This window comes from Micromys minutus, assembly GCF_963924665.1.
Source record: "Micromys minutus genome assembly, chromosome: 19".
NCBI classification, from domain to species: Eukaryota; Metazoa; Chordata; class Mammalia; order Rodentia; family Muridae; genus Micromys; species Micromys minutus.
This window is the reverse complement of record NC_137954.1, coordinates 40,838,218-40,979,058: the sequence shown is the minus strand read 5'-3', so window position 1 is coordinate 40,979,058 and position 140,841 is coordinate 40,838,218. Positions and strand designations below refer to the sequence as shown.

Below are 140,841 nucleotides of genomic sequence, written 5' to 3'. Positions count from 1 at the left end.
TTTTAGAAAAGGGGGTTCAGTCTGAAAAACCACAACAATCTAGGCTGTGGGACTGGACTATTAACTATTGAGGAAGCACAACTGTTTGTCATTGGTAGTGGTGGGACAGCAGGCCCTGACCGGAGTGAATATCCTGTGTATGTTGTTGAATAGGCATGCATCGGAGGGAGATCAGATGGTGGATTCAGCACTGTAGCTAGAGACTAAAAAGGGGTCCGGGATGACCAGGATGGATGGATGCCTCTGGAGCAGCTACAGACCAGTTTGGTGGCTGATGTCCAGGCTGAATGAAGACCCCGGTGGTTATTTTTAACCCAAACCTGCTCTAACCCCAGTTAAGGTAGAAACAGGTGGAAACTACCACCACAGCGCTTGGTAAATACCAAGGGTTGTAGGATCCAATTCCAAAAGACCAGCCAGGTGACAGCCCTTGCCAATAATAGTGGTACCAAAAATAGCTGTCCTAGGTCATTAGAGTTTATCAATAGGGGTGAAGTAGAGGGCATTCAGCCAGACATCTGACCAAGCCAGTCACGGATAAAGGTACAGTCCAAAGTCCTGCCCACAGAGGACAGACATACTTGCTGTCCACATCAACATGACCAGAAGTCCCCCCAGAAACTGTGGGCCTCTCCTCTATGGCTGTGTCCTGGGTGAGGGGGGCATTCAGACATCTGACAAGCCTATGGGTCCATCCTATGCTCACAAGCCAGTCACAGTAGGACACAAGACTGGCAGTTAACTGTGGATTGATGTTAAGGTGATAAGTGATTGGACAGTGAAGAGGTAGGCAGAGAAAAGGTAAAAAACTGGAAGAGGTGCAGGGATTGAGGGAGAGAATCAAGATGGAGCTGGAGAAGGAGGATCTGGATTCAGATGGACTTAATTGGCATTAGGTAGATATGAATATTCTAAGAGTTTCTATAGATCTTTTTATCTCATTTAGGACACCTTGTATCTTTGTCTATCAGATGTAACCATATTGTGTAGAGGGTTTGTAGATTGAGATTTTAATATATAAAGCTGCATAAAAGCTTCCGGATTTTGGAGTCGATGGGCGGTGGAGGAAAAAAAAACATGCCGGAGAGGTCATATCCACCCAGCACAGAAGCAACAGGGCGGGCGGAGTGAATTGCCTGAGAAGGGAACCACGTGGAATGGGCGGCTTGCCGACTGAGTGACAGTACATATGCTCTGCTCCACACTAGAGCAGTGTCCATGGAGTGAGACCAACCTTGGAGGGCCAATAAAGGGATAAGCCATCAATTAACTATTTACAGCAACAGGTAACAGTTCAGCAAAGGCCAGCCTGTGCAAGTTGAGGAAGTCTACTCACTGTGGCCATTCCCTGACTCCAATCACCTAACTGGGACTGATTTACAGAAATGATTAATACCCTTAGCATATCGCTGGGACTGAATATCACAGTCCAGGAGGTGAGACTGGAGTTCAGGAAGGCCAAAGGAGGATGCGAAAACTGCCAAAACCGTGTTTCCCATTCCCTGCCTCTTCCAGAGCCCAAGCTGCCCTTACCCGTCTCGGCACCCTTCCAGTCATACAGCTGGCTACTAGAATGGTAATTTGACCTCAGGCTTCCCGGAACAAGACCAATTCATAAATTATTTAGGTTTATTTATAAAGTTACATTCCAAAAATATTTCAAGTAATAAACAGTTTTTAGCATTTGCCACAGTCTGCCTGCCTGGTGTAAGGCTTCCAAAGTCAAGAAAGGTATGTAGATTCTGCAAAGCCTTCCACAACACACCTAGGCCCTCCTGACCTTCACTGAAGAATGAAGACACCAATGGGAGTCCTAGCCCCACCCTGCAGCACCCACTGGACCCCAAGATGTCTTTAATCCAGGACAAAGCACCCTATTTTAGCCCCGAGATCCACAGCCAGCCCTCAGTGATGAGAAAGCCTGGCTCAGGTGCTGGAGATGTGCCTGGATGCTGGGCGCAGGAGTAGCAGCCACTCTGGCATGGCCAGCACGCAGGTTCTTACGTCAGGCTTCCATCACTGCCATGAAGGAGACCTGCAGGAGAAGGTAAGGTTGGACCCAGCCCTCTACTCCCCACCGCCCTTCCAAACACCACCCGAGAATGACACTCAGCCCGGTCCCAGGGTTCTATCCTGTGGCTCTTTATGAGGGTGTCACAGTTTATCTCAGAGGGCACTTAGAGCAAGGCAAGGGTGGAGGGTGAGGGAACTAAGACCCAGATGATCAAGCAGATGTGGGCAGGAGAGCCAAGTGAGTGAAGGGTACTACATACAAACCTCTTGGAGTAGCTGACCCAGCATCTCCTGGCTGTGAATAGACTGCCTGTGGAGACAATGTCTGGTCATCTCCCAAAACTGCCTTTCATACCTCCCACGTGACCCAAGCCCTACTCCCAGGCTTAGACCAGCAGAAGTCTCAAAGCCCACAGGCCCACCTCTTGGCTCTGCTAGAAAGGCAGGAGCCTGGACATGCAGGCCAAGCACAAGACTCATATGGAAGAAAGAATTAAAGTGCTGCGGACCCTGACCCCTGCTAGCTTCCAAGGCCTGGAGACCTACCTGTCTATTCTGGTTGCTATGGTCACTGTGAAGGTACCCTCTGTATCTGGCAGGTAGGTGGAGGGCACAATCCTGTAGTTCCCCGAAGAAAGGAGGCAGAGGCGGCTCACTTCCTGGGCATAGCAATGTGGTACACAGCTTAGCACTGGCTCCTGGGGCAGCAGGGAACGTGCATCCTGGTTCTCACTGTCAGCTGGAACCTGGGCAACAACAGAATTGGTATGTATATATGCCACTATACAGAGTGGCAGGTTTGCCCTCACTCTGCCTAAACCCAGTTGAGGGAATACTGCCCTGGCTCAGCTGGTATACCTGATGAGCTACGGAACCACTAAGCTAAGGAGCAGAGCCATGGAGTCAGAGGCCCTGCCTGTGGTACCCAACCCTGAAGAACATCCGATTTTCAGTGGTCAGTTTTATACACACTAACCTACACAGGAACACTGGGCAGGGGCACTCTATTTGGAGTTCAGGTGGCCTGACTTAAGATTCCAGAAGTCCAACTTACTGGGATGTGCTGACACCCCTCAACAGAACTTTCTTAAGGAGAAACTCCTGTTCTCTCTCCACCGTGTCACCTGCTTCTGCCCAGAACAGTAATCCTGGGAATATGCTCTCTGCCAATGCACACTGTGAAGCGAGGACCCAATGGACACGGCCTTATGGGATGGGAAGCCTCATTGTTGTCACCAGGAAATCTGTAGCCCCTGACCCTTGACCTCTAGCACAGCTGTGCTCCATGTGTTCCCTAGGTAGAAGTGATAAGGAAGCACCCTGGTGAGATCTGAGACTCACTGAGCCTTCTCCATCCAGAGCAGCCTGGCAGATTAACTGGTGTAAGCCGAGCTCCTGGGCCATCACTCCATGCTGAGACCCTCTGGTGTGGCCTCTCCTCCATTATCTATGGTTGCCCGGGGCTCGTGGCCTGAAAGTACAGTGCCCAGAGCCTGTGTCTTGAAGTCCTGAGCCAGACTCACAAGAGCTTTGCCTCAACCATGCAAGTATCTATCTGGAATCTTCTGGGCTTGTTGACTGTGGCTGTAGCACCTGACCACCAAGCTGTCCTGCTACTGTCAGTGACCAATTACAGGTCTCTCCTCTCTTGCTTGTTGCTCTGGAGTGTATGGTCCTTCCCAACAGAAGTCCAGACTTCTGTCCTGCTCTACTTGATCCCATTATAGAACAGCTCTTGCCAGTCCCACCTGGAGCACAGTGACATGGGAAAGTATGGGCTGAGACTACCCATGGTGTGTGTCTAATGCATAATGGTGTAAGTGAGGCCGCTCTACAGTAACTGCCTGGAGTCACATCCACCTCAATGTGAGGCTGGGCTTCTGCCTTAGAACCCCTAGAGAAGTCCAGAGCCTAGAGTCAGAGGTAGGAGGCATGCAGTGGATGGAATGCCCTCAGAAAGGGTATTTGAAGTGAGGTGAGGCACCCTAAATGACCCCAGTGAATATAGTCTTTGTGAAACATGCGTGTGAGACTTTCATAAGGCCAGCCAGCTGGACCACCAGGCCCAAATGACAGAAGCCAGCCTCTGTGTCACAGTTGTGGGCCTCCCCTCAAACCTAACTCACCTGAAAGACATGGAAACCAATGGGATGAAGCTGGCTATCACCGAGTCGGCAGTGTTGCTGCAGGGTGACGCGGATGTAGCGGGAACCAGCACCGTCAGGAATGGAGAAGGGGAGGCAGGGATTGCAGGGGTAAGAGGCAAAGTTCCTGCTGCCCCCAGCTGTCTGGCCAGCTCTCCAGCAGCCACGCAACTGCACAGTCTCCCACTCGCCTGCAGGCAGAACTGTTCCAGGTGACGCACCCTTGGTGGCCAGCCTTACGGCACTGTCAGGAGACAAACACAGAAGGCACTAGCAGCCTGGTCCAAAGGAACCTGCCTAAGTCCTACCCACACACTGAGCACACCCTTGCTCCTCCCCAGGCCTCAGCACAGTTGGAGGAGCCTCAGCTAGTACGGACTCCTCACCTGAGGGAGATTTTCCCAGTGGAGAAGACTCGGAGCAGGAACTGCCCTGGCACATCCTTCAAAAAGGTGCTAGGGACAGCCAGGTAGTAGCCTGGCGAGAGCTCACAACGCAAGTGGATCTCACGATCATACGCGTGGCATGCAGTGCCAGCCACAGGGGGTGCAGACAGGACTCTGGGCAGGCTGATCTTCCGTTTCTCTACCTGCATGAATAGAGGCAGGAGGCTGAGCAGAGTCACACCCATGCACTGGACCCCTGCCTCCCTACCCCTCACTGCTCAGGCAAAGCTCCCTGGAGACTTCTGAAAAATCTAAGCCTATAGGCAGCCCACAGCATCCATCTGCTTGAATAGATGAAGATGCCGAAGACCTAGGGCTTCCTTCAGAGGGGCAAATAGGCAAATCTAGAACTATGTTCAAAAAGGCTCATGACCAGCGCACCCTGGGGAATGCCGGAGAAGGTGATTTCCAGTAACTTTTTTATAAAAGGAAAAGGACCATGACATAGGCTACACTCACAAAGGGACAATGAACAGTGGCATGAGTGTCACGTGATATCAAGATATACAAGATTAAGAAATAAGCAAAGAGAAGTTCCTGACTTCCCTGTTCTAGGAAATAGATACTAGTTGGTAAAATTGACCAAATGTCTCAGACAGACCATAAAATAACCCTATACATGTATAGGCTGTAATGGAGGAATCAGAGGATGGCAGCCAGGTGGAGTACACAAGGTAAGCAGCCCTAGTATGATGGGAAACACCTCTGGGATGGGGTGGGTAGGCTTTGAACCAGCTTCTTCTGTTGCTGTATCTGACACCAGAGAAAATGGACAAAGGAATCAATGGCCAAGGATGGGAGCCCCTGGACTCAAGCCTCTAATATGTCTGCATACCTTTCCACCATTAGACAAGCAGATGGAGTTACCTTCCAGATGTGCAGGCCCACAGCTTGATAGTCTTTGCCTGGGAGGCTCACTGGTGCAGGGCTGGCCCCCACCAGTGCACGGGTCTGGCCCACTGAGCGCCTCTGGGGTCTCTGAAGGACAGCCACACACACCTCACTGGGTTCCAAGAGCCGTAACCAGAACTTGGGGTTGCAGGGAAAGCAACTGTTGTTCCGGCAGCCTCCGGCTGACTGTCCTGTCACCCAGGCACCAGGCAGGGTTCGTGTATGGCACAGCACCTTCTCTAGTGAGTGGGAGAGCAGGAGAGCACACGTGTCACCTCTGAGGGGACTTTGCTAGGTCTGCTATACCCACAGGCTGAAGTAAGCACAGCAGTGCAGTCAGCTCACCCTCTGAGAATCACACCCATTCCCTTCTCCAGATCCTGTCAGTCCGTCAGCCAGAAATGACTGTACCCAGTCCCTGCTGTGCCAGCCTATGCAGGCTCCTGGCTTCAGAGTCCCCTCCTACTGGCGGTCCTACCTGTGTAGAGACTCTGTAGGTGGCCAGCCTCTGTGACTGGGTAGCCGATGGTGACCTCGTCAAACTCCCTGAGGAACTCCTCTTCCTCTACCCAGAACTCTCCTTCCTGGAGTTGTGCCAGCAGCTCAGACTCCTTGGCTGGCTCTACCTGGTTCCACCCTTCACCTCTGCAGGAAATCTCATTTCAGTGGACGCTCAAGATGGATTATCAACTGGTAAATAAGGCAATGGGACCCTGGGGGGCAGAGGGCCTCGAATTTTTGCCATACACTGCACAGTAAACTCCTTTGCTAGTGTCCTATAGAAGGTACCTTCTATGTACTGGCTGTCCCTCAGACCCTTTCCTTCCCAGGAACCCACACCTGAAAGAAGATGCTTTCTTAAGGCTAACACAGTCAAATTCAACTCTTTGGTGTCTGAAGGATCTATCATGTTGAATGCTGTACAGTTTAGTGGCACCAGACCCAGCCTGGGCTCGGAGAGTAGATGGGGTCCAAGAGCTACAGAGCTCCCAAGCCTCAAGGGGATCCTGGCTTAGTTGGGTCTTAAAACTGAGCTGAGGGCTTTAGCTGCAGGTCACCCTCAAACCCCTACTCAACCAAAAGCCTGGCCAGGTATTCACTATCCTATCGGTACCCAAGGTAAAACCCCATTAAAAAAAATTACAGGTCCTAGTTCTTCCAAGACTAGAAAAGGCAAGTGCTTTGGTACACAAATGGAGAGTGAGCTTTGCTACAGGAAGGCAAGCACCACTCTGACAGCTGAACATGACACGAACGGATGAGCCAAGCAATGTGGCAAGGCTGCTCCAGGGTACCAACCCCTCTTCCCACATGCAGCCCACTCCTGGTACTTACCCTTCTCTCCAGAGGCCCTGCCAAGAACGCCGGCCCCAAGGGTTGTGAATCCTCAGCAGGAGGATACCCTGGCCATTCTGGCTTCTGAGCTCCTGCAGATCTGAGATGATGAAGGCATGGAACTCCCCAAGCTCCCTAGCACCTGTGAGAACAGCCCAGTCATGTGCGAGACCAGCATCACCATGTCCCCAAACTGGACAGGAAACACAGATTCCTGCTCTTGCCCATGGAAGATGCCCTAGGTCTCCATAGCACTAAGGAGCTCTGTTCCTAAACACAGGCCAGCTACCTGAAGTGCTCACTGGCATTCTGTGCCATGAGGGCTGGCACCTGGGCTCTGGCTTCCTGCCACCAGGAACTGATGATGCCCACAGTATTCCTTCTTCTGGGCCTCAGTATAGGGCCAGCTCTCAAGCATGAAACCACCTTACCTTATGTTGAAGACTTGAGACCAAAAGGAATCCCACCTGGCCAGAGATCACAGAACAAAGGGCCCTGACATGGAAGAGAACAGTGCTATTCCAGAGCGGGTGGAAGCCAGAAAGGGCAGGAAGCCCTGTGCAGCCACAGCTCTAGTCCCAGGGACTATCTACCATTCTTGACATCCCAGGAGCTCTTGCCAGAGGAAGGGGTTCTCCAAAATTCCATGTGTCAAAAATCAGATTCCCCATGCTCTGGGACTGACACCACCAACAGGGTCTGATGGCCAATGGCCAGCTCCTACCCTCAGGGGGGAGGCTCAGTGGAGCTGGGATGGCCAGCAGTAAACACATCCTGCTTCTCCCCTTGAATTCCAGGGTCTGTTGGAGGATCGCAGACCAGGACTTTGGTCAGCTCTTAGTTGTTGGGCTGGCCAGTGTGGTTACAAATAAATTTGGATTACTTTGATGTTCGTATTTTATTATTGTGTTCACATATTGGGTATGTGAGGATGGGGGCATGTACACATATGTGTGAAGGCCAGAAGACAGACTTGGTATATAGTTCCTTAGAAGCTGCCCGCCTTATTTTTTGAGTCAGGGTATCTCAAGAAGCCACAGGGACCCTCCTGTCTCCACCTCCTCAGAGCTGAAATTACATGGATACATCATTGCCTCGCTTTTTACCTGGGTGCTGAAAGCCCGGCTCATATCCTCATGTTGTGCAGTACACACCTTACTGACTGAACAGGCTCCCTAGCACCTAAAGCTATTTTTGAAGTGGAGTTATATCATGAAAATATTCGTAAATGTGCACAGAAAATGACATCAGAAAGACATGGCCAGACATGTAATAAGCGCCAATCGTCTCAACACTCCGCTACCAAGTTCTAAGCAAGTCTGAAAATTAAAAAAAAAAAAAAAGAAAGAAAGAAAGAAAGAAAGAAAAAAGATCTAAACTATCTAACATTCCTGGGGATTAAGAAACCACAGCAGGCCCAGCAATGGAGGGAGAGATTCCAATTTATGTAAAAGTGGTATACAACAAAACCAGAAAAGGTTGCATACATTCAGGAAAAAACTCAAGAAGTACACTAATAAGTTCTAAGTGGTTTACAGTAGTTCTATTTAGGCAAGCTTTCCTTTTTTCTTTATTTTGTACACAAACTTTTCCTCATGAACTTTAATATGTCAACAAGATGAAAAATGGTGTTGGACTTTGCTTGGTAAGCAACTGGGGCAGGGATGATGGTGTGGTCGGCTTAGATGCTGTTCTTGCTCCTGCTTCTAAGCTGTCTGTGAGCAGCAAGGGACACGATGTAGGTCCTGCCTTGCCCTACATGAAAGGATTAGGACAAAGAGGGTAATGCTCTCTGGAGGAGGGATAACAGGAGGACACAAAGCCAAGACAGCCTTTCAAGGACTGACTTCCTTCTCTATAACAAGCTAATGGTAGAGGGAGCTATAGCCATAGGCTGTACCTGCTCTGGGGCTAAGCACAGAGCAGCTGATTAGACACTGGTCCTTCAGACGGAGTAGCTGCCGACAAGTTCTGTGCTCCCCACCACTGGGTCTGTCCTGCTGGCCACTGGCTTTCATTATGTCCTTCAGGCTCCATCTTTCTGCCAGGCTTCCAGTGAGATCCACCAGGGCATCCGCCACCTGCCCTGCCCACAGGTGCTCATAGGATCCATGGACCCTGGGGAACCAATAAGCACAGGAAGTATGACCCTGTCACTGGGAGCTTCTTGGCTCTCCTATTCCACAATCCATCACACCCAAAGGAGCCAACCACCCTTTCACGGCACCGGGATTGCCTCTCTGCTTTGTATCGCATCTTCATCTGTCTATAAACATCAGCATCTGCTATATCCCTGCTGTTTTCTGCCCAGGTTCAGACCCATCCTTCCTCTAGTATGGGCAGCAAAGGACAAGGCAAAAAGGGGCCAAGAGGCTCCATCCTCAGCTCAAACCCCAAGGTTCCAAGTATGACAATCTGCTAGCCTCTGAGTCCCTCTGCTCAGACAGCTGCCCAACAGGCTGCCAGCCTCCTGCGGTAAGATGCAAACCCCACACAGAAGGGAGTGTGGTAAGAGCAGGGCTGTAACAAGCAAGTGCTGTTCCACACCAGGCTCCTCACTGCCTGCAACTGGGCAACAAACTACCTGTGCTCAATGTCTGGAAAGGTACACGGGAACATCTCTGCACTGGGACTGAGAAATAAGAGGGACCCTTCTGTGGAGTTCTGGGAATTATGGGAAGAGAAAGCAAACCATAGTCCTAAAAGCAGTGTCCATGTCAGGACCCACAAGACTGGCTGCCAGACCCTGAGGAATGCACAGGGCTCTGCAGCCCAGGGCAGATGAGACGGGCCTCTGGAGACAACTTGGTGCTGAAGCCACCCAGTCTGGTTGACCCCTCACTTCCATATCATACATACTTAGCATAGGCCTTTTCCAGTAAGGGAAGCCAGAACACATCCTCTCTCTGGCATCGGGAAAAGCAGAGTCTCCCGGCAAGACAAGGCAAACGGTCATCTATGGTCACTTCCTCCCAGTGTCCAAACTGCCAAATTCGACAGGTGAAGAAGCCTCGGTACTTCTGGTCAGACCAGCCTGGTTGTCCTGGAGGAAAGACCTAACACACAAGGAGAGGCCAGATAGACAGCATGAGACCTGCATCAGCATGTTCCTCCGCATCCCAGCAGTGGAGCCTCCACAGCCCTGCAGACACTTGAGGGGGCACCCGCCAGTCACCGTCACCTGTGCTCCTCAGTGTCCTAATCGTGTGTACCCTTGACAGAGTACTGTGAGCATCTACTGAGAGCAAAGGGCTCTGCTATGTTGGATGTCATATCTGTATGTCCATGTCACACCAAACTAGGCACAAAATTCAGATATTCATATAAATAACTCATGTCCCCAAAGCTTATAGCCAACAACGCTTTACTGCCCCAAATAAGCATCTGACCTGAATCCAAAGCTTTAGCAGACAGAAATAACCTTTTTTTTTTTGGGGGGGGGGGGCGGTTGGTTTTTGGAGACAGGATTTCTCAGTGTAGCTTAGGCTGTCCTAGAACTCACTCTGTAGATCAGGGTGGCCTTGAATTCAGAGATCTGCCAGAGGCATGAACCACCTCTACACCCAGTTTCCATAACCAATAGGTCTATCAGCTCCTCCTGCTTCTCAAAGCCAAGTGCCCAAAACTGACCGGCTACACCCATTGCTAGCTTCTGTCAGCAGAATAGGGCGGGCTCTGTACGAGGGAGACTCGGTGTGTTGCTGGCTCCAACACCCAGACACATAGGAAAGATGAAGATGATGGCATCAGCGCCTTCCTTTACAGAAAAGTTAGATGCCAACAAGACTATATGGGGAGGTAACAACAGTGACAAGCTCAGCCCAGGGCTCAGGACACAAGAGTCACAAATGCGTTACCCCCCTCAGTGCTGTTGCCCTAGCTGAAAAAACAGCAATGAGCCAACCTAAAACTTGTAGTACTGCACATCAGAAGACAGTTCAATGACCTTTTCTCTATTGGTATTTAAACCTACATATGAAAAAATAAAAATACAAAGAAATCAAGTCAAAAAAACAATTTCCAAACTAGAGACAAAAGATGCCTCTGCTGACCCTGTTCTACCTGCTAGGCTGGCCTGGTTTTGTGTCCCAAATGTGTGGGTGGCTCCGGTCTGGTGGACAGGACGCACCTGGGTCACTGTCTTGGTGTCCTATCCTTTCTCACCACCCATGCTGCACAGACACGAATGTGCTCTGGCAGGCTCTGCTTTTGGAAGAACTTCCTGTGCTGTACATGTAGAGGAACTGAGTGGGAAGAAGCCTGAGATAGCCTGTACCTGGTCCAGGAGGTGTTGACTCTTCTGAAGGGCAGCACAGGCACACAGGAACCAACAATCCCCCAGCAGCCCTTGCTTCACCTGTCCTTCCCATGGGTTATCTGGAAACAGCTGAGGTGTGGCACAAATTTCCTGAAATCAAGCCATCCAGAGTTAGCTCATACCTATGGCCACTCTTCAAATGGTACACACGCACCCAGGCCAGGCTCTGAAGGCACTTTCTCATTATCTGAGCTTCAAGCCCCACATGGAAGGAAAGGTTACTTCTCTGTCACCATATCCTTCAGCACTTCCTTAGTTAACGTTCTCCCAAGGCAAGACCTCAATTCTAAATGACCCTTTTGAATAAGTTTAGAAATCAGCTCTACTCTATAAATGTATGGTGACAAGTATCAAACAATCCTTTATACTATAAAAAGTCTACTGTTTGAGTACCAGTTCCATTTTCTACATGCCTTCTGCCTTGCCGCTCTTCTCATTCCCTGTCTGCACACCTCAGCTACCAACCTGTCCTGCTCCATAAAAGCCAGTGACCACCCACCCACCTTCTGCTACCTCTCTTTTCTACATGTTCAAGCATCCCGTTCCTGAGGCAGACCACAGCAGCATGCTAGTGGGATAGACATCTCCCATCTCTAGTATCTGACAGCACTGTATTCCCTTCAATGTCAGCTTCTCAGAGAAATTACCATTCTTGTTGACCCCTCCTCTTCATTCTCAGAAAGTCAATCATACCCCACACTGTCTCAATTTCACCTGCGTGAAGTCAGATACAACAGGCATGTCTTGTCCTTCAGTAACTTTCATGGCTGTCCCTCGACCTTCAAGGGCATGGAAGCCCCCGCTAGCTCCATGATGCCACATGCTCCTTCGGTACTAGCGCATCAATGCCTGCTGCACTCGCCTGTTGCTGACTGCCTGTTAGGGTACTTGCTCACTTGCACATTTATACATTAAGGCTTCAGGCTACGTCTCAACCCTTCCCTGGGTCCTGAGTGGATCTTCCAGGCTGGACTGTAACCATCTCTCCCACCATCGTACTCTTCCTGAGCTTCTGACCAGTCCACCCGACAACTCTACCCATCTATCACTCTGGCCAGGGAGCAAGAAGTCACTCTTTTTTCATCTATATATAAATCATGTGTGTTTGCCTGTGACACAGTGTGAATATGGAGGTCAGAGGCCAAATTATGGGAATGGGTTCCCCCCCCCCCCCGCCATTGCATTATTCACTTTATTCTTTTTTTTTTTTTACAAAAGTTTATTACAATGTACAACAGGCTCCAGGATAACACTTCATTCTAGCTATTAGGTGGCAAAGATGTGTGACAGGGAATCCAGATGTTTCACAGGTTACAGAATAACACTTCATTCTAGTTGTAATGGCAAAGATGTTATGGCAGGGAATCCAGATGTTTACATAGAAAGGGAAGAGGAGGGTCACCATCACCTCAGATGTGAGGAACAGCTTACTTTTTGCCAGATTTCTTAATTCCACCTGTGGGGGGGGCGCTTGTGTTTCTTTTGTTTCTTCTTTGTGTCTCCTTTTGTTTCTGCTTCAAAGCCTTATCTTCCTCACCTATCTCCTTGGGCTGCTTCAAGCCCCTTCACCAGACCCTCTGATCCTCGAGTTTTCCTTTCCATCATGTGGGTCCCAGAGACCACACTTAGGTCATTAAGCTTGTTAGTAAATAACTCACCTGCCATTTCAATAGCCCAAGAAATCACTCTTGATTCCTGCTCTGGCTTCTACTTCAAACAGCTGTTCCTTTTAAAGTATTCACAAAGCTGTCTACTGCAAAGCCCACCCACCCAGCTGTCAGGCTAACCTGAACACCATCATTGACTTCTAGCACTACTGAAACGGCTGCCCCCATTCTTGCCCTGTCCATCATTTCCCTCCCAGGAGTGAGCTTCTTTCCCACTGCTCCTTTTCTGTCTTGTTTTCTACTGTTGCTACAATTACATGTAGATAGATTCACAAGGTTACAATATAATAGTAAGTGCTGAAAAAAACAAAAGATACTATCCTGTATCCTAGTTACCAAAGAGCAGTTCCAACAAACTCACTCCTTAATTGAAAACCCTCCACAGGTTTCCCCTGACACATAAAACATTTTCTACCCATTTGTATGTTAATGTGAGTGTTTTGCTTGAATCTGTGTCCAATGTAGTGCCTTCAGAGGCCAGAAGAGTGCGCTGGATTCCCTCAGACTGGACATACAAATGACTGTGAGCCACCACACAAAACCCTCTTTTTAAAAATTTATTTTATTCACTTTTAACCTAGTACTAGCTCTTCCTCTCCTCCCAGAAAGGAGGAGAGGAAGTACTAGCTCTTCCTCTCCTCCCCTCATGAAAGCCCTCCCCATCCCCAACATTCCTCTTTGGAGAAGGGGAAGCCTGGCACAGGGTGCCACGCCCCCCCCCACACACACAACCTGCCCTCTCCACCCCCACCCCACCCCTGCACATCAAGTCTGTGGGACTAGGTGCATCCTCCAAAACCCCCTTTTTAAGTTAAAACAAAACCTAAACTCCAAGGGCAGAGCCAACAGGGCTCCTTCTCTCCCTGGCCTCTCAGTGTTGCTTAAGAAGGCCAACATGCTTATCAACGCCACCATGCTACGGGGCTGAAATCCAGCCAGTTGTCTCTGTTAGCACTATATGCATGTAGGACAGGTTGTTCCCTGGGTAGCCTTTTGGCTAATAAGCCACTTCTTAAAAACACCAACAAAAGCACTAGGCCTGAACATCCATCCATTTGAACTGCACTAAGTCCAAAACAACTCCTAACACAGCCCTTTCTGGCTATGAGGGGGTAATGCTGCTGTGAGGAGTATATCCACAAGTACCCTGCAAGTGGCCAAGACTGACGGCGGCTAGACAGAAGCAAGAATGTGGGAGCTGTACTTGTTATAATAGCCAGGTGTTGTACCAGCTCCACCTTGAGCTCCTGGATCAAAAAGACAGATTTGCACTTGCAACCAAAACTGTGCATCTGGATATATCTGCAATAAATTGGCCAATTGACCCCTAAACTCCTGGTTGGTGACTAGAATTTTCCTATTTAACAATACATAGTTCCACCTGCCTGCACCATTGAAGGGAACCCTGAAGAGCAGCCCCTTAGATTTTCCCAATTGTTAAGCACAACGCTCCCTGTGTTCTGTGCTACCTTTTGGTGTTCATACCCCAAAGGCTACTAGAAGAAATGTAAGCAAAGTGCAAAGCCAAGAAAGATTTGTCATAGTACGTTGAATTACACCCAACCAAACGTAGGTGGTGGGATAGAGCTGAAAATACTGCTTCTAACCCCCTTCATATCAAAACAACTCCCTACTACCTGACTGGGTAGTAGTATATTTTAGTAGAAATCCCAAGACAACATCTAAAAGGCAAGCCGTTCGATTGCTTCTGTCTTCCTGAATTAGAGGTAACTACCTCATTTAGATTCTCAGGGTTGGCTATCACCTTTTCTGAGTGGGCTTGAAAACGAGGTCTTGCTAACCACGGAGTCCACCTCCGTGAGAAACGCATTCACTATACCCGCCCAGGCCAGAGACCCCGCCGTACCTGGGGCCGTCTCCAAGTGATGTCCTCCCGAAACTGGGCCAGAGGCGTGGACAAGTTGTAAAAGAGCGAGGAGTCCGAGGCGGGGAATGCGTCGTCCCGGAAGAGCTCCCGCGCCGGCGTCTCGGCCCGGACCGCCCGCATCTTCGGCGCCCTGGGCTCCCATCTGCGGCCCGTGGACTCGGTCGCAGCCCGGGAGCGTGAGCGCGGCCTTCGATGCAAACCTGGTCTGCTTAGCTAACCGCGAGACCTACTGGTGCAGAGCTGCCTAGCGCCTCAAGCTCCGTTGTCTAGGTAACCCGTCTGGAACCAACCAGGCGCTGTGCTTGCGTCACGTGACAGAGCTACCTAATCACGTTCGCGCTTCACCTCAGAGCAGTGCAGGACTCAGGTTCTGCTCTCGCGAGAGGGCGTGGTCTCCTTGTTTTTTAAACGGGGCGGTGCTAGCGTGGTATCAGTATGCTTTAATTCTCGGACAACGCAGCTGTAGCCACTTGAACTCGAATTCTAAGGGACCACAGGAAGCTGAGAAGTCACTTTGGTTCAGGTCGCCTTACAATGCTATCCCAGCATGCAACGCCGTTCCCAGCTTACGTCGCTGATCACAGGCGTTGTCTACTTCCCAGCATGCCCCGCTTCTTCCGGTGGAGGCAGGAACTTGGCATACGGCTGGTTCCTCCCTGTCTTCTGAAAGAGCCAGTGAGGATGTGGCTCAGCCAGTCCCGTAGTTACCCTTCTGTCGCTGTGGTGGTTGTATTGTCCTGGGGAGGCAAAGGTGTCACTTGGGTTGTAACTTTCTGGACTCGGGCATTTGTCTTAAAACAATTGGGCATCGGACGCTCCGGGTAGATACAGGGCCAGAGAATGTGGATGTAGCATTTCTTCCACCCCTAAATAGCTGGGTTATGGTTGTGTTAACTGGATGGAGACCACCTGGACTTGCGGCTCCACAATTATTCAATTCCAGGAGAACAGTGACTGATATACTCTCCTTCTGGGTACCTGCGCTTCCAGTTCCCAGAAAGATCACAAACCAGCCAGGGGCTGTTCTCTGTTTTTTCCAACTGTATGTATTTCGTCAAGACTAGAGGCTTCATACAGGGACAAAAAGGGAAACGAAGAGGCTTCACACTTTGTAGACTGCTGTTTGCCACCCTTTGAGGATGCTCTGATTTTTGCCTCCTCTGGGCCACTTTTTCTCAGTCTTGGATAAAAGGTAGTTCAAGGAAATTCGGTTTGTGCAGTTAAGTAGGTCAAGTATTCATTGCCGAAAGAGGAACAATCAAGTCAAGCTTTTACCCATAATCTGATTCTTCAGAGCCTAGGCAGTTGCTCCTTCTCCCAATAAGTGGCAATGTTGCTCCTGAACTAGCATTAATTACTGCTGTGTTGTGACAAAGCTACTTGGCGCCACTAGGCCTCAGTGCCATGATTTGAGGTGCGTGACACTTACCTCTTTATCGATGTTATAAAAAAGTAGCCACATAGCCCAGCATCTCTTTGGAATGCTTTTTTTAAATTTAGTATTTAATATTGACTCAGGTGACTGAAAGCTGCACTAGAGTCGAAATGAGTCATTTAGACTGGGCTTGGTTTTCCAGGAAGTCTTGAATAATTGTGACAAATTATCCCTAACTCAAGAGTTATGTACAAATTGGTTCACCCCCGCCCCTGGAAGTCTCATAGGAGTAGTTAGCTCAGGAGAACAGCTCCCTAAGGCCAGATCTGTATCCACGGCTGGGCCACAGACAGAGCCTTACCTCCAGAATCTGGAAGGAAAGGCATCTCAGTGTTACTGTTGCTCTGATGAAACATGACCAAAGCAACTTGGAGGAAAAAAATGGCTTATTTTGCTCACAATACCATATGGAGGAGTGCTGTTTCCTGGCTTCCCTTCCATGGCTTGTTCAGCCTGCTTTCTTAGGACCACCAGAACAGAAATGGCACCACCTACAATGGGCTGGCCCTCCCCCATTGATCACCAATTGAGAAAATACCCTACAGCATTAAGAAAATGCCTTACAGCTGGATCTTACGGAGACATTTTTCTCTAGGAAGGCCACTTCCTCTGATAACTATCTGTGTTAAGTTGACGTAAAACTAACCAGCACAGACAGGAAAGCAGATGATGCTGATTAGACAGTAGCCCAGGCCTGCAGGATGGTTGTACTTTAGTCAGAGTTGATGTCAGGGCAGCTTATCAATCGACCTCTTTTAACCCTCATTCTAGAGCCCTATGACCTGTTTTCTTTCCAGTATGTAGCTCTCCTGGCTGCTTTTGTGTGTCAACTTGACACAAGCTGGAGTTATCACAGAGAAAGGAGTCTGCCTTGAGGAAAGACCTCCATAAGTTCTGTAAGGAATTTTCTCAATTAGTGATCAAGGGAGGGAGGGCCCAGCTCATTGTGGGAGGAGCCATCCCTGGTCTGGTGGTCCTGGGTTTTATAAGAAAGCAAGCTGAGCAAGCCAGGGGAAGCAACCTAGTAAACAGCACCCTTCCGTGGATTCTGCATCAGCTCCTGCCTCCAGGTTCCTACCCTGAGTGAGTTCCAGTCCCGACTTCCTTTGGTGATGAACAGCAATGTGGAAGTGTAAGCTGAATAAACCCTTTCCTCCCCAACTTGCTTCGTGGTCATGATGCTTTGTGCAGGAATAAAAACCCTGACTAAGACAGTAGCCTTGTTCTCGAAGCCAATTTGGAAAGGACTTTCTTTTCCCTCCTGCCCCATCTTCATTTCTGTGCTTAGATCCTAAGGTACCAAGAAGAAATAATAGTAGTCTAGATGGACAGATGAAAAGGAGAGTGAAGCCAGCTGGCTCTTGACACACATGCTCACAAGTGAGGCACTTTAAAGTCTGAGCCCAAACTGGCTGTTGTGGAACACCTATAATCCCAACACTCAGGAAGACAAGAGTCCAGATGATTGTAGGGCCACCCTGGGACACACAGCAAGAACCTGTCTCAAAATAACAACAATGAAAACTTATCAGCCAGAGGTTCTTCATGCAAGGAACCCATAAGCGCATAGCTCATGTCACAGTTCATGTAAGAATCCTCCACTACTGATGTCCATCCAGTGTGAAGACTGAATCAAAGCCCTTTGCATGCCCCTGGATGTCTTGGAGCCCTTTGAAACCTGAACTCTCTGTTGCTTTCTTTCTGAACCCTTCTTTCTGGTTTTTCAAGGCAATGTCCCCTGACTTCCTCATGAGAGATTCTGTTCTGAAGCCCTATATGCCCACTGTTGAGTGGTCACAGTTGAGCACTCTCTGACAGTCACACATTCTCTTGGAGATGCAGAGATGAAAACAAGGTCAGCTTTCAGGTTACCAGGTTAGGTAGAAGGTAGTGGTAGAGAATAGAAGGCGAACTCAGCCTTGGAGAGGAGAGAACTGAGGTGTCCTCAGTGAAGGGACATAGAACGGCTGGCAGAGCAGAGTACTGTAGTCTTTGGTAGACTGAAATGTTTGCTGGGGACCCACTTCACACTCTATGTGCTTAGAACAACACTGGTTTCAGTTCTTTGTTTTCTGTTAAAGTCATCTAGGGATTCTGACCTCTTCCTATCTCTGAGGTGAGAAGGTCAGAAAGGAGGGTGTGCCCCAGCTCTAGATAGTGAGACAGTGGTTGGGGTAGATGGCTTCAGTGGTTAAGGTGCTTGTTACCAAAGAGTGAGAACCTTAATTCCATTCCTAGAAATCACATATGAACCTGAACATGATAACATGCTTGTCTTAGGGTTTCCATGCTGTGAAGAGACATTATGACCACAACTCCTAAAGGAAAAGCATTTATTTGAGGCTGACTGACAGTTTAGAGGTTTCATCCATTATGGTCATGGTGGGAATCACAGTGGCATGTAGGCAGATGTGGTGCTGGAGAGGTAACTGAGGGTTCTACATCTGGATCCACAGCAGCACCAAGAGAATGAGCCTAATTTGAGCACCTGAAATCTCAAAGTTAAATCCTAGTTACATACTTCCTCCAATGAGCTCACACCTCCAACAAGCCCTAATAGTGTGCCACTCACTATGGGCCTATGGGCCATTTTTATTCAAATTGCCACAATGTTCTTTTAATGCTGGAGAGCCATGGATTGGGACCTCTATGCTTAAGACTAACTCAGCGTTATCTAATCCAACAAGCCTCAGATCCTAGACAGAGACTAGGTCTCAGACGAGGAGCAATGTACCTCAACCTATTTCCTAACAATGCCACCTCACTGCCCACCCACAGAGCCCCGGGCCAGTCACCTGATTTGTATCACATTTCTCAGTCGCCGAACCTCCTCATAGGTACTAAAATGAAGTTGTAGATGAAAAAGCACCTGGGCATACACACAGTGCAGCCTGGAGTCGGCCAAGATCTTCCTGGTGTGATGTGCAGAAAATACAAAGGCAGGATCTGATCCAAGCCTCCAAGTGCCAACATGCGCAGCTGGAGTGCTTCCAACTGCTGACGTCAACTGGTAATCACATGGTGCCATGCCAGAAAACAAAGACCAAGATACTGAGAACCTGGTGCAGACAATGATACTGCTAAGTGATCTAGCTGGTCAGGCAAAATCACCTCGATTTTTAACTCACTGGGCATGTGCTCACTTTAAATAAAACTGTTCTGTTGGAAACTTTGGGGTCCTTGTGACAAGATGTTCAGGCACTCTGCTTTTTCCACCTGCAAGGCAAACACTGTCCCAGAGCTTCCTCCATTTGTGGTTCTGATTTCAGGTCTCTCAGAACATAAGGTCAAAATGTGAGACTAGGGCTGAACACATCTGCAGACTTCCTGAGGCTCGGGGGTCCACTTCAAATTCAAGTGAAGCCTGACTCCCTCACTATGTGGCCACCATAATTCATCTTTGCACAAGCTGATTATATGAGGACAGGTTTTTGCCAGAGGAAACTTCAGGAGAAGGCAGATGTGAACGCCACCATGTTTTATGACCCATCTCAGATGTCATGGTCTGTTGTCACAATGTTGTCTCACTTAGTGGGTAGTGAGAATCACCACTCTAGGAGTGAGTAAAGGGAGACAGCACCCTTGTCAAGTAAAACTATATATCACACTTGGCACTGGGTCAGAGACAGCCCTTTGCGGTGTCTGAAGCTTTGGTGGAGGAGAACCTTGGGTTCCTAAAAGGAACATGCTGAAGTGCAAGGTTGTAGCTGGGTGCAGTGCAACATGGCTGTAGCTCCAGCACTGGGGAGGAAGAAAGAGGACCACACATTCCAGAATGACCCACAGACAGCACATTTAGGCCAACAGGTGTTAGAGGTTGGGTGTCAAGAGAGACAGAATCTAGCAGGTCCGGCAGGACTAGCAGACAAGCACACCATCAGTTTAGGAAGCTCATGAGACAGAACAGTGTGAAAAGCATCCTGATGTGGACTTGGTTTAGGCACATACAGAGTTACGTGCACAGATCTGAGAAGTAAGGCATTATAGGTATGTGAACAGGAACAGTTCACATCCAGCAACCCATGTAAGCCATCTGCTGAGGCCTGGTGCCTTTCCATCACTTAAAAAGTCCAATGTCTCCTTAAAATAGTCAAAAGTCTTTCTAAAATTTCAAAATTTCTCTAAAATACCCAAGGTCTCATAACTGTGGGCTACCATAAAACAACAAAACAAAAACTTTTCTTTTTCCTTTTTGCTCTCCTCTGGGATAACCAGGGTATAGGCACAAGTCCAACAAAACTGAAGTCCAACAGTGTAAAGCTCAGTGTCAGATTTCCAAGACAATTTTCTGGGTTCTAAAGGATTTGAGGCTCTAAACACCCATCTCTCTACCTCTGCTACCCAAAGCACACAAAGCGTGTCTCATAGACTCAAGCCAGCTCCACACTACAGCTGCTGCTGTCCTTCAAGATCATCCCATTGTACTGGTATCTTCCATATGCTAGGATCTCCACTGTAACTGCGCTGGCTGTACTCTCAGCAATAGCCTCTCCTGGGCTCTCCTGTGATTCGTACCCTATCACACAGTGCCAAACCTCAGCTGCTCTCTATGAGTCCTTCATGACTTTAAAACCAGACCACCTAGATTATTCTCACATATTACCAAATTCAGCTACCATCAGCCTTGGCCTCCTCTTGGGGCATTATTCCTACATAATCATTCTAGGAAATACTTTCATATGATTTCACCTTGACACTGGTTTCTTCTTAATCACCACTAATTTCCCAGCTTTGTCCCAGGGAAAGAAAGGTTTCATTTTAGTCATTCTGTGCTCTTATCAATCAAAGCCAATTCTTCAGCGCAAACTGACCAAAAGCACACATTTTCAATTCAAAATATCACTCAAACTTCCCTGGTAGAACTTTAACTTCCCTCTGAAATGTCATAAACCAGGCCCTGTCACCTGTACTGCTGTTAGTATCATCTTCCAAGATCTCAGAGAGCCATTAAGCTATGATACTCAGTGGCTTCTCCTGCCTAAACGTCATATTCCTTCCAAAACTAGTCAGAGATGTCATAACAGCACCCTACTTCTGGTACCAATTTCTGTCTTAAGGTTTCTATTGCTGTGGCAAAACACCATGACCATAAGCAACTTAGTGAGGAAATGACTTGTTTTGTTTACACATCACAGTTTATCACTAAAGGAAGCCAGGACAGGAACTCAAGACTGGAGCCTAGAAACAGGAACTAAAGCAGAGTCCATGAAGTACTGCTTACTGTTTTGCTCAGCCTGTCTTCTACTACCTAGGACCACCTACCAGGGGTGGCACTGCCACCAATGAGATGGACCCTCCCACATTAATCTTTAATCCAGATAATACCCCATATACTTGTTTCTAGGCCCATCGTGTGGAGAGATCTTTCTTAAGTAAAACTCCTTCTTCCCAGGTATAGCTAATTCCGTGTCAAAGTTGACCAAAAGCAACCAGTATACTGTTTATGACTGAGGGAAGACAGGGCAGGAACTCAAGCACAGGGTAGGAACTGAAGCAACAGCCAGTAAGGAGTGCAGTGTGAGCATTCTGACAAAATTTCAGCTTACAAAATTTTAACGTGGCCCTATTGCCAAAACTGCTGACCGATTTAATACAATTCCCATCAAATTTAAGGGCATTCTTCACAAAATCGAAAATACATCCTAAAATTCATATGCTATAAAACATCCTAAGAAGAAACAGCAAAACTATTGGTATCACTGCTTTTAAATTATATACACTACATAGCCACAGTAGAGAAGCCAGCATGGTAGTGGCACGAACAGACCCAGAGACCAGTAGAATAGAACAGAGGACCTAGAAATAAACCCATTCAGCCATCTGATTAAAAACACAACAGTCTCCCATCTCTCTGCTACCCTTTTTTGCATATGTGTGCAAAATGTGTGTGCACACACATGCTTGTCATGATATGCATGTCAGAAGATAATGTGATAGTTTGTATGTGCTTGGCCCAGGGAGTGGTACTATTAGAAGGTGTGGCCCTGTTGGAGTAGGTGTGTCACTGTGGGTGTGGGCTTTTAAGACCCTCATCCAGGCTGCCTGGAAGCCTTCAGATGAAGATGTAGAACTCTCAGCTCCTCCTGTACCATGCCTGCCTGGATCCTGCAATGTTCCTGCTTTGATGATAATGAACTGAACCTCTGAACCTGTAAGCCAGACCCAATTAAATGTTGTCTAATAAGATTTGCCTTGGTCGTGGTATCTGTTTACAGCAATAAAACCCTAACTAAGGCAAATAACTTTATGAAATTGATTTTCTCCCTTTACCTGTAGAGGAGTTCTGGGATTGATTGAACGTAGGTCACCTGGTTTGTGTAGTAAGCACTTTTACCTGCTGAGCTATCTGGCCTGCCATGACATCTGATTTTTGACAAAGGCGCTCAAAACATGCTGGAAAAGACAACCTTTCATCAAATGGTGCTAGGAAGAGGACATCCATGTATAAGAGAATAAACTTAGATTGCTCTCTCTTGTCTTCTACAAAATGGATCAAAGACTTTAATATAAGTTTTGGGAATTTTATGCGGTTAGAGAAAAACCCCTTCAAAATATATGCACAGACAAAAACTTTCTGAAAAAGATGCCAGTGACTCATGAAGTAACAACAAGAATGAGAGATGGTCTTGAACAGAATTAAAAGGCTTCTGTGTAGCAAAGGAAACAACATGAAGAGATAGCCTAGAGTGGGAAAAGGGTCTCTGCCAACTGTACATGGACAGGAGATTATTATCTATAGCATCTATAAAGAAGCCTGTAGTGATTTGAATAGGCTTGGCCCAGGGAGTGGCAGTATTAGGAGGTGTGGCCTTGTTGAAGTAGGTGTGGCTTTGTTGGAGGAGTTGTGTCACTGTGTAGGTGAGCTTTGAGATCCTATGCTCAGGCTCTGCTCAGTGTAGAAGAGAGCCTCATTCTGGCTGCCTCTGGATCAAGATGTACATCTCTCTGTTTTTTCTCCAGCACTAAGACTGCCTAGAGGCTGCCATGATAATAATGGACTGAACCTCTGAAACTGTAAGCCAGCCCCAATTAAATGTTGTCCTTTATAGAGGTTGCCTTGGTCATGGTGTTGCTTCACAGCAATGAGATCCTAACTAAGACAAACCTCAAAAAATAGATACATAGAACCTCACCCAAATTATCTAATTGTTAAATAAGCAAGTGAACTCAATAGAAAGTTCTCAAAAGAATAGATACAGGGACAAGTGAGATAGCTTGGCAGGTAAAGATGCTTCCCATCAAGTCTGAAGACCTGAGTTTGATCCATGGAACCCACATAGTAAGAGAGAGCCTACTCCTACAAATCAGTCTCTGACCCACCCACACCAATGACACACATTCATCCACACACAGAACAAATACATACATGTAATAAAACCAACAAATGGCCAATCAATAAAAACCAAAAACAAACCAAACAAAAACCAAACTCAACCTCCCTAGCCATCAGGGACATTCAGATCAAAAACTACATTGACACATGTAGTTGTTTAAATCAATCAAAGAAACAACATTCCGCATTGAGTTTCTGTCATGCAGAACAGATAGTATAACCAACAACACAAAAATTGTTGGAGTAATATAGACTATGCAGCGTCATGGAAAGCAATAGAGAAGTTGTCCAAAAAATTAAAAATACAATTACCATATAATCAAGCTAAACTTCTTGTGGGTTTATGTTGGAGTGAGTCTAAGTCGGTCCACAACAGTGATACCTATGTATCTGTTTACTATCACACTGTTCAGTACAGCCAAGCTGTGGGATTAGCTTAGATATTCAGTAGATGAATGGATAAAGGAAACATGATAGATAATTATAGTAGAGTATTATTCAGTCACAGAGAGCCATGTTCTTGGCAGAGAATTTGACAGAACTAGATCGTTATGTTAAGAGAAATAAGACGGGGTGTTTGCTGGAGAGATGGCTCAGTGGTTAGGAAGACTGGTTGCTCTTACAGACGACCTGTATACAAGTAGACAAACACATACACAGAATAAAAAGAAGCCAGACTCAGACAAAACCCCTCTTTCTAATATGCAGACTAAAGAAGAAAGGGGAGAAGGAAGCAAGGGGAGGGGGATGGGAGGAAATTCGTTGGTGGAGAAGGGGGCATGGGAAGGTAACACGTGAGTGTAATATATAGAGTATGAAAACACAACCGTGAATCCCAGTGCTCTGTATATGAAACATTACATTCAGACGTTAATTAAAAATGTCTGACGTCTCTGGCATTTACATACTGCCATTACTGTTTCACAGGGCTTGTTCCCATTGGTCTATTTACACCCTCTCCTGTTTATGTCTGAGCTGTCTACTCTGATGTCCTCTGCCAGTGTTCCCCAGCTGTGTCCTCAGTGCAAGTTTGGATTGTTTCATGTTGCCTTTTGTGTTGTTGGCACTAACCAGTGGATGATCTCAGCTGTGCCTTGTCTTTATGCCTGAAGTTCTACGGAACACTTTCCAAGTGGAGGAGAGGGCTAGTGGCCATTCCAGACTGCACAGAACCTAACCTTTAGAAAGGGTCCCAGAAAACATTAGCTGGGCTCCAAGGATCCAGGTAAAGACTCTAGGTAACAGAGGAACTATGTGCAGACCTCCTGTCTCCTCACACACACCATTCAGGTTTCTGTGAATTCCAGTCTCTTCCATCAGGAGCCTGGCTGCTAAAGGTGTTTTTAAAGTTAGTTTATGTGTGAATGTTTGGTCTGCACAAACATCTGTGCACCGCATGTGCCTGGTACCCACAGAGGTCAGAATAGGGTATCAGATCTCCTGGGACTGCAGTTATAGACACCTGCAAGTAGCTATGTTGACCTGGGAATAGAACCTGGGTCCTCAGAAAGACCAGTGCTCTTAACCACTGAGCCCTCTCTCTAGTCCCCTGTCATTTTTTAAAATCTTTACCCACAGCTTCATAGATACCGCACTCCTACCTGCCCAATTCATCTCTACTTTCTTGAAATGCAGATATCCCCTAACCTTTCAACCTTAGCTCCTCTGATGGTAATTTGTACAGATTATGTGTCAAAAATACCCATGCACAGACCAGGGAGGTCTATGGGAGTAGAAATGGGACACAACCCTCAAGAGTTTGCATTATAGGTAAGACCCCTGGCATGCTGCCTAGAAACACTTAAAATTCCCTCCATTGGTGCAGGTTCCTGGATAGTCCTGGGTTGGGGTAGGATGACAACATACCCCCATCATTCCTTTGTGGGTCTGATCATGGGGTGGGGTGTAAGTCAGCCTCTTTGCAAAAGTTCCCCCTGAGAAGGGGTACTGCCCAACAGGACAACTGGGCATGTGGTATTGACTGGAGTAGGCTGTGGGTAACAGCAAATGCTGGTTTGCCATGGGATGTGAGAACAAAGCACCCGCTGAGCCTGACTGGTGAGGACTCACAGGCAGACAGTGTATGGAAAGGGAGGGTAGGCATAGTGAAGGAACTAGAAACACTGGCTGAACGTGGCTATTACAGGATGCCCTAGCAAGATGTTACAGGGAAGCAACGCTAAGTCAGTCCAGCTTTGCCAGCTGGAGAAAGGGCACAGGTGGAGATCAGGAATGTAAGGACGTGGCTGAAAGAGTACTCCTCTGTACCTCTAATGGCATGCAGAGCCATAGCCGGTGGACATCAACAATGGCATTATGGGAAGGCACCCAACCTAGAATGTCCTTCCCCGCCATTATGGCCTAAACCTAGGTAGTAATTCCGGGGAGTCATTTTGGATGTTATACAGATCTAAGTAGTGGTTGGAGGTCTGGGTACAGCTGGAGCATCTAGAATCAATGCTCTGGGAGATCACAGACGTGTCAACTTGTATTGCCAAAGAATGATTCGGTGGTAACAGACTCAAGGCAGTCTTGGCTGGAAGAGTTGATACACTGCTGTTGGAGAGAGCTCTCTGGATAGCGGCCCTTGGGCCAGAGCAGAGCTGAATGGATACATAGGATTCTTGGCCACGCATCCCCAGCTGCTGTTACATTTTAGGTCTGAAAATACCTCTCAACCCCAGTGCAGGCTCAGATGTACAACACTTGGCCATCAAGCTTATGGTGCTATTTTGAAGGCTATGAAGCCTTTAGAAGATAGGGCCTGGCTGGTAAAAATAGGTCTCTAGGGGCTGGTCTTCCAGTCCTATTTGCCTGTAGTTCTGAACTGTTCTCTGCTGTTCTGTACTGAAAGAGCTTAGCAAGCCTCTGCTGCCACTGACCTAGCCTTACCTGCCACCTTGGCCTAAAATAAATTATTCTCTGTTTCTGTCAGATACGGTTACAACAGAGAACAGTAACCTTTCTCTTCTGCAGTTGTCTCTGACCTGTGCTGGTTTCCAGGGATGGTTTGAGTAGTCTAGAGCCTCAGGCAGTGCTGTGGTGCACGCACTATGCACATACACTGTCAAGGGAGAGGTGACCCCGGGTGCTGGACTCATTTGGGGTGTATGATTAGGGGACTCGACTATCTGTGCTGAGGGATATTCCTGAGAAGGAAGGTGAATGGGGCATTTAGTGACTGGGTGGAGGCTTCAACTTACTCATCTCAGCATTTCTGTAACTAGGAAAGAAGGTGACTGATTCTGGCAGTGGCTTGTGACAAAAGACATGCCACAGCACACTGCCAAAGTTGGAGGCTGCAGAGCACCAAATGGTCCCAATGGTGGCTCTGTCACCAGCTTGGCTTTGAGCAACCTCAAGGAGTGGCTCCACTTGACAAATGGAGCTTCCTTTCTGTTAGCTGAGACATCTAACCTCACAGCTTGCCATGCTGGGCCAGTCTCAGCATTCCCCATGAATCCCTGTAACTTGTGCCTCTATTGAACTCTAGTGTTGGAGGCCTGGGTGCCCTAGTGATAAGAGGCAGAGGTGTGGTCAGAGTCAAGAGAGATCAAAGTCCAGACGAGGATGACAAACATCATTTTTAGGGTCCAGAAGGTCTGATTGAGGATCTGAGAATAACAAGGTGCCACCTTCACCTCCTCCTACCCCATCCCTACCTGAGCCTTTAGGATTAGGTTCCCACCTCTATTGGGGTCTGTCTCCTGGGACAGGCTATGACCTTGATTCCATGACCAGATCTCATCTCTTTCAGCCCTACCCCTGGCAGCTGGGTAGGTGTAAAAGACAGGGTCGTGACAAACAGGACGGGAGGTCAGATCTGCAGAGTGGACATTTAATGGGACAGTCACCAAAGTTCCTGCTGCAGCAGTTCCAGGCTGAAGCTCACAGCCTAGTGTCTCTCCCAGCAGGCAGGCACAGAGAGCACCGGTGGTACCCAGGTAGCCACAAGGACAGGCCATCCTTCCCTGTACCTCTGGGGCCTGGACTCCTAGTGTAGACAGAGGCCTGCTTGAGAGGTTTAGCCTCTCCTTTTGCCTCCTGCCCCCACACTGATGGAATGCCTGTGTCCTTGCCCCTCTGTCTTCTGCCCTTTAAGCAAGGCTTTCTAGCCCAGGGGCCAGACACAGGGCTCTGCAGGAAAGCACATTTCTAGGATCATGCATCCTGGGTCTCTGGCACATGTAAGGCACATTGTGGTTGTTTCTGTGGGACTGCTGGGGTCACTGTCCCCAGGGCAGTGTCAGCAGTTGCTGGCTTCCAGGGTGAGGCATGGCTGTCAGTGTTGAGACAGGAGGCATAGTGCGTAGCGGCCATTCCTGGGGCCTGCAGTGCAAGAGAGCAGGGACAGGGTAGGCCCTGGTCCACGGGCATCAATGGACACAAGATCCTTTCCCCCACGCCCCTGGCCTGGAGCCAATGGGAGGGGTTTATGGTCCCGGGCAGAGCTCGTGGCCAGAGCCAAGGCGCAGTCATGGCGGCCCGGACCACTAAAGGCACAATCGTGGTGTCTGGGAGGTCGAGGGTCAGTAACCATCAAGGCTAGGCAGACACATTGACGTCCCTGAGAGAGATGGTGCTGCTGGGGGCCTCGTCCCCCAGCAGCAGGGCTGGTGAGTCTGGGTTCGTGTCTGCCTCAGCACCGCCCAGCTCCGTGCTGGGCTCTGCACTGGGCTCGGCACTGGGGCCTAACCCCTGGGACAAGATCTGCTGGATGGTTCTGCGCAAGTTGGGATGCAGCCGGCCCTGTGTCTGGTAGAAGACCTCTAGTGCGAAGGACTTGAGGGCACCAGTGCAGAGGTCCTCGTACAGTGGGATGGTGTACATGCGCGACATCTGTGGAAGGCACCTAGTCATGCTATCAGGCTCCCTGTGTAGCCCCCACCACCCAGATCCAGATGTGCCCCAGATGCTCAGGATAGCATTGGCCTGGACTCAGAGACTGCAGTGAGTACTCTCATCAGCCTCACTCTCACCTCTCCCTCTGGGCTTTCTCAGAGTTTGGGCTATCAGGGCTGGGCAAGGAGTAGAGGTGCTGGCCCTTGCCTGACAAGCCTGAATAGTTTTGTACCCAGACGTGGAAGGTGATACCTACAGGCCTACAGCCCAGCTAGATCAAGGCTGATGTCGGTGGAGATCACTGAACTCCAGTACCCGACTTTCCCTCTGTGGTGGAGTTCGGGCCACCCTCTGAGCTAGTCCTGCATTCTTCTCCCATCTCACCTGTATTGTGGCCCCTCTATTCTCACTTTGGACCCAATGGCTTCCATTCCCCTCTCCAGAACATGCCTGGCTGCTTACGTGGAGAGTCTGATGGGTGAGGAGAGGCTGTCCCACCCCCCAGGCATGCCCGGGCATCTAGTTGCACCTGGTTCTCCAGGAAACGGCGGACCCTATGAAGATCAGGATAGTAGTCATTGCGGACGACGATCTGCAGCCAGCGGATGCGGATCTCAGCGTTCATGGAGTCCAGTAGGGATGAGTAGCACTTGGACAGGCTCATCACCACCTCTGTGGGGTGGTGGGCAGGTCAGGGCTGGGACGGAGCCATATCCCTTTCCCAGGCTACCCTGTTGACTGTGGGACCCACCCTGCGGCAACGGGGATCCATCTAGCAGCCGGTCCAGGAAGAGTGCTGTCTGGAAGGTCCTCCACTTGGAGATGTCAATGGCACTGGCTGAAGCTGCTGCCTGCTCCAGGGGCTCTGCTGTCCACAGCTGGAAAAGGGCTTCCACAGGCCGGGTTAGGCTGGACCCCTGAGACAGGTCTGGCTCGGCCAGCGGTGGGCCTGTGGCATTGAGCCAGCGCTCGAACTCCAGCCCTGCAGGAAGACCAGGCTTGGGGCCCCTGCCTAGGCTGGGGAGGGACCACCAGAGCAGCCTGCCAGGGATACCAAAGGGTATCCCTGAGCAGGTAGTCTCTTCTAGGACCCAGGATTATCAAAGACAACGAGCAGTTCCCTAGAAGTTCGTGCCTTCCCCTTGGAGCCACTGGAAAGGGCTCCTAGGAAGGACACATGGAGGCCAGAAAGCTTGGGTTGGTGACCAAGAGATTTCTCCACCTACTACATGCTGTAGTTGTGCCCTCACCTGCCCGGCAGTCCACGCTCTGCTCCTTCAGTTCGGGGAAGAAGCTCAAGAAGGAGTCCAGCAGGTCCTGGGCCACCACACTGGTGAATTTGTATTTCTCCACATAGGCCTGTGAGATGAGGAACATGGCCTTAGCAGGTATGGAGGGCTGGGGATGTTTAGCTCTGGGAGCAGAGCTGGCCCACTGGGACATCTTCTAAAGGTCCCAATCTGGTCCCCAGGTCCCCTTCTCCTCAGAGGACAGCTATGCCAGCTGGAAGAAGTTTTGGCCAGGAGGTGGTGGGTCTATATACTTACTCGGAGAAAGTCGTCAAAGCGCTGGGGATCTCCACAGAGCTGGGACAGGTAGTACACGAAGCAGTAGCCCTTCTCATAGGTGAACAGGTTCATCAAGTGACTGGGATTCACCCCTGCAGGGAAACACCTTGTCTGGGATGCTACTTGACACTTGTGTCCTGCATGGTGGGGCTGGGGCAGTAGTCTAGAACTGAGGATCGGGCAAGGGAGAGGGCCACAGTCCTTCACATGAGCATCTTGGGTACACAGATGGAGTTTGCTCTGCTCCATGGAAACCGGTTCTCAGACCCTGTGAGACTGTGGCAGGTGGAGGCACCTGAGAGGTTTTCCCTGGGGGCTATGGACGCCCAGGCTGGCCTTGCAAGGAATTCAGGCATGGGGAGGTAGAGAAGCCCCAGCAAGGCAAGTGAACAGCAAGAAAGGAGGGCCTGGGCATGCCATACACGGGTAACCCGAGTGAACCTGGAGTAGAGAGTACCTGGTTCTAGCTTGACCTGCAACTTGCTAACCGGGCTATCTTCCCCAAGAAGCCGCATCTGCCTATGCAGGGCATCCAAGCGGAAGGCTGTCTCTAGGCAGGTGAAGGCAGCCCCTGAGTGGAGTCAGAGTAAAGGTGGAGGTCAGGGAGGCTGGAGGCCCTATAGCAGGGTTGTCACTCGCTACCCTCCACCCAACCCCAGAGATGGCTAGATACTGTCAAGCTGGAGGCTAGACAGGGCTCTGTCCCCCTTACAATTGGCACCTAAGAGGGCCCAAGGCCTCTACCCCTGCCAGAGCTGCCCCAGACGATACCATAGGTCTCCGTGGTGATGCGGCGCTGTGCATAGGTGGCCAGGCCCTCACTAAGCCACATCTCCTCCCAAGTGGCGTTGGTGACAGCATTGCCAAACCAGCTGTGGGCTACCTCGTGGATGACATCAATCACCAGGAACTCGTCACTCTCAAGGATGGAGGAGATGATGAAGGTGAGGCAGGGGTTCTCCATGGCCACGATGGGGAAGGAGGGCGGCAGGAAGACGATGTCATATCTGTGCCCATAGGTGCAGGTAAGGAAGGGCTCTGACCAGGACTCACCAAGCCCACAAATGTATGTTTCACCTGGAATGGCAGCCCAACCCTGTATCCCTTCCTCTCCAGAAGAGAGGACAGGGAACTCAGACAAGGAGTTCCCAGTCTATCCCTACGTCTTTCTCCGGGGGAAAGAGTATAGCCAGCCAGGGAAAGGAGCGGACAGACATACCTGCCCCACATGTATGGCCCGTATAATCGCTCTGCTGCACTTAGCCACTGTTCCACAGCACCTGATAGCTTGCTGGTGGCTGTGGGCAGGAGGCATGGCTCAGCCCACACGCGGCTCCTATCACAGGGCAGAGAAGGTGGACTGAGGCTGGAAGGCCCGGACCTTACTTATCCCACTGGGTCCCCCTCTGCCTTGTCAGGCCCTGCTCCCTGGACGGGGTCCTTCCCACAACAGGTAGGGGGACTGCTTGTCGAACCTAAGGTCAATTCTGACCCTCTGGTCAATGAAATGAAGGAACTGGTAAAGACAGGAGGGTACACCTGGTTGTGTGGCAGCCTTGGGAGTGCTGACCACTCAAAGCCAGGGCACTGGATGGGTCAGTTAGCTTTATGTCTGAAGACAGTGGATGAAGAGGCGCAGTAGACATGTGCATAGGCTGTAGCCTTCTGGGTGCCCAGAACAGTACAGCAGGGTACAGAGGGGCCTTACCTGGGCCCAATATCTGCTGGCTTGAGGTCTCCGGCCACAAGGGCTACGAGGTAGGCAGGTACTGGGTGCTCCATGTGGAAGTGGTAGAGGCCTTCCTCCTCCACGTACATGCTCCGAGTCGCACTCATCAGCACCTGTACCCCTACCGGGGCCTACAATGGGGTAGGCTGAGGATTGGCACTCTACCTTACAAACACCTCCCAGGAAAGGGAACCATATCTTTAGTAGGGGACTCCACGACTCGGGTCAGAGGACCCCTTGTCCCATCAGGGAGCCCTCCACCCACCAGAAGTGACCACCACAACCCAGGTCAGGGAACTCCATATCAACGAGGAAGCTCTCAGAGTCTTATCAAATAGCCTCACAGGTTGGGTCAAGGAACCATGCCTCCTTGAGAGGACCACACACCGGAACCCTAAATCTGCTCCAGTTGGAGGCTGCCATGCTTTGGCTATAACTCAAGAATCTCCCCAAGTTCCTGAAGGACTAGAGGTCTTGGAAACCAATTATCAGGCACCACCTCTTCCTCAGTGCTAAACCCTGGTCCCTTCACCTGACTTCTCTGCATGACTATCCCACTATACAGCTGGGACCCTAATTTAGGCAGGCAAGAAGAGTGCAGAAGTTGGGTGGCCAGAGCCCATCTGCAGGCCTGATGTAAACTCCAGCTTGGGAAAATGCCCAAAGGAGGCAGAAACAACCCGAACCCTGGTCCTGACCTTGACGACGGCTGAGTAGGTGCACTTGACCGCGGGGGTGTCGAAGCACGGGAAGAAGGAGCGGTTGCACACAGAATGGCCCTGGGTGAAGACGAAGGGCTTGGCATTGCCATAGGTCAGCTCTGGGTCCAGCCACCAGATCTGCAGACAAGATGACACAGGCAGATACTGTCACCTAGTCCAGGCCTCTAGGTGTAAAGCTTGAGAAGAAGGTGCTGAGAAGGGCCCTTGCTGTTTTGCTACAGGCCCACAGCTATTCCTGCAACTGTCACCTGCCCACCTGGCACACTCACTCCCCTCCCCTGGCAGGAACTGTCAATCTAGTTTGTGTGTGCCAAACACCAGCCTTGTTCCAGACAGGAGGTCACATGTCTGCTTAAGAAGAGAGGAAAATGAGCATCCAAAGGGAAACTGAGGAATGGTCAGAACACCTGGGTTTAAATACAGGGAACCATGGGAAACCAGAGCTTCCTTACATTGGTGGAGAGGGAGTCAGTCCCAGCGCTGGTCAAGCTGTGGGGCTAGAACAGAGACTAGATATGCTCTGACATGACAGGAGTGTCCAGGGGAGGGTGCCTACAGGGAGGGGCTGCAGCAAAGAATAATTCCCAGGAATTTCTCCTCATCACCACTCCCACCCTCCTGCAGCTGGCCGCCTCAGGGCCAAGGTCACTGGCCTAGCCAACCTCTTTCACAGCCATGGCTGTTGAGACATTCTGAATCTTCAGATGACCAGGTCAGGTCCTGCCCCCACAGAGAAGCTCCAGCTACAGAGCAATGTCTGCCCCCACACTGCCCTCTGCTAGGAACACGGGATTGTTGAAACAAAGTGGCTTTTTCCAGTTTGGTTATCAGCCCATAGGTCCTCTTAGGAGCCACAGATAGGAAACACCCTGAATACTTCTCTGAGTGGAAAAGTGTGTGCAGTCAAGGCTGACTGTCATCATGGGGGAGGGGCAGAGCCTATGCTGACACCTCCAGACCCCTCATGAGGGGAGATAGTGTGTGGTGGGGTGGCCTGCCCCACAGACCCCAGACCTTGTGTGTGTGGGAGCTATTCATCCAATAGATCCCAGACCCAGACAAGATGCCTGCTTTCAGACCCCAGAGCTGTGTGGGAATTTCTGTCTCCACAGACCCCCAGACCTGGGGTAGGGTTTGGGGGGACTATGTTATAGAACCCAGGATCTGGGAAGCTGTCTGTACACAGACCCTAGACATGCCTTTCCCAAAGACTCAAGACTAGGGGAGTAATGCCTTTCCTCACAGACCTGGGGGTATGCCTACTCCACAGACTCCAGGTCTGGGGAATATTTCCTCCCCAACAGATCCAGAGACTGATACCTTCCCCACACATTCTATACCAAGGAGGCCACTGTCAACAGGTCACAGACCTGAGTTGTTTGCTTGCCATGAAGACCTGGTCAGGCGTCTGCTAGCATTCACGGACCTCTTCCTATCACTGTCTGCCCCCACAGCAAACCTGCAGATGTGTCTTCCTTTCTTTTGCTGTGGAGCTACTTATATGCAGCTTCCAAAGGTCTGGGATCAAGAGCCATGAATGGAGGAGTGTTCCTGCGGTCAATCCTGTGGCCGATGGATTCTTGCTCTACTCTGGGAGGACAGGCTCCCAAATGCCCTTCAGTCTGTCCCTTAAGCCAGCTACACATCAGTGGCAGAACTTCCAGATCTCCTTCCACTGCACCGTCAGGTTCTGCCTACTTTTTGCCCTGGACCTCCATAACCATGCCTTGGCTCCAGCGGGCAAGGTACCTGCCCCGGGGCATAGCATGAGCTGGTGGATAAAGACTGGGTTAACCAACTTCAGATCCTGTGGAGTAAGACAGAACTGTTCTTTCTGGGGTGGGAATAAAGGCCTGGAGTTCAGAGGGGCCCTAGAATCCACAGCACCTCCAAACTGCCACCCCTAGAGTTGGATCCGCTGTCAAGGCTGCTTCTGGGAAACCTAGATGGCTCCTGTTGCATCCTCACTAGGCACAGGGCAGATGGGGATGTGAGCTCTGAGCTCCTCAATGCTCATGTGCAACAGTAGGTACCTGAGGTTGGGGGCCAGTCTGCTGCTACAAGTTACTCTGGAGCCACCCAGACTATGAGGACCCTGCAGCTTCCCCTGCCTGGAGCAACCACAGTCCCCATACAGCAGGCCACCCTTGTCCCCTGGCCTCATCTATTTATTAATTGCAGCCATATGGGCTCCATTTCCACCACTCTGCTGTTAATGGCAGAACAAACACACACAGCACACATTTACAAGTGGCAGCCAGGAAGTGGCTCACCCGTCAGTTTTTCACCTAGCATGCTAAGAAGCAGACCTAACATCTGCAGAAGCCCCACACTAGCACAGCAGGCAGAGGGCTGGGCCCTGCTGATTAGTTGCGGGTTCATGGCAGGGACTCTGGGAAGAGGTGGCTGGCCCCAATCAAGACTCATGAGAAGAGTACAGGAAGCCCACAGACGTGAATCCCATCTTGTCTTTCTCTGCCCAGATGTCAACTTGTTCCTTTGTGACTCCTGGCCTGTTGTTTTGGGCTCCCCCGAGGGGCAGAAGGACCTTCCAAGGGCCCCTGCCCCCACAGAGCCTGTGTGCTATGTATCCATGGGAGATGTCACATGAGCACTGTCTACCACCTGGGGAGCTGGAGGGAGGAACCATGCTTCTGGAGTCAAAGGTCCTGCTCCTTTTTGCAAACCCACTGACAGTTCTGCCCCAGAACTAGCTTTATATCCCTTGCTTTTCCATCAGGGCCTGGGGGATGGTGGGTGCCCTGTGCGGAAAGCCTGAGCAGAGCCCTGCATGTCTATTGGGAAGTGGAGCACACCTGCCCCAGCACGTCACAGTATAGCACGGGGAGCCCAAAGCCACGCCTCACAACTTACAAGGCCTTGTCTGTCACCCACTGTCCCTTCGTTCTACCTCCGGAGAACAGACCCGGGTGTCCTCAAGCCCTCTGAAGGTCCAGGTCACAGGGTGGCCCTTCTGTATCAGGCACTCTCAGAACACTCCTCAATGCAGGACTCTTACAGCTGGCTTAGCAGAGCCCCACCAGAAGCTGCTCATGTACCCAGATACGGGTACAAGACGGGAAGTCATCATTCTCCCCCTTCCCCTGAGAAACACACTGTTGAGTATCTCCACTGTCCACCAGGCCTGGACCTGGGGCTCTACTCAAAGGTCCCAAGAACTTGTAGGCAACACCTGGGAGCTACCGCGGTCACCTGGGGCGGACTGTTGGGCCAGGCTGCCCCTCACTCTCTGAAGGTGTCCCAGAAGCAGGGTGCAGCTGACCCAGCAGTGAAGCGAGGGGTACCTTCAGAGCCCTGCTGACCACCCACAATCCTGATGCCCACCCGGGCGTGACTCACGGCGGGGGCGTCGGTCGAAGTGTAGCGTAGGATGACCTGGAAGGGCTGGTGCGCCTGCACCTCGGGAGGCAGTGTGACGGTCAGAGAGGAGCCATAGTCGGTGAACGGGTCCAGCCTGAAGGCCAGCGGGCAGCCGGCAGGCTCCGCTCCAGGCGCATCAGCGAAGGCGGGCAGCGGAGGCCCTGACCCCGGGGAAGGGAAGGCGAAGGTGCAGGGCGACTCGGAGGCAGCGGAGGCGCGGCGGAACGAGACCGAGTGTAGGCGCAAGGCCGGGTGCGCGTCAAGCACGAGCGCGCGGGGCGCGGGCCGCAGCGCGCACAGTTCCAGCACCAGGCAGCCGGCCAGCTCACGCGCCTCGGGCCGCAGCTCCAGGCCCAGCTGCAGGTGGCGGAGGCGGAAGAGCTGTGCGCTGGAAGCCGAGGCCACGTCCAGGGCGGGCGGCGGCTCGGGCGGCGGGCGGGCGGGCGCGGCTTCGGCGCCCGGCGCCTTGCGGCAGCAGCACTGCGCCGCCATGACCACCGGCGCTAGGTGAAATCCATGGGCGGCGGCCGCTGTAGGCCGCGGGCAGAGGGAGAGGGGCCGGAGCGCCGGTGGCGGTGGCGGTGGCGGTGGCGGTGGTGGTGGTGGTAGCGGCGGCGGCGGCGGCCGGGCGCGGGCACAACAGGAAGTCGCGCCGGGAGCCGCCCGGCCCGTCCCCGCGCCGTGCGCCGCCCCGCTCAGGCTGGGCTCGGCAGCCACCGGGGGCGCTGTGTACGGCCCCGGGCCTGTGCACCGAGACAGCGCAAGCAGCGGAGCAGAACGCGAGGCAGGACGCCCGGGAAGGCTGTGCGTCCTCAGCCTGCGTGCTGCCAGCTACGGCTTGCGGGATAGTCTTGGAGGCGGGACCGTCGCTTTCCCAGGGACGCAGGTGAAACCTCTTCTAATCGGTCCTCAGACTCTGGGAACGATTCTTGTGGTTACTCTCATGCGATTCCCCTTGAGTCCTCCAGTTGGCCTGGGCAGTAGGTTGCAAAGCGGCTTGGGAAACTGCACAGCTGTCAAGTACATAGCCCGTACAGGTGTGGCTATTTAGATTCAAATTAGACATAAAAAGAAAACGTCAGTTGCGCTTGTCAAGTTTCAGGACCGGCTTTTTGTTGTCGTCCAGGTTTGTGCGGAGTGAAGATAACACTGATGAACGCAGTTCTGTCTTGAGGCTCCAATGTAAGGGCTGTAGGGCTGAAGGGGCATTTTAGGCTTGCGCAACAAGATTATTCAAAGGCTGAGCTGTCTAATACCAGGACCAACACAAGGTGTGAATAGAGGTGTCCTACTATCTAACGACAGAAGGCAGGAACAGATTCTGGGGGAGACTTTTAAAGCTGGGGGAATATTTAGGAGAGACACACACTGCCTCCTGCTCTGATAGTGTGGCTGCACTGTCACTTCTGGGGAGTGCCCAGCTGTCTGGATTCAGTCTCCCCAAGTGTAAGTCAAGTGGTCCAGCCCTTCTTCCACAGGTGAGAGGCACAGTTAAATGGAGAGCAGGCCGCAGGTGCAGCTTGAACACCGAAGCATGGCTTCCTTTACGCAGTGGTCCCTCAAGCCTCCATGTGCCCTCTCAGCTGGCAGCTGGAGCCCTCATTTCAGATTCCGCAGGACTTCCAAGGCTCACACCATCATTCTGAGGCAAGGGTTAGAGGGAAGATGGCCAGGCTCAGTGGAAAACCCTAGGAACTTGGGAAGCAGAGACAAAAGCATCACACCCTTGGCTGTGTATGGAGTGTGTGCAGCCAGCTGGGTTAAAAAGAGTGAAGGGACCCAGAGTTTTAAGGTTATCGCTACTTTCTTCTCTACAGATTAGAAGGTATCCTCAACTCAATAGAACTGTCCTATTGGCCTGGGTTCCTTTTTTCTGAATGATGTAGATTGTAGGGGCCCCCAGCCCAGTCTCAAATTGTGCCTGTAGAGGTACATCATTTCTGTCTTCGAAATACTTCCTTTTGAAAAGAAGTTGTGGTATGTGGGAGCCTTGATCCAGCTCCTACAGGTGGGCTGGGTGTTCCGTATCTATATAAGGAACCAACACGGCTCTTCTGAGAACAAGAGGACATTTTGCACTGTGGAGTCAGTAGACTGCAAACTCCCAGCACCCAAATGCCTTCACCATCGTGGTGCCCAGCCCAAGATCCTGTCCTAATACTGATAAGTTTCTCAGAGAGCCCCCTTGTGGCTACAGTCAGTGTTACACCCAAGGCACCCCCAACCCCCGCCCCCAAGTGTTTGGAGAGGGGCCCTGAAGGTTCCTGAGGCAGAGGTTTACAGAGATAGGTCTGGCCAAAGCTACAAGCGGAACAGCCCCAAGAACTCAGCAGGTTAGGAGATATGCCCCCACTCTGATGGAAGAGTGGTGGCCTCTTGGAAGGTGTGAGCAGAGATCAGCTACACAATCTGGGTGAAAACCTGGGCGTGGAGCTACTGCAGCTTCAGTGGCTGAATGGGGGCAGTAGCAATGGTTCCTTTAAGGGATAAACATAAGGGGACTGGGGGAGAAAGCTCAGTGATCAGATTAGCTAGCTTGTGCAGCAGTCCTGAAAGGGATAGTGCCAGCCATTCACACCTAGAGGACTGGCGCTCCCTACAAGGTGTAAGGAGCATTTTGAACAGTGACCACTGAATGGCTTATTCACCACAGCCAGAAACCAGAAGTGCAGGGGCAGGTGGAGAAGTGGTGCTTACAGCACCTCAGAGTCTTGATCATGAACTGAGTACTTCATGCCCCCTCAATGTTGAGTTCTGCTAAGGAAGAAGACTTTATTCTTCGTTCTAAGGGAGAGCTCTCTACTTGGGGACCCAAATATGTCTTTATGTATAGAAGCAGATTCATCAGGGGGCAAAACAGGGGCTATGGTGTTGGGTGGTGACAGACTATGACCAGCAAGAAGCTGATGCAGACAAACAACTCAGGCCCCAGAGACCATGAACAGGGAGTAGAAAAGGGAACCCATAAACAGCAACTCAGGAGTTTATTCACTTTCTTATTTATTTGCTGATTAACCAGTGGAGACACATCCAGTGGATCATTTACACACGTGGCCCAGGCTTTTTGCTCTTCACTACTTCTTTAAATCATGACTACATTTGCAGGGCTCTCATGGAAACAGATGTCTAAACGAGGCTGTGTGGACTACAAGAGCACAGCACAAGATGGCACCCGATCGGCCTGCCTGCTAGCTGGGGAGGATGGTGCATAGGGCATAATGGGAGCTTGACAATACTAGGTCAGGCGTTGACGTTGATACAGGTTAAGTAACGGGGCGGGAGGTGGGCAGCCCCAGTCGCTCAGCTGCCATTTGCACCGTCTTATTTCCGTGGCATAGTAACTGTAGGCCAAATATGGTGGGTCCGATACCTCTTGCTGGGAGACAGGTATACGGGACAGGAAAGAAGTTCCGAAAGCAGAGAGGATCTGCCTACAAACCCAGGAACTCCCTTGGAGCAGGCAGCTAGGACTCTGGTCTTTCACTCCCTATCAATTGTCCATAGGCTTTCCAGACCCGATCCTTCACGCAGTATCTCTGCCTAAAACGTGTTGGTTTGGATTTGACCAAAACCTGATGAGTTAACAAAAGTTCCTCTATTCAGCAGACACCATCAAGATGGGGCAATACCCGAGGCCAGCTGCTTAGTGGAAAAAGAAGGGAGGCAACACCTCCTTTCCGGTAGACGCTTGGTCACGGTAAGCCGCTGAACGGTGCAGCTTACTCTGGATCAGTGGGTTCCCGGGGCAGGATGGCCTGCGCCTGAAGGGTCTGTTCATACTTCTGCAACTGAGCCCAGAAACCCAAATTGGGCTCGGCTACCGGGCGGGCGCTCTTCACCATCTAAAACCAAAAGAGTTTCGGTGAGAGACCGGACAGACAGTCCAGAGAGCAGAGGCTCCGCCCTAAGTGTGAAGGGTGGAGCCCGCCCCGGAAGAACCTCTGTCTCTCTGTGGGACCCGCCCCGGAAGACCCGCCCCTGGACGCTCGCACCTGGAAGGCGCGATCCAGGCTGTGGCCGCGGTGCCTCATGAGGTAGGCGGTGCAGACGGCGGCTGAGCGACTGCGACCGTTCTTGCAGTACACGAGGCAGGAGCCGCCGTCGCGCACCGCGGCCTCCATGGCGGCACAGGTGGGCTCCAGGTGTGACAGCAGGTCCTCAGCTGGGTCGTCGAACACGGGTACGCGCAGCTCGGCCACTCCGGGTGCGCGCGGCCCGGGCTGCTGGCGGGAGACATTGACGCACAGAGTGATGCCCGCGTGCACCAGCAGCTGCGTCGCACCCGCGGCTCGCGCATTCCCGATGAAGAGCGCCGGGGCCACGCGCGCGAACGGCGGCTGTGCGGCCTCAGAAGTGCCCATGACCCCTGCGACCCCAGAATCATCTAGGGCCTGCGAGTTGCGAGGTTCTTGCTCTGGCCACTAGGAGGCAACCTCAGCGGATGGTTGGGCGGAGCCTTTCCTGTCCTCGGCTTGGGATTGGTTAAGTTGACAGTGGGTGGGGCCGGCAGCTGGCTATTTGGTTGCAAGGGTGACTAGCGTCTTTAGTGAGAGCCATGGGGTTGGCTTTCTGCCCAGGACATCAGGCCACAGGTCAGTTGCAGCTTTATTCCCGTCTGTTAAATGCTTTCTAGTAAATCGCCCTGGCGCCCTCAATTTTTTCTTTCTAAAACATGGTTCATATACAATAAAACTACGACTGAATTTGTGTCTTCATAGACTAGATTTTTTTTTTAAACTTAATTGTTGTTTGGGTCAGTGCTGTGACTTCCTAAAGGCTATTTAGAATTTAGTGAGGCTGTGGACAAGGCTCCGTGGGTGAAGACACCAACTGTTGCTAAGCTTGATGACCCCGAGTTCTATTCCTGGAACCCACACAGTGGAAGGAGAGAACTGACTCTTGCAAGTTGTCCTCTGACCTGCACAGGGGTACCCTTTCATATACACAAACGCTCACAAAATAATCTTAAAAATCAGAAATAGAAGTAGTGTCTATGAGAGTCAGTTTTTTTTCCTGGTGTCCAAAATTTTAGAGGATAGTGTTTGTGAAGTACCACCATCTCACAGCCCTAGATACCTAATTTCAGTTTCAATTTTGTTATACTAGGGATGAGGGATGACTTTTGGTTTCACTTTGATGGTTATGATTTGCAACCAGAAGTTAGTTTCAATTACTCCTTACTTCCCCACCAGCCCAAATACTGCCAAAACGAAAAAAATAAATAAAACAAAATAAAAAACAACCTACTCTCTCTTCCTAGCACTACGTCTTGGTGACTCCCAATGATTGTAGCCTGGTCCTCTGTGCTAAACACATATCTGCATCCAGGTGGGCCTGGCTGCTGGCCCAGGTGGAGGGGGCCTTAGCAGTGGCTGTCTCACCTTTTTGACCCCCCTAAGGAAGGAGCTGACTTGACTTTACTGGGACAGGAAAGCAGTATGTGGTCAGAAAAGAGTTCTAATCACAAGGGAACGAGTTTGGTATGAATGGCCCTGGCTGGCAACGTGGCTTCAGGTTGCCCCAATTTGTTTGTTCCAGTGTAGAAAGTCACCAGCATTCATAGCCACAGAACAAAATTAAGGCATTTTTCAAATACATTGGTGGAAACACCAGGTAAGTGGGTTACAGCAGAATGGGGAAATTTGGTCTAGGTGTCCGATAGTCTCTGGTGATATTTCTTAGCCTTTGGGTTGCAGGAAGCTAGCAATCTGTTAATACAGTCCAAACAGTTTTACCTAGTAGTCACAGATTTTAATGTACATATTGAGGACATGGCTGCACCAAGGTATGGTTAAACAGGTTTTTATTTTGTGTTTTCAAGACAGGTTTTCTCTGTGTAGCCCTGGCTGTCCTGGAACTGCAAACCAAGCTGGCTTAAAACTCAGAAATCTGCCTACGTCTGTGTCCCTAGTGGATTAAAGATGTGCACCAGCACTGCCTCCCCCCCCCCCCCCCCAGAGAGAGAGAGAGAGAAAACTGACCTTGGCCAGCAGACTGGACTAGGACCTGGGAGGAGAGAAAAAGGAAGAGCAAGAGCATAGTTGAAATATCAGGGTTATAAGGACAATGGGAAATTGGGCTGGGGAAGTTTGGGATGGGGTGAGAAAAGCCAGGATGTTAGTATTGTTAGCATTTCTTTTAGGCTCCCCCCACCCCAAGTTACCTGGCAACAACCAGGTATGCCTGACTCAGTATTAAAGGGGTTATTTTCCCTCTCTTACCCTCTTACTCTCTTCTGCCCCTTCTCTCCCCATTCCCCTCCCCCCTTTCATGTGTTCACGGCCAGCCTCTATTCCTTTTCTCTCTCTCTGCCCTTCTCTCTACTCTGTCAGCTCCCCTCCCCATGCCCTAAATAAACTATTCTATACTATACCCATGTGTGTCTGGTACCTCGGGGAAGGGATGCCTCCGCATTGGCCCGCAGAGGCGCCCCCTTCCACCTCACCATCCCTCATCTCTATCAAACATGCCCTGGTTCTTTCTTTTTTATAAAACACACCAAGCATGGACTCTGAAATGTGTAACAATACTTGGGATACCCAGGGAGCCTGGAGGCCAGCCAGCATGTGCTTTGGCATGCTAATAGGAACCATGGCTAGCCTGGAGGGAAAGCAGAAGCAAGCAAGCATAGGAGCTAACTGGGAATGTGGAGTGTTTTTGAAACCACAAATCCCACCCCCAGTGACATACTTTCCCAACCAAACCTCACCTCCTCCTTTTCAGACAATTCATCAACTAGCAATCAATCATTCAAACATGAGTCCAATTCTTATTCAAACCACCACAGATAGCTGATTGGAAATGAGGAGGGGTTTGAAAGTCTCTTCTGTCCTATCCAGTGGCCAGCATGGAAGTCAACTTTGGGTAAAGCAGGGGCACTGGGAGAAGAAACAGTTGGTAGAATTTAGGACCACTGCATCAAACCAGACTTGGAATCCTATTCTGAGATTTCTTCCTAGAGAGTACTGAAGGTGGGTGTTGTTCCAAAGTCTCTGATCTTATATTTCATGCTCAACTCTACTGAGTTCACATGTTGCGTACCAAGTCTGTGTACCTCTGGGCTATCACCAGGGTAACTGGAATATACTCTCAGAAGCTGGGGTTTTCTGGAGAAGAGTCCCAATCTGGCAAGTTGTGCTGACTGACCATTAGTGTGAGTTGACAAAATCAGTTCACTGGGCCATGACCACATACTTATTTTTCAATGAATCTTTTCTGAGCTTTTTTTTTGCCACAATGTAAAAGGGGCCTTGGGATAATGTGTTGTTGTCTTAAATAGTCTTATCATGGGTTGAGAGCTAAAAGTTCAAGCCCCTGAGGGCATGGGACAGCATAGTTCTATGTAGAACAGCCCTGCTGCTCGACCTTCAGCCTGGATTTTGAGGCCCCTATTGTCCCTCATACCACTCAGTAGTCCTGAGGACGGGCCACATTCCTGCAGCCACAGCTGCATATGGAGGCTGCACACAGGCGCTGTTTCTCAGGCCTGCTGAAGATCAGTTGACTCAGAAATGCTGGGGTGGACCCAGAAAGCCCGACTTTACCTCATCCTTCTGTGGCTCCATATGTGCTGACATTTTCATGGATCATTTAGTCAGTCTTAAGTTATTTAAGGTCAAAGGGCCAAAACAGGAGTGAGCACACATGGACACACACACACACCTCTCAAACCATAGGGATTTTCACTTAGCACGTGTCACATATTTATGTGCTTTTCTCTGAGGACAGTTTGGGGCTTGGGCCCGTTGATCAGTGCACATCACCAGTGGCACCTTGCACTGTCTGTCTTCCAGTTTTGTGAGACCCTAAAATCACCTTTTAGGCAATCGAGGCAGAGTCCTTTGGAATCCCACTTTTCTCACCATTGCTTCCAAGTGTCAAAATAGTGTCTAATATGTGAGTTCAAGTGATCTTCTTTGATAACGTTTCAGTCTTTAGCAGTTTTAGTAAAAAAGCCTCATTCCCAGCCAGCGATCCAATGAATTCTGTAGCAACAGCAGGGCTCAGTAGGCACCTTCATGTTTGCAGACACCCATTTTGGCAAGGAAGGGCGCTAATATGCTGAAAGCACGTTGGCCTGACATCAGTTTCCAATCAACAATCCCTGGAATCTGCCAAATTTACCAATTCACCAAAAATTTAAAAAGCTAGTGCTACTAGGTTTTCTTAATGTTAATATGCTTTGAAAACGTTCCTTTTGAATATCTTGGGGGAGAGATGGGACGGTGGGATGATGTAAGGTCTTACTCTGGTCCAGGCTGACATCTAACTTGCAGTGATTTTCCTGCCTCAGTCTCTTAAGTACTGGTATAAATTCTCTCCCCACACTGGTATCCAGACACTCGCTGTGTCTCTGGACATGTACTCCTACATCCTGTAGGCACCCCTGTCCTGGAAGCCCCACTCCTTGAGGTGTTCCCCTATGCCAGGACCAGGCTGCAACCCACTCCATAAAGCTGGACTTGGCCCCAGGGTCTTCTGCCTAGCTTTCTCCCACTGAGTGCTGGTAACTTCTGGTTCAGAAGCTAGTTCACAGGGGGTCTGACAGGGAAGCCAGCATGCACAGAAGGGCTTTAGCATTTAGCATTCACAGCTCCACTCGAGAACTGGCCAATTAGCGAGGTTTGTCCAGGGGCCAGTCTGAATGGGGGAGGAGTCAGCACAACTTGCCTCGGATTGGCTGTGGCTGGGCGTGGCCGTCTCCACGGCAACGTGACGCACTTCTGTGCTTGGTCTACCCCCCATTACTCTGAGATGGTTCGCTGCTCTGAGACCCTTGGTGTGGTTTAGACCAAGGTGTCTATCTGCTGAGGTTAACCTTAAGGTTAGTGGGGGTTAGTGGGCAAGGCTCGATCCTACGTGGTCTGGACAGCCCTTGTAGTGGTGACCGTTCTTGGAAAGGCCAGGGAACCCTGCCCCCACCCCACCCCCACCCCATAAGGCCATGAGTCCTCAGGAACTAGAGGACTAAAAGACTTCAAAGGTCACCTTAGTGGATAGGGCTGCGGGCAGTTCCCCCAGCTGCCACTGTTTACGGTCCTGAGGGCAAATTGTGACCACAGATTTGTTTCTAGATTTGAAGAAGAGAGATATGGAAGAAGTTCGTTCCGTTGTTACCCCAGACTCCCAAGGCTCGAAAACTTTCAGCTCCAGAGGTCTGGAGGGGCAAAGTGGTCGGTCTCCTGAAATGGAGAGCCAGGATTCCATGAAGAGCTACACTTTCTTCTCCAGAAGGTGCAGGGGGACTCAATGGCAGGAAGGTGTAGTCAGCACCACGGGGTCAAGCATCAAATGGAATTTACTATTGGGGCAGTCCTTAAAAAAATCCCTAAAAGGGGAAGCTGGTATGGTGGCACCATACTTTAATCACAGCATTGGGGAGACAGGGGCAGATATCAGGTCAAGGCCAGCCTGGCCTACATTGGGCAATCTGGGCCATCTAGGGCTGAACTGTAAGACCCTGCCTGCAATACTCTTTTTATTGCTACCGCTGCTGCAGCTACTACTATGACTACTGAATTGCTAAAGGTTCTTCTATCCTCCCTAGCATAGTCTCTGGAGAGAGAACACTCAATTTTATAGCAATCCAAGGGAAAAAGGATGCGTAAGTGGTAGCTAATATCCCATGACTGTCCTCGGGGTTGTCAACAGAATCCTCTTTCCAGGGGACTGTAGGAACATCTTGGTTTCATCTGGTTAGCAGCATAGCTCCTTTGCTACTGTGTTGTTAATTGTAGGGGCTGCCTGGGCCAACCTCAGCAGAGCCTTGCTGCAGTAAACCTGCATGGCACTCATCATACTTGCCCCTGTAGTGGGCTGGGGTTGAATCCTTTATGCACCTCAAAATTTATGTTGACATGTTAGTCCCAATTTGACGGTGTGTAGAGGCTAGACTTGGGAAGGCCATTAAATTCAGATGGGGTCCTGAGGACGGAGCCTCATGACAGGACTAGAACTCTGCCTTATTTTTTTCCCTCTCTACCTTTTCTCTGCCAACCGGAGCTCACATCCACCAGGTTCTAGGAAGCAAGGCTCCATGAGCTCAAATACACTGAGAGCCGTGCCTCAGGCTTCCAGCCCATAGAACCCGGTGGTTTGCGATTAGCTGCCCAGCAGACTACACAGCGTCTCTCACAGATGAGGAGAAACTAAATGGTGAAAGGAGCCAGGAGACTATACCCCTTCTGTCAGGCTGCCCATCTCTAATGCCCCTTCACTGGCCTTCACATCCATGTTAGGACGGAGGAACTTCAGGCCAGGTCTCACTTTGTTAATATCTCTGTTTAAAAGGGACCAATACAGGGCTCCACCCTCCCACAGTGCTGGAGGCAGAAGCCCAAGAGCAAAGGGCCTCAGCTTGAAGTTCTCTCAGAGAGCTCTCCCCAGCTTGTATTGAACTTCCTCTGTGCGTTTCTTCTCCCATCTGTGTGCTCCTATGTTCCAAAGAAGGTGTATTTCTTATGAGAACTAGTCATACCGGCCAAGGGGCCAACCCAATCGCTTCGCTTGGATCACTTACCCATAGGAAGGACATTTCTGAGCTTCTGGTGTTTAGGACTCCAGCATTAGGATTTCAACTCAGGACTGGAGATGTGGCTCAGTTTTAGTGTTTGTCTAGCATGAACAAAGCCCTGGGTTCAACCCCTCCAGATCTGCACAAACCTGTCACGGCAGCGACACTGTCACTGCAGTCCCACACCTGGGTGGAGGCAGGAGGATTGAAGTTCAAGATCGTGATAGGATGCATATTAAGTCTGAGGCCGGCTGGTGCCACAAGACCTGCTGGACAGGGGAAAAGGAAAGAGAAGAATTTACAACAGCCCACAACAGTGTCTTCTGCCTTATCATGATAGTTTGAGTATCTGTTCTTCCTGGCTTCTTTCTGTACATGAAGAAATATTTTGTCTTCTCACAGCGGGAGCCTTTCTTTACTGGGTAGATGCTGAGCTTAGGTTCAGGGGCCTTTACAAGCTCTCGAGATCTCCCTGGTGTCAGGGGTTTGTTACTTGGGCTTCTTTAAGGACAGATTGACAGAGTATATATGTTATATTCTATCATATATAATATATAATGTACTTAGAATACTATATATACACACACACACACACACACATAAGATACATATGATGTATTAAAATGGCCTGCAGGCTATGGTCTGAGTAATTCAACAATTGCTATCTCCTAAAAAGAAGGTCAAGAATCTGGTTGTGGTTGTTGAGACCACGGGTTGGATGTTTCAGCTGATCTTTAGTCTTTGTTGTAATACCAAAGAAGTAGGTATTGTAGTGAAGGAATGCTTCAGCAGCAGGATAGATGAACTTGCCCGCAAGAGTGAGGGCAACAGGCAAAAGCTTCCTCCTCCCATGTCCTTTTACATAGGCTGCAACCGGATGGTGTGGCCTGGATTTATCACAAATCTTCTCAGGTGGTCTGATGCAGAAAATCTTTCACAGCTGTGCCCAACTGCTTGGGTCTTAGTTGATCCCATTTATAGTTATGTTGACAACCAAGGTTAACCATCACAGGGTCTGAAGGATTCCGTGTTGTGTGCTGCCAGCCTAGCCACTAGCCAGACATCGGGATGGGTCTCCAGAGCAGAGGCATCAGCACATTGCACCCCAAGAGAGCTGAGAGGAGGCTGAGCATGGAGTGGGTTTAGGCTCAGGTCAACACAAGGTCGAGAGTGAGGCAAACCTGCCTTGGGCGCACCTTACCGCTGTACACACATTCTGCATCTGTCCTTCTGTCTGTCAGTTTGCTACCCCTTGAGATGTCTGTCCTCAGACCGTTTCTGGATCCATCTGAGTTTTTGAGTGTCTGTTTCTTGCCCAGCCCGGTGCTGGTCCTGCCGGCTCAGAAGGGAGAACTGTGCTCTGGGCACATCTGTCTGGAAGTAGCTAGAGGGGCTGACCGGACCTATCTCAGGGTTGGGCACATTTACTCTTGTCAGTTTGTACCCTGCCTTCAGAGTTCATTTCCTGTGCAATTATCGAATTCTGTCTGTCTCCGTTTCCTCTGAGGAAATTGGGAGCCTCGGGCTGTCTGGAGAGGGCGGTGCTCTGCGTGGGATGGAGGGCGGTGCTCCTCCCTGAGTGTTCTGTCTTCCTAGGCACCATCCCGGGGATCTCCGAGAGGATGAGGAGGAGTCTGAAGACACTGTGGGAGAGAAGGACCTGAAGCTTGTCCAAGGGGTTCAGCAATGGCAGGACGGCTGTGTTTACAAAGGAGAGTTTGGACTCAACATGAAGCTTGGGTACGGCGAGTTCTCTTGGCCCACAGGTGAGGTAGGTAGCTTCAGCAGAGCCCTCTCTCCTGAGAGCCAGTGTTGTGGACCTTGCTAGTGACCCACGGGATAGGACTAAGGCTTTCTACAGAATTCCAGAGGAGTTCTCTGTACATTTCCACATCCTGTTGTGGGGTCTGGGAAGCTATGACTGAAGAAGATAGTTTTTTTTTTTTTGTTTTTTTTTTTTTAATTCTGGGTGAACATTTTATTATTTAAAATATTCTTTTTTATTCATTGGCAGTTTCATACCTGTATACAGTTCGTCTTGATCATATTTACCCCACTCTCCACTCCCTTCAACCCATCCAGCACTGTCCCCTTCCTGTCTTGATGTCCCCTCTCCTTTTTCAGTTGCTCACTGAGTGCAATTAGTGTTCCTCACATTTGCATGGGTATGGGGATCTCTCCTGGAGCACAGGGCAACCTGCCAGCGGCCACAGCCAGGGAGGAAACTGACTTTCTCGTCCCCAGCAGCCTCAGCTAGGACTGGGGCACTGGAATCTTAGGCAGGTCTTGTGCAGGTAGTCACAGCATGGTGAGGTCAGAGTTCAGCAGCCATGATGTTCCCTGAAACCAATGTTTTAAAGATCTCCTCATTCTCTGGCTCTCACAGTCTCTTCCTGCTTATTCTGCCACATCCCCTGAGTCTCGGGAGTGGGAGATAGATCCACTCATCCCACTTAGGGCCGAGGACTTATCCATTTATTCTCAGTACTTTGACAAGTTATGAATCTCCACACTGACTGCTGCCCACTCCAAAAAAAGAAGAAGGAGAAGGAGAAGGAAGAAGGAAGAAGGAGGAGGAGGAGGAGGAGGAGGAGGAAGAGGAGGAGGAGGAAGAAGAAGAAGAAAGAAGAAGAAGAAGAAGAAGAAGAAGAAGGAAGAAGAAGAAGAAGAAGAAGAAGAAGAAGAAGAAGAAGAAGAAGAAAAAGAAGAAGAAGGAAAAAAAAAAAAAAAAAGAAGCCTTTCTGGCCAAGGGCGTGGTGGCACTAATCCATGCATATAAATCACTAGAAGGCAGCTTGACAGTATTTTGATTTGACAAAACAACAAAAGTAAGTTTCTCCCAGGGGAGCAAAATGTTTTAAAACTTCTAATTTATGCAGAAACTCATGCATTTTACCTTATTGAAATTGCTTGCTGTTTAAGATTAAAACGATGGCCATGGATACCCTTAACTATAGAATGAAGATGCACCTAGGACCCCTAGGCTATGCCCAGGACCTAAGTGGAGACTACTTGGAGGCAAGGACCCAAAACTGAACCTAAAAACCCAAGTTTGTCTGTGCTTTCTGGCTTCAGGGGTTGGGTAAGATGGCTCAGTGTATAGCAAAAGGGGATGCAGTGTGTCTGAAGCCTGGTAATGTCACCAGGGAAACAGTGCTTTGAAGACTTCTGGGTATGATGATGATGGTGATGATGGTGGTGGTGGTGGTGATGATTTATTTCCAGGGCAGCCTAGGAGCCCTGGCGATGCAGTCTTTCCAGTCTGCTGTTGCTTACGGTATCTGGGGAGTCATGGGCTCCTCTTCTTTATCTTTGTTTCAAGTATGGCCTGAGGCAAGGGTTTCTCTAAGTGGTTCCTGAGACCAGAATTATCTGGTTCAGTCCTTCTTCCCTTTTGTTCAAGAGACAGAAAGAACAGGAATTTCTTAGCCTCATTTCTAAAGCCCCAGAGCCCAGCTCCAGTCTGGAGGCTATGTTGATCCAGACAGCTGTGGCCTGGGGTGGGACAGAGGTGGGCATGCTGTGGCTATCTATTCTTTCTGGTGGGAACATTTCAGAGGTGGGATGGGTTGGAGAGTATGTATGAATCACTAGAGGTATATTTACTAGAGAGAGCAATGGTGGTGTGGGGAGAGAAGTTATTTAGAATGGCGGTCTTAGGGTTTCATTGCTGTGAGGAGACATCATGACCAAGGCAACTCTTATAAAGGCAGACATTTAACTGGGGCTGGCTTACAGTTTCTGAGGTTCAGTCCATTATCATCATGGCGGAAAGCATGGCAGCACCCAGGCAGCCCTGCATGGTTCTACATCTTGATCCAAAGGCAGTCAGAAAGAGACTGTCACACTGGATATATCTTGAGCTTAGGGGACCTCAAAGCCCCCCTACACAGTAACAAACTTTCTCCAACAGGGCCACACCTCCTAATAGTGCCACTCCCTATGGCCAAGCATTCAAACACAGGAATCTATGAGAGCCAAACCTATTCAAACCACCACAGATGAGGTCTGAGGAGAACTGAGGTGTCAGGATAGGAGGAAGGGCACGAGTCCTCTAAGACCCTGAATGGGAGCGGCTGTGGGCAGAGTTCCCAGGAGTCCGGGAACACATGAATGTCAGGAGCCAGTTTGGGGCTCCGTAATGATGGTGTCTCAAGTTTTCATCTGGCCTCTCATTTGCTCACTGTTCATGACTTCTTCATGAGCCATAGCTAGAGCTCCTGGCCCAGCATCTTCTGAGGAGGGACATGCCAGCTAACAGCATACAGGTCATGTATAGAGCCTGAGGGGTTGGGGACACCTTCCTTCTCTCTCCCATGCTCTTTGATATATTCACCTGGCGTACTCACCTAATGGGCTCAGCTAGGACAAAGACACAGAGGCTCACAATGGACCCAGGACTGAGGAGTCATAGATCAGCCCTACCTTGTTCTTAGCCAGCTTCAGGGTTCCTACCAGCAAGCATCCTCCAGCCAGCCTGGACTCTGTTACCAGACAGAGAACTCATTAGGGTGGGATCCAGACTTCTAAGAGGGGAGGGTTCTGCCAAGCCCTAGGGTGGGTGCTGGCTTGGCAGCTACATGCAGTTCTGCACCCCCCAAGCTGGTCTGAACCATAGCAGAAGGTAGGGAAGGTGAACTCATGGTCTGGCTGCCTGGAGACCTCTCTGGATATTCTGAGTGACCAATGCCAGTTCTCACATTGACCACCTGGAGTAATAGAAATCTTGTGTCTGAGCTCCTGAGAAGCCTAACACAGCCCCGGGCTCCTCATTCAGTGTTGTAGCCCGGCCTAGCAGTTACCTGCAAGGGTCAGGGTTCCAAAGGCTTCTCCTAGGTAGGAAGCTCATGGTCCTCTCCTCTCCATAGAGCTACCGTGGGCAGTTTTACCGGGACCATTACCATGGCGTGGGTACCTACACTTGGCCAGATGGCTCCAGCTTCACAGGCACATTTTATCTCAGCCAACGAGAAGGGTATGGCACCATGTACACGAAAACCAAGTTATTCCAGGTGAGGAGAGCCCATGGTCACATGACGGGTGGGCTGCCAGTGTGTTCATGGGAGTGAGGGTCAGGGTGACCATGTGTCTAGGTGAGGGGCGAGGCTGGAGTGGGGCTCTGTGTGCTCATGGGAGGGGTAGCAGCACTGCGTGTTTATGTCTAGAGGGGCCTTTGTTTTTAGGTGAGGAGTGGGTGCAGCTATTATCTGGGACACTAGAGAAAAAGATATCTGGGTTCTGGGAAACTTAAAACTGAAGCATCCTCATTTTAGAGACTATAATACTACCAATAATAAAGATCTATAAAAAATATAAAAAAATGAGGATGCATGTAGCTACTCCCAGAGAGATATTATCAAGTTATGTATCTTTTGGATTAAAAGTACCATGAATATTTACTTTTACTATATGAAATGGTTCTTTCTCATACATATTATTTAAAATTTGCCTCCCCCCCCCCTTGGAGGGAAAAAAATACACATGGCTTTTCACCCCTTAATTTATTAGATATAATTTACAATTATACCTACTCTATCATTAGAAAGTTTTTAAAGTTTCAACCAGCGTAAGTTTGCATGTTCTGGGTGCTGAATGGCTCCCTTGCCCATGTCCGTGCCCCAAGCCTTTGTCGTAAGCATCCCCCCCCCCCCCCAGTTGGCCATGGTTAACCTGCTGCCTGTAATTCTGCCTTTGCAAGAGAGGGCCACAAGGTGGAGCCCTGCAGATTGATTCTGTGGCTTCCTCTTGGCCTGCCGGCCACTTTGTATTGTATAAAAAGAAAGGGAAGCCAGGGATATGTTTGGTGGAGGCCTGGTTTGGTGTGGGGGAAGGGGGTACCTCTGCAAACCTGTGCTGAGGCATCTCTTTCCCCTGAGGTACCAGCCACACAGACGATATAATATAGAATAGAGTTTATTTAGGGCATGGGGAAGGGAGTTGAGGGGGTAGAGAAAGGTGGGGGGAGAGAGCACTCGGAGGAGTAGAGGCTGGCCATGAGCACATGGAGGGGGAGGAGATGGATGGGGAGGAGAGGGGGCAGAAGGTAAGGGAGCAGGAGTAAGAGGAGAAGAGAGCAAGAAGAGAAGAGAGAGGAGGGGCAAGCAGCACCTTTTACAGTGAGTCAGGCATACCTGGCTGTTGCCAGGTAACCGTGGGGCAGAGCCTAGAGGAAATGCCAACCGGGCAACTCCACGGCCCAGTGTTCCTGTTGTTTCGATGGCTACTGCAGTCTATGTTATAGAATCGCCACAGCTTAACTGTGACCTTTAGACTTTGTTTCCTGTTTGGGTTGATTATGAATAAAACTGTTGTGCACACATGATTAGTTGGCTTTTGTGCTTGCATGTAAACAGTAAATGCCTGCCTTCTGAGTGCAGTCCGAGGGCCATGTGTCTGAATGCTCCCTGGCTATGATGTTTGTCCCCACCAATGGATGCAGGACGGCAGTCTGCGTCCCTGTGGTCCCTGCTACATTCCCAGACCCCGTTTTACTCATTTTGAGGTGGCGTCTGATGGAACTGCACAGACTGTTCCTTGAGCTCACCGGGTAACCCAGGCAGGTCTCAACTTTGCAATCTTCCTACCTAGCTTCCCAGACAGCTGGGCTTGCAGGCCTTTTTCTCCGTGCCTACCCAGCACTGCCGACTTTGTAGTGTTCATGACTTGTTTTTAAAATCCGTTCATGTGGAGGTCAGAGAACACCTTTGTGGAGCTGGTACCACGTTTACACTTACACATTACACACTACACATTACACATTCAGAGAACGGACCTCTGGCCACGAGGTTTGCATAGGCAGTCTCTACCTGCTGAACCTCTCAATACAAGGCTAACTTTTAAAAAATAAATACATTCTCTCTCTCTTTCTCTCTCATCTCATCTCTCTTTCTGTCTATCCTGAAGACCCCAGAACCACAGTTTCCCCTCCCTCTTCTCAAACCCCTCACTTCATACTGCCCCCCCCACTATCCCCATTCACTCCTCCTCCATTTCCCTTCAGAAAAATGTAGGCCTCCCATGGATATCAGCTGACCATCGCATACAGGCTGCAGTAAGACTAGGTATCTCCCCTCATATTGAGGCTGTGTGAGGCAACCCAGGAGGAAAGGGTCCCTAAAGACGGCAAAGAATGAGAGACAGCACCTGATGCCACAGTGGGGAGTCCCACAAGAAGACCAAGCTTCACAACTGTTACATATGCAGAGGGCCAAGTCCAACTTTTAAATGCGTTTCAGCAGTTGCTGACCACAGGGGTTCCCGACTCACATGTTTTTGCTGTTTGTCCTATTTTAGGCTGAATATAAAGGTTTTGTTTTTTATCATTCTTTTGCCTGTTGGTTCTGTCAGTGGTCGGTTAGGGTTAGAGTGTCTCAGCACCACTGAAGACATTGAAAATTGTGCCTTAACGGTTTCTACGTTCAGCTTGATTACTTTGATTTTATTTCTTGTATAGGTAGAATTTTAGATTTATTGTATGCCCCTGGAAGTTGTTTTATGCCCTCTTATAATAAACTGATGTAGCCTTTATAAAAAAAAAAATCCCTTCAGGCTAGGTTTAGTCCCAGCACTTGGAAGGCAGAGGCAGGTGGATCTCTATGAGTTGAAGGCTAGCCTGGTCTACATAGCAAGCTCTAGGAGAGCCAGTGCTACAGAGGGAGACTCAGTCTCAAAATAAGTTTAAAAAGGCAAAAATAAAATAAACAAAACCCTCTTCACTGTTTCATGACCCAAAGTCTAATTTTAATGTTAGTAAAGTTATATAAATTTGGAAATGTGGGGGTATTAGTTTCACTGTACTGTGTCTGTCCCCATAATTTTAACTAATTTTGGCAGTGCTGGGGTGGAGCCCAGGGCCATACACATGCTAGGATTATGCTCTCCTGATCTACACCCTCAGCTCCACAGATAAGATCACAAAGATTTATTAAGACCAAGGGGGTGAGGCTTTGACCATCAGGTATATTTAAAAGTGATATTTTGGAAAGACTGAACTAAATACAAATACTATAGTAAAATGAGTGTGCAATGAGTTACAGTGGTGAGTGTGCAATGAGTTACAATGGGAGTGTGCAATGAGTTACAGTGTTAAGTGTGCAATGAGTTACAATGGGAGTGTGTAATGAGTTACAGTGTTAAGAGTGCAATGAGTTACAATGGTGAGTGTGCAATGAGTTACAATGTTAAGTGTGCAATGAGTTAGTGTTAAGAGTGCAATGAGTTACAATGGTGAGTGTGCAATAAGTTACAATGGTAAGTGTGCAATGAGTTACAGTGGTAAGAGTGCAATGAGTTACAATGGTGAGTGTGCAATGAGTTACAGTGGTAAGTGTGCAATGAGTTACAGTGGTAAGTGTGCAGTGAATTACAGTGGTGAGTGTCCAATGAGTTAGAGTGATGAGTGTTCAGTGAGTTAGAGTGGTGAGTGTGCAGTGAGTTACAGTGGTGAGTGTGCAGTGAGTTACAGTGGTGAGTGTGCAGTGAGTTACAGTGGTGAGTGTGCAGTGAGTTACAGTGGTAAGTGTGCAGTGAGTTACAGTGGTAAGTGTGCAGTGAGTTACAGTGGTAAGTGTGCAGTGAGTTACAGTGGTGAGTGTGCAGTGAGTTACAGTGGTGAGTGTGCAGTGAGTTACAGTGGTGAGTTGCTGTGAGTTACAGTGGTGAGTGTGCAGTGAGTTACAGTGGTGAGTGTGCAGTGAGTTACAGTGGTAAGTGTGCAATCAGTTTCATAAGAGCCCTCCAAGCTGCTTCACAAAGTGGCCATGGCATTTTGGCCGTCAATAAAGGGACGCTGCTGTGACTCCAGATTCTCCTCAGCACACGGCCGTCAGACTTTTAAACATTAGGATTCTTGTGGATCATTGTGGCATTTCCTTGTGATGTGGCTTGGAGCACCTTGGTGGCAGGTGATGTCGATTCTGTCTCATTCTTGTCTGTATATCTTCTGGGGTGTATTGTCTGCTTATATGTTAGTGTTTATGTTAATTTGGTCAAAGAGTTTTTTATGCTAACTCTGTAACGTGAGTGTTTATCAGTGATACGATTTAAAAACGGCCCTCAGCCCTGTGGCATCTTTCCTATCTTGAACCATGTCCCTTGAAGAGTAAATGTAGTGCATTAAGGTTAAGACTAGGGCTTGTGTGTACTAGGCAAGTGCTGTGCCCATGGCTACATCCACTGTCCTCTCTTCAGCTTTTTATTGTGAGAGAGGGTCTTACTGACTCACTTCGGGCTGACCTTGAACTCACTCTGCAATAAAGCTCCACCTTGAATGTGTACCCCCCCCCCTTCCCTGCCTCTGCCCTGGAGTAGCTGGAAGCACAAGCCTGTTTTGTTGTGAGGTGACAACTTGTTTTGACTTCAATGGCCCTTGGATTATCTTTTTGAGTTGTTTTCTACCAGCAGAGCTACTGGGTCTGGAGCAAGAACACCTGTTGGACACACACACACACACACACACACACACACACACACACACACACACACACACACAGCTTTTGTTCCCCCTGGAGTGCCTCTTTCCTTCTAACCCTTGTCTTCCTTGTCTTTCCAGTTTCTCCTCCTGGCCCGCTTGCTCATGCAGCTTCCTACCCAAGTGTCTCCTGAGCTTTCCGGATCAGGTGCTACCTCCTTGCTAGGCCCATCTAGCCTACAGACCACCCAAACCCTGACTCTGTCCCACTCCGCTTCTTACTTCTCTACAATTCTTCCACTGCACTGCCTTAGCTCCTCACAAAGTCTTCTGGAAAAGTGTCTGCCACTCCTTGCAGCTCCACCGTGGCGGAGTGAAGCCATCCCAGACACTGCCCTCCCTTTTCTTACTGTCTGCTCTGTCAGGCTGCAGACCTTTCACATCCCGGGTCCACCTCATATGCACCGGATGCTCAGATTTCTTTGTGGTGGATGGACACAGGTACCACGGCTTGCACATAATAAATGGCTTTGGCCGACCTGTTTCCTTTAACTACTCAGTGACCTCTGGGCATCTCTTGATGCCAGTTTAAAAGGGGCATGCCTTTCGGGAAGCTAGGACTTTACTCAGCCTCCTGCACCAGATAGTGCCCACTGTTTTCTTGTCTGAGATCCTTTTTTGCATATCCAAGGCGGGCCGCAATGAAAGCATCTGGAAAGGCCTAGAAACAGAACTGTCCCATGGGAGAGCGTAGAAAGCAAAGGGCGGTTCCTCTCCTTCTCTTTTTACTTCCCTCTTCCCCACTCTGCTTTTTCCCTCCTATCCTTCTACCCCTCTTGGCTCATGCCCATGGAGGCTGGGTTCATCTCTATGGGAGCAAAGCAGTGAGCACAGCCTGTCAGAGTAGAGGGAGTATGCTCCTTTCAGTGATTGAGGAGCACACTGGAGGCCCTTCTTTGAAGCAATGTCTCCTTCAGCTAATTGAGTGGGAGAGGGAAGGCTGATGCATGTTGACACTGGAAGGTTTCATGCATGCACCCAGGAACACGCTCATCTCTAAGTCACGAAAAAGGCTGTCCAGAAACAGTAGAACCACAGACACTGAGAGGGGGTTAAGGTTGCAAGGAGCAAAGTCTACTGCAGGGCTAGAGTAAATCAGAGTGACGAATGGGGTGAGACTGGTTCCTAGCAAGCTTTTCTGAAGGATGCTATCTAAAATCAAACAATAAAAAGGCTTTGAATGTTCACTGAGTACAACAAAGCGGGCAGCAGTGTCCCTGTGTATGAATGCATGTAGGTAAAAAACTGCCTGTCTAGCAGTTAACTCCAGGGTTGTAGATGTCTCCAGAAACGAACATAGCTACATGTCTTCATCACAGCTTCAGCTGGGAACCCTTGGTCATATCCTCACCCAAGAGAGGCTGTTCCTAACCCAGCCCTTTGTCTCCCAACTTGTCACAGCAGCCTCTCCAGGTGTCTACATTCTCTCTGAGTAAGATAATCTTGTGTGTGTGTGTGTGTGTGTGTGTGTGTGTGTGTGTGCATATGTGTGTGTGGGGTGGGTGGGTGGATGAGTACATCTCTTAGGAGTCCATTCCTTCTGCTGGTTTTAGGAAACTGTCACCTAGTAGAAAGCTTGACTGAGTGTCTCTCCTGACCCCGTGGGCTTCCCTTACAGGGATTGTATAAAGAGGACCAAAGGCTTGGGCCAGGCATTGAGAGCTATCCTGACGGCAGCCAGGATGTTGGACTGTGGTTCCGGGATCATCTCCTTAAGCTGTGCACAAGGGTTCCCAGCAGCTTCTCCTTGATTAACTACCCAGAATTCTTGGCGTTCCTCACAAGCTCAAGGAGGAGAATCAGTCTCTCGGAGGAGGAGAAAGTGGAGTTGGGTCTTTCTGAGGAGCAGGACCCTTTCTTCTATGACTATAAACAGTATCTCTTGAATGACGACCTAAAGCTGCCTCCAGAGATACATGTCTATTCAACCAACAATAACCACCTGCCCATACCTGACTCCCTGCGGAAAGAGCTAGATGACCATATCTTCATGAACGAGATCCCTCCATTCATTGAAGATGAAGAGCCCTGGTTTGTAACAAATGAGACTCCTTTGTTGGTCAAAGTCCAGAAGCAAACTTACAAGTTCAGGTGATCTCCATTTTTGTCCCCTCACTGAATAAGGGACCCCCTTTGGGAAGTGTTCTGATGTTCTGCATTGCGGGGCAGGGGGCACTAGAAGTGCCTGGGTACCTTTCAGTGTTGCTTGTTGGATGAACGTGAACACGCAGCATTTGTTTTAGCAACTCATACAGCTCTTACCGTGCTGTGAGACCAGACAGGTGCCCTGAGGATAGGGAGCCAGGCAGAGATGTGAGGCATCCACGTCTCAGAGTTAGAGGTTCTGTGAGTCAAGTCCCTGTGCACACCACACGGCAGAAGAGGCAGCTATTCTCGACACTTATTAATGAAGTCTGTGACATAGAGCCATGGGTAGAATGTGGGGAAGGAATGGGGCCTGAAGGCTGATTAGATCTTTGTCCTTTCCAAGGAAAGCCATGAAAACTTGCACTGCCCTGCTGTCTCTGACCATCCCCTCCATACCCTGGAGTATACTGGGAAAGTCAGCATCCACCTGGGGAAAACAACCTTAAAAGTTAAAATGCTCAAGTATTTCAAATCTATTCTTACATCCTTAAACGTGGCTCTCAGATGTCAATGGACATTTTAGAATTAATTTGATGGGCACAAATGACTTTTCCATTTATCTATTCATCCATTCATCGTCCATTCATCCATCCACCTATACACCTACTTCATTGACCCATCAAATAACTCATCCATCCACCCACTCATCCATTCTTTCACCCACCCTTACATCTACCCACCATCTACCCATCCATCTATTCTCTCTATGTACCCACTTAACTCTCTCCATCGATGCTGCTGTACCTGTCTTCTCGTCCATTCGACCCATGCAACCCCCATGCATCTAAACGCTCATCCATGAATTCCCCCAGTTCACCCATGCACTCACTCATGCATGATGCATCCAACCCCCACACATATCTACTCACCCCATTCACCCACCCATCCACCCATCCACTGTGCAGCCATGAGATGCTCTCATAACCACTGACAACTACTGAATGAGTAAACCCACGAGTTCTTGATTGTGAATGGCATTCTGGGCACACAGGAAGCTTCATTGTTGAGTGATGGGCTACGGGACATGCTCTTCTCCATTACAGCAGAAAGCAAACGAGTAGAAGGTGGGATGTATGTGCTTGGTTCTCAGCAGTGGGGCTATGTGTATGCCAGCTTTTTGCTCACGAGGGGTCCTAGTGTTGAGAGCAGATTTTCCAGCAAACCTGGAGTGAGCCAGAGGAGTCAGACATGGATGCGGTTTAGTTGTAGTTCTTACTGGGTAGAACTTAGCCTGGACACTTTATCTCTAGATCGTCTCCCTCACTGGATACTCCATCCTGATTGTAACAGGCAGGCAGTGCAGACATCAGGGGTCACGGTGATAAAGTAGCAGTAGAGAACAGAGAGCCCAAGGCTGGAAGGGGATTGCTGAGGAGTCAGAGGAAGGAGGGGTGGAGGAAGAAGCTCCTCGTGGGCTCTTTCTCATGGACGGTACTGGGCTATCTAGATCCTAGTCTGATACCAACGAAGCCTGTTGTACTACCAGGAACAAGGATGCCCATACCAGCTGGAACATAGCTGCCATCCTGGAGGGGAATCGCAGCAAGTTTGGGCCCAGTGGCCCCAAGGAGCAGATTTCCAAGAAGATGATCATGAAGGCTGAGGAAGGGGACTATAACTGGATTTTTGGAATCTTGAGGGACAACCTTGCCTGCGCTGATGTGGCTGACTCCAAGGGTTACACTGTGCTCGCTGCTGCAGCCGTAAGTCCTTTTTGCATAGGAACGCTGGCCTGGGGGCTGCCTTGTGTGGCCCACTCTAACAGGGAGTGTCTGACAGGAGCTGATAAGCAAACCCCCACTTACCCAGTTGTAATGTTCAAGGCCAAATGGAGGCAGACTGGGAGTGATCCATTCATGTCTCCATCACGTATCCTAGTGTCCTTTCACCAAGGCCAAGCATGAGTATTGTGTGTGTCCTGCTACATTGCAGCCGTGTGGGGGACAGCATGGATGGCAGTCGGCCCTCCTCTGTTTGCTGAAGGCTGCATTCACAAGTCTGTCCTTGCCTTCTCTCCAGGTACATTCTCACCTCGACATTGTGAACCTTCTCCTGGATTACGGGGCTGACGTGAACAAGCGCACGGATGAGGGCCTCACAGCCCTCAGCATGTGCTTCCTTCAGTATTACCCCAGCAAATCCTTCCATCCCAACATTGCTGAGAGGACCCTGCATCAGGTCAGCCCCTGCTGACCTCCACACCAGCCATACATCCCACCGTCTTTCTACCTAAACGGCCACAGCCCCCTCCCTGATGTGTGAACCAGAGCCATACGTGGGGAACGAAAAGATAACACTAGAGGGGAGGAGGTCAGAAGAGTACCTGGGGGACCATGCTGAGCCATGCCACGGGGACAAAGGGGTGTGCGTTCTCTATGAGCCCCATGCACAGCAGCCTGTGGCCGAGACATGCCTCCCTGCTCCAACATGCTGGAAGGGCAATGTGGCTAGGGAAGGGGCAGAGAATCCGGACAGAGGATGGGGGAACCAGTACCACTGGATAGAAATATAATTCAAGCTGCAATACAAGCCATGCATATATAATTGGATTTTTTCCCCCAGTGGTCATATGAAAATGAGAAAGTGGTGAAACTAATTTTAATGGTGTAGTTTTATTTAGCATGATGCATGCAGTACAGGCTCTGCCCCGTGGGCAGGAAAGAACAAGAGGGGTCGTCTCACCAGCAGTTACTTCTTGGTTTCTCAGCAATGCCCGGTTCTAGATAGAGCATATTTTGTAGGCTCGGGAGACTCAGGTGGCATTGAGAGTCCTGAGAAGTGGCAGCTTACTTCGGGTATGGGGCAGTAAGTTCAGAATCATCCCTGCCCCTGCAAGGGTGTGTAGACTGTGAAGAAGCCCCACACCACCACTCGGGTTCTTCCCGGGGCTGCTAAGGAGAGAAGAGCTCCAGTTCCTTCTTCTAATGAGACCTTTTTGGTGCTTTGCTATAGGAATCTCCTAAATCCTTGGTCACCCCCAAAATTTCATTCTTGTTTGCGGATCCAAACATAGATTATCTCTACGACCCGGGTGTATCCGTCTCGGGTGGAGAGGAATTAAAGACATCCCTGCACCCCTCCACCAGTCTAGCTGAATCCCTGGTGTCTGTGTCATCCCGGGAGTCCAACAACAAACTTCCCAAGCAAGATGTCTCCCTAGTGAAGACTGTCAGCACTGACTTGGAGAAAGAGCTGGAGGACCCGGCAGAAAATGTGGATGCTAGCACCTTGTACAGTATTGACACCAACTTTGAGTCTACCCTGTGCCTGAGGAACTATTCCATCCACGTCTCGAAGGACATCCTGGAGAAGAGTGCCCAGGCCTACAGTTTGCTGCTGCAGTCCCCCCGTTGCCCGTACAAAGGGACCGTGAGGAAAATGGCCCAGACCATGGCCGAGTAAGTCACTGATACTCTATGGTAGGGATGAAGGATTGCTTCCAGGATGCATTGTGTTCAGTGGGCTGTGACCCATCACAGCCCTGCACCACCACTAGGAGCAGTGTTCTGGGACCTGAGATGGCTAATCTTATGTCAACTTGACACAAGCTAGAGTCATTTGGGAGGAGGGGACCCCAACTGAGAAAATGCCCCGAAAGATTGGGCCGTGGGCAAGCCTGAGGTGTGATGGTTGATATGAAAGTTCCCAGATCACTAAGGGTGGTGTCATCCTGGGCTGGTGGTCCTGGGCTGTATAAGAAAGCAGGCTGAACAAGCCACGGGGAGAGAGCCAGTAAGCAGCATTCCTCCATGGCCTTTGCATCAGCTTCTGCCTTCAGGTTCCTGCCCTGCTTGAGCCCCTACCCCTACTTCCCATCAATGATGAACCTGGAAGGAGAAGTTGCTTTTGGCCATAGTGGTTTGCCATACTAAAAGAAACCCTAAAGCAGCCCCCTTGCAACGGTGCTGCCTGATGGGGCTGCACTCTCAATACGTGGTCAGTGCGTGGTGTGTGTATGCAGGCTTCCACCTCACTGCTCGCCGCACGTTCTAGGAGGGGCCAGTACTCATCTCATGAGGAACCTCAGCGAGGTTAAGTGACCCATTCTTGGCTGAAGTTCTGCAGGGCCACAGCTGAGGTTGGCCTGGGTGGCCCACTCAGGGAAGTTTCTCGTTAGCTATACTTCGGTGCTTCCCAGGGTGAGGAACATACCCTTAGGGTACTTTCAAGAAAGATTAGGTACTGGGGTGCAGTGTTTGGGTACTGTGTTGTCAGCATCCATCATCCCTTGCATGGAGAATATTGTCCTTCCATCCTGTGATCCTGCCCTTCTGGTCCCTACAGACGCAGAAACCGTTGGATGACCATCACGTTGCTACTACGTAGAGGTGCTGATCCCAACCTATGTCAAGTGCCCATGCAGGCTCTGTTTTTTGCCGTGAAGGCTGGGGATGTGGAAGGGGTGAGGCTGCTACTGATGAGTGGGGCCCAGACAGATATTCAGTTTCCTCCACAGGTAGGTGTCAGTGGCCACATCTTGTCAGCAGCAAGATGGATGGGGGACACACACAGACTCCAAAGTCCCTCTTCACAGAGGCCCACAGCTCCCTAGAGCCAGCAGTTGAGCTGGTTCACCCTCCTGTAAACATCTGGTGTGTGAGGTGTTGGCAAACAGGAGGAAGGTGGCCTACCACTGAGGTTTTATCATGTCGGTACATATGGTTCTGAAGGGGCGCTATTTCTCACAGTGCACCAGGACATGTCTAGTTTTCTAATGTATCTCCTCCCCTGTGTCTGAAATAAGTGTAAGACAAGGGCTTATGAGGGGAAGCAAAGGCCAGACCCAAACTCTTTCACAATGGCATCAGCTTTACGGAGAGACAGGAAGAACTGAAGCAAACTGTGTTTGAATCCCTTTAGCCCAGTAAATCTAGCCAGCAAACACCAAACCTGGGTTTCCTGCCCACCTGTCTGTTTCTGTGTTTCCTTTTGACCACAGTCTGTGTCCCTTCTGTCTTGCACTGTTGCTGCCCATGATGGAAGCCAGTGGTCTGTTCTGCACTCTCAGGCATTAGTTACTTCCCATTTTGAGCTAGGCTTACCTCTCAGGGGCACATGTTTGACAAGCACATCATTCTCGACACACAAACCTGTGTGTGGTGCTGGAAGTGTGTGGAGGACAGAAACTCAGAGCTGCTGCAGAGGTTCTTAGACTTCCTGGGATTCAGAGCTCAGTTTGTCTAAACCTTGCTTGTCCTATGCTACAGTTTCCTCAGGCACCGAAATCACACTACCTCAACTCTCAAAGTCCCTGGAAATCTCCCGGCCTTGTGCCCTAGGGAGAAGGTCAAGGGGAGGCTAGGATTCCTGCACAGTTCCCATCTGACCCCAGTGTTCCTTGTTTGGCTGCCCTATGAGACAGGGTAAAGAATATCATCTCATCAGGGTTCAGTGGTACTGGCTGCCGTTTGCCCCTTTGTCTGAACCCTGTGTGCTGTGCAGAGCTAATGCTGCCTCGCCAGGTTCCAGTGTTGGAATACTCACTCCCCTGAGCAGCACATTCCCCTCACAGTGGGCTCTTTCTGCTTTCCAGGCTAACCACACCCTGCCTTCAGGGGGTTCTCCAGCTGTTATGCTCCAGGGACACTTTCCTATCTGAGTGAGGTCATATTGAACTAGGCTGGGGACAAGTGAGGCATATCTCCCTAGCTCTAGCTGGCTTCTCTCAGCTGCTGGTATTCACTTTGAGAGCAGGGTTTCCAGAGACCACCTTCAGATAGTGGGGAGAGGGCCATCATGGGGAGATCAGAAGGTCGGCCATGAGCTATGTGACTGTTAGATGGTGGTGTATCTGAGCCAGGGCCTGGTGGGGTCAGGGAGGAGCTACTCTTAGAAGATAGTGTCAGACAGTTGGCCTAAAATCAACTGGGTTCAAGTCAAGAATTCATAGCTGTGGCCCTGGACGCCTGTGTGTTACCTGGATGTCTGTGGGTTACCTGGACACCCGTGGGTTACACTGACACCTGTGGGCTACCTGGACACCCGTGGGTTACACTGACACCTGTGGGTTACCTGGACACCTGTGTATTACCTGGACACCTGTGTATTACCTGGACACCTGTGTATTACCTGGACACCCGTGGGTTACCTGGACACCCGTGGGTTACACTGACACCTGTGGGTTACACTGACACCTGTGGACTATCTGGACACCTGTGGGTCACATGGCACATTGAGAACATTCAGTCCATTCACTGTTCATGCCCTCCTGGGCCTTCTTATCCTGCACCCATGAGGCTGTTGTGAAGATGGTACTGTGGATATCTGAAATTGTTTCAGTAATGTATGCATCCCCTCATTAGCTCAGGCAGCAAGGACCCTGACATCGGTCCTAACATGACCTCACCCGTTAGGCTGCAGATTGGGTTTCACCCTTACCATGCTTCCTCTGCAGCTGCGGTCCCTGACCCCGCTCCACATCGCAGCCTCACTTCCTGGGGAGGAGGGCGTGAAGATCACGGAACTGCTGCTCCATGCAGTCACTAATGTGGATGCCAAGGCAGCGGACCAAGACTACATATACAAAGGTGGCAAGGTGCGGTTCTGCATGGACCTGTAGCTGTGCCTACTGACAAGAAGTTTGGGATGATACAGAGCAACTCATGTGTATGCTCTGATCGCTGACCCCTTCCGGTGTGGGCAAGCCAGGAGGATCAGCACCCAACTGTGGCCATGGGAGGAAGTAGGGCTGACACACAGGCAAAAATAATTGATTAAGGGCTGGGGATGTAGCCAGACATAGATGTAGCCAGCCTTTAATTTCTGGTACTCAGGAGGCAGAGGTGGGTAGATCTTTGTGAGTTCTAGCATAGTCTACATAGTAAGTTCCATAGAGAGACCATGCCTCCAAAAGAGGGAGGGGCTGGGGATGTAGCTCAAATAGAGCGGTTTCCTAGTATGCAGGAAGCCCCCCTGGGTTTCATTATTCAGTACCACACAACAACAACAAACAACAACACAAAAACACCACTGATACCACAACAAAACAGGCTTGGTAGTGCTAAGGGATTCTCTATGACTAGGACAATTCGGAGACTTCTGCGTGGGGGGTTGTGGGAAGATACTCCACATATGTAGTCTGCAAGTGGGCGCTCCAGGGGAAGGACACACAGGACCTGCCTCAAGCCTTGTGTTTACCGCAGGGTGATCTCCTGCCCTCGAGCCTGAAGCTCAACAATGAGCCGGGCCCACCCAAGAACTACTACTCCAGGCAAAAGGTCATCCCAGAGGAGGGTGGGCGCACAGCCCTGCACGTGGCCTGTGAGAGGGAGGACAACAAGAAGGTGAGCAGCCACGGGGGCCCTGACCTGGGTCGGCTGGGTTGTCACAGCGAGGAGTGTGATGGTGGAGGGAAGGGCTTTGGTCTCCAAAGAAGATGAAGACACTTTCCCAAGATTTCTCCATGGATTTCTGGCATCTTATCAGCCTGGTCACTGAGGCCGCAGGGAAGGGGCTGGGGAAGGAGATTGGTCCCAGCTCCTAGGGTGCAGTGTCAGAGCGGACAGGAGTCCCGGCAGCAGTGGGAATAGAGAGCTACTGGCCACCAGCAGGACCAGAGCAAGAGGCTCACAAGGAATCTCAGTGAAGAGACTTCCTCCATTATCCATGTTAAAGGGCAGGGCCTTCTGTGCGGCCATCTTAGCATTACTGTCCTCAGTCCTTCAAAAGCATACATCCGGCAATTTATTCACCAGTGTCTTTCCTGTTTTCTTCCTGGAGATGAATGTTTGGAAGCTGACTGAAGCTCCTCCGTCTCCCCTGCCCCATGTCCCTGTTGGAGTTTTTGCCTAGGTGGTGCTGGTTCAAGGAGCGGGCAGTTGGATGGTCGGCTGGGTCTTAAAGGTGCCAGTTGTGCTATTGGCAGCATGTACGGGCTCATGGGGGTGGTGCTTCTGACTTCATGTCCCTTTCTTCCTGCAGTGTGCCAGGGACATAGTGCGGCTCCTTCTGTCCCACAGAGCAAATCCAAACATGCTGTGGAGTGGCCACTCCCCGCTCTCCCTGTCCATTGCCAGTGGGAACGACCTGGTGAGCCTATCTGTATCCATGAATCTGACTCCTCTGCACCCAAACACCCAGCACCTGCCTTGGACCTCTGCCTTTTGTGTACCTGGCTCTTGTGCCTGCAGCTCCCATGTACACGGGCACCAGGCGACTGTGCTATTTCTGCTACCTCTGACCCCCTTCCTCCAATCAGCCGCTGGGTTTGCTGTGTCATTTTTTCATCCACTGGTTCATCTACCCAAACTCCCACTCCCTAAACCATTCATCCACCTACCTGCCAATCTAGCCACAGAGCTACCCAGCCTGTTTTCTCCCACAGACCCACTTACTTATCCCTCCAGACTGCCAGTGGCCTACCCATTCCAACCTCTCACCCATCCTTCCTTTCATTTACCATTCGCTTACTGAGCACCTTCTGCGGGAAGGCAGGTACCACTATGAGCAGTGGGTTTTGAATAGTCTGGTTTGAGGATCCCTTCCTCCCGCCCCCATAGAAACACTGCAGCTAGAAGAGTCAGGCCCCAAAGCAGCAGGCAGCACAGGGTTAGATACTGATGAATATTGTTAAGAAAAAGGAGAGCTGGGGAGGAGTGGCCAAAGTGGGCAGACAGTGTGCTCCTGGCCAGTAGTACGTACCTGGTCCAGAGGCACACACTTTCCCCGGCTAGACAGTGAGGCAGGAGCCATACACATCAGAGGAGATGCATTGGTACGGACAGCAAAGTAGTGTCAGAGCCAGGCCCTTGGTGGAACTGCAACTTCTCCCTATGGAGCTCATCCATGATCCTTGCTACCCATCATGTTCCCTGTGGGTGGGACCTCTGGATAGTGCCCAGGATCATGGTTGCTGAGGAATTTGTCTGTGTGTCCAGGTTGTGAAGGAGCTCCTGTCCCAGGGAGCTGACCCCAACTTGCCTCTGACCAAAGGCTTGGGCACTGCCCTGTGTGTTGTGTGTGACCTGGTCTACGAGCAACAGAGGAGCATTGACAACAAGATTGCTCTGGTGAGGGGAAGCATGGGAGGATGCTGGGGAAGAGGGAGGGGGATGGGGCGTACATGCTGGGTTCAGGGCGGAGTAGGCTGCGTCATCCTGAGATCGTGTCATGACTAAAGTAGACTAAAGGACCCAACATCTGGCACCCACCCTCCCAACCCCCCATAGCACTTAGGAAATGAGATAGCGTTGAGCTGTTGACAGTGTCTGGACCTAGCAGATCTGTTTGTGCATTGCAGGCTTTCTGAAACCCAGGGTTTATGACCAGTGTTAGTGAAATATGCCAAGAAAGCAGACAGTATGTTTGTACCTTTCCACAAGGCCTGAATGCATTTATTTAGGTTGTTTGTTTTTTCCTGGTGAGACAGGGTCTTGTTCCGTAGCCCTACCCAGTTTATAATCTTTTGCCTCAGCCTCCTAAGTGCTGGAATTGCAGCCGTCCACCACCACACCCAGTTGGAATCTATCAAAAGCCACATCTAGTCCACAAGCTGCGCTCGCCACCCCTCCTCATTTTACTTCGTAGTCAACTTCAGCTGTCAGGACCCCTTTTATTGGACTCCAGTCCTCAACTCTCAGGCTGCATCTCACACAATTAAATGTGCAGGTTAAGTCGTGGCTCTGCAAGGGTTCCAGGAGGTTACACTGGAGCAGTTGTAGTGCCTGGCACGCTGGCAGAGGGCACTGCTCAGTTGGGTAAGCTGGATATAGCTTTTGAGGCTGACTGACCCTCTACTCTGTGTGTGTGTGTGTGTGTGTGTGTGTGCGCGCGTGCGCGCGCGTGTCTGTCTGTCTGTGTGTGCTCATGTGTGCCACCTTCTGTTTATCCACTCATTCCTCAGTGAGCAAAAGGGTTTCCCTATGTCTCAGCCATCAGGATTTTTGATGCTACCATGAATGGAGTCAGAGAGGGCTCTCCAGGGTGTAGCATCTCAGGATGAGGCCAAGCCTGCCTACCCTTTTTGCCTCTGACTTTTTCATACACATGGGGGATGGCCACTTTCTGGGAAACTGTATCTTCTGCTGGGTGGTGCATTTTGGCTGCCTTTCAGCTGTCAAGTGTGCCCACAAGAACTGGGCACCATGCACCTCATGATGTAGTCACATGTGGAGCTGCTCTGCACAGCCCCGAGTTGAAGGTGGCTTCTGTCACCCCTCCAGTGGCCTTGTGTGCTTGACAAATTCTGTGTTCTTCAGATTGACCGGCTCATTAGCTACGGGGCAGATATCTTGAATCCTGTGACACTTGTGCAAGGCGAAAGGACAGCCGTGGGCACGGCAGTCGACTATGGCTACTTCAAGTTTTACCAGGTGTGGCTTTGTTCTGAGCAGGACCCCATATCCCCACACTCAAGACCTGGCTTCTCTTGGCTAAAACTAGGAGCCCATAGTCAAGCCTGGTCTTCCAGGGCAGAAGACCTCATGATGGTAAATACGTGCTTTGGGCACTTGTGAGCAGGTGTCCCTCTGAATCCTCAGGGTCACACTTCGGAGGATGAAGAAGCGGCCTACTTACTGTAGTGGGGAGGGGGAGGATGACCGGAAGTCCTCAGTGACCACTGCATGTGGCTAGCTGGTGAATGGCAGGCAGTCCCAAGGACTCATAGCGACGCTGGGTTCTGTCACAGGACCGGAAGATTGCCCACTGTCCCTTTCATGCTCTGATGCCAGCCGAGCGGGAGATATTCATGGCCCGGAAAAGGCTGCTGGAATACATGGGCTTGCAACTGCGGCTTGCCGTCCTCAGCAAGGAAAGCCGGCTGGACATGAAGGCACTGCACCTGAGCAAGAGAGGTGGGTGCGGCTCAGCAGGGTGCATCCTGTAGCCTCAATCTCACCCAACGCTCTCATCTTGCAGGACCTACATCTGCTCACCCTCGTCTGACCATACACCGATAGTGGCCCTGATGGTGCCACTCTCTCAGTCACATCGAACTGCAACCTTCTAGTACCAACCAGTTCCCCACACACCTCTCTATCACAGCGTCCCTGTTGCTCACCTGCATTACATTCTTATGCCCACAGATGCCCTCGCTCACACTGTGCCCAGCACCACCCGTCCACCCACATGAAATGCCAGTATGAGAACCACTACCTGCACTGTGCATCTTACCTCCACACACCCCAACGACACGCATATACACTCTACTACCTACCGCCAAAACATGTAGGGTTCACTTATCCTCACCTAGATACCAACCTCTACCTCTTTCTCATAGCCACAGCTTCAGCCACAATTATGCATAATCAGCTCTTTTCCCTATAGAACAACCCCCCCCACTCCACGGGCACATCAATTTTCTGCATGTATGCATGTCTGTCTACCCAGCTGCACACTTACACCCCAATATCCCAGACCCCCTACACACACCTATTCTCCCCAACAGCCGCACTCACACACACCTACCCCTGTTCTCCACTCACATCCACCTACTCCTGTTCTCCACAAATAATTTCCGGTTACATGGCCACACTTCTTACACACAGCCATCTACATGCCCATCCTCACACACTGGACTACCATCCCCTCTTATGCACACAAGTACCCTCCTACACACTATACTCACATTCTTAAATATCAGCATTTCACATTCATGCATTTCACATATCAGCATTTCACATTCATGCCCAGAACCTAGTGCACACACACACACACACACACACACACACACACACACAGAGAGAGAGAGACAGAGAGACAGAGAGAGACAGAGAGACAGAGAGACAGAGAGAGAGAGAGAGAGAGAGAGAGACAGAGAGAGAGAGAGACAGAGAGAGAGAGAGAGAGAGAGAGAGAGAGAGAGAGAGAGAGCCATGAACTATTCTGTACCTTGGCCCAGTTAGAAGGGGTCGGAGAGTGTGGAGGCTGAGTTCTGGCTGCTGTCACTGGAAAATGAAGCCTCTTCTCATGTTTGGATCCCACTGTGGGACACAGGTTAAGCCTCAGATAGGATACCACAGAATGCTGGGCCTCTGATCCCCCCAAAAGCTCATAGGCAGGGGGCCCATCTGAGAAGACCTGGCCATACAAACTCTCCTTTCCACCACCAAGGAGATGCTGGAGTGGGGAATGTCCCCCCTGGAGAGGTTTGCCGTCCCTCACTCCATTTTCAGAGCCTTGGCACCATGCTGCAAAGCAACAGACTCATTTTCAGCAGCACATGGGCCAGGTCAGGCAGTGTTGAGATGCACATGGCTACTGATCCACCGGTGCCTCAGGCTGAACTACGGGATGGCTTCCTACTGGAGAGAACTAGGAGAAACGAGGGCACAAAACAAGCCTCAGCGCTGGCCTTGGGGACTCTCCCCTCAAATAGCTGCAAAGTGGAAACTCACTCTGACGGTAATTTTAAGGCCCGGCACACTTCTGAAACCAGCGGAGCGACCAGGCCAGCACTGAAAGTGCTAGTCATCCAGTCTAGAGGATAAACCCCAAGAAATCTAAGTGCAAAGGAATCCAGAAACAGTTTATAACGAAATGTCAGAAACCCAAAGTCCAGGAGACAATCAGAACAAGAATATAGGTGGCTTAGTACTTTCAAGTGAGTACCAATACTTGACTTTTCATCAGACATGATTCTTCTTTTAACGAACTCTCTTTACAGTTTTGATGTGTATGATTGTTTTCTTTGCCCATTTTATATGTGCACCACCTGTGTATCTGGTGCTCAGAGAGGCCAGAAGAAGATGGCGGTTCCCTTGGACCTCAGACTGCCTGCCAGGTGGATGCTGGCAACTGGACTCAGGCTCTGCTCTTGACCACCGAGTCAAAGAGAAGCTACTCCTAACTAAGGAATGCAGCTGTGCTACAAGGAGCTTGTTGGTCTTCCTCCTCCTCTTCCTCTTCCCCTCCCCCTCCCCTCCTTCTTTTACATGATAGATTAGCTCTCATAAAATAACAGAGCTAGCAGCTGCCTTCAACATAGTAACCATGGTAACTTGGTATTATCTGCAGACCCAAGACAATCAAAACTTCCCTGAAACAAAACAAAAATGCAGCGTCCAACTATCTAAGGTTTCTGCAAGTGATCCAAAGACCATACAAAGCATAAAGGAATGATTAGTCAACAAAATCTGTTAAGCTCCGTTCAAACAGGCCATAGCACTGGATGTTACGAAGCTTGCCTCCCCTCCTTTTGTTACTGACTCAGGAAGGCAGGAAGGACATCCACTTCCAGGCTGGCCCAGACAAGAAAGCCCCAACGAGAGGCCCTTATTTCCAGAAAGCACGGAGACCAGCAGTCCTCATGCTGTCTCTATCTGCCTCCTTCAAAGTCCAGGCTTTAAGCTGAGTGCATTTCCATGTGGCTGGAAGATAGACTCTTCTCTTGCATTAGCCTCCATTGCAGGACAGTGGTACAACCTCAGTTTCAGTGCTGATGAGGATCCCAGGCCTCTGACCACCCGCTGGTAAGGCAGGACTCCACTCCAGGAGGCAGGCCAAGAAGACCTCCTACTCTGCCCTGGGTACTCAGCTCCTAAGGTGAAAAAAAGTGTGCCATTGTCTTCATTACTAGCTCCAGGACCATAGCTCATAACTACTCGGAGGAACAGCCAGTTTAGCAGAGAGCCCTAAATCTCTCCCAAGGATGCCACATCATCGTAAGTGAGCGTGGCCTGATGGCGTCTCCTGAGCCAGTGGAGGTTTTGAGGCTGGTTGTGAGGAGTGGGACCCGGCTGGAGGAACAAACTGCTAGAGAGCACGGGGAAGTGACTGGAAAGAGTGAACCCGCATCCCTGACATGGGGCTATCTCGGTGTCAGTCCTTGAGCAAGTTCTGCCAGTTTGACGCACTGTTGGAAACCAACCAGCCATTCAAAGAACAAGCCCCCATCATCCTGTGGTGACTGACCATAGAAGTCCTAAGGCTGCACCTCTCAAGAGCACAGTACTAGAAGCAGGGGGAAGTAGAGTGGTTACTTTTTTCATTGCTGCAACCAAAAGCATGACAAACGCAACTTAAGGGAGGAGGGGATTAATCTGATTCATAGTTTAAAAAGGGAATGTGGTGCATTGTGGCTGGGAAGGCATGGCGGCCAGAGTGTGGGGTCCCACAGCATCTGCAGTCAGGAAGTACAGAGAGATTAATGTTGGTGCTCCAATTTGCTCTCTCCTCTTTATTCATTCACGGACCTCAGCGCAGGGGATGGTGCTGCTCACATCAAAGTGGGGACTGGTCCTCCCGTGTCAGCTAAACTCTCTGTCTCTTTGGTGATTTTAAATCCTGCTGCCTGCCTATCAAGATTAAGAATCACAAATCTACTTGTGTCAATCTTGTGACAATCATGTATCAACTTGACCCCTAGACACATCACCTTTTACTTTAGCTTTATTTATTTTTAAATTATCTTTAGTGGTGTGTGTGTGTGTGTGTGTGTGTGTGTGTGTGTGTGTGTGTGTTGGGGTGAATGTGGGCTTTGCCACATATGTGGGGGGTCAAGACAATTTGTAAGAACCAAGAATCTGTTCTCTCCTTTTACCATGTGGGTACCACAGATTGAGCTCAGGTTTTCAGGCTTGGTGGAGAGTACTTTACCCGTTAAGCCATCTCGCTTGTCCATACATTGGTTTTAAATCATAGCATCCTACTCACCCCATCTCATAATAAAAAGGGTGAGCATTCCCATTCTAAAAGAGCAGACAGAAGACAGTGTGGAGGTTTGAGTGACATGGCTCCTATAGGCTCATGTGTTTAAATGCTTGGTCCCCAGCTGATGAAAACATTTGAAAAGGATTAGGGGGTGTGGCCTTGTTGGAGGAGGTGTGGCACTGGGGCAGGATTTGAGGTTTTCATAAGTCCATGCCGTTCCCAGTTAGCGATTTGTGTCTCAAGCTCATGATTCAAGATGTAAGCTTTCAGTCACTGCCCTGCCAGCCATGCCTGCCTGCCTGCCTGCCTGCCTGATGCCATAATTTCTGCCATGATGGTTATAGACTCTAACTCTCTGAAACTGTGAGCCCCAAATAAATTGTTCAATAGGTTGCCTTGGTTATGCTGCCCAAGAGAAGATCAGACTAAAGTGACACCAGATGTCAACAAAACAAACATCAAACCCTACAGCTCCATGTCTAATCAGCTGTGGATTTTCTGCAATGAGGTGGATGCCCAGAAGCTTTGAATAGCCCCGCCCACCAGTTCTGCTGCAGCACACTTAGTCTCTCTGGTGCCAGCTCTGCTCTCCATCCTAAGCTCTCTGAATAGCAACAGTGAGCAGAGACCATGCCACAGCCGAGTCCTCTGCCAAAGAAGTCGCTACGTTCGTAATCCAGCCTGCCCCACTTTCTGAAGACACAGGCAGAATGAAGCAAGGTTCTTTGTCAGAACATAACCTGAATGGGCTCTAGTCCGGTCCTCTCAGAAAAGTCCTGAATGGAGTCCCCACTGTCCGTGTTTCTTTAGGCACTCTAGTTTTCCAATCTCCCACCGGAATTGCCCAGTGAGCTCTCTTTGCAGCAGTCTAGGACTTGGCCATCCTGCAACTCCCTGCTCTTCAACATTCCTCCCACACGCCAGTTCCCACAAGACCAGCTTCATCACAGCAACAGCCTCACCTCTCCACACCAATTTTCTGGTTTAGTTGTTTTCTTGTTATGATGGCAAAAGCCTAACGTATGCAAACTTGAGGGGACGTTCATTTCGGTTTACACTTCAAAAGGGGAACTCGTGAAGACTGAGACACAAAGTGCCCTTCACCTCGTGTCCCTAGTTCTGTATCAGAGAAGAATGCCGGGGCTCAGCTCCTATCTCATTATTTACTCTGGGCCACGCATGTTCAGGATGGGTGGAACTATGTCAGTTGAGCCTGTCTAGAAATGCCCTCAGTGACATGCTCAGAGATTTGTCTCTTAGGCAATGTTGAAATCCCACCAAGCTGACGAGGCCAGCCACCACTGTAGAGCATGCATACTTTGATTTCTAAGCAAGTAGCAGCTGACTTCTGAAGAAGGGCAAGGAAACATAATCAGGACTTCAGAGAAAAGCAGAAAGCCGTGGGGCAATTCTTTCAGAGAGCCTGTGAGCCGGGCAAGGCTGCCTGGTGGCCTTTAGTGGTGTGGCAAGGCAAGTCCTGAACGGAAGTGGGTGGTGAAGGTAAGACGCAGGGCTGAGGTGGGGAAGCCCCATGCAGGAACGGATGGCCGTGGTTCTCAGTGAGGACTCCTCACTGAGCTGCCACACTCCCCTGATGACTGGTGCTTATTCATCTCTCTCTCTCTCTCTCTCTCTCTCTCTCTCTCTCTCTCTCTCTGCAGCAGAGTTGGCTCCCAGCCACAGGATGAAGAAGAAAGGTTCCACCGGCCTGGCTAAGTCCCCATCTGTGGAAAAGCAGCTGTGAGTGCTGTGGCCTCTGGTCCCACTGCCCCTGCAGGGCCACCTTCTCCCTCTGTCCTGAGTAGCCTCGCCTTGGCCAGGCATCTCAGCTTACAGACACAGGCTCCCACCAGAGCGAGAGTCACAGTTGGAGTCTCAGGACACACTCAGTTGAGCTGGGTTGTCTGGCTGTCAACTGGGTGGGACACAGTTGAGCTCCACATTTTCAGGAGGGTGGCCACCTTCCAGGGCAGAGCACAGTCTAGCTCACCCACAGGTTTTCCAGGAAGCCCCTGCCATCCTCTTTCAGGGGAGTCTCTGTAGTTACCCATGTACCTGCTGGGAAGGACCCATGCATTCTGAAGGACAGGGCAGGGGTAGAGAGGGTGGTAGGGGAGCATCTCCTCTGAAAATGGAGGAAGCTGGTGTCTTGAGTGTCACCTCAAACTTGAGCTCTGAGATCTGCACTTTGCGGAGCTGCTCACAGCCTGTTTCCCTGGGATTGTAAGCTGCCCTCAGATGCCATGTTGGATTGTTGTTGGAGCAGCCCCTATGGAACCTGTGGTGGGCACAAACACTCAGTGTGTATTAACTGTTCAGAATAACCATGTGGAGACATCATGTTGAAATGTGGTGGCTGCCCTGGCTGGTGGAATGGGTAGGCGTAAGTGACGCAGGAGGTCAGGGGTGGGCACATACCTGACCTTGGGATTCTGTTTACAGCCTTCCCTTTTACAAGTTTTGCTACCAGTGTGGTCGCTCCATTGGGGTCCGCCTCTCACCCTGTCCCCGCTGCTATGGAATCCTGACCTGTAGCAAATACTGCAAGACCAAGGCCTGGACTGAGTTTCATAAAAAGGACTGCAATGACATCATGGCCATGAGTAGGTTGGGTGCCATGTTGGGATGAGCTGGTGAGGGGCCCTACTGCTTCCCAGAACAAAGATGCAGTGCAGAACAAATCATCATCTCCCTTGAAAGCCCTTCAGCTGCATGATGTTTTTCCAGAATTTACAGCCGGGACTGTATGGGTGATTGTGTGTGTGCATGAGTGTGTGTGCATGTGTGAATACGGATCTTGGGACCAGGCTGAGGAGTTGTCTTTGAAGGGTGACTATAGCAGACACTTATTCTTGCTGCAGGCAGCACTTGAAAAAGCTGAGGTAAGCACAGGAAGGGTTGCTTGTAGACCATAGCCAGTGGAGTGGGGGCTGTCCTTATGCCGTGTAGCATTGGGGGGGTGCACAGGGAGAGTGGCATTTTGGTCTAGGTAGCAAAGGTTAGTGGTTACTGCTCCTGGGCCTGGCCTCTTAGGGACAGTCCAGGTTCAATTATGTCTGGAGTCTCTCGCTCCGGCCCAACAGCTGGACCTCCATACTCCTCCCCATGCCTTCTCTTATCTACCCAGTGTCCCACTTGGAAGATTCTGCTTGAAAGGTTGGAGAATTTCAGTGAGGGAACAGTGTTCTGTGCTGACCCTGGAGAGGAGGGCAGGGTTGCATCCTGTGGTAGCCCAATATAAGAAATGTCTGCACAAAGACAGCTGCGTTTCACAGCAGCCTCATTCACCTGGCAATAAAGTGACTTATAGTGCATCCTCAAGTCTGTGCCCTGCTTTGCCATCACCTGAGCCAAGTCCAGCATCCTTGCCCATGCCAGTTAATCCTATATCAGTGGTCTCTCATAGGGCCTGAGTTGCACTCTGCTCTGCAGAATGGCTGGTAGGCAGGCAGCCCAAGGGTCCTCACTAGAGAGCTGAGGGTAGGATACTGCAGCTCCTGGCTCATCCTGGCACTGGTGTTTCCCAACGTTTCCAGTTGCAGGTGATCCCCAAACCCAAGGAAGAGGCATTCTCAGATGTAAAGATTCCTTCCATGGACTCCAACTCTGTGTGAGGGTTCATGGTGCTTTTACAGTGTATCAGCTGTCTGCCATGTGCTGGGCAGGTTCTGGGGCCACAGTGGAGGTGGATTCACAGGAACTGATGAGGATGAAGGGGTGGGGATGGAGCAAGGAGGTATGGCCAAAGTTTGCAAGTCTGCCCTGGAGAATCAGACCCACTTTCTGGATGAGAGAAAGGGGAAGGCAGGTAGTGAGGATTGCAGCATCCGACGTTTGCCTGAAGGTAGGCAGGCCTAAGGGTGTCTGGGGGCAGATATAGGGCAGAAAGCACAGTGGATATACACAGGACTGAGGATGAGGTGGGAAAGAGACCACAGATAGAGCCTGCGAGGGCTCGGGGAGACCCTAGCTGGGCAGCCATTCTCCCAGAGAGGTGGTGAGCAAGGCTTGTGTGTGTGCACAGAGGAAGGAGCTATCCCTTATTAGAACTCAGCCACAGGTGGCTTTCTAAGAGGGAATCCTGAATGGAGCTTTGTCCCTTAGCACTGGTCAATTGTCACCATGGATTGCGTATGTAGTTCTTTGTTCTAGAGGGACAGTGCTAGTGGGGGCTTAGGAGCTGGGGTGCTGCTGCCTGTGTTAGCAGCTGGGTGTGTGTGTGTGTTACACTTCAGTTCTATTAAGCTTCCACATCGAATGCAAAAGCAGGTGAATGCAACTGACAGTTACGCTGATACCAGGAAGGCCATGCCATGTGGACCCACACCTCTTCAGACATGCAGGGATTCGCCAGATGTGTGTACACATGTATACACATGCATACCAAAGAATGAGGGTGTCCCCTGCTCTGAACAAGGCCATGGACACCTTTTATCTGTCCTGCAACAGTGTCTCCAAACAAAAACCTTACTGTTTTCCTCTATTTTTTTTTTTTTTTTTTTTTTTTTTTTTTTTTTTTTGTATTTTGTATGAATGTTTTGCCTACATGTCTGTATATACATCACATGCATGGCTAATGCCTATGGAGGCCAGAAGAGGGCACCTGGTCACCTGGCACTGGAGTTGCAGATGGTTGTACCACACCAGAGCCTCTATTATGGTGGCAGATCCACCCGTTCCTGACAGGTTGAGGAAGCAATCTCCAGATGGGACTGTAAACGGGTGAATTTGCCCAGGTGTCCACAGATATTTTAGTATGTCACTGTTTGATGGACCCAAGGTTTCATCATCCGCCTAGAACTGAAAGGTCCTAGGTCTTCCCCAAGGTGGAAGGCTGGTATTCATGTCTTTCCCTGTGCACTACAGTGGACTCCTCCTAAGCTATGTGGCCTCAACCTGCCAGGTTGTGACACATTTTCCTGTCTGATGGACACACCAACTCAGATCTCCCTGAAAAACCTTTCAGATATAGTGTGGGTTTGGCCATCAAACTCAATGATCTGGTAGGGACTTTGCAGTTGATAGGTTTCAGTGAGAGCCTGAATGTACATGGGGAGCCTAGAGGCACTGAGACCTCCAGGTTTGGTATGAGGCTGTGCTTCTGTCATTTTCTTCACGTGGGATTGGCAGAAGGCTCCACTCTGGCCTGCACATCCCATCTCACCCGTGGGAATATGCTTATCTCTGCCTTCAAAAGCAAAGCTCAGTGGAGCCCCGTCTCACTTCGCTACCCTGCAAGATGTCCCTGGCTTCTTTGTCTAGTCCTTGAACAACCCCTCCCGGCCTGTTGCTCTGGGGCCTAGTGGTCTCTTTGCCATTGCAGCACATTCTGCCTTTAGCCCCACCCGGACACTCTGGCCCCCTGTGGCTTCCTGTTATGCCCCTCCCTCCACTGTGGCTTTCATTGGGTCCCGGTCTGTGCTTTTCCTGGTAGCCACAACCTCAGAGTTGCATGGTCTCTTCTGACTCAGCTGTGTTGTAAGTCCTCACCCTCTGGGTCATAGGGCAGGATGGCCTGGTCCCTGTATCTTGGGGACCCACATTCCACAGCATACTCAGCTACATTTGCTGTGTGATGGTAGAAAGAATTGAGGTGGGACACAATATACATAGGAGTTGTTGTTCATTAGAGCAAGGAGGGGCTTCATGGCCTTGGGGCATATGGTCTAGAAAACCTCCCTGAGCTCAGAAAGTTGTCTCTAGGAAGAAGAGGGCAGATTCTAGGGCCAGGATGGGGCTGAGAATTGTACCTATTCTCTTTCCAGGAGCAACCCCTCTTTATCTTGTCAGGGCCTTGGTAACCCTTGCGGAACAGTACGCTTTCCCCTTGGGATTAGGTTGGCGTATACCCAGGAGTGCTTGGAGTCCTGTACTAAGGAACAGGAGAACAAAAAATTGGCAATTCTAAAGTGGCTGTGTCCAATGTCACTGCTGCTCCTGACTACAGGGAAGGGAGGTGACCCCCAAAGCTGGTGCTCGGAGCAGAGCCTCCTCCCTCCTCATCCACAGTAGGGCTGCTGGTCCCAGTGCTATTGGGCAGTCTGTAGATCTAGTGAGTATTCTGGAGCAGGTGGCTGTCAGAGTTTTGGGGGTCACTTGGGAACACATAGAAGTAAGAAAGGCGTGCAAATGGTCAGATGGATGGAGGGGTCTTCTCCGGATACCTGCTGACTACTGAAACGTCAATCCAGCCCTCACTAGAAGCAAGTCCAAGCATCTCAGAACCCACCCCGTGGATCCTGCTAATAACACCTTTTCTATCTTATGTGCCTCCTGCATAATACTGAGGCCATTGGCTGAACCTTCTGTGCTGTCCCAAGGCAGGAGTGGGACAGCAGGGGCAGGAACTACCTTAAACCACAATAGCTGCTCTGCTCTGCCCCTGGCGTTCTCTGGCTGCCCCATGCCCTGGATATTCATCCGCTGTGCCTCCACCTTGAATCTAAATTCCATTCCCGTTGGGAGATGTGTTTCGTTCTCTTGTTCTAGAGTTCACATTTTCCCAAGGTAACCACTTAGGCAGGCAACCTTTGGATAGTTGTACCAGCCTGGATGGACCTGCATTTTCTGAGGAGTTCCCCCCCCCCCCGAGCTGGAGCAGCAGAGGCTTGGGATGCAGTTTAAAGAGTGTATGTGCCTCCGTCGGGCAAGCCGAGGTCAGGGCAAGTAGTGAAGATTTCCATGAGCAGAAAAGAGCCAAATCTCAGCCTTTTCAATACTCCCTGATGTACAGGTCTGTCTTCAGGCTGCTCCTGAACCGATGTCCTGATGGTTTCCGGTCTCTGCCCGGGAACTTGAATGTGTAAAGAAAATAGTGCATGTCCAGGCTCAGAGGGTCATGTGCTGCTGTTCCCAGAACCCCCTTCTCAGAGCTCACCAGGAATTCTGGGTTCTCTTTTGGGCTAGATGTGACTACTCTAACCCTCTCTGAGTAAAAGGTGCCTTGAGACCTCTGAGGCCCACAGGGAATGAGGCTGAAGCAAGGAGGCAGGATGGCGAGAGGTGGGGTGTGGCAAGTGATTAGTTTTGCCACCTTCCAAGGACACACAGTCCAGGTCAGTGGCAGAACTGAAGACAAAGGGTTCCTTGTGAGAAGAGCCAAGATGTACGTATGTGATGGCTTAGGCCAGCAAGCAGGATAGGGACAAGTTGTGTTGAAGGGGCTCTGAGGGAGGCAAGACAGAGGGAAGTCAATAGGGATAGCAAGGGAGGGCAGGTCTGGGAGAAGAACAGCAAGGGTGGACACCTCAACCCCTTTCACACCTGGACTTCTGGGAGATCGGCTGCTGCCAGCATCTAGATCAGATGGCCACCCCAGAGCTTGAGAGTAGAGGCAAAGGAGTTGCGGATGGATCCGAGAGGGTCTCAGATGGCAACTGAGAACTTGGGTAGTGGTGGAGATGGAAGTCTAGAACGTGGGCACCAGGGTTCTCGGTGGAAGCCTGGGAACTCCTGTGTTCTCTGGAGGGGGAAGAGTATGTGGCCAATGTCTGTACTACAGGCAGTCTAGCTGGAGCCAGGGGTGTGGCTTCCCCTAGTTTGTTTACTTGATGCCTGGGAAGGCTATGGCGGTTCCTTCTGTTTCTCCCAGATCCTGGCTTCCCCTGACTGTGAAGCTGGGAGGCCTCTGCAGGCCACACTGCTTAGTGGAGGACATCATTGCCCCACTGTGTTCCCCTGGCCTTGTTGATTGGCTGGGTGCTTCCTTCTGGCCTCTCTTGCATTCTTAGTCATGTCCCATGCCTGTCCTTACCTCCTTACGGTTACTGTTTCAGTTACTTTAGCTTTGTAACAGGCTCAAATAGAAAATAGAACAACCCCACACCTCTGTATTCTGTCTTCTTTCTCAGACACTGCTTTAGCTCTCAAAGGTCTCTTGTACTCCCATGTGAATTTTAGGATTGTTCTATGAAAGATATTACAGGGACTTTGATAGAGATCACGTTGAATCTGTAGATTGTTTTGAATAATATCAGCATTTTAGCAGTATTTCATTTCCCCAATCCAGTTCATGGTATATTCTTTTATTTACTTAGACTTCTTTTTCTTTCTTTCTTTTTTTCTTTTTCTTTTTTCTTTTTTTTTTTTTTTTGAGACAGGGTTTCTCTGTGTATCCTTGACTGCCCTGGAATTTGCGCTATAGACCAGACTGGCCTTGTACTCAGAGTTCCACCTGCCTCTGCCTCCCAAGTGCTGGACTAAAGGCATGTGCCACCACTGCCCAGCGTACTTATGACTTTTTACTTGTTATTGTTTTTGAGTTTCTAGTCTTTCACTTATTTGGTTATTTTAAATTTTAATTCTTTTAATTTTTATGTTATTACAGATGAAATTGCATTCTTGGCTCCTCCCCTTCATCCCTCTTCTTCCCTGCCTTCCCTCTCCCCACTTATAATTTTTTCTTCCCATTCTATATACCTGTGAATCTTGCAAGTTCTTCATAGTATTGATATCTAGTTTCATATTATGTGGTTAGAAAAGATATTCATAAAGTTTTAATCATGTGACCTGCCCCAAAGATGTCCACATGCCCAACACACACACACACACACACACACACACACACACACACACACACACACACAGTGCTGTGGATGGGGTTATCTGTGTGCATGTTACTAAGTGTACCTGTCTGGATTATACATGCTTCACAGGATTTGGGAAGCTGAAGCTACCGCTTGCATTCCCTTCAGACCTGCCAGCATCTGTTTATACTTCCTGCATGAATGTTAGGTGCACATTTGTCCTTGGTGACTTGCTGCCTTTATGGTTATATGGTGAGCTTGTGATTTGGACTGGAAATCTGTTTGGTCAATAGAGACACTTCTGTTGTCTTTTAGTTTGCATGGGATCTATCTTAAAATCCATCCTGTCAGCCTATGTGTGCGCTTTAAGGTTATCTTAGTTACTTTCCATGATGAAAACAACTTGTAGAAGAAAGCATTTATGGGGCTCACAGTTTCAGAGCATGAGTTTATGACCATGATGGCAGGGAGCAGGCAGGCAGCTGGAGCAGTAGCTAAGAGCTTACATCTGATCCACAAACAGTAGGCAGAGAAAAAAAGCTAAGCCTTAAAGGCCCACCAGTGACACACCTTACCAACAAGGCCACGCCTCCTAATCCTTCCCAAACAGCTTCTCCAGCTCGGGACCATGCATTCAAACATATGAGCCTGTAGGTGCCATTCTCACACCACACAATGCTGAGATGAATTTTCACATACAGTGTAGAGTTAGATCCCTCTGGCTCAACCTCACAGGCCCTGCTGTGTGTCCTATGCTAGCTTCCGTCCTCTTGCCTTTGCCTCTCAAGTGCTGAGCATAGCTTACATCTTTATGTCATTATTTTGTGGCTCATACTTGAGTACTGAATCTACCTCTCTCTCACTCCACCCTCTCTGTCTTCCAACTCCTTTCATGTCTTCCCACCTCCTCTCAATTTTGTGATCTCCTTAATTATTTTTGTTTCACACACACACACACACACACACACACACACACACATACGCTACTGAGTCTTAGTGTTGTGCATGCATATATACATGCATATACATACATACATTACATACATACACACACATTTTCACCTGAGGTAGGATAACCTATCCCTTTCTCAAAGGCTGTTAATTGCCTGTAGTTCTTAATCTAGGGGTGGGCCTTGTGAGATTTCCCCTGATCATTTCGACAATGTCCACTGGTATTGTCATTGTGCAGGTCTCATTTCAGTGACCATAGTTCTGAGATTTCATGGGTGCAGCTCCCCAGGCATATCTAGAAGGCACAACCTCACAGCAGATGTCCACATCTTCTGGCTCATAAAATCTTTTCTGTCCCCTATTTTCCAGTGTTTCCTGAGCCTTACATTTAACATTTTTGTGATTTTTCAATCGCAAAAATTACATTGTTATTCCCCACCCATTTTGTTAGTCTTTGCCTATTGAATAGCCATTGGCAAACCACCGACGCCACATCAAACAGGATGCCACTGCCTAACTGAAACACTAGCACCGTGCTCTTCCTTCACTGGAGAGCGAGTGGCTCAGCCTCATGCTCCCGTCGCTCACTGGTATCAAGTCAATGTGAAGAGCTCTCATTGGTGCTTTTGGTTAGGCTGGCAGAGACACCTGAATATTTGTCATCCAACTGGATGGCGCCCTTTCTAAGAATAGCATTCTTGGTTGGAAGTTTCTTTATTTTTATTTATTATTTTTTAAGAACTTTGGCTTCATCACCTCATTCCCTTCTGGCCTGGAAGATTTCTGCTGAAAATTCTCCCATCCCCCCATCTGTGTGATCTGCTCTGTTGTGTGTGTGTGTCTGTCTCTGTCTCTCACAAGCTCCCTCGTATGTGATGGAGCTTCCATTGCTTTTACGATCCCTCATCTCTGACTTTGAGTCTGGCTGTGTTTGAGGTTCATCTTGCTTGGAGTGTTTTCAGCTTTACAGCTCCAGATAACCTACCCACAGCAAGGTCTGGATAGTTTTTGGCTATTGTGCCTTTAAAGGAGCTTTCTGAGTCACCTCCTCTGCTTCTGGGGCTTGTCCAGTCTACTGTTTTTGGTTATCCACAAAGGGTTGTCATAGCCATACAGCTTTTACTTCCCCCCATTTTCCCTCTGTAACACCTATTTGGTTCTGCCTGTGATCTGGTTCCTAGGGTACTAGATCTGGTGGCAAACTGCTTTGCCATGTGATTTTTGACTCTCAGCTTATAACTTAACAAATCTCAGCGTACCTCTCTGGAGCCTTTTGACTTCTCTTTCTCAAGGGGATCTCACTACTTCTCTATGGGTGACCCAAACCTTTTACAGTAGCTCATTATATACCGTAACCAGCTACTGACTCTGTGGGCGGCCCTGGGAAGCAGCATATGCTTTCTTGGTCTCTCCTGAGAAGCAGAACCTTGTTGTTCCATGGTGTTCAGTCACTCGGGGCCTCAGGTCTGGTTTCCACCCCAGGTGTTTAGGTCTGCATTTGACACACAAACCTGTCTATTTACTACATGAATCTGCCTGTTTATTGTAGGCTTAGTGACTCCGCTCCCAGGGCCTAGTCTATCTGAAATCTCTTATAGGTACTGTTGACCGTGAAACATTCACAAAACCCCATTTTGATGTTTGTGCAGAAAGAGGTTCGTGTTAGCAGTCTACTGTGTTCCGGTAACCTCTTCAAATTCATACTTTAGAACATCTCATCACACAGGGTGGCTAGGGTGAGCAGAGACTGATTCTTTGCACTGAGGGCTTACACACTTTTGGCTGGTTCACTTCAGTGCTATTTTAGATACAGCATAGAAGTAGGTCTGTCCTGGAAATGAGTGCTCCCACCCATCCTTTTGGGATGTATAAAAGATGTGTTTAGTCACTAAAGTATTACTGGGTAACTCATCTGAGTTATGTGTATGTGATGCTGTCCTCATCTGGGAGGAGTTCCTGCACAGAGGGAGTGCTCACTGGGCAATGACTGCCCCCATTCCTCATCAGGCAGCCATGGTGTCTCAGTTAAGCATCTTGCAAGCTCTATACCTTTACTGCAAAGATTACTAGCACCCTACCAACCCACCCAGTGTCACCTCACTGGCTCTCTAACCACCCTTCTTTGATGGCTTGAAATGCACAGGCATATGAATGAGTTTGGGTGAGCGAATGTGTGCAGGCTAAAAGCACCTCACTAGGCTGCAAGATCACCTGCAGCTGTGTGGGATGCTCACAGGGAAACTGGCTACAGTCACTAGGCTGTTCAGGATGCCTTGCCTCCGAGTTTGCCTAAGGAAGACTGAGAGCTGGTGATGTCAGAGAAGGGACTTCTCCCTAGCTAGCCTATTGGGGAGCACCGTGGCAGGGCTTAGGAGAAAGGGGCTGATGTAGCATTTGCCAGGCATTCAAAGGGCAAGGCTGTGGAAGCCATTGAGCTAGTCCTGTCCTGCAACTGGCTGGTGACTCCTATGGTGGACATCTATCTTATGTATTCTTCTTTTCCTGGCAGGGAGGGCTCTCCATCTCCAAATGTCCCAGGTGTCTGTGAGTGTCCAGGTCAAAAAGAAAAAGGCACAGAACCAGGTGTCCAAGAGTGTCCAGCTCAAAAACAACATGAAGCCGAAGAACCAGGTGTCCAAGAGTGTCCAGCTCAAACAAAACAAGGAGCAGAAGCAGGTGTCCATAAAGAGGAGATCCTGCTGGACTGCGTGACACAGCTCTCCACCTGCAGTCACCAGTGAGCACCTAGATGCCCACCTGTCCCCACAGGTTGACTCTACTGAGCCTCTACCTCACTCCATGGCTACCTATCCCGGCCACTCAAGGAGAAAGGACTGTATCCCTTCCCTCTCCCAGGGAAAAATCTGGGCTACCTGGCACCAGGGATTCCCAGTAATTACAAGAAGGCAGAGAGTGAGGATGTAGTTGCTACCTTGGGCCTGGTCACTGCAAATATCCTTGGGTGGAATCTAATACCCAGCCAGAGCTGTGCCTATTGGAGGAGCCTCCCTTCTGGGAGCTGTGGCCCAGTAGCATGTGGGATGAGGCTCTGTTCCCTGTGTTTGCATAGGCCCCACTGAATGACAACACTGTGAAATGTCCTTGGGTAGCAGTGTGGGCCCCAGTGCCCAGTAAAAGCATACATGCTGAGCAGGACGTCTTTGAGTCTGGGCTGAGTGAGCTTCCTAGCATCGGAGGTAGGCACTACGTACACAGGGACAGGTCAGCTCCTTGAGGTGAGAGTGACCTAGCCTTGAGTATCTTAAGTTAGAACATTTCTGCAGATGTAGTAGGAAAGCTCGGGACAGACTGGTGCGTCAGGACATCCCTGCTCCCCACATGGCTCTCTTGGGTACCAAGAGAACTTTTTTTATGGCTAAGACAATGGCATGTGCATTTAGGTGGGTTAAAGAGGTGGAAGGCTGGTGGAGGCCGCACAGGGTGGCTGTCTCTGGTATCCTGGCCCTCTCCTCCCATGAACTTTGGCATGTTCAGTGGGCACAGACAGGGATCTCCCCAGGCAGGGGTTGGAAACCCCAGGACTTTGCTACAGGCACAACCCATCTCCAAACCCCTTGTAACAAGCTCTGATCTGTGTTCTGACGGGTGCATGTCACGCTCACATGTCCACCGTAGGTCTCCAGCCTTTAATTCATACAAGGACTCAAAGAACACACATTACCCACTGGCACGGAGTGACAGGGAGCCTCATGAAGAAAGGACACAGTAGCTTGGCCACTCTCCCGGCTGCCTTGCACAGCATGGGTGCTGCTGTCCTGACACATAGGACACTCATCCCAGAGCCCAGGTTTGGCTCCCGGTGCCCCTGCCTGAGTGTCACTAGCAGGGCTGTGGCTGAGTGAACGTGCTCAGGGCATGGGCCCAACAAACCCACAGACAAACTACAAAGAATACGCATCCTGGACCAGGAGACCCGACTACTGGGCAGGCCTTGGTGCTGTGCTGGCAGAAGCCTCTCTAACCCAGTGACAAAAAGAAAAAGAAAGAAAGAAAAAAAAAAAAGCAGTTAAGCAGCCTTTTTCCAGGCCTTCTGCATGTCAGGACCACTGTCTTCCTGGATATAGCAACTCAGCATCCCCAAGGCCCTGGAAGGAAAGATGGAGCCTCGACAGCCTTGGTAAGCCAGGTGCCCCCAGGTCTCAAGGCCACAGGAGGATACCAGGCTCTAAGTGGTACCCTGAGCTTCTCCAGTGCTGTCAAGGAAGACTGAGATACAGCGCTCAGTGGACAAGACACCGAGGGTCTGAATGTGCATGTCTGTAAAAGCCCTTGACTGTCAATGCCTCCTCAGCTCCTGCAGAGCTGCCTGGGTCAGGAAGGGGCCCAGGCATCCTCTTGACCTGTAGCGCCAGGTCCCACTGACCCTGAGCTGAAGTTTCACCAGCCACCCAGCGTCCCTGTGGCCAGGTGATCTTTCTAAGTGGGACAGGGGCTAGATGTGGCTGGCTATTCCCCTGAAGCGAAGAGCCTCACATGGACCCCCAAGGCCAGTCTTTGTAAGCCCATCTGAGGGGGATGGAACATACCCTCAAACAGGGTGGCAGAGTTGAGCCTAGTGTGACCATGCCAGCTGCCACCTCGCCTATGTCACACAAGAGGAACCCCACAGTGGGTCTTCTTCGCAAACCAGATTCACTGAGCTCCACAGTGGCACAGGGTCCTGGTCTGGTGTGTGGGGGGATCCTGGCTGCAGAGCTGCTTCTGAGTAGAGGGTATCATGCATAAACTTGAAGGCCCTGCCAGGGCCTGGTCAGTGACATACTGGCATCCCTTGCAGGCTTCCTGGGGAGCTGCAGGATGGGCCTCGATTTCTGACATCTGTGGCCCATGGGGTCTGGTAGGGAGTCCCCGGTGGGAAGAGGCAGGAGAGGAAGGCACAGGCTCACTTGAGGTCTCCGATGGGTTGTAGCTAACAGCCAGCCGCCCTTTTGGTTGGCCTCATGAGCTTCTGGGGTGGTGTAGGAGGGTAGGGGAGGAGTGTGCAGCCAGAGGTGCCCCTGAGGTCCCTGAAATACATGGCTTTTGGGGACACTGGCTCGCAGCTGACCTGATACAAAATTAAAAGCTAGGGTGACAGGCATGGCCAGACCCAGGAAGGCCAGGACCCCATGCACCCTGCCCCAGCACTCAGAGTTACTGTCTCCTTATCCTGCCCTAGACCTCGAAGGCCAAGGGAATTAAATATGGTCTGTTGCATGTTTTGGCCATGACAGTCCTTTGGGCTAGGGGGCAGTTACCGCCACCTGGGCCTGGCTGCAGCAAGGACCAAGGTGAAGGGGAAGAGCAGAACGAAGCTGTGGGGCTCTGGGCAGGGGGCGGCTGAGGTCTTCTGTCCCTCCTGTTCTGACAGGCCGGGGAGGGCATGGGTCAAGGTGGTGTGGGAGCTGGAGCTCTTCTTGCTGGCCTTCCGGCCACAGGTGTCATCTGGGCATCCACCACCGCTGCCAGAGCCACTGCCGTCATCACCTGGGGAAGAGAGGAGGCTCCTGCAGGCTCTTCCTACCTGGGCACCCGAGTGCTAGGTGACACTGGGAGGCTGAGGCCTGCTGAGCCTGAAGACACGGTCCCTAGGGTCTGCCTCCTGCTGTTCCCACCTGTCATGGTAGCCAGATGAACATCCTGGCTGGGCTTCAACTGTGCTACAAGGACACAGGGCTCTGACAGCATACACAAGGGCAAAGGGCTGAGGGCCCCTGGTGGAGGAGTCTGCAGAGGCCTTGTACCTTTCCACTTCTGAGCAGGGCAGATCCCTCCCTAGCCCACCCTAGCCCTGGCGGGCCTCACTGGCATCCTGGAAGTCCACGTCATTGCCACCGTAGGCACCACGTAAACGGTTGGTCATTATCTTGAGCTGCATGATCTGCTGCCGGATGGTCATATCAGGCTTGGTGATGTCCACTTCCACCTCAGGGTTGTTGATCTGGTTGGCCAGTCCATCACCCATCACCTCCGGTAGGTACCTAGAACAGGGTAGCCAGAGCCACAATCCATTACATTAGCTTTCACAAAGGAATCTAAGCTGAGAGCCACTGAACCTCTAAGGCATTGGTAACCCAGGCAGGCTCCATGGTAGGTGGTGTGTGCTCACTCTTGGGAGCTGGTGAGTGTGATCCTTGAGGCCAGTTTCCCATGCTCTGGGCATTCGTGAGGATGTATGTGGCCAGTGGTGGGTACCTACCGGCCCTTGGATATCCCATTCCAGCAGCGGTCATCACTGGCAGGACTCATGGCCATCTTCTCACTGCACAGTGTCCCTGGGAGGCTGATCCAGAAGTCCTGAATGTCCCGGAGCTGGGCCTTGGCCTCAGAGACCTGTTAGATGGCAAAGCAGTGAGAAGCCTGGGGACAGACTGCCTGTGCCGTCCCCATGTAGATACGCCATGGCCACCGAGCTTGTTAAACTTACCAGCTTTTCCAGAGTACCTGTGGAGGGCTTCTCCTGCAGTGCCAGTTTGCCACGGCGACGCTTCTCCTCAGGCCCAGAGCCATGGGGATTGACCTTGGGGTTTCCGCAGCCCTGGATGACCTAGGGAGATACCGAAGGGGGTCTGGAGGGGCAGCAGGGTTTCTCAGGCCATATCAGGGACAGATCCTCCAATGCTCACAGTGGTAGTACCCCCCTCCCGCCCTCACACACCTTAGCTGTGAGTGTGTCCTTGTTGTCCTGGAGGGCGTTGATGGCCTCCGCCAGCCACATGTGCACACTGCCAATGACATTCTCCGCACCCGACGGGCCCCAGAACTTGTCAGTGATGAGCACCATGGAGTCTGGCAGAGGTGTTAACACATATGCACATACATCACGTATGCACATTAATGACACACAGTTTCAATAGCACCAGCCAGAGGTACAGGTCAGCAGAGGATCACATGAGCTCACATTCTAACTGAACCAACTTATACTCATGTGTAACTCAGAACATTCATCAGTCGCAGACACCCACACACAGAGCACAGGTTCCCATGGACACACATGACATCTGGCAATCTTGCCTAGCTTATGTCCATATATGTCCATGTTAGCTCATGCAGGCGCCGAACAGGTATTGATAGCTGCTGGCCCACCAAGTGCCCACATATGTATGCATGTAGATGTGCCTCACAACAGTCCCTGAACAGATGAACTGTGTCTGCGTGTGCATGCCTTCATACACCACAGATGTAATAGCATGCACATACTGGCTCATAGTCCCAACACATCTGTCAGATCATCATACTAACCAGCTCATGCTATGTACATACCAATGCTGACACGTATGTAGGCTTACTTGCCCCATATTAACAGACTACACAGTGATTCATATGTGTTGGTATATGTGTATGTCAACTTACCCCATGCCAGTACATGTGCATGTAAGTACATCTGTGATAGGCAGGAAGACTGTGCACACTACACAGATGGGCACATTGTGTGCAGCATGCATACATGACATACTGCATACATATACATGTATGGGTTTGCCACATTATCACCTATGTGTTGGTGTATATGCACGTTGAAGCAGTTTTTCCATCATATGCTTTGGGACAATAAAATCTGTCCCTTGACTCCAAAGCTCCACTATATCAGGTCCCCAAACCTTCATTTGGCCCACACCAGGGACTACTGCATCCCAGGACCTCTGTATGGTGCTCCCAAGGACAGGCCAGACAGCCTGGGGACGGGGCTCACCCAGGAGGTTCCTCCACTCGGCATCCAGGTCGGCCTGGTTGGCAAGGCAGCCTTTGAGCACATTTCGGCAATAGTCAGGGCAGGGTCGGGCACCAGGGACTCCCCGGCAATGAGCACAGTAGACCAACTTCATGACAGCCCGAGAGCATTCTGGGGCCAGAGGTACCTGGAGAACAAAGGCAGCTGAGTCTCCCTCTAGTCCTTGTGCACCTTAGTTACCAGCTGGCCCTGAGGGATCCCAATGTGGGCTCTCGGAAGCAAGCAGAAGATCTAGGCTCTACTCTAAGCCGTTGGGGGGGGGGTCTTTGTTTAGCCCCGCCCATCTCACGCACACGTTCCAGTGTCACAGCCCAAGGACAAAATACATCCTTTTCTGGTTTCCTGTTTCCTGAGCACAGCAGACCACTGGTCCCGGCCCTCTCCCTCCTGCTTACGTGGACAGGCTTTACGTGGACCCACATCTGAGGACGCACTGGACAACTGATAACAGGGCTCAGAGAGCATGGCTGAGTGTGGGGGGGATACCACGTACCCAGGGCACAGAGTGAGGGACTCCCAGGGGTCTACTCAGAGCCCAGGGCAGGTTTTGTACCTGGGCCACCTTCCGGACCACGTCACTGGCCACACCCAGGCCCTGCACGAAGGACCGTGCTGCCACAAAAGCACGGGTGGCCCGTAGGCGCAGCTCTCGAGGGGCGTCCCCAAACGGCCGCAGAGCCTCTGCCTGCTTGCCCAGGCAGTCCAGATAGTCATCGGGGAGCAGCAGCTGGGGGTGCAGCTGCTTGAAGAGGCGCTCCAGCAGCCGTGCCCAGAACTCGGCCAGTGTCTCCTCAAGGTGCAGGTTGGCCCCACGGTAGTAGAGGCGCAGCTCAGCATACAGGTCCCGGAAGGCCCGAGTGTTCTGCGTATACAGGTCCCCAAAGGCCCCAGGGAAAGCATCCTGCAGCGTGCGCTCCGAGTCATTCAGCAGGCGCTGGAAGTGGTCTGTGCACAGAGGAGAGACAATGACGCCTTGAGGGGGCTCTGCTTCTCTGCCAACCTACTCACGGACCTGACAGAATATCCCCTGCTTTTCAGAACCTGCTTATGTAGTCTATAAAAGCTGGATACCATACTGCAGAGGGTTCCTCAGGCTCTTAGAGACCTGTCTCTCCTCACCAGAGGTGTAGAAGTCTCCTCTCTAGGGTTTACTTAGGCCCCTAGCTCCAGAGGTCATTTTTAAGTTGGGCCTTAGGAATCAACAGATGCTGAGATTCACTAACTCTGGGAGGGACTGGAGTGGGGGTCGTGAGAGAAGAACCAGAATAAGCCTTGCCTAACTGACAACTGCCCTGTCTATCTTCCACCCCAATGCTCTCAGTCCCAAGAAGCCCTCCTCCTCTCGCTCTCCAGCAAACCCGCCCGGCGCAAAACAGCACCCCAGATGATACTTTTTGGTGGTGGTGGAAATGTGTGAATATGGGCAGCAGATTCTGAGGTTCAGGGAAGTGTCACTGTACTCCACATCTCTGGGATGGAGCCCTGATTGTGGCATCCTCTTTGGAAATGAGATCAAGGTCTGTGGCTGCTCAGCTCCTCCCTCCCACACTGACTTAACAAAGGAAGGCTTATCAACAAGTGTCAGAGTCTGCAAACGCTTAGGGTTCTCTGATCTGCTAGGATTTCTAAACCCTTGAAACTATGGCCCAGCCGTGGCTAGGCAGGATGGATAAGCTTTCCCTCTTTGGCTTTGTGGTTTATATTTTCCCAGCTCCACCCCGCTGCAGGGACTACATCTCTGTCTGGCCCTGCATCCTTTCTGCAGTCAGCAAACCTTTCTGCTTATGGAGGGGACTTTCTAGGGGACTCTTATGACCCTAGGGCCCCATGCAGTCCCTGTGAAACATCCCATTACTGTTCGGGCTGCTGTTCTCTGCCCATATACAGTGAGGCCACATGAGAGGTTCATAAATAAGGATGCTAAAAGTAGCTAACCAGGTCTCTTGAAGCACACCGGAGTCTTTGCCCCTGGCCAAGGAGCAGTCACCTCAGGGCAGGCCCTGCACTCTCAGCCTTCAGCCTGAGCTTCCTGACTAGAGGATGGGATAGTGGACCTATGTATGACGGGGACCCCAGAAATGCAGGTCCTAAGAGGAACTCTGAGTGGGACACAGAGCTGTTCTCTGAGGGACAGGCCCATTCTCCCCGGGGCCCTGACAACTTGGGTTCATTGTTCAAGTGTGGCAGGAAGAAGAAAACCCTTTTCTGGTACTAACCATCCAAATCCTAGCCTCTAAGTCCTACCCAACACTTACAAGCCCCCACCATCCAGCCCCACTCACCATCGATGCCATGCAGCTGAGTGGCCAGTGTAGCCTGCAGGGCACGGCTGCTGTCATGGAGCGCGGTCTCCAGCTCCATTCGGCTGTGGTTGGCCAGGTTCTCCTCCATCTCACTGGTACAGCAGGTGTAGCCCTGGGGACAGATCCGCAGGTGCTCACCTGTGGGAATGCAAAGGGTGGCATGAGGCGGGGGGGAGTGGCCCAGGATATGCTGCCCAAGACAGGGCTTAGCTCAGGTTAGGAGCCTTTTGCAAAGGCAGAGATAGGGACACTGTAGGGCAAAGCTGGGTTCCAGTGTCTCTGACCTCCTAGGGCTTCTGATAAGATTCAGGGATGGGATACCACAGGTCTTTGTGAGTTATCAGAGGGCTTAGCCTCAGAATAGGAGTACTGTTTGGCATAGCCCAGTATCTCAGAAATATAAAGAGAGTCACAACAGGGCTCCCCAAAAGCCAGCTTGAACATTACATAGAGAGGGAGAGGCTGCCCGACTTAGGTTGGAAACCTGGCAGAGGCTTTCAAGCCTGGTGGTGTCTCTGCCCAGGGGAGAAAGAATAAATCCAGCATCTTCTTAGCTCAGCCCAGTCCCGGAGGCCACCTGGCTCCACACCTGGTTCCACACCTGGCTGACAGCAGAGTTGTGTACCCCACGAAAGTTCTGCAGGGCCTGTGGCAGCATTTTGCTAGGGTCCTGGTTACCACTCTGGGATGAAGAAAAGCGTGCTCTGGGCAGGCTCTGGGTCCCAGTGGTCACTCAATCCTGGCCAAGGCTCCCACAACCTGGACACATTCCCAGTCCCCACAGTGTTCTGGCTGAAACTCCCTCCCCCACCATCTATCCTGGGCTGGTGGGCTTGGTGATACTGTAGCAGTGCCATTATAGAAAATATCAATTGCCACTTGCAGACAAGGGTTGCTTCAGGCCTACAATCAGCCTCAAAGTGTCTACCATGGATCCCTTAAGCACACACTAGGGAGCTTCATAATCAGGGGAGTCTCCTCGAATCAGAAACCTCAATGGGACGCTAAGGCTCCAGCAACACTTTTTACAGGAAATCTTTTTTTTACAGGTTTGGAGATAAGTTTCTGTATCCATTGGGGGTGAGTTGTTCAAGACTCACTGGTCTGTCCCTGACCCTAGTCTGTTCCATTTCCTTCTTACAGGGTCACATTGCTGTCTCTTAGCCTGAAGTGAAGAGGATCAGACAGAGGCAGAGGTAGGGGACCACTCTCAGGTGGAAGGTCTGGAAAGAGGGAGGGGTCAGCAAGGGTTCTAGAAGCTTCCCTCATACAGAAATGCTGACTTTGATGTTCTGGGGAGCCAGTGAGATGCAGAATTTCTGGAGCCCACAGTGGGTGGCAGGGCTGGCCCCTGGGACCAAAGGACTCAAGGATGTGATGTTGCAGGCTGCCATCAGGGGCGAAGGACTCTGAGCCAGTGGGGGGTGAACAGCATGTCAAGAAGTATGTGGGGGCAGGAATCTATCTGAAGCCTCAGGATGAGACCATTAGTGTTAGGGGGGTCTAGGCCCAGTTTCTATGAATCCTTACCTACCTGAAGCCAGCTGGGAATAGACCCCTGAATAAGGAGAGATCCTAAAGTTCAAGTCACCCTTAAGGGCCTGTCACATGAAATGATCACATCCTTGTCTTTAGCACTGAGTAAGCACAGCGGTTATGTGTGCTGGATAGTGTGTGTGTGTGTGTGTGTGTGTGTGTGTGTGTGTGTACAGAATGCAGAGTGGAACTGTGTGTGGCCTCTGTGACTATGACCTGACATGGAAGATATATATCACCAGATGCCAAGGGTCCTGAAGATGGGAACTGTGGGGAGGTGTTAGAGACCACCCCTTCACTAGGTAGTACAACCTTCAGGTCTGATTTCCCAGGTCTCAGGTTGAGGGCTTGGTTGGCCTCCTGGTTACTGTGGTGCAGGAGCTGTGCTTCATCCCAGAACCCATGTGGGGGCTTTCTGCCTCACAGGCTGAGTCCCACCTGGTCTCAGGGTCCCCCCAAAGACCCACAGAGCAGGGCAGAGGCTGACAGTATATTTTGATTCAAGGGTGCTTGGGGGAGTCAAGTGAAAAGGGAGTCAGGGATGGGAGGCACATGCCCAGTGCCCCTCCCCTTCCCACCGCTCCCCTACCTGGTACCCTCTGCTTCTTCCTGCCCTGGGTACCTGCCTTTCACAGGGGCTGTGGGTCCTGAGAACCAACTTGTTATCAAGCATCCAACCCCCAGCAAGGGCTGGGGTGGGGGGTGGGGCCCCGCCCCCTGATCTGCATCCACTAGAATCCATTCCTCCAACATGGTGCAGAGCCCAACAGGGTTTCCCATTTGCTAGGCTCCAGGCCATGGCCTGCTGGGCTGAGGTAATACAGCCCACATCTCTCTCTGAGTGGTGGGATTTAAGGGGTCACCCATCCCTGACTCCAGCAGTGAGCTGAGAACAAGCTCTGGGGATGGAGGCTGCAGGTTTCAGTATGGGGACATCCTGGGCTCAGCTGTGACAGGGGCACTGGGGCAAAGGCATGTGTGCAGGTCAAAGAGTTTGGGTGGAGAAATTAAGGATTAGGCTGCACAACACAGTGTGGGCAGGATAGAGGTGGGCACAGCCTAGTTGGCCCCTCCCACTCTTCCTACTCTCCTGACAGCCTTCTCCATCTCGGTGGTCCTGGTTGCCACTCCTCACCAGAACGAACAAAGCTGAAACAGTAAGAAGTTAAACAAGGACACACACTCAGAAACAGAAACTCGCCTCACTCCATGGCAGCTTCTGGATGAGTGGGACCCATGAGACTCTTGGCTACCTACTATGAACACATCCTATCCAATGGCCTCCCCAGAAGCCCCCTGGCTGTGCCTGGCCACCTCACCCAGCCAGCCCGGCGACCTGCGCTGTTCCAGTTGCCCCAGCACCGCCCCCGTCCCTCCCTCCCTCCTCGGACAAACACGGGAGTGAAGACACGGAGCCAGAGCCCGGGCACCGGCCTGAGGGCCCCGGGCAGGCTGGGCCAGGCTGCCCAGAAGCCCATGCAGGACAGAGCTGCTTGCTGAGGGTCAAAGATAGGAGGCTTCTTAGCTATCTGCTGAGTCCCAGAGCAGCTGAGACTTGAACGGCGGGTGCTGTCAGGAACAGCAGAGGCAGGCTCTGCAAAGCTCTATACTTCCAGGAAAGCACTGGAGTACATCACAATCACAGAAATCTTCTTTCAGTTCAGTCCCTGGGGCAATGTCATTTTCTACCCTAGAGGGATGAGTCCACCAGCAGCTTCCTAGTTCCCAGCCCTGGAGGTGGGTGGGAGCGAAGCCGCAGTATTGTTTCCACTGACCCCGCCCATCTCCATCAGAGTTGGTTTCATTTTTCCAGATCTTTCCCTCCTTGATTTTTGGGGCACTGCCTTCCTTCCCCTGGCGCCCTTAGTTTTTTTATTTGGGGAAGGAAGTTGTTTGTTCATGGCAGGTTTCCCCCACCTTAGTCCCTTTTCTAAGCCTTGCCCCCTCCCAACCCCAAAGTCTCCCAATTTCCATGGTCCCTGCTTCTTGTGACACCCAGCATGGCACGCTACTGCAGCAAACCCATGGGCAGCAACTGTTCATTTGCCTCTTCCCAGATCTCGCTGCCTGCAGCCCCCCACCTCCCACCCCTGCTATTCTCCAGAGCAGACAGCAGCCTGTGGCTTCCTACCTTTCAGGGTCGCGCCCTCCTGCCACCTGCTGACAGCAACAGCTCCCGCTCCTCCCTCATAGAGGTGGCATCCCTCTTGGTCATCATCACCCCAGGGCTTTAGCAGAGTCCAGCATCCTGATGCTACCCACAGACACCTCTGACCTGACATCCCCTGCCACCCCAGGGACCCAATGCCTTGAAGCCCTCCACCCTTCTCAAGATACTGCAGAATCACATCAGCCCCTCCAGCCCATCCCTCCAGAAGGCTTCCTGTGCTCACAGCAGGATGCAGAATGGAAAGCCTGCTTCCCTCAAGGCTCCTAAAACACTCCAGCCAGCATGGCTTGGGGAGTGTAGGAACGAGGATAGCTCTCAGCATCAGTTAAGGGAAAGGCACAGGACCCCCTCCCCTCCCCAGCTCCTAGAACTGATCTTTCAGGGCAGGAGAAGCAAGCCAGCTCTCTGTGCTCCTGGGTTTTCCAGCCCCGGAGGCTGAGGGTCTCCAGCATGTGACAGATTGGAGCAAATGGCCCAACTTTCTGAGGGACTACTCACTGCCCAGGCTCCAGGAGGTTTTCACTACTGCTTGCTTCTGTTCCCCAACAAATCTGTCTAGCCCCAAAGGAAGGAAGACATTTCAACTCTATCTCTGAAATTTGAAAAGCATCAGGCACAATTGTCCCCCCTCATTCCCAATACTTTCCACCCTCCTGGATGCCTTAATGATCCCCAAGACCCTGCCTCCATTTCACCCAAATGACAACATCACCAAGAGGAACCTCCATCTCGAACTGGGACCCCCTAACTGGGGGGGCATCAGCTGCTGGCACTTCTATGGACTCGGTGGGAGGGGTCATCTCCGGGCAGGCAAGGGCTCCTGCCAGCTGCCTCTCCAGCATCAGGCCAGACCCTGGGCGAACAAAGCCTGGGTGACACCTGCATCTCCCACCGCTGCCTCCTCCGCAACAGGGATGGTTCTGTGTAGCTGGAGCCGGTAAGATAAGCCGGAGCTGCAGATGCAGGCGCTTGCTCTGGCGCCGCAGTGAGGAGGGGGCACTGGTGCAGTGGGCGCGGCTGGTGCGCGGAGTGCCGAGCGTGCTGCGGCAAGCCAGCAGAGGGGGGCACTTGGAGGGGGGCTGCGGCAAGCAGGAGATGGAAGGAGGGGAGAGAGGGCAATGTGATTGGCGGGGAAGGGGCTTGCCGCAGTGGGCGCGGCAGAAAAGGAGGGAGAGGCGGCGGGGGCGGGGTGAGGCGGCGGGGGCGGGGTGGTGGTGGAAGGGGGGATGGGTTTAGTAGAGGAAGGGGGACTTGCTGCAGGCAGGGGGCTGCGGCAGCCTGTGGGGGTACAGGGGAGGGATGGTGCAGGACAACTTCAGTGAGATGGAGATGAAGGTGGGAGCTGAGAGACATGAGCGGACATCAGGGATGCTGATCAAGCTCTTGATGGGAAGGAGATGAGCCAGAGATAGGCTGTGGTGGGGGTACAACTCGGAGAGAATGGGGGTGAAGATGAGAGGTGAAAGCATGGAGGAGTAGGGATGCAGACAGGAATGGTGATGGAGATGGCGCCTAGCCGACTTAGCCTGGTGCCAGCTTAGAGGGCACCCTCCAGACCTTACAACCCCCTTCCCCACGGCTGCTCCAGTGGTGTCCCCAGCTGTGGATGCACTCTGATAGCAAGCGCAATTCCAGTGCCAATGAAGTGGCCAGGCAAATGCAGAGCAGCAGAACTCAGCAGGAAAGGCCAAGATGAGACTAGGGGGCGCTGGTGTAGTAGATTCCACAACCCAGGGCAGCAGGATAGTGGCAGCCTCACTGGCGCCTAGGCTGAAGAAGGCGGATCCCTAGGACGCACCTCCTCCCGCAGCCTTCACTGGTGCGTCAGCACCGCCCCCGTCTCCCTGGAAACAGTAGGCGGCTGCAGATCCCCTCCACCCCCATCCCCTTGGGCCCCTGGTGCTGTCCCGCATTTCTGAAGACTTGTGGATCAGGCCTCTGCCTCTTGTGCCAGCTCCAGCCCAGAGGTGGGGGTGGAGTGCAGTGGGTGCTCTGGCTCATTGGCCTCAGCCGGGCACATAGTCATTCGGAACTGGGGCTAGCTAGAGAGGACCATGGATGGTCAGACTTCTCTCCTAGAGAAGAGACAGTTAACTGCATAGAGGGGGTCCCTCTCTGGAAGAACACCAGCTCTCCACTGATGTCTGGGCACTCAAAGGTCACTACAGTCTTCCAGTCCTTCCTTCATATTACCCACTGCCCTGAGGACCCATACCCACAAGCCTCAGTTTCCAGTTGCCTGATAAGCTTCTCAGCCATACCAGCCAACCTAGAGTTCTCCATCTGTGCTCCTGGACCTCCTGGGACAAGGGCAGCTCCCCCACTCTGTTGATCATCATCCCCTTGTCAGCCTTTGATTCCAGTTGGGGAAAGCCACCTACTCACATCTCCTCCATGAAATGGATAGATCCTTTCAGCCTTCCTAGTCAGTCACACCACCAGGGACACAGGCATCTACTGGGGAAGCAGCCTTTGGGTCCAGAAGACTCCCAAATGGATGCCCTCCAAACTGCCTACTCCCTGGTCAGGCCACCTCAGCAGTAAATGCCAGGTATGAGGTACCTGAATATGGTAAAAGGTCCCACTGGGGCTAAATCTTTTGCTCCAGTGTCTGTGGCTTCTTGGTGCACATTAGAGAAGAAGAGGACCCTGTGTTTTATGTCTACCAAGACCACAGCCTTCTGAATCAGCTGCAGGGCAGAGGCCACGCACAGCTTGTGTTATGTCACCAACTCAGTGAACTTCGGCCCTGCTCTCTTGTTCACACCCATGTGGGGCAGGGTGGCGGTTTAAGCGGGATGTACGTAAAAGGGAGGGTTCGAGCCAACTGTCCTGGGGCTCTACACGTGTTTTCTCATCTGGCTGACACACCAGTCCACTTTGGGCCCTGTCTGGGCTACAGGGCAACTAGAAGACCTGGTATGTCTATATGGAATGAAGAGACACAGCGCAGACACCAGCTCAGCCCTGTAAATACCAAACCCGGAGAGGTGGTAAAGAGATGCCTTAACCCAGCCAGGATGGCGCCCAAGGCGAAAAGCATCAGGCCACCGGCTACCTGACCTGGGCACATCCCCCACCTCTCTACAAGGCTCGCTCACCTCCCCTTCACCAGGAAGCCCCACGTCCTTTCTTTCAGCTCTGTCCTGCAGCCATGCTAGTGCTCACGTTAAATTCGTCAACATACAATAGCTAGGGTCACCTTTGTCCAGTGTGGACATTTCTGGAACAAGGCCTCTGCTATAACCAACTCAGACCTTCTTCCTCCAAGCAGGTCCAAGACACAGATCCGCTAGCAACATGTGGTATAAGGAAAACCTGGGAGAGGAGTTCCCATCCACAGAGGCTCACTGTCACACAATGAGAATCAGGGTTAGAATCACTTCATCTATACAATCTGTCTATCACTGGCCTTGGTGGCATACAGACAGTCAAATTGACATGTCCAAGGTCACTGGCTGGGAATGGCCATGCGAGCAGTGCTGGCCTCCCTAGATTCCCATCCCAGGGGAATTTCTGGGTGTAAGGCAAAGACTACAGCAGGAGTCAACATGCTCTGCTGAGAGGCAGTAAGTAGTCTGGACAGCTTCCCTAGGCTGGGCTGTCCTGACAGCATCTCTTTTTGCCCAGCAAGGGCATGCATGTGGCTTCTAGCTGTGGTCCCACCCTGCCCTGCAAGCACAATTATAGGAGGGTAGCAGGAAACTTGGATGCCAGTTATATTTGATTTTTCCATGCATTTATTTGTATGTGTGTATCAAAGAGCCGAAAGGTTCAGATATTTGAATAAACAAACGATAACTACAAAATATAATATTCTACAAAGGGAATTCTGACATGCTGTAAAATGGCTATCATGCTCAATGAAAGAAGCCAAGTTGAGGTCCCTAAGATTGTCAGAATCACAAGAGACAGAGTGAAACTGTGTATGTCAGAAGCTGATGAGAGGATGGAGGGTGTGTGTGTGTGTGTGTGTGTGTGTATGTGCGTGTTAGTTTTGACTTTCAAGTTGACCCCCAATCTAGAATCATCTGGGGAGAGAGGCCTAGTGAGGAATTGTCTAGATCATGTTCTCCTGTGGGCATGTCTGTGGGATCCAGTCCACTGTAGGCGGCACTATCTCCTAGGCTCAACTCTGACCTGTGGAAGAGTGAAGAAAGCTAGCTGACAGACAGGTGCATTTGCCTCTCTCTGCTTTTTACTATGAATGTGATGTGTCTAGATGTCTCAAGTGCCTGCTTCTGATTTCCCTGTAGTGATGAACTATATCCTGGAAATGTACAAATCTGACCCTTCCCTAAGTTGCTTTTAGTCAGGGTATTTTTACAACAGCAGCAAAATAAAACTAGAACAAGGATTAGTGTTTAATGGGGGCAGAAGTTCAGTTGGAGACAACACACTATGCTGAGAAGCCAGTTACTGTCTACCCATGGGGGTGGCCTGCCTTTTCATGGCTGTGCCTTGCAATTCTTTGTGGGGGTGTACTGCCTAATTTTATGTCAACTACACACAAGCTAGAGTTATCAGAGAGGAGGGAACCTCAATTGAGAAAATGATTCCCATAAGATCCAGCTGTAAAGCATTTTCTTAGTGATTGATGGGGGAGGGCACATTGTGGATGGAGCCTCTCTTGGATTACTGGTCCTGGGTTCTATAAAAAGGCAGTCTGAGCAAGCCATGAGGGAGCAAACCGGTAAGCAGCACCCCATGGTGTCTGCATCAGCTCCTGCCTCCAGGTTACTGTCTTATTTGAGTTCCTGTCCTGACTTCTTTCAATGATGAAAAGCAATACAGAAATATAGGCAGAATAAACTCTTTCTTCCCCAACTTGCTTTTTAGTCATGGTGTTTCCTTGAAGCAATAAAAACCCTAATTAAGACATGGGATATAATCTAACTGAAGTCACTGTCACAGGTGGGCATCCACGCACAAGCACACAATTCAGTGGGGGTGACTTAGGTTCCCAGTAGTGACGTGGCTCACCCACATCAGACCCTGGGCCAGTGCTGAGCTCCTTCTCTCAGTCCCGGCTTGGCTGGTGTATGAGACCTCTGGAGCTCTCATGCAGCCCAGTAGTTGTTGTAGGGACACATGAGCCCTCACCTGTAAAACCAGGGCTCATAGGGCTTGTTGGAGTCAGCAATGGTCCTGTCTGGTCCTGGCCAAGCTTTCTGAAAATGAGACCTCAGGCTTCTGGCAAATGCCTGCAAGGCCCTGCTGAGAGGCCATCCATCCTGTTACTGGTGACAGTCTCACAACCCAGCCCAGAAAGGCCCTTCCCAACCCCACCAAGCACTCCTGGAGCTCCCCCCAGCAGAGTCTTGTCATTTGCACAGTCCCTACTCCCCAAAGGTCACACTCACCCTCTGTACTCTAGGAGCAGGTGGCATCTTGGGACCACTCTCTGCTTCCTCAGTTTGCTTCTCAAGGATGCTCACACAGCTGTCTTCTGAGGTGTCTTGGCCCCACCTTATTTACACCCAGACTCAGGCTCTTGCCAGTGATTGCTGGCAGGCAGAGGGACATAGGGATCCAGTGACACTGCTCTGTAGGGTATGGCCTAGGGCAGGCATCCTGGATCCCTGGAGGTAGACGGTTGAAGGAAGGAGCCATGCTTCCCCAAGGGAGCATCGGGACTGTGTCAAGGCCTAAGATCCAATACGGAGAAGACCTCACTGCTTAGCTGCTACCTGCCCAGGTCTGGTAAGAAACTGGTCCTGTGACACGCTCCTGTTCCCTCCTGCCTTTCCCGAGAACCTGTGGTGTCCCCTCCCCTCCCCCATTTGCTTCCTTTCGAATAGTCAGCTCCTGCTTTTCAACAGTGGCCCCGAGAGTGAGTGTGAGCCCGCAGCCAAACAGCCCTGTGTCTATTGCTGACATATCGGGGGTCACTGTCCTCCTTGCAATTCATGACTTTCCATGATAGAACCAGTGAGCAGTAGCTGAGTGGCCAACATGACTTCAGAAAGGAGCACTGTGGAACACTGGCTAGGGCCTCCCTGCCCTGTGGCTTCTCAGCCTCCCTGGATACTGGCCTTTTCTAAGTGAGGTTCTGCCACTCACAGCCTGCCTGGGGGAAAAACAGCACCACAGAGGAATGGACCTCCCCGTTCCCCAGGAGCTCCTCTGAAGGGGCACAGAACACATACAGAGGCACAGCAGCCAGGTCACAGTCACACAGCCAAGTGAGGGCAGAGCTGGCTCTTGAACTGGGTGGATTAGCTAGGCCTACCAGATCAGGCTTGGATTCTGTGAGGGTGTTTCTCAGTGCTAGGCTCACTGCTAGCTAGTGGCCACTGAGCACGTCACCCTCCTGAGGTAGTTCTCAGCCAAGGGTGTGACTTTCTCCAACAGCCCAGCCCAACATTCCTTCTGAGCCCAGTGTTACTGCACAGAGCACAAAGAGCCCAAGAGCACCCAACCACATGCCTTCCAGTTACCAGTGTGGATGGCTTCAATGCCACCACACTGACCCCAGTCTGCCAACTCTGCCAAACAGAAGCTCTAGAGGCCTGGGATACAACTTAGCTACACCCCGATACCCAGAATGGACTCTATTTTCCAGGGTAGCTCAGGGATCCCTACTCCAAGGAGGAGATACAGGCTAAGGCATCCAACACTGGATTCACAGAGCTGCCTTCCAGCCCTACCCTGTTCTGGAGATAGGCCACTGCATTTGCAGCCATTGGTGTAACCATCACCCCTGTGCTAGTTAATATATTAATTTGACAGGGTTTAGAATCATCTAGAACTTCTAGATGGGCCTGTGAGGAAGTTTCTAGATTGGGTTGAAGTGGGAAGACTCATCTGACATGTGTAGTAGTATCTCTTGGGGTTCAGTTTCAGACTAAATATAAAAAGGAATAAAGGGGCTGGAGATGTGGTTCAATAGTAGAACACTTGCCTAGCATATACAGGCTGTAGGTTTGATCCTGTCCTGGCTAGTATTATGCCAACTTGACACAAGATAAGTCATTTAGGAAAAAAGGGAACCTGGGTTGAGAAAATGTTTCCATAAGAATGGCCTACAGTCAAGGCCTCTAGTTCATTTTAAAAATTAGTGCTGGATGTAGGAAAGTCTAGTCCTTTGTGGGTGGTGTCACCTATGAGTTATCAGAAAGCAGCTATCAGAAAGCCTTGGCAAGCAAGCACTAAGCAGCACTCCTTTACGGCTTCTGCATCAGTTCCTGCCTCCAAGTTCCTGCCCAGTTTGAGTTCCTGTCCTGACTTCTCTTTGCAAGAGTGTGACCTGATGGCTGTAAGCAAAAACAAACTCTTTCTCAAGTTGCTTTGCAATAAGACAGATCCTCAGTGTTGCCAGAAGACAAACCAAGAAAGCAAGCTGAACATGAGCATTTACTATCCCTTGACTGTGGATACAATGTAACCAGCTGCTTCAAGCTCCTCCCACTGCATCTTCCTAATCCAGATGGACCCAACCCTTGAACTGTAAACATATTTACAAAATAACTTCCTTCAATTGCCTTGTCAGTTTCCTTTGCAGCAGCAACAATGTAGCTATTATACCTATCCTTCTGACCCCACCCAGCCCCAACCCTGTGAGTAGACCCTTCTCACACCTCCTGGGTTTCCAGCCTTATCCCCACCTTCCACTCTGTTGAAGGCCAGCTCTCCTAGATTCTTCTAGTTCTTTCTACATGACTTCTTGCTGGCTCTCTCAATAACAGGCTAGCCTTTGCTACTTTATGTTCTTGGCTTTGGCTATAAATCCTGGTGAGTTTTGTAGGTAACAGGCTGGTTCCTGAGGTCAATGATATGCTCTAAGGACCCAGCCTAAGGTAAGGGTCCCACAAGATAAATAACACAGAAGGCTGGGACCATCATACTGTGACTGGACAGGCAGGCTAGAGCTTCTTAAGCCACCTTGATGATATGTCGGGAGAAAGCCAGGACTGCACTGCAGGACAGTAGTCTGGGAGCTCTGGACTTGTCCTGCGCAGCCTGGGGTTGGGTTACTTCGGCAGGTGCGAGGCTCTAATGCCCTTATTTCTCAGCATGTTCCTTCCCTCATGGTCCTGGAGACAAAACCAGGGCCTTGCACGTGCTAAGCCAAAGCTCCCCCACCGAGCCACACTTGTAACCCTCCCTGTATTATTATTATTATTATTGTTGTGTGTGTATGTGTATCTGAGAATGTGTACGTGTGGGTACTGTGCTCATGTGGAGGTCAGGGCAACACTGCAGTCAGTTCTCACCTTCCACTTTTACCTGGGTTCTGGGCATCAAACAGGTTTTCAGGCTTGTGCAGCACTTTTATCTGTTGGGCCATCACAGTGGTCTCCCCACACCCCCATAACCTTAAGTGATCTGAGCAACATTTGGTTGTGGGTCAAGCAAGGCCATACTTAGAGGGAAACTGGCGCCTGTCTACTTTCAAGGACCCCATCAGCTGCACAGCCTGGACAGCGCTCTGTCTGTGGCTATGCGTCAGCACCAAGAACAGCACTGAGCACACAGTAGGTGCTTGAACAGCGTCCCTGTAAACCTGCCATATATCATCACTGTTCAGACTGGGGATCACACTCATTTCTTAGCCCTGCTCTGCCAGGCTTGCCACTCAGCTGGACTGGGACTCCCTTCCGAGCCCCAGTGCCATCTGGTGGAGGCTGTCAATTCTTCAGGACTGGGTTTAGTTTTGAAGCTTGAAATGAGAGGGATGCGAAGACCACTTGGGCTTTCTCTTTGACCCGAGGAGCCAGCCTCTGTTTCCCACAAAACTCAACGAGCATTTGTCAGAATATTGTGGAACATGGTGATGTGCCCTTCCCCAGGAACAGACCACGTTGTGAGACCTGGTAGCTGGCTTACTGTTCACTGGAGTTTCAAAATTATGGTAAGCGTGCCACGTTCCAGGCTATCTGCCACAAAAGCAAAGGTACATGAAAAATACTGGTGGTCTCTACACTGTTCAAGTCCCAGGTCTTACTGTCCCCAGCCTGGCTGGGAGTCAGTCAGTCGCCTTACCCATATCCCTGAACTCTGAGTCCCACTGTAAGGACCCCTGGCTTTGTACCACCGTTTAACGACCATTTGTAAGCCTTCTGGATCCAACTCCACTTCCTCTCCCCACCCATGTCCCCCTGACGTCGGTAGGCCTACAGCTCCCACTTAGGTGCCGCTGGTGTTTGAAGATCCTAAGAACTCCCAGGGAAGAAAGCTAAACACGGCACCCACTGATTGCTAGGAACAGTGCATTGCTAAAGGTTCACATGATAAATCCTGATTAGGAGTATCACACCACTCATGGAGGGGTGCCCAGGGTATCTGGCCTACGGCCACCAGCCCAGAGCCCTAATGTGAACACATGCTGGATAAGATGTACCAACCAGGATGGCAAAATATACAGAGTTTTCTGGGTACTGTTACAAGGGGTGGGGGGAATAGAAGTTAGAAATGGCGAATTACAAGAGATTTAGGTAACTTACTAAGAATGACAGTGAATTAGTAAGAGCCTCGTCCTTATAGATAACTGTGTGGTCCAGTGTGTCCCAAGCTCCATGACAACCGTAGATGTGTAAACGTCTGAGCCAACCCCAGCAGCAGGTGGCATCAGCTTTCTCCCCAGAGACTGACAGATGGTCACAGGTGGGTGGGATGTATTCCCTGTAGCCCCCAGAACCTCTGGTGAGCACTTGTGGCCACGATGCTTTACGACACACTCAGACATCACCACAGTTCACCTTCAGATTGGATTCCGAGGACCACAGGTAGCTAAAGACAATGAAGATGCCCCAGACACAACAGGAAGAATGGCCACGCACAGATCACAGTCTGGGATATGCATGGCAGCTATCTTTAATGGTTGGGAATACTTCTGAGGTGTTTTTGAGGCTACAGTAAGCCAGAATGGCTTATGGGGAGGTGGGCTACCTGCTCAAGGCTTCATCTGCATCGACCTGTCCCACACCATCTTCACTAGAGCTCAGTGGGTTTAGAACCACTGTAGTATGGGGACTCCTGGGTTTGGGAGGGTCTGGAAGCCCTGACTCAATTTCTCACGAGATCTTAAACATGTCGAGTCAGGGACTAAAGGAAAAAGGCCTTCCAGCCTGGCCAGTTTGGCTCAGACATCTGTGACCAATGAAGGGCCAGCTCTGACCTTAAGAGATCTACCTGGGTGTGGCAAGCTCACACCTCTGTCCCCTCAGCCAGCTAGCCAAGATGATGTGTCCTCATATGGCCCTTTAGGACAAACTCTCCTGACCCAATCTTTCCAGTGCTGGCCGCTGATGCCTTAGTCCTTTGCCCCTTCTTACACCTGGGAGTTTGTGGCTTGAGAATTAGATCTCCACCCTGTGGTCTCGCCCTTGCAGCTTGGACACTATCTCAGTACCTATGAGACAGGCTTACTTAGGGCTCTGCTATGTCTAAATAAGGCAGAGTGAGTGCTCAGGTTAGTACCATCAATGGGACCACACAGGCACTTGCCAACTCTGGGCTGGGACACTGACTTACCCAGAATATAAACAGGAACTAATAGGGTAGCAGATCTCTAATGAGGCTCCATGCTGGCTCAACCTCTGGGACTCAGTTTCCCATGTACATGTTAAGCAGTGCTCTGTCTACCAGCAGCTTTGGAGCATTTATATCCTAGGCTCCTTGCAGGGCTTCCTTTCCGAGCCACCTAGACACAGGCCCTTGCATTGGCCAGAGGCCAACTGAGCTCGCGCCATCCACCTATAGTGCCCACACACAAAGACACACAGGCTGACCTCTGGCACTGGCCTACAGATTCCGTCCACAGAGGGCTTGCTCTCTGTTTTCCTCTGTCATGGCCCTGGCTTCCTGGTGTGGGGGAGATTGGGCAGATGGCCAGGGAGCAAGATTGACGGAGCCCCCAGGGGCTGCCCTGTCACCTGGCCAAGTCCTCAGAATCTAGGGAGCATTTTGTACAAGTGAGCAGCAGCCTGTTTGGCTGGCCCTTGCCCCGGGGGAGACGGCCTGCTTGGCATGCTTTGGGGCTTTCTACCAAAGCCAGTCTGTCCCCGCCCCTTGCTCTCTGCTTTTCTTGAAAATCTGTTCTAGGGTTGAGCCTCCCATCTGGCTTGACTCCTCTGTTCACAGGTGGTATGTCTGAGGTACACTGGTGCCACTGACTGCCAGCCAGGGGTCTTCAGGCTACGATCCTAGCTCTGACAGCACAGAGGTGGGCACTGGTTAGCAGTCACAGCTCTGGCTATTGAGGGAGCTTTGTCAGACCTGCAAATCAGCAAGAAAATCCTGGCCTGCCCAATTGACATGGAAGGAAGGTCTTTTGGGGAGGCAGGGGTCAACCACAGGGAGAAGGAGCAGATGAGGAGAGGTATGACCCTGAATGAAACAGAGAACCCGGGATTTCTGCAGCCAGATGGAAAATGCCGAACCAGTGCCGAGAACGAGATATAGGTATCATGGGTTCTTCCTTGCTGAGTTGAGTCCCCAAAACCTGTCCATGCGAGTATGACTCCTCCACCCAAACTCAAGAGTATAATTTTATTTGAATGTGAGATCTCTGCAGACAGTAACTATTAAGAGCATATAAGCAGGCCCTAATCCAAGACAACTGGAGTTTGTATAAGGAGTTTAGAGATAGATATATGGGAGAAGCTATGAAAAGAAAAAGGTGTGGGTTTATAAACCAGGGACACCAGCAAATCTCAAGATGCTAGGAGAGGCTGGGCTCATGTTCTCCCACTGCTGCACAAAGGGAAGACCCTGCCTTGCCTGGTCTCAGGCTCCTGGTACCCAACCATGAAGCAATGTCTGCAATTTCATCTCTCTGGTCACTGTGCTTTACTACTGTGGCTTCAGAAATGAAAGTGACCACATCTTCCAGGAGTGGTCCCCTGCTTGGCACACATGAAGAACTTGGGGGTGTTCACCACACGAATGGACCCAAGACCTTCTCAGGTGAGGGTCAAAGCAGGAGTGTATATGCCTGCCAGGGAATGCTGGGGGCAACAGTGGCAGAGGTGGCCCTGCGTGAGCCAGGAGGGAGGAGTTATATGTCAGGGCAATGAGAAGTCAGTGGGAAATAATGCTGAGGGCATAATCAGAGGAGGAGCTGAGGGCAGCTGGTTCCTAAGGATTCTTGTCACACAGTGGGGTGGCAGTGTGTTCCTCTCGCACTCAAGAGTTTCCCTGGCATGGGGTGCAGACAGACAACAACTAAGACATGCCCCCGGTTGCCCTGTGCTCTTACCCAGAACAGTGACCTCTTCATGGTGTGTGGGGGGGTGTGGAGCTGAGTCCAAGGGAGAGAGGACCATATCAACCCAGGAGAACATGTCTCAATACATTCGAGCAATACAGGTGTCTACACAGGCCTGCTCTTAACCACTACCAAGAATGGCTGCCAGGAAGGTATCAGCAAGGTGCCTGGGTTCCAGGTAGGGGGCAACGGCTTTAAGCCACTAAAGGACATGGGCAGCATCCAACACCACATGACTGCAGGTGTGTTCGCACACGGACTAAACCTACCTGCCTCTAAAGTGCATCCCTGATGCTTGGCATACCTGACAGTAAAATACCAGTACTTTGGGGGTGGGGTGGAGGGTAGGCCAGTCACTAGAGGCCTGTACTAATAGTCTAGGGTCTCTATCATTGGCAGAGCCCCTACCATACTCCTTTGCTAGCCCTGTGTACGGGGTATCTGTCTGTCTACTATTCTTTTGGGACTTGGCCCCATCTAGATCAGCTTGCCTCTCCCAGTTGACAATCTGGGGTTCTTTGGCCCATGGGAAGCAGTCAGGATACTCTGTGCACACTCTGGGTCACCCTGATACATGTCTCAAGTTGGGGAAGAATCATTCTGGTCTGTGTCATGTCAATTAAAAGACTTTCTAGACCCTAAGAAGAAGCCAAAAGCAGAGAATCGGAGAACAGAGAGTGACTGTGAGGCCCACAAGGCCTGCACTGCAAAACCCTACTTCAGGTCTCCAAGCTGAGGCAGCGTGAGGCTTCCAGAACACAAAGCCTTGAAAAGGAGGTCTGTTCTGGCTGCCAGCACAGGGTTTGGGATTACCCAGACAATGCCCCAAGAAAGGTGTGTGGCCTCTCTGGCCTCGATGTCCTCTTCCATCCAGTGGTTCACATGGTCCCTCTCATGAAGTGCTCTAGGGGGAGAAGCCCAGTGCACAAGGAAAGCTCCGGCTGTTGGACACTATCACCTGTGCTGTGTGCTGACTCTGCAGAAAGCCTCTGGAGCCCGAGAGAGGAAGTTTCCATGGAGAAGCAGGATGGCCTGTCCAGGATGGGAGCTGCAGTTCTCCAGCAAGGACCCAGGCCATTGCATCACGCAGACGGCCGTGCTGGAACACGGCTCCCTTGGGCACACAGAAGCCCGACCAACCGTTCGTTGTGCTGGGGATGATGAAAGTCAAGCTCCGAGCAGCACACTAGGACATGGGGACCACCCCCGGCTTCGGGCTGAGCCACACAGGGTGGATAGGGCATGCAGACTTTTTGGTCCAGGCTGGCAAATATGCCAGTGACTTCTGAGAGCCACAGACCTCAAGTGAGGGATAGAGTCTGTTGGGCTCTGCAGAAAAATCAGACAACTAAGAGGTGGGAAGGATGTGCAGGCTCAAGGACCTCAGATTCCAAACTACTGTACGGAAGGCCAGAGTCCTGTTGGGGGCTTAGTGAATAGTTAGTGTGGGGTTTTGGTATGAGGTACCTGCTTAGCTGGCGGGCAGGCAGGAACACTGTGACTTTGGGGCACAGAGGCGTGACAGTTCTAAGTTCTTCTGATGCCCAGTCCCCACTCTGTCTAGGCTGGAGACCTTAAGGAGGGCTGTGTGCTCTGCTAAGGCCACCTCCACCTTCCACCTCCGTGCTGTGGTACAGCTGCCGAGAAACACATGTCCACCTGCAGTTGTTTACCAAGAACCTACTTGGGGCCAGTGGCCTGCATGTGCTTTGTGTTGACAACAGAGACCGGGGTGGGGGGAGTCTCTGACCCTAGAGTCCAAAGGGACAAACACCCCGGTGCAGAACTAACCATAGGGGGTACACTGAGTAACATTTGTGGCCCAGAACGGTGCAGCCAGCTAAGAGAGACTTGCTTAACCATGGCTGTGATTCAGCAGTGGGCTCCTAGCAATCTCACCCAGACCTTGCTCCCCAGCAGGGCCCTGGTATAGAAGGAGGGCACCACTGTAGTGGCTGCCTCCCTTGGCTAGTTCTCTTTGGAATGGGAGAGTTGTCATCACAACTGCCAGGAAAGACCATGCAGAAAACCAAGCAGTGCATTACGTGAGGAGCCAGCCTCTTGCATATAAGTACTGTTTGATAAACGGGAAGTCTCCTGCTATTTCTGGTCCCTAAGACACAGGGGCAGGAAAGGACATCTATTTGCCCATGGGTCACTCCTCCTCTCTCCCAAATACCCAGTGACTCTAGTAGACCCGAAGGAGGAACCTATCTCCTGGGATATTCCCATATATATTTTTTATAAGTGGGAGCTCTTTAGAACTCTGGACGGGAGATAACTAGAAAGGGATCACATAGGAGTTAGAGCTCCAGAGAGAACAATGCCATTACCAGCCACCAGAGGGCGCCTGGTCCTCAGAGTCCAGGTCTGGTGGTACAGAACCAGACAGGACCCTGAGCTTGGCTGCCCTTTGGGCTACTGTTATCCTAGGAGGTCACCCTGCTTCTCAGTCCATATGCTAATACTCTCTTCAGTGCCTGAGGTTTGGAGGTATTCGCCCAAGGGGTTCCAGAAAAGCGTGGAGTCAGTTCTGAGGTGCACCAAGAGGGATGATGGGAAAACATAGGCCCCAGCCTTACATGTCAATAAATAGGGTGTCCCTGGATAAACATTGGGGCCCCAACCAGTATGACTGCTGTAATTCTGCAGGGTGCCCACACAACCCAGCTGGATGTATACTTTGGTATTTTGCTTGTCTTGAGTTCCGAATCCCCCACATTCCCCAACCACGGGGCAGTAAGAACCAGGCTCTCTGGAAGGACCACACCTCTGCCTCTTTATTTTGCCCTCTCAGTGCCCTTGTCACTGCCTACACTGCCAGTCCCTGCCCACACACAGGCACAGTAGCTGTGGGTGGGTGCAAGCTCAAGAAGGTCCCCAAGAAGGCATTAAGATGGGTAGGCATAGCCATGCCAAGGGAAGACGTAGGCTGGAAGGCCTCAGGCTGGTATGTGTGAGGAGCTGGAGTCTGGCAGGGATAAGAGACACACAAAGGTGTCAGGGTATACGTTCCTATTTATGTGTTTGGAGGAGAGTATAAAGTGAGGAGGGCACCAACCAAACTCTACCTGCCCCTCCTGCTGCCAGGCACCAGGAGGCCAGTGCCCAGAGAATGGCATGAGGTGGTTTTGACAGTGGCAGGGCTGTCTGTAGGGAGAGGCATAGAAAGGCTGGGACTGGGGGCATTTGAGAGGGAGATAGTCAAGAGACTCTGGCCAAGTAAGGTGTCCATGGGTTCTGTCTCTCCCAGGAACAGGGGCTCCACGACCTGGTCACCTACCACCATTCCCAGGCAAGTTGCAGCCACAGGCCACCCCTCTGGGTAATAAATACTCTTCTCTTATTCAGAGTATCTATGGCACCAGTTGAGTTTGGCCTCTAGCGTGGAAGCCACCGCAGTTTCAGAAGAACCTCACAGCAGGAGTTCCCGGCTCACCAAGTCCCTAGTGTTGCACTTTTCCAGGAAAGCTCCCCACACATTTAAGAGCAAAGCCTGGGGCTTGGGAGGTCCTTCGGACATTGCATAGGCGCTCCAAGCTCATAAAGATTCGGTTCCCAGAGCTCCTGAGGCAGCAGGGAAGGGAAGGGAGGGGAAGGGCTGCTCTCAGCAGCTGCAGGGCCGAGGCCGCCGCCAGGAGGGCCGCTCTTCTTACAAAGAGATGACAAGGCCCCTGGGCGGGATCCAAGACGCCGACCACCTGCAGCTGGGCTCGCAGCTCCAGGCGGCCCGAGCGCCCCATCAGACCACGAGTGTGCTAGGATAGGGGCGCTGGCGGGCACAAGTTCCTAGGCAGTAATCCCCTCGAGCCCTGGGGTCCCCTGAAGTGCACAGCAGGCTCACATTTCTTTAGAACCCAGGCTTGAGTTATAGAATCTCTCCATAAATCCCACCTAGGCTGCTTCTGCTGTGGACCCGCGTAAATTCCTAAGCAGAACCCTTGACGCCTCTGGGAGAGGTCCGCATAGAGAAGTTCCTAGCCTACTGCAACCGGGATATGCGCTCCAACAGACCGCCCCAGAGCTCCCGCTTGCTTCGCCGCAAGGGCGGCAGGCACGCTGTCCCGGAGCTGGGATTGTTGCTCCACTAGCACAGTGGGCCAAGTCGGAGACCAAAGACGCCCAGCTCCAACCCTAACCCAAAGGGAGCGCCGAGTGCTACGGGGAAGGGACTCCAGAGCATAGTGACTGGGAACTGGGAAGCAACAGAGCGGATCGGAGCTCGGAGGCGAGGGCTGTGGGGTATAGACCAGTTGAGGAGCAGGAGGCCACTCCAAGTCTAGGCGGCGGGTTCTGGCGCCGGGGGCTAGCTGCGGCGCGGGTAGGGGCCCAGAGCAGACCTCCCGAGTGCTAGTGTCCGGTGGCCCCGGACGCAGCACCCTTACTCACCCGAGATCTCTGCCTGGGGCACGTCGCTCAGGCTAAAGCCCTTAGCCCCGTAGATCTGGCGGACTTCGCTGCAGCTCCGGCTCTTGCTGGCGGGGTCCCCGCGGGCGCAGGCGACTAGCGCGGCGGCGGCGCACAGAAGCCACCAGCCTCGAGCCCGGAGCTCCATGGCGGGGCCCGCGGCTCCCCGGCCGCCCTTGTGTGCCTCCCTCGGTCCCGGCCCGCCCGCTTAGCCCAGACTGCCCGAAGGGCAGAGCCAAGGTCCCAGCGCGCGCCGCTCGTGGTCCAGAGGCGGCGGCAGCCGAGGAGGCGGAGACAACAAAAGCCGGCTGCGGCTGCGGCGCGGGGCGCGGGGCGATAGGCGCGAGGCGCGAGGTCCGGCCGCTCAGTCGGGCCGCCCAGAGCGCGGCGAGCGAACGCACAGTCCCGGCTCAGCGCCTCCCCCGCCGCCCGCCCGGCCCCACGGCGGCCGGGGAGAGGGGCTGGGAGGGGCGGGGAGCGCGGGCGGGAAGAGGGGAGCGCCCGGGCGGGGCGGGGCGGGCCGAGGCGGGGCACGATCGGGGCGCACCGGGCGCCCCTTCGCTCTCTGGAGGGAGAGGCGTGCAGACTCTTCCAGCTCCAGCAATGTGCTCCGTCGCCTGGGTGAGGCGTGGGGTCGGGTGAGGGGGGAACCGGGAGTGCAAAGGCCGAGTCCGGGGTCCCCTAAGGCGCCCCCCAGCCCAGCACCCAGGGCGGCGGCACCACCTGTGGGGGCGGGGGCAGGGCAGGGGGGAGCAGCTGAGGCAGGGCTTCCCTCGCCGGACGTGACATCACGTCGTCCGCCGGCCAATCAGGAGCTTCCCCGCCCCCAGCCGAATTCGGCATCCTTTTTGCTCCTTTTCGTCCTTCACCTTACCCTCTTGCTCTCAGCGCTTCTACCACTCAGTCCTGGTCCGGTCACTTCCCCACTCACCTGTACCCCTCACAACAGCTCCTACCTCCTATCGCCCTTTGTAGCTGTTCCTGCGTGACTCCAGTTCTCGTGTGACGTGTTTTGGAGAAGTGTGAGGGGGCTGAAGGCGGGAAACTGGCCAAAAAACCAGCCTTCATCAGCTCAGATGACTTCAGTTGTTGCAGATTGCCAGCAGCTGTTACGATCCCCTCTTCATGACTCCTTAGATGCTCGAGCAGTGGGGCAGAGGCAGGTTTGTGGGTTTGGGTGCTGAGTGGTAGGCGACCTCTGGCAAAAGGAGTAGGGTGAGGAGGAGAGTATGCTGGGCAGCTCAACTTCAGGCCAGGTGTGGCAGACCACCAACTGTCTGTCACGCAGCTGCATGGGAGGAGAAGGGAGGTGCCTGGCATCCTACTTGGGAGCTGATGATGGTGCTAGATCTGGAGTTTCTTGCTTGACTGCTGCCAGCAGCACCGTCCCCGCTTCATAAAGCTGAGGTTAGACTGAATCTAGATTCCTAATCTGGAAATGGGAAGAAAGCCAGCAGTGATTTGCTTGGGTGCGAGCCATAAGATAACCCGTATGTAACAAAAGAGTACAGGGCTCTTGGATTCAGCTGAGTCAGGGCTTATGAGCTTGTGGCAGCACCCCCAATCGCCCAAGGTTGTCCCTCCCATCAGAGTTTCCTAAACTGTTGGCCTGTCCACCTCAGGGGAGTGGGTTTCCTGCTCTAACTCCCAGGAAGTGATTCAATTAATCTATGCAGACATTGCTTGCAAGAAACGGAAACCTACTCTAACAGAGCAGATATCCTCACACTCCTGCACCGTAACCCTCCTGACTTACGGACAGCTTGGACCCCTGCCACCTTCAATAGGGGACTTGTGCCTGGTCGGGGTTCCTACTTGCTTTATGTGCTCCCCTATGTGCTCTGGCCTCCTAACAAGCCTGAAGATTAGGTGTAGCCTCCTTGCTGGCCTGGGAATTGACTCAAGTGTTAAACCTGGGTTGAGGTTCAATAAAGGTCCCTCCGTGGCCCATCACCACCAGCATTGCATTCCTCTTTGTGACTTGACCAGCCTAGGTAGTTCTTTGGGGCAGGTTCAGTGTCTGAGCTGTTTGAGGACCCCAAACGGCAGATCGTAAGGATACGGCCTTTGCTATGATCCTATATAGGTTGGCTCTCATTTCTAGGGAAATCCTTAGCACTCTACCTACAAAAGAACAGCACAGCCCTTTCTAACAGCTCACACTCCTGGCAGCCAAGAGTGCTCCAGGGGGTGCTCGTCTCCACACTAGAGTCTCCATAATCTTGAGGGACCACATATGTGAGCAACTCAGGAAGCCTAGGGACAACATGTAAAGGCTGGCAGGTCCCCAGCAGCCTCCCCTCCCTTCCAGGGTAGGGAACCTGGGATGGAAGTGGCCTTAGTGCTCCCAGGAAGGAGTCCTTAGATGCGTTTGTCACACCAAGGCCAAGTTTCTCTTCCCACTTTTACTAATCAGGGGACATTACTACACAAGAGTGGCATCTGAGACAACTCACCTGCCTCAACCTTGGCTAAAGGGAAATAGACCTGGGACTCAGTGGTGAATGTCTACCACCCACCCACTGCATGAGTGGACCTGGCTCACAGCACAATAACCACATTTCCCCTGGAGGTGGGAGGAAGTACTTACCGTGGCATTTGGGATATACCAAATGTGTAAGAGACAAGTCTCCCACCTCCATGTTGGGTGTTGTCTTTAGAGTTCACAGAGATCCCTCTATCCTTTGTGCGAGATACTGTGAAGGTCGGCCACCATCTCAGCCCATAGCCAAGACAGAATTTAAGCCAAGGGACATGGGGGACACAGGCAACCAGTCCTCTCAGTTCTGGGTAGGCAGGAGCTTTGGCGATAAATAGCAAAGAGCCAGAGCAGGAAATAATTGTTCAGGCAGCCGGAGCTGAGGGGACCTCATTGCAGAGGGGACTCTGATTAAGCCCTCCAGCTGCAGTCCAGGTGACAAGATCTGGGGAGGAACAGGGAGAAGATGCTGCTCGGCCCTGGGGCTCAGCGCCTATTCTGTTTAGCTGTTCTCACCCATGCAGCCTCCTTCCTGCCCCCCCCCCCCCAAGAAGGGAGACTGGTTACATTTTAGAGTAACAATTGCCTGGGAATCCTGATGGGAGCTGCTCTCAGCTGACCTTGCCTTACTCGCCTCTGTTCGTGGCCACAGATTTATAGCCACACACGAGGCAGCACAGCAACAGGTACCTCTAGGGCATTGGATGTCAAACCCAGGGTTTTACCAGGTTAGGGCTACCTCCAGTGGCAGTTGGGGATGGGGTTACAATGAGAGATTTTGGAAGGATGGGTATGCTGAGAACATAGGGATGCCTTGGGGGTCTTTGCCTGCCTCAAAGTGTGGTATGGTTATGAGACAGAAAGCAAACATGGATGAGTAGAAAACCAACCAAAGAGGAAACTGCATTTCTTCAAGCCCGTTAAAGCTATTTTCTACACTCACAGAGTCTGAAGCTAAGGAGAGAGGGTCAGCAGAGTGACCCCAAGCACCTAGCTTCCATAAGAGTCCTGAAGGGATCTGGGGGGTTGGGAGGGGTCAGGGTAGTGATCTCTGACTACTCAGAGGGACATGGAAACAGGCTGGAGGTCTGTTGATTCCTAGCAGGTTTGCTGGCCTCCCTCCTTTCCCTGTGGTTTGACACTACCTCCCCCAGCTGCTGGAGCCAGCATGTTCCATGTTCTTTCTGGCTTCCTGATCATCCTTCAGTGGCTCCAAAAGCAACATCCAGCGAAACAACAAAGTCACTACCATCTGTAATAGGTACAAAGTGGTGGGAACGGGGCCAGAGGCATGGACTAGGTCCAAGAGACGGGTGCTGACACTTTGACCTCTTAGGAGATATGGAGCCTGGGAAATATGGAGAGCCTAAGGTGCCCACATCTCTAGGGAGCCCACCCTGGGCAGTACCCTTAGGAAAGAAGCAGATGCTATAGGGTGAGAGAAAAGTGGGCCCCAGGGGTGACTGGCAGCCACCTCTCTAGAGATGTCTCAGCAAATGGCATCAGAATCCCTGCCAGAAGGAAGCAGGGCCCCGAGTCGCCCTGTAGAGCCAGGGCAAAGGACCGGAATAGTTGTCCCTCCCACCTTTTGCTTCCTCAAGAACTATATAGCGTTCTATGCCTTTTCTCTCCAGGTCTAGGGGAAATTCAGCCTCATTACTGTGTTAGTTTAGGATGATATTCAGGGTTTTACACTGGGTTCTCAGACCAAGATAGGCACTAGAGATTGCCCCTGTGTGGGCTCTGGAAGGTAGGGTGCTATTTCCCTACCTTCAGAAGAAAACCTTTACTTAAATAAATTCCCAGAAAGTCCTCCTAGTCCTAGGTCAGATCCTTAGTACAGAGATACCGAACTTCAAACCTGAGTTCAAGAGCTGCCCTCGCTTCCAAGACTTGGGGGCTGCCGGTGTAGGCATGGGTGCATGAGGATGCATGGGATGCAGGGCAGAGACAACACAGGCACATTCTGCTCAAGGGTGGTCCTACCTGTACTTACCCCCTGCTTGCCCCAAACCCCTGCCTGCGGGCACCCCACATCAAGGCAGCACTTTGGCAGCTTCTCTGCTCTGCTGAATCCCAGGTCCCTTTGATCAGCCGGAAGTCTGGGCATGTCTTAGTACCCAGGCCAGCTGAAAGAAGGCCTGCTCAGACAAGGCTGGGCCACCCATATGAGCGGCAGCTATGCCCCCACAGAAGCCCACTTCTGTCTCTGTCTGAGTGCCCCCGCAGATGACCGAAATATACTCTGCTCTGGGCTCAGCTGGCCTTGAATCCCTGGAACTGTTTTTCCTGCTTTGCTGCTCTGACCCTGAGACAAGTCCCCAAGGAGAGAGGACACGAGTACCCAGGCAGGTCTGATGTGCTTGGGCGAAGCTCTCCACAGGGCTGACAGGTGCAAGGGAAACCAGTATGGCAGTAATCTCAGGGTAGTGGGCAGTAGGAGCTGGGCTGTCCCCCTGGGCTCATCTGCTTTCCTCTCTGTGTGTGGCTTCTGTCAGCTTCCCTTGAAACTCTCCTTCTTAGGCAGCTGGCAGCTTCTGGTCAGTTCTTTTGCAACCCAGGCAGCCTGCTTGTTCATTTTGTAAAACCAGCATCAATCGGAAGCCTGCAGGGACTCTGCCTGGGAGCAAAGGTCAGATCCTGAGTGTGTGGAACAGTGGACACATGAGCCTCATCCACTTCTCTAGAAGGTCATTTCTACTGAGCCAAATGCTCTACCTGCCCCCCCCCCCAAATTCCAGCTTCTCCCCTGAGATACGTGAGGCTTCACAGTGCTTCCAGCATTAGAGGTTTGGAACAGAAGGGTTTTGTAGTCATATAGATAGAGCTCCTGAAATGCCAGGAGCAGGGAGGCCTTCTTGCTTCTAGCCTTTATCACTCTTGTGTGATGGATGGCTCTTAAGCTGACCTGGATTCTTATTCTGTGTTTCAAACAGCAATTTCCAGGGAGGACCATTTATTTATTTATTTATTTTAATTTTTGAGGTGGGGCTTCTCTGTATAGTCCTCTCTGTAGACCAGGCTGACTAGAACTCAGAGATCTGCCTGCATCTGCCTCCTCCCACATCCTGGGATTAAAGGGATGTGCCACAACCACCAGGTGGGCACAGCCAGTTGAACATACCTGGTAAGTGGCTGTGGAGATGAGTGTTGTCTGATGGATTAAGCCTGGCACTGCCACCCACACCCACCATAGTGAACGTCCACCTGCTTTAGGAAGAAGCCCAGCAGCATGTAGAACACCCACCACCACTTGTTTAAAGTGTGGCCTAGAAAGTCTAGCCATATTGCTTCAGTGCATGTGGGTCAGGACCAGGATATGTGGCAGGTCCCCGTGGTAGTCACGTGACTCTGAGCCTGCTCTTAGTAAGACCATTCACCAACAGTTTAGTTAGAACAACGTCCCCACCATCACCACACACGTGCCTCACTACCTGGACAATGTCACTATCTGACCTTTGTGTACATCCACAGATAATGACCCAGAACACTAAAGTAGATGCTATGTGGCAGCTCAGCAGAGACACAGCCACTCCGAGCAGTGTAGAAGAAGAACCCTGCTTCCTTTATGGTTATTCTGGATATTTCTGTCCTGTTAAGGCTGTTATGGAACTCCTGGCTGTTGCTCCCAGGATTACCCCGAAGGAGAATTACCTCAGAGCTGAGCTGGACAACGGAAAGGGACTAGGCAGGGTGTCTTCATAGCTATAGACAGGCAGAGAGCAAGAGTGAACATCATCCACCTCCATTGGGGGCTTGGAGCCACAGGCCTGCTGGGAGGTGGCTGTGGCCTCAGTAACCTTTGCTGGCAGCACATAGGCTGGAGAGGGAGCTGCATACTTGGCTGAGGAGGATCCAGGCTTCCATTGGGTCAGGACTCAGGTCTGCACTGTAGGTACTGGCCTAAGGCAGGAAGAGAAGGATTCATAAAGTAGAGTCCTGTTATAAGGTGAGGCACTGCAAAGGCCCATAGAGCAGGCATGACATTTTAGTAGGTGAGCTACAACCCTATATGTCACGTGTATTCCCTCTATAAGGACACCTTTGCCAGATGGTCTCTAGCGGGCAAGAACCAAGAACAGTGGGCCTGGACAGGTGGGGTACACAGCTTCTTGATGTTTGGAGGGGGAACATCAGGGTCTGCAATTTCCGTGAGTGCTGCAGGAGAGGGCACCTGTGCCTGCCTGAGGGTAGTCGTGCTGAGGGACTGAGGGTGGGGAAACAGGGATATTCTAGGATCCTGGATGGGTCAAGGAGACTGGTCTCATCCAAGCAGATGCAGCTGGAGATGGAAGAGGATTCCAGCTACGGAGCTGGGTGTGGGAGTGTTGCTCACAAATAGCCACTGGCCAATCCAGGAGGAGGGGACTAAGACTGAAGCCAACCCCAGTTGATGATTGCAGTCCAAGAAGTCGTTACCCACAGCCAATGGCAGTGACCTGACAAGGAGTTAGCTAACCAGTAGCCAAACCCTGCTGTATGCCCTTACCTCTATTCTAACCACTCTTCCTGGGAGAAGGTGGACAACAGGAAGTGAAGTGCCCTTCTTAGAGGATTCTGGTGGCATTGATTGCTGGCCTGACCCTTGACTCTTGTCTTCTACGGATAGCCTGGTCAATGTGTCTTTATCGAAGCAGACAGATATGACAGCCCTTTCTTCCTGAGGCCCTCATGCCACAGTGCTCTCTTTCTTCAGGTGGATCCTGGTGGAGGTGTTGGCCGGTTACATCAGGCACCATCCACTTAAGTGCCTGAAGAAAGCCTAGGGTGTTAGGAGGCCTGCATAGCCACAATAAAGTCTCCATATTAAAGCTTGAGAATCACATCAACAATTTACTACAAAGCTATGGTCATCGAAATAGACAGACCAATAGTCTTGAAGGCTCATCTGTGGTCATCTGTGGTCATTTGCCATTGACAAGAATACCAAGACTATTATAGAAGAAAGAAAAGTCCCTTTAACAAATGAGTCCAGGACAGCTGAAGTTAGACGTTCCCCTCACACAATGCACCAAGATTAACTTGAAATGGATCAAAAGCCTCAAAGAGCTAAAATTATAAAGCCCTTAGAAGAAAATCCTGGATGAAAACCTTTGTAATTTTGGATTTAGAAAATGATTCCCGGCTGTGATTTTTTTTTTTTTTTTTTGCAAGCAACAAAATTTAAAAAGTAGATACTTTCGACTTCGTCAAAATTAAAAACTGAGCAGCAAGGGAGTGTTACTAAAAAGGTAAAGCCCAGGGGATCAGAGAATCGTCATGCAAACCACCCTCAACAGGGAGGTAGTGTTCAGGAAATATAAAAAGGCTTTATAATCAAAGGTGGAAAGGTCAGCTGGAGAAAGGACAGAGGAGCTGGATAGGTATGCTCCACAATGGCATAAGTGGTTCTATGGTGATTTTGTTACATGAATCTTAATTCCAGTAAAACCTAAGAGAACAGGGTGTTCCTGAGGGGAAGTTGGTAGACTGGAGTCTCGGGCAACCTGGTGTGGAGCCAGCTCCATGAAGGGTTGACATTGTCATCCTTCCCAAGTGGCTTCAGCACGGAATACCAGAGTTAGACTGTGATGGGGATCAGCTTCTCTGTTCCAAAAAACTTAGAGCTGTTTTTCAGGATGAAGGTGCAGTGCCCGAAACCTGGCCTAAAATGCCACCCTCTCCCAAGTCCTGCAGGGCCACAGGGCTTTCACCCGAGCAGAAGCTGAGGGACAGAACAGGCCTCTGGAACCTCAGTTAGAAGCAAGGATCCAGTCAATAGCTGCTGGACAGACCAGAGTCAACTACCAGTGCCCTGGGAAGTGACTGGTCCATCAAGATCTGTTACAAGCAACCAGACTCTGCAAGACAAGAGAGGACAACAGAATGAGCCAGCTTATCCCTTGCTATGGGAGGAAGGAGGGAGATGGAGTGAGCTGCCCTCTGTCTCCTGTCAATCTGCAACAAAGCTCCTTGGTGCTGAAGGTTGAACCCAGGGCTTTGTACAGGTTAGGTCTTGTCAAGTGCAGGGAAGGAGCTGTGGGAAGCTAATGCTCAGCTTGGCTTCAGTCTGCGTTGTCTCAGTGCTAAGTCTTGTCCAGGGCCAGCACCCTTCCTCAGCCCTCAGGAGCCTTGCTTGGGTGGTACTCTGAATGAGATACTGAGGGTTCCTTTGGCCTGCTCACTGGGAGGGAGAGCAAGAGGGAGCCACTGAGCTGAAAGGAAGCTTGCCAAGCTCCTTGAGGGGGCCAGGGCTTAGCTCAGTTTCCAGTCTGCAGCCCACTGTGGATGGGTTGACCTTTCATACACCCAAAGTACTGCCATGTTGCCACAGGGAGATGGCTTGTCCCTCTCTGAAACTCACATGGAAACTCGGTCTCTGGGGCAGCAGTGTTGGGACTGGGGCTCAGTGGTTGTATTAGGGTCATTATGTAAAAGTCTTGTGGGATGGGATGACTGTCTCTCTAAGTCATGTGAGGATATAGTAGCTCTCCCTTCAGAAGGTAGTGTTCAAGGTGCCATCTTGGAAGTCTATAGGCATCTTGATTTTGGACTGCCTAGCCTCCAGAGCTTCCAGAACCATGAGAAATTCTTCTGTGCTTTAGAAATTACTCAGTATGTGGTGTTGTATTAGGCCTATACCAATGACTTAAGATTGTTAAGTTGTGGGCACAGCAGGCCACAGAGTACACTAGACAGGAGCCTGGAGAGAATCACTGGGCAGCCAGGCCTCTGGGACCTAAACTTGACTTGCAAAAGGAAGCTAAAGATAACTTCATCTGGTTCTTGCACACATTCAAAGAACAACATAGAAGAATGCCGGCTACTCTTGTTAGAAGACCCAGGTTCAATTCCCAGTACTCACACAGTGGCTCACAACTGTCTATAAACTCCAATCCTGGAGATTCAGTGGCCTCTTCTGGCCTTGCAAGCATGTGGTGCACAGACATACATTCAGATAAGACACCCATATAGGTACAGCAAATAAAATAGGGTAAGAGGAGTCGGGCCTGTTCAGAAGTAGCCATCAAACTTAGGTGTTGTGTAAGATAGCCCCTGGGAAAACACCTGTTCGAATCTTCCATGCTCTTAAGTTCCTACTTCTCAGCTTCTTAGTTTAGAGAAATTAGTGAGATTTGGACTCCACAGTATCTTTTCCTGTTGCTTTGGTAATGACAAGAACAACTTACACTAGAAGAGGTTTGTTTTGATTCACAGTCCAAGGTACGGTCCGCCGTCATGGTGGGGAGGTCAAGGCAGCTGGCATCTGAAGCGGTTGTCGCTTCACATCCAGTGACAGGAAAGAGAGAGATGCTCCCATGCTGTTGCTCAGCGGCCCTTCTTCACTTCCACAGCCTACAGTCCAGCTAAGGAATCCCACCTACCTGGGCTCATCATCCCACCTCAACTGATACAGTCAAGATGGCCCCCAAAGGTCTGCCCAGAGAGTGATCTGCTTCTTAGTTTTCACTAAATAGTAAGGTTACTGATTAAATTCTGATTAACATGCAACAGTCAAAGAATAATAGGGATTAGAGGAATAATCACAAGTTGTCCCCCATCAACTGGGGAAATATTTGAAGAGCCCCCAGTGCATGGCTCCAACCAATGACAGTAGCAACCCCGGTGTGCACTGTTTTCCTTACACATACAAATGTATGATAATGCTTGTTTACAATTTCGGTACGAGAAGAGATGAACAGTTACAGAGGGGAACAGCTGTACCAGGACACTGTAGTAACAGTCTCTCGAGTACGGCCTCTCTCTTAACTCTTGGTGACAGTAGATTTGAGAGCTGAGGAGGTCACCATGGGACTAGCAGGTGGGTGGTATATTAGCACAGATACACTGGACAAGGAAAGATTTCCGTCCTGGGCAGATACAATGCGATAACATCAGATTTCTTCCTGTTATTCAAAACACTGTGCAATTTAAAGCGGTGATTGCTTATATACATTTTCATCACACATACACACACACACACACACACACACACACACACACACACACAATCATTATATATAATGTCATGGTTGTTCCTCGGTAGCTGCACAAAAGGGAAAACAAAATCGTGGATGAAGGGGGTGTCACTATATATTTAACCTGAGCAAATAAAGGATGTAATTTTACTAAGGAAAAAATCTGTAAGATGTGTTTTAATTAGAAGAAAAAAAGAGTACTTTTGTCTTAAAGCAATCGGTGATTGGGTACAAAAGATGGGGTACACTAAAATCAAACCTGGTCGGGAAAAATTGGGAACTGTGGTAACACAGTTACAATTCCCATACTTGCGAGCTGAGGCAGAAGCATAGCTTGGTTTATAGTGAGGCCCCATGCCCAAACTAAGCAAACCAGCAAATACTGAACCCCAGCAATTACTCTGTAGAGAAAGCTGGAGGTCTGTGGAGGAGGCGTTTACGTTGTGGTCATGGTACTTGGACTGGCAACATTTATTTAGGATTAAAACATGGGGAGGTTGTTGAAGCTTTCAGTGTTAGAGGACAAAGAGTTTTGGAGTTTTGGTTTGATCTTGAACATGAGGTTTGCTTTTTGTTTTTGTCTTCTATCTCTTAAGCAATTGGCTCAGGCAACAAAGATTTTTCTATTTATCAGTTTTTTTTGTGTGTGTTTCCTGTTGTCTTTAATTGCCCCATGTTCATTAGAGGAAAGTATTTAAAAAGTAAGTTTTTTTTGTTCTACATAAGCACCATGTGATTTTGTATATTGTCCTGTTGGTTTGTCTCATGATGACTTGAGACCTTAGGCAAGTGTTTAAAACCCTTTGAGGTTATTGATTGATAGCTTCCCCAAACCAAATGACAAATTAGGTCCTTTTAGCCTTCAGTTAACTCTGGGTTCCTGGAACATCTCAAAAGAATACACGTTCTGACCTTAAAAACAGAGCTGTTGGTCTGACAAGATGGTGCAGCTTTGCCTGATGACTAGGGTTTGGTTTTTGGAACACAAGGTAGAAGGAGATACCTGATGCCTACAACCGTCCCCTCACACCCACCTCACACCCACCGTGGAGTATATGGACACACACGAATGATGATGATGATGATGATGATGATTATGATTATGATGATGATGATGATGATGATGATGATTATGATGATGATGATGATGATGATGATATCATCATCCCGTAAAAGACGTTAAATTCGATGGATTTCTTGGTTGTGGTAAAATGCATAGATCATACAAAATTCCAAGCAATCTGGTCTAGCTATCAGTTATAAATAGAATTATTGTTCAGACACAGTATGCCACAAAAGTAACCCTATTTCTCCGCTCCTGTGAGAGATTTCAAAAGCAGCTTTAATACAAAATTGCATGATATTTATATATAAAAAAAGACTGACCAAGTTCAGATCTCTAATAACTTAGAAGTCACACCACTGGACTAAGAATCTCCAAAACCAGTGGAAAAATGACTAGACCCCAAGAACTCTGGGGTGGGAGATGGGTGGAATTCAAGAACTGTGCGATGCTCTGGCTTTGAAGGTCGGTTGGCTGGGTGGAGAGTTTGCAAAGTTCACCTACGGGTGTGTCTGTGAGGGCTCCTCCGGGGAGAATCAGATCCAGATCGGGAGCTTTTACCCTAGGATGGCCTCATCCCTCCCTGAGAACACTTCTGGGAAGTGCTGGCTGGTGTTTGGTCCAGCATCACATGCTGGGTTCACTGCGTCAAGATCACCCCTCTTCTTGTGCATGAACTGGGGCCAAACCTGCACCCTTTAAAGAACACGTTTTACGAGATATATATTTCATACTTTCCAAAATGTCTTGGCCTTTTCTTTTAAATGTTTTCCATGTGAAGCTTGACCTCAACCCATCAATCCCATAAACTCGGCTGAAATCTCCCTGAATTTATAGATTATTGCTGAAAGAATTGGCCTCTTCACAGAACTTGAATCTGTACCCCAAAATTCACCATGTAAGTCAGATCCTTTGGCTAAATTTTTAAATTTTTAACAAAGTTTCACAATTTTCATTGTGTAGACTGGCTTACATTTTCCTGGCTTGTCTCTTTAAAGAATGAAGTGCTGTAAGCAATCAGGAATTTGGGAGGTGGGATTGCACCCTGAGCCTCCATCTTCTGAGAGTTTGTTGCAGTGTGTGAGGCAGTTGCCGACGGCTTCATGGTACTCTTTCACCGCGCTGCCTCACCACATTGGCCAATCATTTTTCAGTTACACTTTGAGTTCCAGATCACATGACATCCATGTGGATGATACCTTGGACTTTAAAAATAACTTTTATCTTTTATAAGTATTCTCTGTCAATTTTAAAATTTATTTACTTATTACTTCATGTACATTGGTGTTTGCCTTTGTGTATGTGCGGGCGCCGGTGTCGGGCCCTCTGGGACTGGAGTCACAGACAGTTGTGAACTGCCATGTGGTCGCTAAGAAATGAACGTGGGTCGTCTGGAAGAGCAACCAGTGCTCTTAACAGCTTAAACCATCTCTCCCCATATTTATAAAAAAGTCTTTCTGATTATTTGAAAATTTCATACCTGCATACACTGTGTCTTGATCAAACCTACACCATATTCTTTTCTCCAATTACTCTCGCCCATCCCCTATACACCTTCCTCACCCCCACCTTCCTGATGCTTTTTATTTTTCTAAACCCCACCAAGTCTGCTTAGTGCTGCCTGTAGGTGCATGAGTGTAGGACCATCTACGGGACCATACGGGGCCTCTCTAAAGAAAATCAACTCTCTTTCCCCAGCTGTCACCAAGTGCCAACAGCTTCTCAGATGGCTGTCCACACTGAGCTGTTGACTGGTTTGACCTTGTACAGGACTCATGCATGTCTCTCAGCTACTGCGGTGTACTTCTAATTTCAAAATATTTATGCTTTTCATTTGTATAAAATCATACTATTTCGGACTGGGACGATGGTTCAGTCAGTGAAGTGCTCGCTTTGCAAGCACCAGGACCTGAGTTCAACCTCTAGAACTTGTGTTTCCAAGGCAGAGCATGGTGGAACATGTTTGTAATCCCAACAGTGGGGAAGCAGAGACAGGCAGGTGCTCACCAGTGGGGCTGGTCTAATGAGCAAGCTCTAAGCCAATGAGAAATGTCTCGAAATAAGTGGATGACATTCCTGAGGAATGACACCAGAGTGACCTCTGGTTTCCACTAGCACATGTACAGATGTGAGTGTGCCTGCAACACATGAGTGCACACAAGCACGAGCATGCACACATTCACACACATGCATACGTGCACACATGCATGCACAGAGATACTCTAGTGCACTCACTCACACATGTACACATACATTCACCCATGCACACCCATGTACACATGCACCTACATGCATGCACAGATTCGCACAGATACTCGAGTGCACACACATGCACACACATGCAAACACACACACACATACACGAGTGTACACACACACACAGTGATTGCCTTGACTGTACTCTTTACTGTCTGTCTGAGCTATGAGCTGTTTTCTGAATGGTTCTCAGGGCAGCAGTGTTTAGAGCTAAGCTTTGAGAAGTGACTTGTTTGTGAATGCTCTGACCTCATCCGTGGGTGGGTTCATTACTTGATGGCTTTGTTGGGAGAATGGTTGGTGAAGTAGGAAGTTGGGTTATTGGGTGCTTGTCCTGGAAAGGCACACACCATGCTTTTCCTTTCCTACTTCTTTCTGCTTCCTGGAACCAGAATGTTGCTGCTTTTCCATGTCCTCTACCCTCAGCCCTGATGCTCTGCCTCAACCCTGCCCAGACACAGCAGAGCTGAAGCAACCATGGGCTTTAAACCCGAACCCATGAGCCAAATACACCGTTTGTCTGTTAAGCTGTTCCAGGGATCTTTTACACTAGCAAAAAAAAAAAAAAAAAAAAAAAAAAAAAAATCATAAAAACAAGACAAACAAAACACAAGCCAACAAAAATAAAAATAATAGTTTTTTTAAAAAAGTTAGCCATTATTCTAATTTCATCTATATTGCTGTGATGAAACATTTTAGCCAAAAGCAAACTAAGGGAAGAAAGAGTTTATTTTTAGCTCACTGAGTGGGCTAGACTAGCTGACCAGCCAACCCCAAGGATCTTTCTCTAGGCCTCTCCAGTGCTTACTGATTCATGCCTTTGTGGCTATCCTTTATTCATGGGTGCTGGGAGTCGAACTCAGGTCTTCAGGCTTGCATGGCAAGCACTCTACCGAGTCATCTCTACAGCCCCTGCTGTACCTTTCTAAACTTCGGTGAGCTACACTCAGAGATGTGCACGTGAAGGCTGCCCAAGGGCTGGGGACCAAGGCTCCTGAGTGAGGGCCGGGTGCTCTGAGAGAGCAGAAACCACTGCTCAGAATTGTTGATGCTTGGCTCTGAGCCTCAGGGACAGGCCGGCCGGCCTTCATTACATGTGGGCTTGTGGCTGAGCAGCAACCACAGGGTGTGGTGCCCATCTGCAGATGGCCCAGGGCCCTGACCATCCCCCACTACAGTCATACCAGGGCATGCACAGCTTCAGGTGGGCTGGGGGGCAGGAAGTGACCTCAGGACTCTGCCTATCCCCAAAGCTTAGCCAGGTCTCCGTCCATGTGGAGTCCTGCTGTCAGGGCTGACTGGAGACTGTGGCTTTGGACCATTGTCTTACCCATCACCTTCCTTCTTCCTGCTTTTCTGATTGCCTTTCCCTATACAACCAATCCCAGGCCAAGCACCCTCTGTGCCCTTTCCTGTGTCCTAGGGAGCATCTGTCTCTCCCTGGGGCGATACTGAGTGGTCCAGGGAAAGATTTGTTGAGTGACCCTGAACGGGGTGGAGGACCAGTCTCAGAGCTTGAGCCTCCTTTCAAGGACAGCTACGGGTTGCTCCATCTACCCCTATTCCCCACAGTCCCCACATGCTGACTTAGAGGCGTGGACATTCAGGGCCTCTTCAGGCCTCACCTGGCCACAGTCACCTGGGCAGGGAGGGTGCTAACTCCCTCTAGGAACCACCTTTGATGGGTATAACTTAAACTTGTAACTAAACTAAACTACCTTACTAAACCTGACTTAACCCAATTGCACTAAATAAAACTAACCTAAGCTGACAGTCCACAGAGTGGGGGAGGGGCCCCTCCGCTGCTTGGATAAAGTGGCAGTAGCGGCAGCAGACCGTGGCTCCCTCGGAATGCACAGTGGTTTTGTCTCTTGTGCTCTTTCCCCTCCTTTAAATTACAGGAGGGCGGAGGGCTTGGCAAAATACAGCTTGAGACTTGCCAAGCCCAAACTATTTGTTAAAAAAAAAAATCACAAGATTTTCGCCTAAACTCTAAAAAGGATTTGATTTTGCCTGAAATCTGAGGTGGGTGCTGACAGCCCTGAAGACAAGCTTAGCTATGGGACAGGGAGTCTTGGGCTGGGCCCTGGGTGTTACCACACCGTGGTCCTGGCCAGGACCCCAGGGCTCCTCTGGTGTTTCTTCGGTGTAGCACTTCTAAGCTGAGGAACAGTAGCCCGAGGGCATTTAGATGTTCGTAAAATCCTGTCCAGGAGTACAGCCGTGCAGAGGAGATGAAGGAAGGGGCTTCAGTGCCCAAATGTCTGGAACTCTTTAAGACACTGGGATACAGGAGGACAAGAAGACTCCTCACAGTGGGTCTGGAGGCCGTGGCAGGGTATTAGGGACACGGCAGGGACTGGAGGCTGCCCGTATGAAGCTGGTTTTTTTTTTTTTTCCTACCCCAACTGTGCTGCGGGCCTGGATACTCCTCACTCTCCGCTTTCCTTCGAATCTGAAGGCTCAGGCAGGAACAGCCAGTGTCTCCCTACGTGGGCCTCCAGGGCGTGGGACAACTTCTTCTGAAGTTGCTTGTAAAACTGCCCAGCCCTGCCGTGGCCTGGATTCCTGAGCTCCATGGAGCCGACTTCACTGATCGGAAGTTTAGGGCAGCTATAGAGACCTCTGCCTTGTCCTTTCCCATCTGCTCCTTGTTCCCACCTCAGTCCGAGACCCAGAGGGAGGGAATAGCCATGTATGCCCCAGAGCAGGCAGCTGAACTGTCAAAGCCATACTCAATGCAGGGTGAGGATGGAAAATGTTAGGGTCATGATTTGGGGTGCTGTCATATATAGCTGGGGCATGGCTTTTGGGGGATCTTGGGATACCATGGCTCAGGATGATTCTGGAGGTGCTGTCCGGGTATAGATTCTCACACACTGTTCATCCTGGCTGCTTGAGACCTGGGCAGGACCAAGTTGGCTCTGCATAGGTCTGTTCTTCCTCAGGACCACCTTCAGTCATAGGAAAGACAAGGGCTAATATAGAAATAGGTGTCAGGCAGGGGTTGAGCAGGACCCACCAAGTCCCATGAGCTGCCCTGGGGCATGTTGTAGAGGTTCAGGGGAGACCCCAGGCAGGCATGAACCTCAGAACAGAGCAGACAACTTGAAGGTGCATCAGATACATGACAATAGTGTTGGTCTTGTGCCTGCAGGCAGGACAGAGACGTCATGACATTTGGAAAGTGTGTTCTTCCTGCTAATTGTTAGGTAGGGTTGTCCTAGGGCTAAGTCTCCATGAGCCCAGATGTCAAAGACATGAGTCTGCATTTTCATGGTCCTCAGGGGCCAGTGTTCTGTTATGACAGCTAGAAAGGGCTCTGGAGGCAACCTTGGTAGAATCTCAGGGTCTTAATATGTTCTCTCAGGCATAGACCTCTGAGATGGGGGGGCATCTGCCACTTTCAAGTCCTGGGTCCAGCTGCCTTTTGGCTTGTGAACATGGGGGTTTGTGAGCATGATGTTTGTGAGCATGAGGATTTGTGACTATGGTGGCTGTGACCATGAAGGGTCTGTGGCTATAGATAGAATCTGTGACTATGGGTAGGCCGCGACCATGAGTGGGCTGTGACTGTGGTAAGGTTGGCATTCCCTTTTTCCTGTTGTAGGTCATCCTTTCAAGTTTGCTACATTGGAAGTGTTCTGCCGTGTAGCTTTGCCAAAGGGAACCCCACGTGTCTCCTGTCTTCCCAGGGCCTGTCACTGTTGGATTCTGGCTGGATAGGCTGTCTTGCCCTCAGTCCCTATGTGGGTAAGGAAAGTCAGCTGTAAGAGCTTGTTCCTCCAGGATGGGAACAACGTTCTCCAATGCCTTCTTCCACCCCAGCAGTGACAAGGGTTCCTGATTGGGCCACTTTGGTGTGTTTATAGGTTTGGTCCTGAATGGAAATGTCTCACTCCAAGATCCAGACATATAAACATGTCTGTGTGACTATATTTCAGATTTTATTTCCAGTCATCTGGCCTAGATGCTTTCGTTGCACTCAGATAAAAATCTTGACAAGGTGAGGAGAGGCTGTCCCGACGTCTACAAGCCTGGGCCCTGTGACCAAGCCTTAGAGTTTAGGTGCTGGCATAGCAGACCCAGAGGATTACAGCTCCAAACCTTGAGTGCTAGGACCCTGTTTCCTCAGGCTTTAGAGACCAGAGACCTAGGGCTCTAGGCAACAGATTAGAGGGCTACTGTTGTGGGGTAACTCCAGCTGCCATAATCTCTAGCGTTTGTCAGCAGTAAGCGGAAGCAGAGCAGTGACAGCAGGCAGAGCCTGCAACTGCTCCAGCTGTCAGACAGGTTGGTAGTGACGCGTGTTCTAGACTCAGTTCTGTTGCTGTGATAAAATACCCTGGCAAAGGAGAAAGAACATGTTTTAGCTCCATCCCAGATTGCATTGTCCTGGGCAAAGTCAAATCAGTAGGAGCTCGTAGTCGTGAGTCCTAGACCTATCAGGGCAATGAGTACATAGCCTGCTGTCTTCAGTTAATCATCTCTACTCAAACAGCCCAGTGTCCAAAACCCAGGAGTAGTTCTGCCCTCTCTCAGGCTGGGCTTTCCCACATCACTTAAGGTCATCAAGATAACCTTCCACAGATAGGTTGTGGTTTAAATAGGCATGCCTGCCCCAATACACTCGTATATTTGAATGCTTGGCCCTTAGGGAGTGGCACTATTAGGAGCTGTGGCCTCGTGGGAGGAAGTGTGTCACTTTGGGGGTGGGCTTTAAGGTCTCATATATGTTCAAGCTATGCCCAATGTACAGTCTCCTTCTGCTTCCTGCAGCCCAAGATGAAGATGCTGCATTCTTCCTGCCATGATGGTAATGGACTAAATCTCTAAAACTGCAAACCAGCTCCAATGACATGTTTTTCTTTCTAAGAGTTTCCATGGTGTCTCTTCATAATAAAACCCTAACTAAGACACATGCCCAAAGGTCAACCTGATCCAGATAAGGCCTCCTCATGGAGACTCTCTTCCCAAGTGATTCTACATTGTGTCAAGATGACAACTAAAACTAAGCACCACACCAGTGTCATAATTTGTAGGAATAGGTTATCCAACACCCCTGATCCTTAAAACACACAAGATCCCTAGGACAAATCCACTGACCAAGACCCCTGGTCTTTTATCTTCAATCCTTATCTTTGTTGTCTCAGCTTCCTGTGCTTCTGACTTAGCCACTCTCTGAAGATTTTTGGCTAATGTTGAGGTTTTCATGTTGACCAAGCTGATGTAGCTTCTCATCCTGTTACCAGCCCTGCCCATTCTAGTCATGGCGAAGATCTCAAGTGGATAATAACAGACTCCCCGAGAAGTCTAGAACTGGAGGCAGCCAGAGTGTCTCTTGGCTGGTTCTCAGAGTGAGACTCAACCTGCTTGTGTAGTCAGAATGGGGGTATGTTAAAGGTGTCTGCGTAGATCCTGGTAGAACTTCATGAAATGAAGGACTATGCTTGCACCAGTCACAGCCTTTTCCTGGGCCTCAAGAAGAAATGCTTGCTTCTTCCCTGGGTGAGAATAGCTAGTGAGTCATCTAGAGATCCCCAAGGCCTTTGTGGTGACAAAAGTTTGTCCAGGATAAGCAGTTGGAAGCATTCGCTTTGGCAGCAAGCAGCTGCAGACTCAGTGTAGTTTCCTTAAGATGATCGTGGGGATATTTAGCGCAGGTAGGCCTGTGTGAGGGCAGTCTTGGCTAATAATCATGGAGTGGTCTAATAGCTGTCAATGGGAAGTCAAGTTACCTTGGCCTCCAAAGTTTGACATTCGAAAAGGAAAATAAAAGGGGCTTGCATGAACAGCCAGCATGGGCAATAATAGTTAAGTCTTTAGTAGTGCCCGGAAAGAGCTTAGTTCTTTAATTGCCTCAGGGGAAATGAGACCTTCTCAATTTATTTTATTTTCAATGATTCTGTCACTTTTTGTTGTTGGGTGTGATCTGAGGGATCCTAAGGGCCTTTACAGTCCCACACCCTCCTTACAGCTTCTCCCTCCCACTGAGGGTCTTACAGTTCCCCTCTCCCACTGAGGGCTTTTGCAGTCAGGTCCGCACCCTCCAGGAAGGAGTACTTCAACCTTATCTGGGTAGCCCCTAGAATGTAGAGTAAGGACCTTGATATATGACCCAGGCACCAAGCAGCACTTCTTCCCAGGGAGAAGTGTCTTCTCTGGGTAGCCCCCAGAATATAGGACATAGGTCCTGAGATGCAACCCACATTGGCCGCCACTAATTGACTTAAAAGTTAACTAAACCCACCAATGCTTACATGTCTAATCACCATCACTGTAGCCCATCCATTACTAAGTGGATAAAAACTATACTGATGGAGAGCTTGGGGTTGCCTCTACTCTGGATGTAGGCCACCCCAGTGCACTGGATTAATAAACCTCTTGCTTTTGCATCAGTCTCTGATCTCTCGTCTAATTCATGGGAATCTCCAAAACTATAAGACTCAATTTGGGTCTTACAATCACCCTACCTAGCTCTTCTCTAAAACCTCTAGTTGTCTGATCACATAAGGTTTCCCCTTTCTGCCATGATATGAAGACTTATTAATTAAGACATGACATCATGGTTAGGTATTTATTTATTTATTTATTTATTTAGCTGACAAGCTGAAGTCATTTGAGAAGCAGAAACATCACTAGATTTCATGGGAAAGCTTGTATTGTGTTAGGACCCAACCAATTGGAGGTAGTCCTAGCCCTCAACCCCATGGTTCTGGGTTGTTTAAAAAAGAAATCAGAATAAATAAACCACAGTGATATATTCTGTATGCAGCACTCCTCCATGGTCACTTCATCAGTTCCTGCCTCCAGATTCCTGTTTTCCCTCAGTGATGGAGTGTGACCTGAGAGTTATAAGCTGAAATAAGTCTTTACCTCCCAAGTTGCTTTTGGTCATGGTGTTTTATCCCAGCAATAGAAACTCTAGCAAATACAGAAATTGGTACCAGGAATGGGGTGTAGCTATGACAGACTTAACCATGCTTTTTTTTTGTAGAATTGTGGAAGGAGTCCTCAGAGCTCAATGGGTTGTTCTGTGAGATACTAGAAGATCAGAGTACTGAGAGATATGAATAAAATGGAGGCATGATTTGTGAAGTTTCAGAGGAAAGTTTGAGAACCATTAAAGCTCTATATGAGCCATTCAATATTCTAAATTAAGAATCTGGTCAACTGAGGCTATAGTATTGGCAGTGATTAGCAAGAGATCAGGATTACTGAACTTAAACTTTTTTTCCCTGGGTTAATGGATACTGGTCAGCCAGGGCTGAAGATAACATCATTAAAGTGAAACCTTCTGAGAAGTGTTTTTCAGAGTCAGCACACAGAACCTGTGTTCCATAGAGGGCCAAGATTATACCTCACTCACAACGGCAGCTGAACTTGGTAATGTGTAAGAGTTTCCCAGGGGGTACTGGTTTTGAAGACATGAAGGGTCAGTGATAGAAGCTGAAGCTTCTATCAATGTCATGAGAGGTCATTAGTGAAGGTGTAGCCTCAGTTGCAGTAGAAAATTGTGGCGGGATCACACACATAGGTCTGTGTGATCCAGCTGGAATGCAGACAAGCTATACACCTTTAATCCCTCTGGCTGGAATATAGGAAAACTCTTAGTATACATATTTAATGTAAAAGTAGGTTGTAGAAGGAAGCAGTAGTGTTTGAAAGTGAGGCCTATTTGAGGGGCAGTCAAAGTGATGAGTCAGAGATAAGATATGCCCAACTCTCACGAGAACAGCACAGGAAAGAGAAATGATATAAGAGCAGCTTAGGGAGACAAAGGAGTCAGTTGGGAGTCAGTGCTGTGGAGCTAAGGTCATTCATGAATTTATGGAATTCAGTGTAGGTCAGCAGAAGGAGCCAGAAGATTAGAGCAAAATGTCAGAGTTAGTTTGAGGCCAAGCAGAGCAATTCAGTGACAAGCAGAGAGAAACCAGATTGAGTCAGTCAGTTTAGTTCAAAGGAGTTTCAATCAGAACAGCTGAAATGAACCAGCCAGCCAGAGTTTAGATAGAACTAGAAAATGTGAGCTTATTTAGCAGTAAGCCTCCAAGAGAATAATTACATCTGGTGAACAAAAGATACTTTTATAGAAGATGGTTTTGTTATGCCTCCAGATTCCTTCCCTTGCTTCTTTCAATAATGTAGTGTGACCTGAGAGTTGGAAGATTTCCTCCCCAGGCTGCGTTGTGTCATGGTGTTTTATCATAGCAGTAGAAATACTAAGATGCATGATGCTATGTGAATGCTTGACACTGGACTTTTTAGCTTGGATGAAGATGGGCTTCCTCATCTCACAGCAGCAGAGGATTTTAGTCATGGTACCTAATGATCAATTTTAAGTTAAATGTTTTCTTTTCTTCTAGAAATATTTTGTTGGTATTGTTAATTGCCACATGTCTAGAAAAAATTACAGGGAGCTGATAGATTTCTGATGCTGAGTCTGTTGCTCCCCCCATCCTGTGTGTGTGTGTGTGTGTGTGTGTGTGTGTGTGTGTGTACACACGGGGGCCAGAGGTCAACCTCACCACTTTGTTTTGCCAGACAGGGTGGCTCACTGTCCTGGAATTCACTGAGTAGTCCGGGTTTCCCTTCCTGCCACAATATGAAGACTTTTAGGCTAGCTGGACGTAAGCCCTAAGAATCTGCCTGTCCCCGTCTCTCCAACACTGGAATTGTAAGGATGTGTCTCTACGCCCAGCATTGTTATTTGGGTTCTAGGGCTTAAACTCAGGTTCTCATGATTACATAACAAGTTCTTCACTACTGACTAATCTTCCTCTTCCTACTCCGTTTTAGGACAGTCCCATGTAGCTCAGGCTGGCCTGGACTATGTAGCCAAGGATAACCTTGAATTCCTGACTGTTTCTCCTCTAGCTCCCAAATGCTGGGACTACAGGTATACAGTCAAGCTTAGCTTGTCTTTTCAATTAGTTCAAAAAATCTGTCTTAAAGACAGATTTTATAATTTCCTTCATGTTGAAATTTTACATTTCTTGTTCATTTTATTTCTTGGGACTTTTCAATTTTATTGCTACTTCAAATAGAGTCTTGACTTCCATTTTGTCTTCTGCAATTTGTTGTCTCTTATGCTTAGATAGATGTAGATTTTTGTTTTCAGTCACTGCACAGATTCTTCTCTGGCTTACAGCAGCATTAGCCCGCTTTTCTTGTTTCTTTCCAGGTGCAGTCTTGTGTCTAAAAATGCCAATGGTATTATTTATTCACTTTTACTTTTAAAGCCTCTTGTCCCCTCTCCTTGCTGCACCTGCTAGCTCATCAATAGACAATATAAGCTCCTCCCTTTTGGGGAGACAGGGTTTTTATGTAGTTCACTACATAGACCAAGCTGGCCTTGAACTCACAGAGTCTGCCTCTGCCTCTCAAGCACTTGAGATTTAAGGTGTGAGTCATAATACCTGGCTCTTTCTATTTTCTTAAGAGGTGAAGTCTCACTGTGTGCTGGCACACTGTGTGCTGGCATCAAGTGTCTATGCTCAAGCAGTGCTGCAGCCTCAGCATCTCAAGTACCTGGATCTTATTTTTATAGTCCTTTTTATTGCTCTCTTTTGTGTTTCTAAACCAGGTTTAACTTTTGTTTTGAGTGAGTGGAGGTGAGGGTTCCCCTTGAAGCGGTGCTTGCTGCACATTGGGTCCAGCTGTGGCATCTTTCCTCCATGGGTGAGGTTTCCATCTGGTCTTACTTATACCTTTCAGTGAGAAGGAATGCCTCATTCCATCAAGCCCTTCTTGACAGGGGCCCATCCTGGCAGAATCTGCTCCAAGGATCCACAGGATTTCCTACGAGGAGCAACAATGAAAACAGAACATTTACCTTTTCTTCTTTCTCTGTCCTTTCCTACTATGTGAGTGTACTTATTACTACAGCTTAAAATTATTTTAATTTTATGTGTATGGTGCTTTGCCTGCTTATTCACCCATGTGTATGCCCTGTACCTGCTGAGGCCAGAAGAAGGAATCATATCTCCTGGAACTGGAGTTACAGATGTTTGCGAGCTGCCATGTGAGTGCTGGTTTTCTGAAAGATCAGCCAGTTCTCTTAACCACAGAGCCATCTCTCTCTAGTCTGTATAGTTTTTGTTTTGTTTTGTTTTGTTTTGTTTTTGTTTTGAGTCAGGACCTCAGCTATCCCAAGCTGGTTTTGATCTTACTCTATAGGTGAGAATGATTTGGAACTTCTGATCCTTCTGCTTCTACCTTCTTTGTCCTGGGATCATAGGCATATTTTATCACACCAGGTGCATAAGCTGCTGGGGCTAGAACCAGGACTCCCTCCACTCTCAGCAAGCCCCGACTAACTCAGCTATGCCTCCCAGCTTAGAACTAGAGTTCTTAGTGCATGTTTTGTGGTCACTAAGTACTTCTTTATTTGACTTAGGAATGTGGAAACAAAATTCTCACTATAGAGAAGATGAAGTTAGCATTTCTACGCATCCTCACCTTTTCCCCAACTCTAACTACTATACCATTTCTAACCCTTGGGCCTGTCTTCAGACACATCTGTATCAGTTTCACTCCTACAGTGGGGTGAGCGGAATGTGCCTTGCCACTCTTGCAGCTGTGGTTTTCTTCTTGTCTCTTGCTCTCACTGAAGTTTATCTTGTAGTCGTTTTATCACCGTGATTGTTTTTGGAAACCCTGTTTAAGATGTTGAATGATTAAGGATGCTTATTGCCTGGGGTTTGGATTTTGTTTGTCTTCTAGCACAGAGTGTGCTGTGAACATAGCGTGTGCCGTGAACACAGAGTGTGCCATGAACACAGAGTGTGCTGTGAAGAACTTTGAACCTGGGCTGGGGAAACAGCTCAGGGCTACTGCTTGTCTAACATGTCTGAAGACCTAGGCTCCATCTCTGACACAGATGAAAGGAAAGAGTTTTAAGAGCACTCATGTTTCCTTTACTGGGAACACTTTTTGGGAGTTGGGGGACGGTGACAAGTAGACTAGGTCTCCAGTAGGTTATGACTGTGTTTGGATTGTGTGACAGTCCCCAGGACCCAGTGCACACTTTCTGTGAGTCCAGCTCCCTTTTATCGTAATACTTTCCTTCTCCTTGCTGGGCTTAGTCCTGAACATTCCTCTCTTAATTCTCTTCCATGGATTCTGCTGTGGGCACCATCGTCTCATGTATAGGAACACCTGCCTTGCTGGGGACATTCAGTACCCTCTGCCACATTGGCCTACAGTCAGGCACTGATTAGCCTACCTTGGAGAGTGTCCTCAGTTAAGTTATCCATGTCCCTGTTTCCCTGGGTAGGTGGGGTGGAGGAACTGGAATACTGCCTTGTGCAAAGGCTGGGAGGGTCTTGGGTTACCTGAGATACTGTGCCAGTGTGTGGGCCTGTGACACTGTAAACTCTGTAGGTCTTTAGATTTTTGTTGGTGATGTCCGCATGACTGTTCCTGCCTTACATACTATCTCATGTAAATGCTTTCTCTTTCAGGACCTTCAGAAAAGGCAGATACTGTGATGCGCAGAGACTGGGGAATGTGACCTGGGAGAACCACAGAGGCATTCACTTCTGCAGGGGTGCACCCGGAAGCCACAGAAGCACGTAGCCGGTTCAAAGCCTTGACTACAAATGCAACACTGGCAACATTGCTTGTAACAGCCCAGCATAAAAGCAACTTAATGTTAATCATCTGTTCCCTGAACAATCAGAATTCATGTTCATACATTAGAATATGAACTGTCAATGCCTTGGAGTGGGATACCAACACATGTGGCACTGAGACAGTTCTAACCAAACCAGCCACTCAACAGAGATGAGGTTTTGAAGGTCTCTACTTGTATGAAATGTCTGCGAAACAGTGAGAGGTGGTTGGTCAAGGGACATCTAGAGCCAGGTGGGAAGGAGGTGATTGCCAATGGTAGAAGGTTTCTTTTTGGTATGACAAAGGTGTTTTTTAAAGTTGGATTTTGGGTTATGGTTGCACAATGCTGTTGTGATGGTTTGCATATGCTTGGCCCAGGGAGTGGCACTATTAGAAGGTATGGCCTTGTTGAAGGAAGTGTGTCACTCTGGAGGTGGGCTTGGAGACACTCTTCCTAGCTTCACGAGGATGCTTAGTTTGTACCTGGCTTCCTTTGGATGAAGATGTAGAACTCTCAGCTCCTCCTGCACCATGCCTGCCTGGATGCTGCCCTGCTTCTGCCTTGATGATAATGGAATCTGTAAGCCTGCCCCAGTTAAATGTTGTCTTTTATAAAACTTGCATTGGTCATGGTGTCTGTTCACAGCAATAAAACCCTAACTAAAACAGCTGTAAATATGTTAAAACTCAGTAGGTAGTATGTGTGGTAAGATGGAGAATGCCACAGTATGTAATGGTGTGATTCCACAAAGCCACTGGGCAAATGTAAACACAGCTCAGCACACATTGGTAATCTTCTTAACATGTAAGAGGCAAACCCACTGCTTGGTGGGTATAAGTCATCACTTAAAGTGCCTCTGAGCAAGATCAGGGCAGCCTTGGTCTTCCTAAGGGTTCTTGTTGAGGGTTAAGTGCTGAGAAGTGTTACTGAGAACATTAGTTTGGGGTTAAGCCTTTGTTACATCTCCATTGCAAACAGCCTTTGGTGTTCTGTGATTGACTGCACCACTCAGGGGTGGGTGTCTGGTCCCTTGAATGGCAGCTGGCAGACCCTCCCATACACCTACTTTCTCAAAGCTGTTTGGACTGTTCTCATGACAGCCTGGCTACTTCCGGCATTTGAGATCCCATCTAGAACTTCTGAAGCTACAGAGGATCCCTCCTCTACAACTACAGCACATGCTTAGGAGGCCTTGCTCTAGTCACCACTGCTCCAAACAACCCCACCTGCTGTGTTAGGTTTCTATCATTGGAAAGAGATGCAGTGTCTGTGGCAACTCTTATAAAATGATATTTCATTGGGGTTGGCTTACAGTTCAGAGGTTTAGTTCATTGTCATCGTGAAGGAAAGCATGCTAGCATGCAGGCAGACGTAGTGCTGGAGAGGCAGCTGGGAGTTCTACATGTGGCTCTGAGGGCAGCAGAAAGAGACAGTGAGTCACTAGGCCTGGCACAGTACTGAGATACCCTGCGGTACTGTGCTCAGATGTTGTAGCATTAAGTCCAATTAAAGATCGCCTGCGAGAGGAAATGGCCCTCACCACAGCAGCAGCCAGGTAGTCGGTAGTCGTAGTGACGAAGTTGGGGTAGCAGCAAAGGTAGCTGTAGAGATTCCTGGGGCAGAAAGTCAGGGATGGAGATGATGAATGGAAGATGCTGCAAGAAGAGGAGAGAAGGCAGAAGGCAGTGAAGAGTCAAGTCAAGAGACTGTAGGTCCTGGGCTCCAGGAATCAAGACAGGGCACTGCTACATCCCAAGGGTCAAGTGTGTTTGGCACCCAAGGCCCATGTGTCACAGCACTAGATGCTGTCAGGAGATGAGTGTCTCGGGACTTGAGGGTATAGCACGGCCATCACCTGCTGTAACAGATGCTCTGACATTCAAGGCCCAGAGCCACAGGCCTCTGACATAAGCACTTAGATGTGTATGTCTCTGTCCTTTAGAGCCTGAAGCCATACACCTGTAGTTCCCAGGGCCCAGGACTGTAAACCTCCGAGTTTGCCAGCTCCACACGTCTTATTCTTGCCCCTCAAGGGCCCAGATCCCTCCATTCTGATGAAGCTTACCTTTGCTCTTTTGTGAGTTCTTCCAGGTAGAACCCAAGCCAGCATCCTGGTAGCACCTTGGGTCCCGAAAGTACATTATGGTTTCTTTTAGTGTGAGATGGAAGACACAGCTTGCTTTGCTTTTATTTTCCTAATAATTCATTGAAAACCAAAACAACATAGGGAAAGCCTCCCTGATTCTTGGGACCTTAGATGCTAACAGGTGGTGCTCACATCTGGATGATTATGGTTTGAATTTTAGAGTTCCTCTGTCTTGCACTGTTGATGAGCAAGCCTGTACCTCCCTGTCCTCAGGAATATGAGATGGAGTGAGTTATGTCAATGTTTACTGGTACCTGATCCTGCTAGCTTCTTGTGAGAAAACTGGCCATGCTTTCTGAGCATGGTGAGATCTTAGACGGTTCTCACTGGAGGCTGTTTTATAGGGTTGTTGTAACATGTACCCCCAAATCAGTGGCTTAAGTCAACACGAGCCTGCTATCCAACAGTTCTGAAGGATGGAGCACAAGGCAGAGGTATTGGGTAGGGGGATAAGTCTGATATTTCTGGTGGCTCTGGTTAGAGAAACCATTTTCCGGCCTTTCCTGCTTCCTAAGCCACCCACGCATCTCCTCCACTCTGTTCTAGGCCTGTCCGTCCCTGTTCTGTGACTATTCATTCATGGGGGACAAAGGCCATGTTTTGACTGTACAGCAGTTGCTATCAGGAAAGTTGCCAACAGACAGCCATCTTGTTTCTGGGTGGGGCACTCTTTCTGGCTATACCTGGAGGTGGGGTCACTGTTAGAGGCTTGTGTCTAGCTCACCAGTCAGACCTCCCTTTAATTGACATGCCTTCCTTGAGCTTAGCAGGGGACCATGGAAGCTCAGATGAGGTTCTGGTTACTCTGTCTACTAATGACTCCTTCTCCCTCCTCATCTCTCTACAGTCCTTCCAAGGGAGGGTCTTTCAATGAAAGGTAAAAGAAGCCTATGGGGCCTGTCTGCCTGCCAGGGGCGAGTCAGGTGCTTGGCTCACAGGACATGGCTCTGCATGTGATGAAAAGGCTGAGGACCCTCAGGCCTAACCTCAGGCCCTCACCTACTATCTGGAACTAGTGAGTAGAGCCTCAGGGTCTGGGAGCACAGTTAACCAAGC

The 140,841-nt window shown here is 50.3% G+C and overlaps 5 protein-coding genes across 6 annotated transcripts; 1 reads left to right on the top strand and 4 right to left on the bottom strand.

Moving 5' to 3' along the window:
* Positions 1 to 1,739: 1,739 nt before the first annotated feature.
* On the bottom strand, positions 1,740 to 15,138 carry CAPN10 (calpain 10). Its single transcript, XM_080933293.1, has 12 exons — positions 14,682 to 15,138; positions 11,106 to 11,237; positions 9,689 to 9,885; positions 8,730 to 8,947; positions 6,830 to 6,971; positions 5,973 to 6,139; positions 5,471 to 5,733; positions 4,544 to 4,746; positions 4,140 to 4,401; positions 2,560 to 2,759; positions 2,278 to 2,323; positions 1,740 to 2,035 (listed from the first exon to the last, which is right to left on the bottom strand). Exons 1-12 carry the CDS (start codon positions 14,820 to 14,822, stop codon positions 2,006 to 2,008), a joined length of 2,001 nt encoding a protein of 666 aa, XP_080789419.1. The 5' UTR covers positions 14,823 to 15,138; the 3' UTR covers positions 1,740 to 2,005.
* Positions 15,139 to 27,270: 12,132 nt separating this feature from the next.
* RNPEPL1 (arginyl aminopeptidase like 1) lies at positions 27,271 to 36,430 on the bottom strand. 2 transcript variants are annotated; one of them, XM_080932748.1, is made up of 11 exons: positions 35,692 to 36,428; positions 32,308 to 32,448; positions 31,589 to 31,740; positions 31,100 to 31,216; positions 30,652 to 30,887; positions 30,338 to 30,451; positions 29,860 to 29,972; positions 29,563 to 29,671; positions 29,064 to 29,294; positions 28,842 to 28,984; positions 27,271 to 28,309 (listed from the first exon to the last, which is right to left on the bottom strand). In XM_080932748.1, the coding sequence occupies exons 1-11, from the start codon at positions 36,202 to 36,204 to the stop codon at positions 28,016 to 28,018; spliced, it is 2,163 nt and encodes a 720-aa protein (XP_080788874.1). In that variant the 5' UTR covers positions 36,205 to 36,428; the 3' UTR covers positions 27,271 to 28,015. The 2 variants fall into 2 exon arrangements, with proteins under 2 accessions (XP_080788874.1, XP_080788875.1); XM_080932749.1 differs by lacking the exon at positions 30,338 to 30,451 and having other exon boundaries at positions 35,692 to 36,430.
* Positions 36,431 to 38,758: 2,328 nt separating this feature from the next.
* Positions 38,759 to 40,302, bottom strand: DUSP28 (dual specificity phosphatase 28). The gene is made up of 2 exons (XM_080932932.1): positions 39,705 to 40,302; positions 38,759 to 39,554 (listed from the first exon to the last, which is right to left on the bottom strand). The coding sequence occupies exons 1-2, from the start codon at positions 40,071 to 40,073 to the stop codon at positions 39,432 to 39,434; spliced, it is 492 nt and encodes a 163-aa protein (XP_080789058.1). The 5' UTR covers positions 40,074 to 40,302; the 3' UTR covers positions 38,759 to 39,431.
* A 4,501-nt stretch (positions 40,303 to 44,803) lies between these two features.
* On the top strand, positions 44,804 to 84,619 carry ANKMY1 (ankyrin repeat and MYND domain containing 1; the record flags this gene model as incomplete). The annotated part of the gene is made up of 17 exons (XM_080933266.1): positions 44,804 to 44,946; positions 47,822 to 47,996; positions 51,094 to 51,237; positions 57,313 to 57,785; positions 59,329 to 59,545; positions 59,862 to 60,020; positions 60,795 to 61,240; positions 62,127 to 62,298; positions 64,237 to 64,377; positions 64,985 to 65,125; positions 65,763 to 65,870; positions 66,719 to 66,850; positions 68,039 to 68,152; positions 68,470 to 68,635; positions 74,093 to 74,171; positions 74,874 to 75,034; positions 84,417 to 84,619. 17 exons carry the CDS (start codon positions 44,804 to 44,806, stop codon positions 84,617 to 84,619), a joined length of 3,174 nt encoding a protein of 1,057 aa, XP_080789392.1.
* A 921-nt stretch (positions 84,620 to 85,540) lies between these two features.
* GPC1 (glypican 1) lies at positions 85,541 to 112,946 on the bottom strand. Its single transcript, XM_080933029.1, has 9 exons — positions 112,249 to 112,946; positions 91,922 to 92,080; positions 90,193 to 90,584; positions 89,601 to 89,766; positions 88,566 to 88,696; positions 88,335 to 88,454; positions 88,107 to 88,240; positions 87,713 to 87,888; positions 85,541 to 87,394 (listed from the first exon to the last, which is right to left on the bottom strand). Exons 1-9 carry the CDS (start codon positions 112,412 to 112,414, stop codon positions 87,162 to 87,164), a joined length of 1,677 nt encoding a protein of 558 aa, XP_080789155.1. The 5' UTR covers positions 112,415 to 112,946; the 3' UTR covers positions 85,541 to 87,161.
* Between the last annotated feature and the right edge of the window lie 27,895 nt (positions 112,947 to 140,841).

Bases quoted from the DNA above. Each gene is read 5' to 3' on its own strand.
- GPC1 (XM_080933029.1), bottom strand. From the start codon at position 112,414: ATGGAGCTCCGGGCTCGAGGCTGGTGGCTTCTGTGCGCCGCCGCCGCG. The intron at 87,889-88,106 runs GTAGGTACCCAC...ACCCTGTTCTAG, and splicing joins AATGGGATATCCAAGGGCCG to GTACCTACCGGAGGTGATGG. The intron at 87,395-87,712 runs GTGAGGCCCGCC...TCTCTTCCCCAG, and splicing joins CGTGGACTTCCAGGATGCCA to GTGATGACGGCAGTGGCTCT.
- RNPEPL1 (XM_080932748.1), bottom strand. From the start codon at position 36,204: ATGGCGGCGCAGTGCTGCTGCCGCAAGGCGCCGGGCGCCGAAGCCGCG. The intron at 30,452-30,651 runs GTATCGTCTGGG...GACTCCACTCAG, and splicing joins CATCACCACGGAGACCTATG to GGGCTGCCTTCACCTGCCTA. The intron at 29,973-30,337 runs GTACTCTCTACT...GTTTCCCTGCAG, and splicing joins GCAGGTCAAGCTAGAACCAG to GGGTGAATCCCAGTCACTTG.
- CAPN10 (XM_080933293.1), bottom strand. From the start codon at position 14,822: ATGCGGGCGGTCCGGGCCGAGACGCCGGCGCGGGAGCTCTTCCGGGAC. The intron at 9,886-11,105 runs GTACAGGCTATC...CTTGTGTGTTAG, and splicing joins GTCAACACCTCCTGGACCAG to GTCTTTCCTCCAGGACAACC. The intron at 4,747-5,470 runs GTAACTCCATCT...CTATTCATGCAG, and splicing joins TGGGCCTGCACATCTGGAAG to GTAGAGAAACGGAAGATCAG.
- DUSP28 (XM_080932932.1), bottom strand. From the start codon at position 40,073: ATGGGCACTTCTGAGGCCGCACAGCCGCCGTTCGCGCGCGTGGCCCCG. The intron at 39,555-39,704 runs GTGCGAGCGTCC...TTTTGGTTTTAG, and splicing joins GCCTGGATCGCGCCTTCCAG to ATGGTGAAGAGCGCCCGCCC.